Below are 112,219 nucleotides of genomic sequence, written 5' to 3' on the forward strand. Positions count from 1 at the left end.
CTTGTGGGGCCGTCCAGACCCTGATATTGTCGGCCGTGCCCTCAGCAGCAACTGGAAGGGCGGCCAGCAGACTTTAGAGGACTCCATCTGAGAAAACAAGGCCGAGACAGGACTTCACATGAGGGTGACTCCTGGGCTGTGCCAGGCTTTGGATCAGTCCCTGAGTTTCTGCTGAACACCTGCTGTGTGCCTTGCCTGGGGAGGGATGGGCTCCAGGAAAGCTGTGAGAAGCAGCTGCTGATATGGAGTTTGGTGTCAGGCAGACTTGAAGTCAAACCCGAACTGGTGACCATGGAGAAATTCCTTCACCCCTCTGAGCCTCAGTTTCCTCAAGTGGCCAGATGACCAGGAGGACTAAGTGATGCCTGCTGGAGCATGGAGCGCAGCCTCATATGCTGGAGCTTTAAGAAAAACACTTAATTCTAGGATATGGTCTTGACCCTAAGCATCTCTCTCACATTCCAACTGGGGAGATGGAATTGGAGAGAAGAAAACTGGTAGTTCATAAATCCCACCATGGCATGGATCCCATGTGACATGCAACTGGGAAGAGCTGAGATGGAAGCTCTTCCAGATTAGAGTGATTAGGGAGGGCTTTCTGGAGGAGGTGGCTCCTGAGCTGAGCCCAAGGGAGGAACAGGCTGTGGACAGGTGGATGGGAGAACAGAGGGTGTGTGGGCAGGGGGACAAGGTGTGGGAGCTGTGGTGCTGGGATAGGACTCATACACTGAACCTGGGTACGGTGTTAACGGGAGGCAGTGGGGTGACCTGAAGACTCTCAATGACAATTTGGGGTGTAACAAGAATGGTGTGAGAGGCAGGGCCCACAGTCGACAGTCTTCTGGTGGGGGTGCAGGTGAAGGTCGCTGAGTTGGCCCGGTTTAAGGAAGGTTTATTTCTTCAGCACCCAGCAGAGTTGAAAATAGGTCTTGGCAGTTCAGGGGAGAGATGGGGGTGGGGGCTACAGCCTCATACTGCCTTCAGGATAAAGTCCAGGCCCTCAGCCCGGCCTGCAGGAACCTCTGGGATGGGGCTTCTTCTCACCTCTCCAGCCTGAGCGTCCCCACCCCAATCCTCTAGCCATGCTGAGGCCCACCCGGTTCCCTGAGCGTGCCTCTGCGCCACTGCTCCATGGATCCTTCTGCCTGGAATGCCTTCCCTCATACCCACCTGACAAACCCCTACTAACCCCTTAACACTTGGGTTAACATGACCTCCTCCATGACATTTGCCTTGATCTGCCCAGGAGGATGGTGCAGGACACTCTCCTCTGTATCCCATAGCACCTGCTATCCACATCCTTCATAGCCAATTCATTTTGCTCTCATGACAACTGGCTGTGTCATGTTGGTCAAGTAAATAAACTTCTCTGTGCCTCAGTTTCCTAATCTGCAAAATAGGGGCAATAATTGTAGCTGCCTTCGTTGGGTTAACATTTGTAAAGACTTTAGAAGAGTGCCTGGTGCTTAATAAATAGTAAATGTTACCCATTATTAAAATAATTATTCTTACCTCATAGGGCTGTTATGAGGATTAGAAGTCAAGTGCTTGTATCGTGCTTGGAACATAGTGAGCCCTAACAAATGAGAGCTATCATCCCCACTGTCTTCATTGTCCCCCTCATCCCCACCATGATCCTCACCATCCCCAACACCATCCCCACCGTCCCCACTGCCATCTCCATCATCCCTACCACCATCCCCAATATCCCCACCATCATCCCCATTACCATCCCCACCACTATTTCCACCATTCCCACCATAGTCACCATCACCCCCACCATCCCCACCACCATCCCACCACCATCTCCACCAACATTCTCACCATCCCCACCACCATCTCCACCATCATCCTCACCACTATCTTCACCATCTCCACCAACATCCCCACCATCCCCACCCCCATGCCCACCATCATCCCCACCATCCCCACCAGCACCCTCACCGTTCCCACCACCATTCCCTTCATCTCCACCACCATGCCCACCATCATCCCCACCATCAGTTTGCCCACTTGCCTCCTCCAGACTGTGAACCCCTACGGCATGGCTGTGCTTTGGCCATCTCTGATCTCAGTGGGATGCTCAGAATCAGGCATGTAGTAGGTGCTCAGTACAATTTTCTTGGGCAAATGAAGGAAGCAGGGCCCTGGCTTGGGAGCTGTTAAGGAAGGGAAAGGTGTGAGTGAGGTTTAGGAGGGTGAGCTGTCAGGACTGGAGCCCCATGGCTGGGGGTGGGGGTGGTGGGGAGAAGACTCCAGGCTGGTGCTAAGCTGGAAACTGCCTGTACTAGGGGACTCCATCCTCTGCAAAGCAACTTCAAAACCCTTTGGATCCAGCCTCTATTGGAGCAGGTGGGCATTAAAAGGGATTTGGGAAAAAACAGATCCCCTCTGAAGTCAGCTCTCCCTAAGCCTCTGGTCTCAGGGACTGTCCGCAGCCTTGGACTCCACCCTTAGTCGTAGCTGTTGATTCTATTGTGAGGGGGTCTCTGGGTGACTCCACCCGTAGTCGTAGCTGTTGATTCTATTGTGAGGGGGTCTCTGGGTGACAAGGTTGTGCACAGTTCCAGGAGGATCTTCTCAACAGCCTGAGATGTGGATGGGGGAAGGGAGAGCCTGGGGTGCAAGCTCAGAGGATGGGAGAATTAGGGAGGGCTTCCTGGAAGAGGTGTTAGGAGCTAGGATATAAATCTAGAGAAGGGATAGGTGGCACCAGTGGACAGCATAGAATTAGAGAAGAATGAGCTCTGGGTCCTCAGGAGCTCAACCTGTCCACCTCTTGCCACCCGATGCCCCTTCTCTAGTCCCAACTCTCATCAGCCCCATCTAGCCCGCTGCATCTCCCTCTTTCCTGCCCTGCCTCCTTAGCATCCACTCCCTGCAGAACATCCTGGGCTTAGAACCTTCCAGTGACTCCCACCTCGCTTGGAGTCAAAGCCAAAGGGCACAACTGGCAAACAAGGCTGTGCATCCCAGCCCCTGCCTGCTGCTTCTGTCTTTGATCCCACCCTCTTCCCTCCCTCCCTTCCTGGCCACGGAGGTCTTCTTGCAGCTCCCTAAACCCTGGAGGCAATTTTCCAGCCCAGGGTCTTTGCATAAACTCTCCCCCCCTCCCCCCACCTGGAACGCTCTACTCCTGACAGTGTCTGGGGCTTTCTCATCAGAGGTTTCAGCTACAATGTTGCCTTGTCCAGGAGGCTTTCTCAGACCTCTTTATTTGCTTCCTGTACAGACCTAACCACGATTTATAATTAAGTGTATTGTTTTAAAACTTATTATCTCTTCTCTTCACCAATATGTCTGCTTCATGAGGACAAAGCTCCGTCTGGCTCCTTATTGCTACATCCCCAGAGCTCCAGGCAGTGCCTGGCATCTAAATAAGCCTTTAAGTAAAATGGAATTCTGTGCTTTGACATGAGGAAGGGAAATCAAGGAAGGCTCCCTGGAGGAGATGTTTAGAGATGGGAAGAAAATACAGAGAAGAAGATGGGTGGTCAACAGTGAGGACAGGGTTGAGGTGCTCAGAGCTAGGTGGAATGGGCCCAGGGGAGTCCCTTTGCCCTCCCTGGAATATTTTTAGTCCTACCTGAGCCCCGAGAACTTCTGTCTAGGTGTGACCTTGCTCCAGGCAAGCTGTCTTGTAAAATTCCAGAGCCAGGTATACCCAATTCTGCAACGTGGTAGCTGCATGACTGTACAAGTCCCTTAACAGCACCGGGCCTCAGTGACATCATCTGTTAAATGGGTTGGTGATGATAATGGTCAGCATTTATGGAGGGGCCCACATGGTGCTAAGTGCTTTACACATATCAGCTAACTGAATCCTCACTGCTGCCAATGAGACAGGTACTATTGAATTAGAGGCCCGGAGAGAGCTCCATGTGGTTGGTCATACTGGTGAAGAGCTTGGTTCAATGCCTGGTGAACTCTCAGCACAAGGGTTACCAGTGAAACTCATGCTGTGGGCATTCGTTTCCCTCGAAGAGGGACAGCCCCAGCGTCCCTGGACGCTGACTAGGACGGAGTCAGGCCCATCCTCGTTAGAGTCTCAACCTTGAGGCTGCCTGCATGGAGTGATGTCTGCAGATATGTGGGTCTCTCTCTGAGCCCGGTCAGGCTTCACGCCCCTCAGAGCCTGCCCTGATGTTACCCCCAGCAGGGCTGTGAGTCACCTGGTTCCACCTCCCTGGCTGGGAGCCTGGCCAGCTGCTTTTGTGCCTCACATTTTTATGCCAGTTAATTACAGCCATTACTGCCATTATGAAAAAGTTATGTGATCTCAGGCAGGTCTGGGAGGCCCCGAGGCGCCTGAGGGATCTGCCATCCATGATGTTTGAGAGGAGGCTCTCCCATGCCTGCCTGTTCTGTCTTCCACTGGACTTTTAACCTTTTGAGGTTAAAGATGGTATCCCCCATTAGGCTGGTGTCCTGGACAAAAATTCTAAAAGAATCTTTTAAAAGGCATGACTGAGCTGGCAAGAATGTAGAGGAAGCGCTCAAAAGCCAAAAAAAAAAAAAAAAAAAAAAAAAAAGAATGTGTACACAAATCAAGATGGAGTGAACCCTCGACTGGAGGCTGGCCTAAACGATTCCTGTAAACTAGAGCTTTGTGGTTCTTTAAGTTGTGGTCAACTTTACGTAGATTAGAATTCACCCTTTTTAGTATAAAGTTCTTTGAGTGTTGACAAATGCATAGAATTGTGTACCGGCCATCACAATCAAGGTATAGAAGTTTAATCTCTCGTCAATGTCCCTGAGTCCTTTGGAAGTCAATATCTGTTCTCACCTCTGCCTCCTGGCAAACACTGATCTGTCTCCTCTTCCTATATTTTTGCCTTTTCCAGGATGTCACAAAACTGGAATCATCCAGCAACATGTTGTCTTTTGAGTCTGACTTTCACTTAGCATAAGGCAATTGAGATTCATCCGTGTTGCGTTTCTAAGTGTGTTAGTATTGTGCAGATGTGCCACAGTCTGTTGATCCACTCACTTGCTGAAGAATATCTGAGCTGTCTTCAGCTTTTGGCTATTATGTATTTTATTTATTTATTTATTTAGACGGTCTCTCTCTGTCTCCCAGGCTGAAGTGCAATGGCGTGATCTTGGCTCACTGCAACCTCCACCTCCCAGGTTCCAGGGATTCTGGTGCCTCAGCCTCCAGAGTAGCTGGGATTACAGGTGTGTGCCACCACGCCCAGCTAATTTTTGTATTTTTAGTAGAGAAAGGGTTTCACCATTGTTGGCCAAACTGGTCTCAAACTCCTATCCTCAAATGATCTGTCTGCCTCAGCCTCCCAAAGTGCTGGGATTACAGCGTGAGTCACCGGGCCTGGCCTCATTTATTGATTTTTAAGACAGAGTCTTGCTCTGCTGCCCAGGCTGGAGTGCAGTGGTACAATCATGGCACTGCAGCCTCAAACTCCTGAGCTCAAGCAATCCTCCTACCTCAGCCTCCCGAGTAGTGGGGACTACAGGCGTGTGCCACCAGGCCCTGCTAATTATCCTTTATTTTTTGTAGAGACAGGGTCTCACAATGTTGCCAAGGCTGGTCTCAAACTCCTGAGCTCAAGCAATCCTCCCACCTCGGCCTCCCAAAGTGCTGGGATTACGGTTGTGGGCCACCGTGCCCAGCTTCTTTTTTTTTCTAAGTACACTTGGAAGAGGGCCTAGTGGGTGACTTGTGAGATGAAGTGCCAGATACTTTCAACAACATGGATTAATCAAAAAAACATTTTGCAGAGAGAAAGAAGCAAGATGCAAAAGAATACCAGGTCTATGATTTCATGTATACTTATTTGCAGGACAGGCAAAAATCTAGTCTATAGCCACAGAATGCATGTGAGTGGTTGCTTGGGGACAAGAGTTGAGAGAGGGATTGACTGCAAAGGGAAAAGGGACCTTTTGGGGCTAGTGAAAATGTTGTAGCTCTTGATTGGGGGCAGTGGTCACGTGAGTTTATACATTTATCAAAACTCATCAAACAGGCCGGGCGCGGTGGCTCACACCTGTAATCCCAGCACTTTGGGAGGCCGAACCGGGTGGATCACGAGGTCAGGAGTTCGAGACCACCCTGGCTAACACGATGAAACCCCGTCTCTACTAAAAATACAAAAAATTAGCAGGGCATGGTGGCAGGCGCCTGTAGTCCCAGCTACTCAGGAGCCTGAGGCAGGAGAATGGTGTGAACCCGGGAGGTGGAGCTTGCAGTGAGCCGAAATGGTGCCACTGCACTCCAGCCTGGGCAACACAGCGAGACTCTGTCCCAAAAAAAAAAAAAAAACTCATCAAACCATACACTTAAAATGGATGCTTTTACTATATGTAAATTATATACACATGTAAATGATACTTCAATAAAGTTAATTTTATTTATTTATTTATTTATTTGAGACAGAGTCTCACTCTGTCACCCAGGCTGGAGTGCAGTGGCACAATCTCAGCTCACTGCAGCCTCTGCCTCCCGGGTTCAAGTAATTCTCCTGCCTCAGCCTCCCAAGTAGCTGGGATTACAGGCGCCCGCCACCACGCCCAGACAATTTTTGTATTTTTAGTAGAGACGGGGTTTCACCATGTTGGCCAGGACGGTCTTGAACTTCTGACCTCAAGTGATCCTCCCACGTCAGCCTCCCAAAGTGCTGAGATTACAGGTGTGAGCCAATGCGCCCAGCCCTAAAGTTAATTTTAAAACTAAAAAGGCATTTATCAGGATGAGAGGTCTAGCTGGGGTCACTTTTCAGAACTTTTTCTTTCACATGCTGATCATGCCCCTTATCTATTTATTTATTATTTTTATTCCATTTAGAAAGAGGGTCTTGCTCTGTCACCCAGGCTAGAGTGCAGGGGCACAATCTTGGCTCACTGTAGCCTAGAACTCTGGCCTAAAGTGATCTTCCCACCTCAACCTTGCAAGTAACTGGGACCACAAGTGTGTTCCACCACACCCAGCTTATAAAGAAAAAAATTTTTTTAGGGAGGGTTTGTGGCATGGGGTCCCACTATGTTGCTCAGGCTGGTCTTGAACTCCTGACTTCAAACAATCCTCCTGCCACCACACCTGGTGATCATGCTCCTTCTTGAGACCCTCTTTGTTCTGGGACATCCCACTTTCTCTTGGGTTTTCTCCTACCTCCCTGGCTCCTTTGTTCTCCCCAAACTCTAAACGTTGGAGGGCCTCAAGGGCTCTGTCCTTGGGCCCCATCTCTCTCCTACCTACACTTACTCCATAGGAGATCTCTGGCTTTGAAATTGTCTGCCCACTCCCACAATCCTATGTCCAGCCCAGACCTCTGGCTTTGGACTCCAGTGAGATTAACAAGTCCCCTCCCCTGTGTCGCCCCTTGGAGGTCTAATAGGCACCTCAACCTCACACCTGCAAAACCACCCTCCTGATGTCCAGCCCTGCAAACTTCCCCCTGCCTGAGACTTCCCCATCCTTCTCGGTGCCTGTGCCAAAACCGTGGAGTCATCCACTCCTCTCTTCCTCTCACACCCCACAGCTTATCTATCAGTGAACCCTGTCGGATCTACCTCCAAAAAAATCATCTCTGACTGTTTATTACCTGCTCCACTACTTCCTCCCTGGTCCAAGCCACCATTGCTTCTCGCCAGGATTATGATTGCTTTTCTGACTGGTGTCTCTGCTTTCTACCCTTGCCTCCCTATAATCTGTGGTCAGCAAAGCAGCCAGAGGGATTCTGCCAAGTTATGCCTCTCCTCTGCTCAAACCCTTCCGGCAACTCCTCATCTCACTCGGAGGAAGCTGACCCTTCCTTTGGCCTATAAGGTCAACATGATTCTGCCTTTCATTTCTCTGACTTCATCCCCTAGCACTCTGGTATGGTTTGGCTGTGTCCTCACCCAAATCTCGTCTTGAATTGTAGCTCCCATAATTTCCACATATTGTGGGAGGAGCCCAGTGGGAGATAATTGAATCGTGGGGGCAGTTCCGCCCACTGTTCTCGTGGTAGTGAATAAGTCTCATGAGATCTGATGATTTTATGAAGGGTTTCCCCTTCGGCTTGGTTCTCATTCTCTCTCTTGCCTGCCACCATGTAAGATGCGCTGTTTGCCTTCTGCCATGATTGTGAGGCCTCCCCAGCCATGTAGAACTGTGAGTCCATTAAATCTCTTTTTCTTTATAAATTACCCAGTCTCAGATATGTCTTTATCAGCAGTGTGAAAACAGACTTAATACATAACCTGTCCCTTCCCCTCCCCTACCCCTGTGCCACACTAGCCTCCCAGTGGTTCTTTGAATGAGTCAACCATGGTCCTGCACTTGCTGCTTCCTCTTCTGGGTCTGAGACTCTCCAGGTGTCCCCATGGCTGTGTCCTTGCATCCTTCAGGTCACTCTTAGTTTGCTTTGCTAGAGAGGCTTCCCGACCCCTGTAGAAATCAGTGCCGTTGCCCCACTCTGTGTGCTAATCATGACCGAGGCAAACATCGATCACCTGGCTGAGGCAGTGTTCATCAGTTTTCACTGGTTATGGGTTGAATTGTGTCCCTGCTACTCACCTAAAATTCACATGCTGAAATCCTAACCCCTAATACCTCAGAATGTGACCTTATCTGGAGACAGGGTCTTTACAGAGGTAATCACATTAAAATGAAGTTGTTAAGGTGGGCACTAATCCAATGTGACTGGTGTCTTAATAAAAAAGGGTAAATTTGGAGAGACATGCACACAGGGAGACACTGTGTGAACACGAAGACGGTCATCTATAAGCCAAGGAAAGAAGCCTGGAATAGCTCTGGTATGATTAAGCTTTGTGTCCCCACTCAAATCTCATCTTGAATTGTAATCCCCATAATCCCCATAATCTCTGCATGTCAAGGGAGAGACCAGGTGGAGGTAATTGAATCATGGCGGCAGTTTCTCCCGTGCTGTTCTCGTGATAGTGAGTGAGTTCTCATGAGATCTGATGATTTTATAAGGGGCTCTTCCTCCTTCACTTCTCCTTCCTGTCACCTTGTGAAGAAGGGGCCTTTCTTCCCCTTAGCCTTCCGCCATGATTTTAAGTTTCCTGAGGCCTCCCCAGCCACGTTGAACTGTGAGTCAGTTAAACCTCTTTCCTTTACAAATTACCCAGTCTTGGGCAGTTCTTTCTTGCTGTATGAAAATGGACTAATACAAGCTCCTTCTCTCACAGCCCTCAGAAGGCACCAACCCTACCAACAATTTGATTTTGAACTTTCAGCCTTCAAAACGGTGAGAAATTTGGGAACAAATTTCTGTTGTTTAAGTGACTCAGTTGTGATACCCGGTTATGACAGCCCTAGGACATTGACACAGCACTGTAAAGTTACTCCCCCTCCCCACCTGTCCATATTCTCCTCAGTAGATCTACATAAATTATTCTTCTCCATGGACAATATATGTTTTAGTCATACGTTTGTTCGCTTAGCCATTTGTTTATTGTCTGTCTCCCCGAACCAGACTCTAATGCCGAGGGTATGTATTTTTGACTCTTTGATTCACTGCCATATTTTAGCACCTAAAACAGAGCCTGGCGCACAGTAGCCACTTAAATATTTGGATGAACAAAATTAATGAGCCAGCAATGACAATAATTGGAAATGGACTGGAATAAATTATCTAGTTGAAAAACATATATTGTGAGAATGGATGAAAAAGCAAAACTTTGTACTGGAGTAAAATATAAAATCAGGCCGAGTGTGGTGGCTCATGCCTGTAATCCCAGCACTTTGGGAGGCCGAGGCAGGTGGATCACTTGAGGTCGGGAGTTTGAGGCCAGCCTGGCCAACATGGTGAAACCCCGTCTCTACTTAAAAAATACAAAAATTAGCTGGGCGTGGTGGCACGTGCCTGTAATCCCAGCTACTCAGGAGGCTGAGATAGGAGAATCGCTTGAATCTGGGAGGTAGAGGTTGCAGTGAGCCAAGATTGCACCACTGCACTCCAGCCTGGGTGACAGAGTGAAACTCTGTCTCAAAAAAACTATATATATATACATATATATATATACACATATATATGTATACATATATACACATATATAAATACACATATATATGTATACATATATATACACATATATACGTATACATATATATATATACATATATATACACATGCAAATATACAATCATAGGAAGTAGAGAAGCAAAAGAATAGGAAAAGACATACCAAAAAAAAAAAAAAAAAAGCCAACCCAAAGGAAGTAGGTTCAGCTTTAATAAATGTGGATAAGACAGGCTTTAAAGTAAAAACGTTGTAAGGAAACAAGGGAGTTACCATATAATGTTAAAAGGTTTACTACATTGGAATACTGCAACAATTATGAACTTGTATGATCTAATAACGTAAGTTCAGAATATATAAAGCTGGGTTTCCTGGGTTTTCTTTCTGCCTCACATATCCCAAATTGGAGAGGCAGCAACCCCAAAACATCAAGGGATGCAGACAAATAAGCCCCAAGAAAAGCTGGCTCTTTCTAGCCAAAGGACCAGGAAGAAGCAGCTGAGAAAGACAAACTTTCAGATGATAACCGCTCTACTCCAGCCAAACACTGCAGAAAAAACTGTGACCTTAGCCTTACCTTTCCAGGGAAGGCTGAGTGGGGAACTTTGACTTCCACCTTTTCCAGACTACAAAGAGATGCCTCAACTTTTCAGCTGTGGTGACATCAGAGAAGGCCGAGGAGCTGGACTTTGATTCTCACTGGGTGATAATGAGTACCTTCATAACTCCGTAAGATCGGTAGACCATGTGGTGGGGCCTGACTGTCCACCTCTACACTGCAGCAATGAGGGGCTGACTCAGGTGGTAGCAGAGGAGCCCTAGAATTGCATCAGGGCTTTCACTTCTGTCCAAAGACAATAGAAAGAGCAAAATTATGATAAACACAATGAACTTTCTTCTCCTAAGCTATCTACATTATGTTTGATGGTTGAAGCAAAAATCGTAACACTGTCTGATGTGATTTTGAATGTATGTAGATAAAATATTTAAGACAATTATAAATGGGGAAAAAACGATGTAAAGAGAGACAAGTTTTCCATACTTCACTCAAGCTGTTAAGATGATAATACCAGTAGACTGTGTTCAGTTATGTATACATAATGTAATACCTAGAGCAACCACTAAAAAAATTCGTACAAAGAGATACACTAAAAAACACTATAGATGATTTAAAAATTATAAAAAATAGTTCAAGTAACCCACAAATTATAGACTGATTTGGGTTCTTCATTTCTTGTGTTATGGCTCAGTGGCGCACTGGAGGCTGGCTCTGGAGAGCAGATAATGCACAGATAGTTTCCCTATCTGTCGAACAGGGAGGCCCATCCCTGGCTGGCCTCACTCCTGGACTGTGAAAAGGCCTAAGGGAGGCAGTGTGTGACAGTGCCTTGCCAGGAGTGAGCAGCGTGCTGGTAGGGAAGCAGCGTATGACAGTGCCTTGCCAGGAGTGAGCAGCGTGCTGGTAGGGAAGCAGCGTATGACGGTGCTTTGCCAGGAGTGAGCAGTGTGCTGGTGAAGAGTGGCTCTCAGCCCCTGGTGACCCTCCCCATATCCCCCAGCCCAGACCTCTCATCTCAGCTCTGGCCTCCCACCCTGGCCACGTCTCCTTCTGGCTCCATGAGGCACAAAACCCAACCTGCCCTTTTTGTCTCCTGAGAGAGCACGTCCAGAACACGCCAGAGACTGTCTCTTCCCGGTTTGCAAACTCATACCACTAGTAAAGCTCCTTTCTGCTATTTAGCTATCCTGGTGGTCTTTTGGGCAACATGCTTGTCTGGGAAGAGCTGTCTTGTAATCTCTGCATCTGCATCAGACTCTGCCAGCCCTAGATTGGGAGCTCTGAGAGGACATGGGCTTCGTCCCACCCCAGCAGCAACATGCTGGGTTGGGGACACATGTGAGGTATGTGGTGCAGCCCTGAGCAGCCTCAGGCAGACTCCCTGTATTCTTGTTCCCAACCTCCTCCCTCCCTGGGTCAGAAGCCTGGGGCAGGAGGCCAGGCAGATCACAGCATCCATGCCTAGATGCTCCCTGACCCCCAGGAGCCAGAAGTGCTGTCTGCTGAAGGCTCTGGAAACCCGGGATCAGCCTATGAGGCACCAGGGCCACCTTGGAGGGTGGAAATGAGGACCTCAGGCCCCAGAGGGCGTGCAGGCGAGGTGAAGTTCAGGAGAGGTAAGGCTAAGGACCCTCAGAGCCATCACACTATGCCCTCCACCCAAATGATGCAGACAGGAAAACTGTGGCCTAGACAGGACCACCACGGCCAAAGAGGATCTTTGTCTTGTCTTGTCCCACACTCAGGAAGTGTCCCCCTCTTCCCAGCCTGCTGTATCCCAGGACACAGGGCGTATGTGTGGAGGAGGAAGGGCTGCAGGGTGAGGCGGCCCACACTCTGGCTCAGGACAGGGATGGGACCGGGACACACGGGAAAATAGTCTGGGCATCCTGGGTAATGGCAGGAGCATGAGCTCAGGGTCAGGCGGCTGTCCTGGATGACCTGTGGGACTCTCTTCCTCTCCGAGCCATGCTTTGCTCAACTGTCCCTTCCTTGTGGGATGCAAGAGGCCATGGCGAGCGAAGGCGTGTGCCAAGAGCTGCCACTCAATGTGAGTCAGCGTGCCGGCCCCTCCGTCCCTTTCTCCAGGGGGCCTAGGACTTTTGGGGGGAGCCTGAGGACATGCTTCACTGATGTCACTGTGGGGAGTGTACAAATGGCCACCCTGCTGCTTGTCGGTTCTATGTGGGCATCCAGGCTGGAGAGCAGGGGGTGGGGAGATGGAGATGCCACCAGCAGGGGCCTGGTTCCTAGAAGAGAGGGCGAGTTTGGGTGGTCCCAGAGGCGCCCTTCCCAGAAAAGAGAGCAGGAGGCAGGAGGTGGGCATGGAGAATGTGGAGGGCGGTGTTGACAGTTTCTAGAGTGTTCGCCACCGCCCATCTGATAAGACCTGGAGCCTCATTACCAAAGACTTACTGAGATTCGCTTTGTTTTCTTATGAGCCAGGCAAGGTGCCAGGGGAAGCGGCTTCCAGCCCCAGGCTCTGCAGCTGGCTGCTGTGTGACCCAGAGCCAGGCACTGCACCTCTCTGGGCCTTAGGCTCCTTATCCATGACCGTCCTGCCTGCATCCTAACATTCAGTGTCATTGGCTGAGTTACCCAATGGCTCCCAGCCTCAGTTTCTTCATCTGCATATTAGGGATAAGTACAGCCATCCACCTGGGAGGCGTCAAGGGGGCGTGGCCCCAGCACCCAGCCCATGCACAAGTTCAGTGATCATTACCTGTCTCCCCCAGCCCTGCCTGAGTGCCGGGATCAGCAGGCTTGGGAAGGGGAGCCCCCAGGGATGTGGAAAGTGGAGAGGGAGCACATCGGCTCTGGGGCCTCAGGGCTGCTGGGCTCTGTTCTGCCTGTCTGGGAGCTGTCTCCTGCTCTCCCTTGCAGTGTCTCTGTCTCTCTTTGTTCTGTTCCTCCCTCTGTCCTTCAGTTTGTCCGTCTCCATCTCAGTCTCTGGTTGTCTCAGTCTCTCTTTGCACCTCACTGTCTCTGCCTTTCTCTGCATCTCTCTTCCTTTCCCAGGCTCTCTCTCTCTCTTTTGTCCCTGTTTTGGGCTTTCTCTGTCTCTGTCTCACTGTTTTCCAGTCTGCTTCTTTCTGGCTCCATTCATTTCTCTGTATGTCTTTGTCCCCTGCACTCCCATTCTCCTCCCATGCTGTCCTCTCTGGGGGCCCCTCTGGCTTCACTGAGCCACAGGCCCAGGCTGGGGTGTGAAGAAGCAGGAGCTCCCCTGTCAGATGACGCTGGGTGCCCCAGTCAGGGCGATGGGGGCCAGACAAAGAGCTCTGCTGAGGGGCGGCTGAATCCTCTTCCCAGGGAACGTGGGGGCTACTGGCCAGCTGTGGGATGGGTGGCTGAGAACTCTCAAACCACTGCAAATCTAGATGTTTTTCACTTACATCAGCTTCCTGATCCCCCTGAGCCAAAGGCCTAGAAGTTCCTTGTCCCTGTCCTTTTGCAATGTGCAGTCTTACCAGAGTGACAAGGGGAACAGAGTTGAAACCGATGGTTTCCCAGCAGAGGAGCCTGTGGGGGCTGCTTAGAGAACAGCACATTCCATGGGAGCCAGAGCCATCTGGGAGGGCTTCCTGGAGGAGGCAGATCATGAGGGATCAGGATGGGGACTAATATGTACTGAGTGCCGGGTGGTGCTTTATAAATATCAGCAGATTGGGAGATAAGCACAGCCACCTCCCTGGGAGGTGTCAAGGGGCATGCATTGTAAAGGCCCAGAGTGGTGAAGCATCCACCATGGTCACCCAGCTGGTGAGTGGTAGCCTCGGGTGGGGCCTGCCGCTGTCTCCATGCTCTATCCACTACTGGTGTGGCTTGCCCCACTTGTGACCATTGTTTCTTCCTCTCCACCCCCAGTGCCACTTCCTCTCTCCCTCGTTGTAGGGGAAAGAACATGGGCTGTGTGGCCTTGGGCCAATTGCTTGCCCTCTCTGGGCCTTCATATTGGTGACAGACAGACTGATGACTTTCTGAGAGGATCTATGCAACCTCAGGCTTCTGCACCTGGGTTACAGGGTCTTCTGGAGGGGAAGAGATGAGCAGGTAGGCTTTGACACCTGCCTGCTTTGTCCTGAGTGTCTACTATGTCATCTGCTTTAAATGCAAAGCCCCTGGGACTTGCTAGTTATCTCTAAGCCTTCTCCTTTCCCGACTTTCTGGGAGTGTGTGTACCCCCATTCCCTCACCCCAGCCATCAGGGCCCTTTCTGAGATGGGCCTCCTTCCTAGCTCTGGGCTAGGCCCCAACCCTGGCCCTTTCCAATGCCAGCAGGAACTGGAAGGTCCGTACTCATGCCCTGGGAGGCTCCAGGCTCTAAGGGGTGCTGAGTGATGGAGTTGGGCGGCCGGTGCTCAGAGGACCTTAATGGTGTGGGGACAGCTGGAAACTGGTTGTCTCTTGAACCCTCTTGCCACCAGGCCTCTGTCCAGGAGGGCTGCTGGGGACCAAGGGGCCAGACAGTCACACCTTTGGCTGAAGTCAGGAGTGTGTGACACAATGGGAGGGGCTGGGGCTGGCAGTCCCTGAAGCCTAAATGCGCCAGCAACCCATGAGGGGACACAGGCACCCTCTGGCCTCATCCTCCTTGGAGCCAGTGGGATGTAGCAACTAAAATACAAGCTCTGAAGTTTCATGGACTGGAGTTGCATCTCTGCTTCCATCCTAATTAGCAAGAGACCTTGGTCACGTTGCTTAAACTCTGACACTAGATTTTCCCCCTCTGCAAAGCAGGGACAATAGCAGTGCTCCCCTCCCCGGTCAGTTGCAAGGATTAAGGATGATGTCTGCAAAGTGCTCAGTCAGAGCCGGCATACCGTAAGTGCTCAATAAATGCTGGCTCCCATTATTAGTATCCCTTCCCTCCACGCCCTCAGCACATCCCTTTATCATGGTGGAATAACCAACTGCCTGGTAACAACATGTTCACACTTCCACGCTCCCCATCAACCATGCTCACCTATAAGGCAGGCTGTGACCAGCTGCTCTTCGTCTATTCATTGCCTGGCCCATGCTAGGGGCCCAAGAAATGTCTGCTGAATAAACGAGTGATTTTGGGAAAGGTGCTGAGCCCTTCTGTCCCGTGAAGGTCTTGCGAGATAGTGTCTCGCCAGCAACGTGGATCGTGAGAACCACAGCGGATGGGCCAGATCTAGATGGAGAGTCTCTACTAGGCAGAGCTGCTCCTGTGAAAGAAAAGGAAGTTTTTCAAGAAACCATGGCAGGGGGCCCAAGAATCCAAGTTGCTAACTCTGGGGCCGGTTTTCTGTCTTTTATCTCGGTTTGCCTCTCCCTAGCTGTGTGGTTTATGGCAAGTCACTCTGTGCCTCTGTCTCCACGTGTTCAAGGAGGCAGCCGGTCCAAGGGGCCTTCATTGAAGGGGCTGCCGAGATGTGAGCCCTGCATTGGGGGATGCCCCATAGAGGTGCTGCCCCCCACCCCCTTTCCAGGTATAAGTGTCCCCCAGCTCTGAGTGAATCAGTAGGAGATGCTGGACCTGGGCCGATTCTCACAGTGGGACCTCAACTCTAGCCCCCGGTTGGCTGACATTAAAGGACTTTGGGTCGCTGTTCTGGCAGCTGCAAGGAAGAGCCAGTGTCAGGGAGGGAAACCCCACATTCCCTGGCACTATTCAAACAAAGGTTTGGTTAAAACAAAGAATTCTCATGGAGAAGAGTCCGAAGGACCCAAAACATCTATTTCTGTAGACATCCCATCCCAAAATAAACCCATGGATCAAGCCAGACCCAAACATAAGGATGCTGTGAACCACATGGTTCAATATTCCACACTTTCCCCATCCATTAAACCCCACCCAGGGTGGGAAGGGATGTATTTCCCTCAGTTCTCAGGGCCTAGAAGAGCAGGGCTTTTTTCCCTCAACTGGTTGAGTTTTACTTTGTGAGCACCATGATTCCTAAAACCGGTTATATTTTCTTTTTCTCCTGGGCCGCCAGGGAACTCACAGCGAAATCTACCAACCAAAGAGGATGTCCAGACCTGTCTTTTTCTTTTTTTCTTTTTTTTTTTTAGAACAACTCAGCAAAATAAAATTCCTGTTTATTGTTGGACAACATTGTTTCACACATACATCAAACAGGCCAAAAAAAAAATAAACAGCAACTTCATAGACAAAAAAGGAAAAAAAAGAAACCTTTTATCTTTGGCCCTTTAAACCATCTCATACAAACCAACTACTTATAGTACAGCTAAGTACATACACAAAAAAGTTACTGGAATGCTCGGAATAAGATTGTATTTCTGTTGTCATTTTTGCCTTTTTTACAAGGTTTTTTTTCCCCTTTGAGATTATAATGAACATGGTCACACCACAAGTAAAGTCAGAAGTAGGACAGAGAACGCTGTGAAGGCTGGTTTGGTCATCCGAGATCATTAAAAATGGCTGACCCTAACAATATGTACAAAAATATAAAATGTAAATAAAAAATACAAACAAATTTCCTTTTTAAAGTACTTTTAAGAAAAAAAGCAGGGCCTTGGAAGTTTTGGTTCTTTTTTCCGCCCCTGTTGCAAATTCTCATGGTTTGGGTTGGGTGGTGGAGAGCGCGTGTCATCTATGGGTGGCACTGCCCACGGTGGGCGGGCGGGCCTCTCTACTCGAAGGTGACCACGTTTAGATTCTGAGACGGGAAGTGGAGGGTGAATAGGTCATGGCGGCCTTTTTTTTTTAGTTTAACTTTTCCTTTTTTGCTGTCTAGTCATCCTCCGGTCTTCTGCTTCTTGGTAGCGACATCGTCATCCTCATCATCTTCAGCTGCCCGCTTGCCCGTAGCTGACTCAGCTTCCTCATCTTCATCTCCATCCTCTTCCTCACCATCACCTTCTTCTTCCTCCTCCTCTTCCTCCCCACCTTCTTCCTCTTCTTCATCTACCTCATTGTCAGCCTCCTGCTCCCCATTTTCCTCATTAGCATTCCCGTTAGCAGGGGCGTCTCTTCCATTTTCTGCCTCTTCCACAACTTCCTTCTTCTCCTTTAAGTCCTTGGTGGTGATTTCGGAGCTGGTGTCTACGGCTGCGTCTGACATGGTGGGGCACGCCGGTGATCCGATGCAGGGGATTAAAAAGAAAGCGGGAGTTCAGGGACTGGCGAGGAGAGCGGCCTAGGCGGCTGCAGCGAGCAAGAAGGCGGACGAGGAACAATGCAAAGATGACTTTTCAGAGCAGCCAGTCCTGTCTTTTTCTTTCTTCCCTCATTCTTTGACTTAATTTCCTCACTTGAAAAAAAAAAAACAAAAAACACCTTATTCAGGGAATACTTTATGGGCAGTCTTAATTTTTTTTATTAGGATGTGGGATGTAAATCCATAAAAGAAGTAGAAATGCTGAGCCTTCCTGTGGAGTGGGTGCTGGAGGGGAAAAGGTGGAGTTAGGGGAGGGAAGGGGAGGGCAGGAAGGTTGGTGATGGGCAGAGATTCACAGAGACTCCCAGGTCAGGGAGCAATCACCCAGTCGGGGCAGCAGGAATGCCCAGAGGAATTTTGGTCGGGACAGAGGTCAGGCACTGAGTGAAGAGAGGTCCCTCAGGGGTCTGGTCTCAGGGGCCTTGACTGCCACGCAAAGTGCCTGTGTCTTGAGCATCAACTATATGCCAGGCACCTTTTACATATATTATTTCTTACTTCTAAATTATTCCAGTTTTTAAGCCAGGTGCAGTGGCTCACGCCTGTAATCTCAGCATTTTGGGAGGCGGAGGCAGGCAGATAACCTGAAGTCAGGAGTTCGAGAACAGCCTGGCTAACACGGCAAAACCCCCTCTCTACTAAAAATACAAAAGTTGCCTGGGTGTGGTGGTACACGCCTGTAATCCTAGCTACATGGAAGGCTGAGGCAGGAGGATTGCTTGAACCTGAGTGGCAGAGGTTGCAGTGAGCTGAGATTGTGCCACCAAGCTCCAGCCTGGACTATAAAGTGAGACTCCATCTCAAAATAATAAATAAATAAATAAATCTATCAATCCAGATTTTACCAATTAGGAGACTGAGCCTCAGAGAAGTTAAATCACTTGTCCAGAGCCCTGAAATTGGAGAAGCAGCTGCGCCCAGATTGGAACCCTAGATGGTAGGGCCCCTTAGTCCTCCTTTATCTTGGGGGGATCCAGGGAAGGCTTTTCAGCAGGGGAATGATGCAATTGGATACACATGTCAGGGGCAACACGACTGCTTGTGGCAAGGAATGCAGTAAGCCTGCGGCCAGGGAGACCAGGAGCTGCTGAGGTCTCAGCCCAGAGATGGTGGCTGGAACCAGGATGGTGACGGTGGAGGTGAGGGTGGGGGCAAAGAGGAAGGGAAGGGTCAAGAGATGTTTGGGAGGTAGAGCTGATGATCAGGAGGGGTGCGGGAGTGGGAGGGAGAGGTTGCCTGGGCTGGCTTAGGCGGCTAGGGTGGAGGTGGCGCCATTTGCTGAGATGGGAGAAGCCAGCTGGGGGCAGGGAAGGAGCTGATGTGCTTGGAGGCTGCTGAGTTGGCCACCTGTGGGGATGACTCTCCTGGTCACAGCCCCCCAAGGCAGAGGACACGTGCCTACTCAGCTGGGGCTGTGCCATGTCCCACCCTGCCCCATGAACGGTATCATTAACACTGCTGATGCTGCCACATGGAGCCTTGGATGTCCCCAGACCCAAGGAGGGAGTTGGTAATTCCTGCAGGTCCGCACAGCCCAGCAGAGCCTGGTCTGGAGTGTGGATGCTGAGGGGATAGTGCGGATTGAGTTGGGTGACTCATGGTCCTTACCACTTCCTGCCATTAGAGCCTCCGGCCCACCCCCTGGCCCTGTGGGAATCAGTGGGTACCCTATTTTCTCACAATGGCCAAGTCAGAACCCCCAAGGCTTCTCCCCCATTCACCAGGAGGTCCAGGATCTTGCCCTCGGTGCCAGGAGCACAGGAAGGGGTTGGGTCAACATAGGGAACTGAGCAGACTCAGCAGATGTCAAGGACTCTGACTTCTGGAACGGCACCTGTATATAAAAAGTGCCTAATAGATGTTTGTTGAATGAATGAAGACTTTGGATCCAAATCTGGCTTCTTGTGACTTTACTGTGTCACCTTGGGTGAGTCACTGCTTCTCTCCGTGCTGTGGTTTACCCAGCTGGAAAGTGAAGGGGCTGGATTGATAGTTTCGGGGGCCCTTCCAGCTTGAAGTTGGAGGATCCTGGAGAGCAAGTGGAACTGTCCTTGTGGTACCCGGGGGTGCTGGGAGGGGAGAACGGCCTCAGACAGGGGGTTACTAGAACTGGGCTCTGTTGATCCTCCCTACCTTCCTCCATGGGGTCCTAGGTGAGCTCGGGCACAGCAGGCAGCGTGTGTGTGTGTGTGTGTGTGTGTGTGTGTGTGTGTGTGTGTGTGTGTATGTGTGTTAGGGAGAGGTCCCCCGGACCAGAAGAGCCCACAGCTGGTGTCGGCAACACAAGCAGACCCAGAACCGACCCCGATTGGTCCCAAAGCCTGAGGCAGGCAATTTCTATGCCTTGATGGTGCCAAGGCTCACTGGGGCCCACACTGCTTACCCTCAAGGGCATCAAATGACTTCCCCAGCCAGAGTTATTCCCTCCACCCCTCTCCTTACCCACCAACACAAAATAACCAATGCTGGGGGCTCAAACTCATGGCCCAAGAGCTAGGTCTGGCCTACCAATGGGTTTTGTTTGACCTCAGTATTCTGTTTCTGAGAAACACTGACTTAATGCATGAACCCAGCAGGCTCTGTTCCCTCTGCAGCAGTTACCACCCCTCCCTATTTTCTCCCAGCTGGTAGCGTCACACATTTCTATTATCTGCCTGCCCTCCTGAAGTTGTCTGAGTTTGGAAACTCTGATCCAGCTTAACAATCCATTTTGTAAGTAGGGAGACTAGGGGGTTGTCAGGGGTGATCCTAGTGTTTCCGGATGAACGAGGTCAGGCTGCTTGCTCTTGTGGTCCAATAAGGAGATGCAGGTAGACTGAGAAAGAAGGGAGTTTATTTCTGCAACCGGTTACAGAGAGAAGGTTGGAGTAACTCACCAGACCAACTCGAAAGTAAAAGTTTTTCCCCCAGTGTTGTCTACATTCTAAGTTGTATGCCTACGTGTGGGAGTATACGTTACCAGAGAGTAGGTCTGTTTCATTCCATCTTTATCTAATCTTTAGGGTCTAGGGTGTGGGAAGCTTTTTCTAGAGCCTTGGAAAGTTTCTTAATCTTTTTTTTGAGGCAGAGCCTCACTCTGTTGCCCAGGTGGAGTGCAGTGACACGATCTCAGCTGACTGCTACCTCTGACCCTGGGTTCCAGCAATTCTCATGCCTCGGCCTCCTGAGTAGCTGGGACTACAGGTGCACACCACCACATCTGGCTAGTTAATTTTTTTTAGTAGAGATGGGGTTTCGCCACATTGCCCAGGCTGGTCTGGAACTCCTAGCTTCAAGTGATCCACGCACCTCAGCCTCCCAAAGTGCTGGGATTACAGGCATGAGCCCCTGTGCCCAGCAGAAAGTTTCTTAATCCTAAGTGGGCCTTGGTATGAGGTGTATGTGTAACAATACTTTCATTATTTCATCAGACTTTCAGGTCTGAGAAAACCCAGGTTCAGTCTTAATGGGTTTGTTTTCACATTCCAGCCCTCATACTCGGGCACCATTTTCTTCAGTTCTCTAATGTTTAACTTATGCATTCATCAGAATGAAAGGAAAGGGCTCTCTGTATGTGAGAGAGAGAGTGGCTGCTCTGGCTGCTAATGGAAACCCAGCTTGCCACACTAGGTTCATGGAATCTTAGTCCATAGACACCTGTTTTCCTGGGCTCTGTATCCATGGAGTAAACTTAGAACTTGCCTTGGTGCCTTTAGGTGTGATATACTTTGCAGATCAATAACATTTGCAATAGGAAAGATTATTTCAAAAAGATCTTCAAAATCAAAAGTAACCAAATAAATGATTATGTCATTACCACTAAGGTCTCATTTCCAGCTCTCTGCCCCAATATCATTTCTTCAGATTGGCCTTCTCTGATCACTTGACTTTAAACAGCACCCCATCCCCTCCTCTCTTCTATTTTATTTCTCTGAATCCCTTCCTGATATCACAGTTTCTATCCCACCAGCTTTCTACCTGCCTGCCCTCCACGATGTCCCACGAGGGCAGGGGCTTGGTCTATCTTATTCACTGTGGTATCCCCAGGGCCAGAATAATGTCTGGCACATTTTAGGAGCTCAAAAAAAATTGTTGAAGAAGAGGGAAAATGAGGCCCTGGCCGTTGTAGCCCCAGCACCAGACACCTTCCCTATAGCAGTTTCTTGGGTTGTTCCAGGGGCTTCCTGGGGTCGTCTTACAGTCCCCTAGTCACCGGGCAGCTGGCAGGCCTCTACCCTGCATGTGGCCCCGTTTCAGGCTAAGTGGGGCCGGCCTCCCAGCTTTATGTCCTCCTCCAGAGGGGAAGGAGGCAATGATGTCACACAGGTCTCCCACCCTCGCTCCTCCCCAGTCTGACCAATCAAGGCTGAAATCCCAAGTTCAAAGAGACCACAGCATGGGTGTGCAGGATGTGCTGTTTGTGGGTTGTAGGTAGGGCAGGGGCCCAGGCAGGTCATGGTGTCTTAAAAGAATGTTCTTTGAGCTGGAAGACTGAAAAAGGGAGGCAGGGAAGGAATAGCAGAGGGTGGGGAGAGAAGCCAAAAGGAGGAAATGCATCTTATTTTTCCTCGAAGAGAGAATAATGAGGGTGGCTTCATTTTTTTTTTTTTCCAGCAGTAAAAATGTTGTTTGCTCATGAAAGTGATTCAAACAATACACAAAAGCATGGGGAAGAAATCACCTGATATTCTGCCTCCCAGGGATCTAGTCAGCAATCAGCCCACCAGGGTCAGATGGCCTGGGCTTGAATCCTGATGGGACCAACTTCCAACCATGGACTTGGGAGGGTCCCCAACTTCTCTGTGCCTCAGTTTCTTTCGCTGTAAAATAGAGATGTGCCTATCCTCCTCTCCTCCTCTCTGCCTACCCTCTGCTCTTCCTCCTTGCCCCCCTTTCTCTTTCCTCTATCTCAAAGAACATTCTTTTTTTTTTTTTTGAGATGGAGTCTTGCTCTGTTGCCCAGGCTGGAGTGCAGTGGTGGAATCTTGGCTCACTGTAACCTCCTCCTCCCAGGTTCAAGCAATTATCCTGCCTCAGCCTCCTGGGTAGCTGGAATTACAGGTGCCCGCTACCACGTCCAGCTAATTTTTGTATTCTTAGTAAAGACGGGGTTTCACCATGTTGGCCAGGCTGGTCTCAAACTCTTGACTCGTGATCTGCCCACCTCGGCCTCCCAAAGTGCTGGGATTACAGGCATGAGCTACTGCGCCCAGCCCAAAGAACATTCTTTTAAGACAGCATGACCTGTCTGGGCCCTTGCCCTGCCCACAACTGGCCAAGGGCACATCCTGCACATCCATGTGGTCTGCTTGAACTTGGCATTCCAGGCTTGATTGATACCTGCCACCCAGTATTGTGAGGATTAGGTAAATGAATACATGGAGAGGTGGAGAGGTCTTAAAAGAGTGGCACATGGTGAGGGCCATATATGTGTTTGCATCATCATTATTGTCATCATCAATCACCATCATCATCATCATCTTTTTAGACAGCTCTTTATGCGCCAGCCTGCCTTTCTTCTTGCATCCCTTTTTCCTATCATTCTTCTATCCACCCATCCATCCATCCATCTATCCATCCATCCATCCATCCATCCATCCATTTAATCTTCTCTAATGGGAACACACCCATGTGCTCTGCAGGAAACTGCTTTTTCCACTCCGCATTCCATTGCATATGAAATGGACACGTTTATGTCAATAAATGCTGTTAAAATGACTGAGGTCCTGGTAAATTGGGGTTTGGGGTTTGGGTGATGGAAAACCATCCCTGAACACCTGTTTGCCTGGGTTCTGTATCCATGGGGTAAAATTAGACTCTGTCTTGGTGCCTTTAGGTCTAATGAACTTTGCAGATCAATAACATTTGCAATAAGAAAGATTGTTTCAAAAAGATCTTCAAAATCAAAAGTAACCAAATAAATGTTTATGCCATTTTAACATTTCCTGTCTCCCTAATCAGGCTGGGGTTCCTGCAGGCAGGGACTTTGTGTCCCCCACATCTTCCATCAGACTGACAACTCCTCAGGCAAGGCTGTTTCTCCTCTCTCTCTCTCTCTCTTTCTTGCTCTTTGCTGCCCTCCTACCCCAGCCCTGTGGACACCAGAGTTCTGGTTTGTGTGCCCCTTTTTCCACTCTGTATAAGAGCCCCCTGGAAGAAGAGGACCACATTACTGAGGAGGGGTGTCCTGTGATTCCAGGGAAAATGGCTCTTCTCATCACCCCCGATGCCCGATATGAAGGGAACATGTCACCTGCAATTCACCACCTCTACCCCAAGCTCTAATAGACATCTCATGTCGAACAAGTCCTACAGAGAATGGCCAAGCTCCCTGCCCAGCTTGCCCTCCTGCAGCCTTCCCTATCTCTCTGATGACAACTCCATCCTTCTAGTTGCTCAGGTCCCAAATACTCCAGTGATCCTGGACCACTCTCTCTCACACCCACATCCAACTCATCAGCAAACCTCATCGGCTCTACCTTCCAAATACATTCAGGATCCAACCACTTCCCACCACCTTTCCTGTTACCCTGGGACCAAGCCACGCCATCCCTCGCTTGGATAATGGGAAGAACCTCAGCGCACCATCTGATGTCATACACACTTTACTCATTTAACTTCACCTATGGTCTGTCTCCCCCAGAATATAAATGTCGTCAGAGCAGGAATCATGGTCTCTTTTGTTCATAGTTGTTTCCTCATCACCTAAATGAGTGCCTAATACATAAAAGATGATTAACAAACACTTAACAAATTATTTCATTTGTCAAATTAGCAAATGAAGTTCTACAAAGAGCCTCAGAACAGGCTGAAGCTTGCTGTGCTGAGCTGAAAGAAGAGGGATTTTCAGAAATGAGTCCACGCTCCCAGGTCATTGCTCTGAGCTCTTTTTCAAGTTCCCTTCTCTCTGGCCCCCCAAGAATGCTCGCCTGGGGTGGCTTCTGCTGTCTGTGGAGTCTGGGCACAAGGGCCTACCCTCACCTGTTGGGGGGTGGTATTGTGTGGCGAGACGGGTGAACCTGCGTGGAAGTTATAACTCTACCACTTACTAGCAGTGAGACCTGCGGCCATGATTCTCTTACCTGCAAAATGAGGATACAAGTCATAGTTGTGAGCATTTTAGTGAACACTAGGTGCCAGGAGCTGTGCTAATCTTCTTACACGTGACTCATGTCTTTCCCACATCAACACAATGGGACAGGTACTACTGTTATTGCTGCCAACTTACACATGAGGCAGCTGAGTCACAGAGAGGTTAAAAGGTTTGATAAGGATCACAGGTGGTTAGAGGCAGAGCCCGCACATAGTCAGCCCTCAGAAACACTGACATCATTGTAATAGGGGTTCAGGCACCAGGAATCTTTGGAGGGGAGGGCAGGGGCTGCTGGGGAGCTCTGGAGGGTCTCCTGTCAGCAGCTGAGCCCTGCTTCACCCGGGGCCCCCAGTTGAAGCTCCCCTTCCCCATCTCCCAGAGAGGCCTCGGGTACCTCCTCCCCTGACCTCCTGGATTGACAGCCTTGAGTGAAGAGGGTGTGGAGCCAGGAGGTGGGGACCAGGCTTGCCAGGCTAATCAGGTCGCAGGGTGAAATTAAAAGGGAGGAGGAGGCACCAACCCGTCAGAACTCACACTTCTTCCTGGCAAAGAAGTGCCCAGGACGGGAGCTGGGGAGCCAGAGCTGATCTAGGAGGCTGGGAGCCGGGGGACAGGATGGCCCCAAAGAGAGCTGTGCAGCTGTCCCTGAAGATGCCTACCCATGCCGTGTGTGTGGTGGGAGTTGCAGCACATGTGGACATTCACAGGTAAGAGCTGGGAGGCGCTCTCCTGGCTGCAGAGAGCTGGGTTAGAGTGTAGGTCAATGGGGCCTGGTAGACAAGTGAGGCTCATTGGAGAGGATGCTGGCAGGAGATAGCAGAGAAGGTGGAGTTGGCTGTGGAGCCTGGGAGGAAGGAACTGGGGTCTTGTCAGGTCCTCCTTGGGGCCCCAGCTTCTGGGCACTGGGCTCAGGACATTGGCCTCAATCCCCTGGGTAAGAGTCCGGCCTTAGATTTCTAACTCTGAGCCCTGGGGTCAGGCTTTGGGGTCTGGGTCCTGCATTCTGACATCTAGGTAGAACTTGTGTGGAACATCAGATGGCTCAAGACAGGGAAGAGAACTGGTCCCTGCCCCCCTTAATTTCTTGCCAAGCCCCCATCTCTCTGAGGTGAAGGGACGTGTGTGGTAGCTTGACCCTTGGAGGTCAGCCAGAGATAACTAGATTGATTCCAATCAGGAGGGAGTGGTTAGGAAATACTCGATGAATTAATATGAGGAGAGAACCTGGAGCAAGACGGCTGGGACTTACGTTTGCTGTGAGATGATGTTGATGACGGTGATTATGGTGATGAACAGTGATGATGGCAAGGATGGCAGTGATAGTGGCAATGATGACATCTGAGGAGGCAGCAGTAGCATTTGCTTCTCTTGTTGACCCAAATCTTTCCTGTGCTGGCTGTGCCCAGATGGGAACTCGGGGACTCAGCCTTAGTTTCCCTACCTGGCCACTAAGGGAATTGGATTTGGTGATCTCTGGCACCATTTCCAACTCTGACAGGCTGTCTGTGGATTCCATCCCTGCTGGACCAGGTGGGGCTGAACCCCTTGCAGATAGGGGGCTCATGGTGGGAGTCTCCCTCAAAGAGGAGCTGGGTGCTGGGGGTCTGTTAGTGGGTGGGATCTGAGCTCCTATCTCCCTCTTGGGACTCAGCCCCTGTACCTACTGGTCTGGTTAATGTATGCAGGGCCCAGGGCCCAGCTGCCCACCTGGCCTCCGGTGATCCTCTGCCTGAGAAGCCCTTCCTGCTCCTCTGCTGGGCAGTGGTCTGTGACCCCAGTGGCAGGGCTGGGGAGGAGAACCAGGAGCCATGGAAACCAAACCTTGACTCAAAGTTGCTGCTGGGAGCCCCGGTGTGGGGGCTGGTTCTCTCGGGTCTAGGTGGCCAGCAGAGACCCCATTGTCTCCTGCCCTGTTAACATAGGCTTGCCAGATTTAGCAAATAAAAATACAAGATGCCTAGTTAAGTTTGAGTTTCAGATAAATAACAAAAAGCTTTTTTAGTATATCGCATGGGAGATAGTTCTCCTAAATTAATCTGCTGTTTAGCTGAAGCTGAAATCTTTTTTTTTGACATGGAGTCTTGCTCTGTCGCCCAGGCTGGAGTGCAGTGGCGAGATCTTTGCTCACTGCAACCTCAGCCTCACAGGTTCAATTCTCTGCCTCAGCCTCCTGAGTAGCTGGGATAACAGGCACCCCCCATCACACCCGGCTAATTTTGTATTTTTAGTAGAGACAAGGTTTTGCCATGTTGGCCAGGCTGGTCTCAAACTCCTGACCTCAAGTGATCAACCCACCTAGGCCTCCCAAAGTGCTGGGATTACAGGCATGAGCCATCGTGCCTGGCCGCTAAAGCTGAAATCTAGGCATCCCACATTGTATCTGGGAATCTATTTTCACACCAAGAGTAGGAAAAGTGTCCCTTGCAGGCCCCTTTCTTCTTATTTCAGGCTTCTGCTCTCATCTGAGGGCATGGCTGTTTCTAGAAGGTGATTTCAGAACCTCTGGCTCTACACCGTGCTGCTAAGGCCAGAACCATTTCATGGGGAGCCAGGAGACCTGGTCTTAGCTCTGCCACTGACTTCCTGCTGGATGTGGGCCAAGTCACTTGTCCTCTCTGGGTTTCGTTTCCTCATCTAAGCCCCCGTGAGATGAGCCGAGTCCACTCTGCAGTTCACTGTGGAGGTGAAGTAAGTACCCAGATCCTGGAGTTGAACACACTCCATTCTCAGGCTGGCTCCAGGCGTGGCTGGAGCTGCACTTCCAAGCCTCAGTTTCCACATCTGAAAATGAAGAAACAATATAACACCAGTTATAATGGGTTCAGGGGAAGATAAATGAGGCCATGCATGTATAAGGCCCGTTGCACCATGGGTGCCCTGGCAGTGCACACAGCTCTGGTAGCTCTGTGAGTCCCCTTTTCTCCCGCATCTGTCCTTTCCCTCACACCTGAGATGATGGGAGGAGACAAGGACAGCTCAGACTGCAAGTGCTGGGAGCATATGGTGTCTGTAAAGCTCCTTAGTGTCCTCAAATGCAGGCCCTGGCCCAGCGGAGGGGCAACGGGAAGTTGCCTGGGCTATTCATAGCTGTTGTGCTCCGGTTGGCTCTGGGAGGCAGAGGTTGCTCTGGGATCCTGAGTGAGCACACGGGGCACCTCCACCCAAGAGCCCTTCAGGAACCTTCACCTGGGTGTTGGTGGTGACTATGGTCATAGCTACTGAGAGCCTCCAAACTAGGACACAGAAGTTTATTCTGCAGCATAAGGAAGAGCTTCCTGCTGGCCAGGTCTGCGCTGGGCAGGGAAAGAGGGGCATGGAATTGTCAACCTGGGAAGGTTTTTAAGAGGAGCCTGAAGCTCACTTCAGCAGCTGGGTTGGCAGCAGGAGGAAGGGGTTACACTTGATGACAAGTGATGAACTTGGGGCCTCCCCAACCCCTTCACCCAGTGCCTGGCTCTAGCTAAGGCCAAGTAAGGGGTTTCTAGTTGGCCTTACTGGTGGGAGGGGTGAAGCCCTCAGAAGAGGAGGTGTTGCCAGTCACCTGAGCTGCTGGGAGTCTGAGCCCTCCAGGAGATGGGTGTGTAGGGATGACATGGCAGGAAGTGATTCATTCCCCCAGGGGCTGTGTGAACTGGTTATTTGGAGAAACATTTGTGTTTGGGGTAATTGTGTGCCCCAGGGTGTCTCAGCCTAGGAAACCCTTAGGAATCCTCGACTCAGCATGTGCTGCAGGTCCCAACCCCACACCCCAGTGGGCTAGCCCACCACCCTGTCCACCCCCGACCCCAGAGGGTTAGCTCACCACCCTGTCCACCCCCGACCCCAGTGGGCTAGCTCACCACCCTGTCCACCCCCCACCCCAGAGGGCTAGCTCACCATCCTGATGGCCTACACTCCAGTGGGCTAGCTTACCACCCTGACTCCCTGGATCTGGCCAGACTGCCCTGGCTGTCCTTGTCCTTGCCTAAGGAGTTCAGGTGGCTCATGCCACTAAAGACAGGGGTGGGAAGTGTGAGGAATCCATCTGCGGTCCTGCGTGGCCCTCCTTGACTGCCCAGAGGCCAGAACCAGAGCCCCAGGCTGGAGACCATAAAGAACCTTTATTCTTTGGGATGCAGAAGGCTGGCCTTGTAAGGAGACAGGGAAATTCTCCTGCACTTTCCCCCAAGCCTTCCCCACCCCTGCAAAAGCAGCAATGCAAGACTGAGTCGGGATCAGAGAGCGGTAGAATTGGAGGGGCATAGGGAGAAGGGACACTGCAGGCCTCTCAGATGCATTTTCTGGAATTCCTTGTATTTCAGAAAATGAAAATGCCAAAACAGAGTTCGAAAACTTGTGGTACATGTAATGTGTACATCGAGTAAATTAATGCTTTTAACTTGCACCGAAGAACAATGAGGCATAATTGTGCTCCTCAGGGGAAAATTATAGGATTGACGCCGACACTAATTTCCAGCCACCGACAGGCTGCCGGCCCCTGGCTGGACACATTCTCTGCTCCATCCTGTCACTGTGTCACTGCAGCAGGAAGAACACTATTCACCAGAAGAGACATTAAAAGTTCAAGTTTCAGGGTCCCTGGAAAATATGAAGCTGGGGTCCTCCGCAAGTTCCACGGGGCCCTGATAGGCCCGGGGGTTGTAGAAACTGGACTCAGAATGGTGGAGGGTGGCATTATTGAAACATAAAATATTGACATCAGGAAGGGCCTCAGAGGTCAGCCACCCCTTAATTCTGTGGAACTCCCTGCTCCCCTGGGTCCTAGCTGCCACTTGCCATTTTGGGGCTGGCTGGGAATCTCTCCCCATCCCTCTGGCCCCCCCAGGCCCTCCCCTTTCCACCTCCTTACCCCTTCCTGGCATTTCCTGGATCCTAGTCTTGGAATGTCTCCTCACGCCGAGCTTTCTCCTCTTCCCTTCTCAACTCGCATCCCTTTTACCTCCAGCTGGTCTTTGCAGGCTGTGTGACCTTGGGCCAGTCACTTAGTGTCTCTGAGCCTGTTTTCTTCGGAGTGACATCCCTTCTTGTTTGTACCTGCGAAGCTGGCACCTTTATTTTTTCCATTTTATTTCATTTTTATTTTTATTTTTGAGATGGAGTCTTGCTCTGTTGCCCAGGCTGGAGTGCAGTGACATGATCTCGGCTCACTACAACCTCCACCTCCCAGGTTCAAGTGATTCTCCTGCACTCCTCAGCCCCGGGGTAGCTGGGACTACAGTTATGCACCACCCCATATTTTTAATGGAGACGAGGTTTTGCCACGTTGTCCAGGCTGGTCTCGAACTCCTGACCTCAGGTGATCTGCCCACCTCGGCCTCCCAAAGTGTTGGGATTACAGGCGTGAGCCATCTCACCCGGCCTAAGTTTTTATTTTATTTTATTTTATTTATTTATTTATTTATTTTGAGACAAGGTCTCGTTCTGTCACCCAGGCTAGGGTGCAGTGGTGTGACCATGGCTCACTGCAACCTCAAACTCCTGGGCTCAAGTGATCCTCTGCCTTAGCCTCCCAAGTAGCTGGGATTACAGGCCTGAGCCACCGTGCCAGGCCTACTGTTTTCCATTTTACATTGAGGAATTCCACAATCCATAGAATGCGGACATGCTTTGGAGAGAGGAGCGGTGACTCACGACTTGGACTCTAAATTCAGGGCCCTATCTCTCAGGGACATTCTGGTCCCCAGCCCCATTTATCTCTTCTGGGAAGACCAGTGAGTGAAAGCTGTCCCTCTTCTCCAGCCTCCATTCCTGGCTGGGCAGAGCTCCACTTGGGAGAAGGCTGGTTCAGCCTGCGCCCTCAGCCTGGGCTCTCTGGGTGTGCCCCTCCCCAAGCAATGACAGGGCAGAAGGCACCCACTAGCGTGATTTCTGTGAATGAGGGAGAAGACAGGACACAGCCACATCATGTGTGATTCTAGATTCCTGAGAAAATGCCTGAGCCTGCTGAGGGGTCTGGGACATCAGGCATTGCCCTCTCTCAACCTCCAGCAGCCCCAGCCAGCCCCGGGGAGAGGATGCAGGGGAAAGCTAAAGCCAGGGTTGCAAGCCAGGGGACTGGGGATTGGAGCTGCCGCCTCCTGCTGTCTGGCACCCACACCTCCCATTTCAAGGAAGCTCCCGTGGTCTTTTCCCCGGGGCAGTCTGCTCCTGGGCACCTGCCCTGTGCTGGGCTCTGGCACTCGGTGATGATACGGCCCATGGCCACATGTGAGGAGCTTCCATCCTAATTGGGGAGTTAAACAAATTTCAGGATGTGGGTTTCAACAATTGCACACCTGACCCATTTTCTTGGTCAGGGAGGAGAGTGAAGGGAGGTGCCAGGGTCCTCTTAACCACAGGGCCCTGTGTCCTCTTTTGCCCAGGTCTGCCCACTCCTCCATGCCTTTCAGATGCCCTCTGTGACAGTAATGATCATGATGGCAGCCCTGGTTTTTTGTTTTTGTTTTTTTTTTGAGATGGAGTCTTGCTCTGTCGCCCAGGCTGGAGTGCAGTGGCACGATCTCGGCTCACTGCAACCTCCGCCTCCCAGGTTAAAGCGATTCCTCTGCCTCCACCATGCCCAGCTAATTTTTTGTATTTTTGGTAGAGATGGGGTTTCACTATGTTGGCCAGGCTGGTCTTGAACTCCTGACCTCAGCCTCCCAAAGTGCTGGGATTACAGGCATGAGCCACCGCACCCAGCCAGCAGCCCTGTTTTAAGTGCTCATGGCATTATCTCAGTTAAACCTCACAACAAGCCTATGAGATGGGAACTACTATAATCCCCATTTGCAGACACACGGAGACACAGAGAGGTTGAGAGACTTTTCTGAAGTCACACAGCCCACAAATGCCAGAGCTGGGATTTGGACCCAGGTCCACCTGGTTCTAAATTCTGTGAGCCCAACCCTGTGACTGCCCAGGCTCTGGGACTCTTCTATGTTGCTGGGTAAGTGAGGGGTGAAGTGAAGGCAGGGCAGCAGATGAGCTTTGGAGTCAGACCCAGGCAGAGGCCAAGCACAGCTGTGCCCCATCACCCTCTGTGTGACCTCTCTGCATTTCAGCTCATTTTCTGTAAAATGGGGAGAAGAATAATCACTCCGTTATTAGCAGGCAGGGGCCATGGGGATGGAATCAGAGAATGGAGTAAAAACCCGCTGTAGACTCTGATGGACCTGCCCCACGTGGACCCCACAAGGGCAAAGCCAAGGATGATTTGTCTCTGCTTTCCTGGTGCCCACCATGGGACCTGATGTACAGTAGCTACTCAGGAAGGTATGTTGAGACAGAGCCACTGGCAGCACTAATGGGAGCCCTGTGTGCCCCAGGGAAGCTGCTGGCCTTTAGCGCTGGAGCTCATGGGGTGGCGGCCAGTACCCCGGGACTATCAGCCTCCAGGCAGATCCCTGGCTCCAGGCAGAATCGCCCACTCAGTTGGTCACCCCAGGGGATTTGCTGTGCCCTGCTGGCTGACCCTATGGCATTTCTTGTGGCTTCATTCCAGGACACCTAGAGGCTGGCACCTGTAGGGCACCTGGCAGGCCAGATCCTGGCCAGGCGTGCAGGGGAGCCACAGGCTCAGCCAGCAGTGGCTGCTTTTCAGCCTTTTCATCTGATTCTGCCTGATTCTCCCCCTCCTGCCCCCACCACTCACCCAGCACAGTGCCCCAGACGACCCCCAAGAGCACATTGTCCCCCACCCCCGCCCACTCAGTTTCTGTCCCCAGGATCTGGCCATATCCAAACTGCAGGATAGGACAGTTGGCAGCGAAGCGCTTCTCTGTGACTGCCGTATTTCTCTTCTCCCTAGGGACCAGGTGCTACATTTCTGAGCTGTTGACATAAGATTTGGCCTGTGGAGCCCCAGTGGGCCGAGGCTTCTGGGAAGCAAGTTGCAGCCACGCAAAAGGAAAAGCTTTCTAATTACCTGAGCTGTCAAAGCAGAGAGGGGTGTGAGGTAGTGAGCTGTCTGTCTTGGGGAGTGGGCAGGGGGCTGGCCGGGATGACCTCTGAGGCCCCCCTTTGACCCAAGGCCTATCCTATGCAAGATGCTCCCTGGTCTGTTCTGTCATTTTAGGGCAGACAAGGATGAGAAGATCACAGGCACCACCCCCCTGGCCTTGCCCCTGTAAGATGTGGGTGCATGGTGGGGCCAGGGGGCTGTGGCTTTCCTGCCTTGGTACCGCCCCCCTCCCTAGGCCTCCTTGGCCTGCTGCCAAAGAGCCATGCAGAGGAGCTTGAATTGCACACTCTCAACACATTCTTGTTTCCTTCTGACATCCCCGATCGTCTTCTTCTTCCAGTCCCCGACAAGGGCATGCTCAGGGCACACACGCACTCATCTTCATACCAGCCAGGACAGCTCCTCACTTTGCCATCTGTGCAACCTGAGCAAAGTTACTTAACTTCTCTGAGATTTCTTCATCTGTGAAGTGGGGACGTAATGCTGAGTCCTCATTAGGGAAAAGGAGCCAGGCTGGTAGGAGCAGGGAAAAGTACAAAAAGAAAGCTGGTCAGCTCCGAGCCTGCCTTGCTTCATGATCCAGGACACACAGCCCTCCGATGCAAATAACCCACGATCTTCCTGCGCCCAGCTTTCACCAGACCCCTGCAACTGAGCTCCCCGCGGCCTTGGCATCAGCAGTACTGCACAAAGCCCTCTTCGACAGACAGCGTAAACATCATCCTGTAAAATCCCCGGCAAGTGTTTGTTTCTTTGCATTTGGCTTCACCTCAGAGAGAGGCTTCTTTCTTGAAGGCTGACCGTTGTGTCTCTGGCGATGTGTTTTCCTACTTTCTATAATCAATCTGCTTTCCTTTACGTGCAACTGTCCTGGTAAATTCTTTTACTCCTGCATTACTGGCCATCATTACCCTGTGACAAGTAACACCTACCTTGGTCGGGGAGCAGGAGTTGGAGTGAAGTCGAGATGAGATCATGGATAGCAAAAGCTAAGCATGTGCCTGGCACATGGCACGTGCTTGAAAATGCAGGCTCTTTCCCTGCCCCACTAGAACCCATGGAACACGCTGCCTTATGCTATAACCAGTGGGTGAACCTGCACCTTACCACAGGAGGTGGGCAGGGGTGGAGAGTAGCTGGTTTTACACTCCTCATCCCGCCCTCTGCATCTCCGTTTGTGAGGTTCTCTAAGAATTCACCCCATTCTGCTCATAGCCTCTCTATTGAACCTGACGCAACTGGCCCTGCTGTGGGCATGAGGTTGGTGGGCATTGCAGGGTGAGTAGGAGGACGCTGCTCTGGGTGGCGCAGACGAGATGTGAAGTGGCCCCCAGGATGGTCTGAACCAGGGCCATGGGGGCACAGAGGAAGCACATAGGTTTCTGGCTGGAGTTGAGTTGGGCTGTCTGGGGATTCTGAGAAGAGTAATCGTAACCATGGTGACAGCATCTAACAATGAGAAGTCATCATCTCAGGGAATCAATCCCTCCAACAGCCTTGGGATTATGTCCATTTTACGGTGGAGGAAAATCGAGGCAGTTGAGTGATCCAATTTGAGGCCATGCTCCACACAGAATCTACACTTCACTCCATGGAAGAGGTGGCATTTAAAGTGGGTCTTGAAGAATGCAAAAGACCCCCCTGCCCCCTGCCCCGTGACTCGGCTCAGCAGAGATGGGGGAGCAGCCTGGTGAGGGGCAGGCTCATCAGCATAACAGTGGAAACCATGAAAATATAACAGTGATTACCAGGACACCTGACAGGGTGACTCCTGTAGTGGTAATGATTTTGGTCTTTTTTATTTGAAGGGGTGCTTTCAAATCCGTGACCTCACCTGACTCTGCACTTGGGGACATGCCAGTACTGCATATCTGGGGGTTGGTTAGGTCTGGGGGCCACATCATGAGACATCACCAAAAAGAAGCATCTTGGAGAGGATTATTAGATTCGGAGGAAGCCAGGAGCAGCTCTGGAAAGCTGGCACAGCACAGCCCACTGCAGGGTGGCCTGCGGCTCCCCACAAACTCCCACTCCTGCCTGTCACACCTCCCAAGGTCAGCCCTTCATCCATGACCAGGCCCACAGATCTGGGCACCTGAGAGATAAGGAAAGGCAGTGTGAGCCCCATCTCCCAGCCCCGGGGCAGGGGTGAGGGTAGGATGCCAAGGGAATGAGAATCAAAGGCAGCGCAGGGCCCACCCGCCATAACCTGCCTTGCTTGGGTGCCAGAGTGAATAAGCAGACCCCTCCTCCTGCCTCTTCCTGGTGGTCTTCAAAGCTCCTGCTGGGGTACTGCCGCTCTTCTGTAACTGAAGCTGACCTGGATGGGGGTGATGGGAGCCAAGTCTTGAAGGCAGTAGGGCTAAGACTAGAACAGGCCCCTCCCCATGCCTGCAGGAGTGGCCCTGGACCTCAGACCTGCAAAGCAGGTGTCTCCTGCAGGAAGCCACCTTTCCCCCAAGGCCCGACCCCTCTAGGCACTGCCTACTCATCTGTCACTCACAAGGGAGTGAGACGCTGAGACCCGGAGCCCAGCACCCCGGAGGGAAGTGAACAGAGGTGTGAGCTATTGAGCAAGTTTGGGGTGGGGAGGGAGCAGATCTAGACTACAGGAAGCTAGACTGGGCTTGGAGGGTCTTGATAGCCCCAGAGGAATTGTACCTGTCATTTCTTCCCTCTTCTTTCATCATCATCATCATCATCATCATCATCATCATCATCATCATCATTTTCTACCAAGACTCCAAATAGGGGGCTGTGACTTGGAGATGTCAACTTTTGCCCAAAGCTGGGGATTGGCTCCGCAGAGTCCAGCTTCCCTGGAAAGGGCTGTGTCTGGCACCGGTGGTCCCTGAGTAGGGTGGAGCAGGGGTCCCCCATGAGCTAGAAACCCTTCTGCTGCCAGCTGGGTGCCCTGGGCTTGTGGCTACTTGCTCTTGGAATTCATGGGCCAGGCCGACTGGATTCAATCATGACTCAGCCACCTCCCCACTGGGCAGTCCTGAGAAAGCCACCCCACCATCCTGAGTCGCTGTGTCCTTGTCCAGAACACGTTGATTTTGCCCCTGGTTCATGCCAGGCACTAAGCTGGATGCAGAGATGACAGCAGTGATGCAGACAGCATAAAACAGAAAAAAAAAACCTCTGCATTTTAGAGGGAGAGACTGCAACGAGCAGATACGTGCTATGTCAGGTGGCTGGGAGGTGGCCAGTGCCATGGGCTGGAGTGAAGCTGGGGTTGGGGCACCAGACTCATGGTGTCATTCATGTCATGCCATTTGCAACAGGAAAGAAGGGTACATCAGAAGGGTCTCATATGCTACCCTGAGAGAAGGAAGTGAGGGGCTGGGCGGACCACAGGGATCGGTGACAGGAACATTCTGGACAGAGAGAGCTGCAGCCCTGGCATGCTTGAGGAAGGGCAGGGAACAAGCAAGAGGGCGTGGGGAGGGAAAGCAATGGGTCAGGAAAGCCTGGGAGGCCACACAGGCTCTGGTGACAGCCTCTGAGCAGGAGGGATGCAATGGGACTTCTATTTTAAAAGGTCCCTCTGGCTGCTGTGTTGAAGCTGGACTGTGGGGAGAGAGGGGAAGAAGGGCACTGGCCTATGATAAAAATCCACATGGAAGCAACTGGTGGCTTGGACAGGGTGTGAGCTGTGGCAGAGGTGACAGCAGTCAGGGTCTGCAGTTGCTAAGAAGGTGGAGCTGATGGGATTTGCTGAGGGGCTGGCTGTGTGAGTGAGGGAACAAGAGGAGGTGAGGCTGAATTGGAAGGTGGAGCTGCTATGGACAGACTTGCAGTGGGTTGGGCAGGAGCAGGTTTGAAAGGAGTGGGGAAGGAGTGGGCATGGGGAAGCAGGAGTTTGGCTTTGGACCTGCGAAATTTAAAATGCCTGGTAGGGCTGGGCGCACTGGCTCATGCCTGTAATCCCAGCACTTTGGGAGGCCGAGGTTGGCAGATCACTTGAGGTCAGAAGTTCGAGACCAGCCTGGCCAACATGGCAAAACCCCGTCTCTACTAAAAATACAAAACTTAGCTGGCGTGGTGGTGAGCTCCTCTAATCCCAGCTACTTGGGAGGCTGAGGCAGGAGAATTGCTTGAACCCAGGAGACAGAGGTTGCAGTGAGCTGAGATCATGCCTTTGCACCCTAGCCTGGGTGACAGAGCAAGACTTTGTCTCAAAAAATACAAAATAAATAAAATAAAATGTCTGGTAGACACCCAGGGAGAAACTCAAAAAAACAAGTAGTCTGGGAGTTCTAACCATATTGATGTGGCAGGTGGAGAAAACCAAGGGAGTGGGTGTAGACAGAAGAAAGGAGGATAGGAGAGGGGAGGGAGGGGAGGAGAAGAGGAGAGGAGGACAGGGGAGGCTAAGCCCTAAGCCAGGTGCGCTGGGGCCAGCCACACTCTGAAAAGTACCAGTGTAGGGATTCTGCCCATTGCCGATGGTGCCTATTCCAATTACACATTTCAGAACTTGTTGGGGTGGGGCGGAACCACAGATGGGCTCAGGGGCTCCCTGGACCCACTGTAAGATGAACCTGAGCTGAAACTCCATGGATCACCTGGCCTCCATGAGCCCCTGCTCTCCCAGGTGGGCGGCACTGTTGTTTAGGGTCTCCTAGACCAGTTCAGGGCCAGTGTGCAGGAGAACTAGAAACACACTATTACTTCCTCTTCCCCAGTGACAGTCACCCTGGTAAAAAGTTGTGCATCCTCTTGGGGAAGGCTGGGAGAAAGCTGAACAGTGTAAGTTTGTGGCAATGTACCAGGGTCCTTCCTCAAGGAGATCTGATTGTTTATTTTTTAAGAAGGTTATGAGCCCCTTGTTAAACACAGCCACTATTTAAAATTAAATTATACACACAATTAAACAAATTATGTTAAAAACAAAGGCAGTAATACTGAAAACTCATCACTGCTTAATTATTTTACTGCATTCTACCATTGTCTAGACATAGTGGAAATAGTGATGTTGCGAGGTGCTATTATGCATATTTGAAACTCTGAGTCCAATGATGTTGGGCTGGTAACTTGCAACTGGCCAGAGTGGGAGTATTTATACCACAGACATTGGTCAAGGCTACAAATCAGGGCTTCATTCATGGTTTTATTGAATGCCTAGAGTTCGGGAAGTGATGGAGACAGGTTAACAATGTCAACTAAATTTAAAAGTGTATTGCATCTATAGCCATGACATTGTGGTTAGTACCAAAAATTGATGAACTATTCCTCCAGGATTATCTGATTCAGCAAATAAGTTGCTCACATCCTAGATGAATGAATGAAGTGTGACATGCATCTTCATTGCTTCCCTTTCATCTTATTCGTGAACGCAAACAAAAATATCAACCAATGTTTACGTCACATATCAGATTTAGTGACAATAAACTTATGGAGGAAAGAATGAGCAGATTGGGATGCAATTGCATTGGTCAAATCATGGTCAAATTGCAATCACAGGTTGGCTACAGTTGCAAGAGAGGACATCTGGAGGAAGCAATGGACTATATAGATTTTACAACACATTTTACAATAAAGAATAATATGTATTATATTATTATTTTTACATTATGTGCCACACACTATTTACATCAGTAAAATTTATAAAAGAAAGTGTTTCAAAGACAGGTGATCGTCTGGGCCAAGTGCCTCTGACAGGTCAGCGAGGGGAAGAAGAGAAAAGACCCACTGGGTTTGGCAACAGTGGGGTTTCCTTGGTGTGGTGGGAGGAAAGGCTGATTAGAGGCAGGTTGCAGAGGCAAAGAGAAGAAATAATTGGAGGTGTCAAGGGAGCAGAAGAAATGAGGGGGTCAAAGGAGAAAGAGTTTAGGGATGGGTGATATTCACCATGTCTGTGTGCTGGGTGCAAGGGAGGGGAGAAGGGGCAAGGCCGATGATGCCCTTGAGTAGGGGATGTGTCCCCAGGAGGGCTGGTCTTGAGCAAGAGCCCAGGCAGCTCACCCCTTGTCCCAGGAGGGCACACATGGTAGTGGACTCAAAGGCAGGAGGGCTGGGAGATGAGGTGGTGGGAGGAAGGAGGTTGAAGGCTCTGAGTGACGAGGGAGAGGAGCAGGGAGGCTTCTGGAGATAGGAGAAGATAGGACATAGTCCTCTAGGACACTGAAAGAGAAAAGAGCCTGGAGCAATGCTGTAGGAGCACCCGGCATGTCACGCATCCATTGAGGTCAGCAGTCATGAATCCAAGTGAACCATGGTCAGCTGCATGGTGCAGGTGCAGAGAGGGTGGAGAGTTGGATCTGACTGTATAGCTGGAGCTCTGCCAGACAGCTCAAGGTAGGGAAGGAGGAGCAAAAGATTAGGGAGTGGAGCAAGGGGGTGGCCGCAGCGGGGGACGATGGGATCTATGGGACTATGCTGGGGAAGGGAAGAGGGAACGTGAGGGGTGAGGGACAGCAGTGGGGGGCGAGTAGAGAGGACTCAGCCTTCAAAGGTCAAGTGTCCCAGTGGGCTGAAGGCTTGGTTGCATTGGTGTGTTAGGAGTGAGCTGGAATATTGGGAAGCAGTGTCTGAGTGGGTTGCTAACAGTGGAGCTTGTAGTGGGTGCAGTTTTTTGGTAATGACATTCTATAGCACCTGCCCGGGGAAGGAGGGGATGAGGTCAGGTGAAGGACAGGAGCATTGGATGAGAGGTCAAGGGGCTGAGGGACTAGGGTGCAGCACACCATCTACATCGCCATTGAAGTATAAACTGGTGACGGCAGCCGGCTGAGGAATATGGCAGGAGCTGGCACCGTCGAGATGAGGAGAGAGCGACGGTGTGCAGGGGTGTCCCTGTAGTCTGGAAACGTCAATGCAAAGTGGGGGTTTACAGAGTGAAGAAAGACGATGATTTGGAAGGGACACTGAGGAGCATGAAGGACCCTTGCCCACCTCCAGGCCCAGGGGCTGGAGGGAGTATGGAGGAAGCAGTCACCATGGAGATGGCTGGAGGGGAGGCCATGCCTGCTGTTGAGGGCAGGCTTCCTTTACAGTACAAGATCAAGGAAACTGTCCGGGTGGGACTGAGGATATCGTGCAGATGATGGTGGCTGGGATTGAAAAGGAGTTGGGGAGGATGAGGAAGGGGGTCAGATGAGAGGATGAGAGTCCAGGAGACTTGGGGTTTCCATGGCAACTGATGTAAATGATGAGGAAGAGCAGGTAAGATGGGAGGACCCCCAAAAGTGCTGTGGAATGTGGTGATTGTAAGGCCAGGAGTGGGGGATGGGGGAGGTGGGTCTTGCCAGCCGCCTGTGGGGGCTCTGGGGCCCCTGCACACTCCTGCCTCATCTGTAAAATGGGGATTATAATCTTTGCTTTGGGGGGTTGTGATGAGCATTAGGGAGCACCAAGTAGGACTCGTGACTCTTGGAATTAGGACTATTGTCACTCTCTCCATTGACTAATGGAGAGAGTTTTTTGATGAGGCCAAGTGATCATGGCAGAGCTTGTGGAGGGGGTCTGGTTTCTCCAGAGGGTTGAATATTTGGGTGGTTTTTTAGGGATCCAGGAAAGGATGAAGGTGGGAGAATATGCAGAAGGACCCCTTTTGCAGAGTGGCAGAAAGTGAGAATCCATCCATTCATTAACAAGTGTTTATTGAGCACCTACTATGGGCCAGACACTGTTATAGGTGTTGGGGGTGCAGCTGTGAGCAAAACAGACAAAATTCCTCCAGCAGCATCTTTGTAGTCGGGTGGATGTCTGTCAGTGGATTTGACCTTGGGTGGTGTCCTGGTGGCTGATGGCTCTGCCGTGGGGAATGATGTTGGAGAGCCCTGACATACAAAGGAAGAACAAGCACCAATGTGTAGTTCTCTCATTCAACCTCCTCTCCAGAGTGTGAGCGCCACAGGCCCAACAGCCTCCTGGAACTCTGGGGATTAGTGCAGTGCCTGGAACAGAGAGGCCATAGTTCACACTTATGCAGGGGATGAAGAAGAATGAGATGCCACCCACAAGGGCCCTGTTGGTTTTTCTCTGGGTGCCCTGTAGCCTGAGTTTGCAGTGCATCCCCCTCTGATGCTGTGGGCCAGGAAGGCTGACCCCAACCAGCTGTGGCTGGGAGCAGCTGGTGGTGTGAGGAGTAGGGTGGGGGCCCAGCAGATGAGTGCCCCAGGCTGGGGCCAAGGCAGATGGGAGGCTTCTCAACACCCATTTCTTGATCCCAGAGCTCTGGTGTATCAGGTGAATGCGGTGTATTGGGTGATGGAAAGAAGTTGCACGGGGTGCTGGCATTAGTCAAGTTCTAGATCTCCACTCAAGTGCAGATGGGCTTGAATCCCCCTGCAGAGTGGCAGAAGGTGAGAATGCGTCCATTCATTCACACGTGTTTATTGAGCACCTACACCTACCATGTGCCAGACACTGTTATAGGTGCTGGGGATGCAGCTGTGAACAAAACAGATAAAATTCCTGCCCTTATGGAGCTGACCTTCTAGCAAGAGAGATGGACAGTTGACTGGCATTGAGGTGGGAGAATCACTTGAACCTGGGAGGCCGATGTTGCAGTGAGCAGAGATCGCACCACTGCACTCCAACCTGGGCGACAGAGCGAGACTCTGTCTCAAAAAAAAAAAAAAGAATCAGAGCGGGGGAAGGGAGATGGGGGATCAGTCAGGGGGAAGGATGGGCAAGGTGCAGCATTAAATGGAGTGATTGGGTGGGGGTAGGGGCTTGCTGAGAAGGTGACATTTTAGGAGGCCAGAGGGGCCCCTGGAAGAGGCTTGAGGGAGGGAGCGGAGCCCTTGGTTGGATGGAGCCATTAGGAGGAGCACCAAAGTAGGAGGACTCGGTGGACTCCTTGGGGGGAGATTCATAGCCACTGGTTTGGCAGGCCAGCTTGGTGCAGCCTGGGCCAGGTGGCCACTGCCCTGGTGCCTCCGGCTGCCTGGGCTGTTGAGGGGGGGTGCCTTTTGGAACAGGCCCTGGGCATGCCCCCAGGGCCCCCTACCCCACTGTGGCCACTCCCCTGAGCACTGGGTCTCTTCCCATCTCCTTCTCTGCCAGTGATGTGCCCAAGGGTGCCAACAGCTTCAAGGTCTCTGGAAGCTCCGGGGTGGAGGTCTTCATGGTCTACAACCGCACACATGTGACAGAGCCCATAGGCAAGGCCCGTTGGCCGCTGGACACTGATGCAGACATGGTCGTATCTGTGGGCACAGCCAGTAAGGAATTAAAGGACTTCAAGGTAAGAGGCCACTTTCTCATAGAAAAGGGTTGGATCTCCCCACCCCCATCCAAGGTAAGAGCGCCACTGTGGGAATTCCCATTCCAAAACTCCCCACTTAACCAAACCTCACAAAGCTTATCACAGCACATACACAAAATGTATCCGGATACAATGCCACAGATGCCCAAAACACACAAACCTCCACCACCACCCCAGTATCACACATGTACACATGAGTACTCCCACAAAACACAAGCTCTCCTAGTCACCCCCTCAGATTCACAGACAACTTCACATTAATCCCTGTATTCAGCCCGCACACGGACCCAACAAGATGCCCCAGTGCTCTCATGTGGGCAGGACTGCACAACAACAACCCGTGCAGGTGCACACACACACGTCCACACCTTTGTGTGCACGGATCTCCCATGCCTAAGCCAAACTTCTCTCTCATCGCCTGCCTGAAGCTCAGACGAGTCCCTCCTCACTCACTCCAGCCCCGGCACCCATGGCATACAGTGATCCACCAAATCCTAGACACGGCCCTGTCTCCCCAGCAGGGAAAAGGCAGGGATGAAGCAGCTGTTGAGAGAGGGGCTCAGGAGCCCACCATGGGCTCAGACCCCACCTCCTCTGCTTGCTAGCTGAGGGACTGCTGGGACTGCAGGCAGGGCCCGGACAGTCTCCTGTCGACTGGGGCCGTCCCAGGGGCTCACTGGGATGACCCGGCTGGAGGGCTTGGCATGGATTCTGGACCACACTAAAAGCTCCAGGACCACTGACTGTGGTGATGGAGTGGGGGTTCTCATTCCCATTTTATTGAGGAAGTACCCGAGGCTTAGAGGAGCTAAGAGACTTGCCTAAGTCGATGGAGCCGGCTGCTCCTCCCTCATCTGCCAGCTGCTCCTGCTGGGAGCTGCCCCACCTTTCCCATCCCTCCACCCTGCCCCCACCCCCCTTGCTCCTCACACCTGCTCTGGGAACCAGGGTGGGCTCCCACAGCCACTTGCTGGAGAAGGTAGCTCTGAATCCCAGCCGGGAGCCCTTGAGTTTTGGGACTTCACTGGGGGGGTCTCCATGCCTCCTGTGCCTCTAAGTAGGGCTGTGAGGATGTGTCCCCCATCACCTCTGCCCCTGCCGTCTCTGAAGGTGATGGCCGTGCAGGCTTAGGGCTGTGTTCTGCAGGTGAGGGTCTCCTACTTTGGGGAGCAGGAAGACCAAACCCTGGGCCGCAGCGTGCTTTACCTCACTGGTGTCGGTAAGTAGCAGCTCCCTGGCTGCCCATCTAGCCCTTCGCCCCTCCGGGTTGACTGTTTGAGGGTCTTAGTGGATTCCTTGGAGTGGAAGACCCATGGCCATCTTCCTCCATCACTGAGGGGCTTGGATTCCTCAGAGACCTTCTGTCCACTGTGGAACCACAGGGATTGAGACCCAGCAGTCCTTAGGACCACAAGGATCTAGAAACTTCACTGCCCAGTGAACAACAGCTAGACCCACAATAAACCTCCTTCATCCAGAGTCCCACGTATACCCTCATTAGACCTCCAAGACCCAGCACGGAACGTGCCCCCTTCAGCCAGGGCCTGGGGCGATGGAACGGCAGAACCCAGCCCCTACAACCTCAGGCCCTGTCCCTAGTTCCCAGAGTTTGGGGTCACCAGCATATGATCTAGAACCCCAAAGCCACCAAGAGCTAGCAGGTGGACATGCACAGGCAAGTGATTCAAGAGCCAAAGGCTTGGGTCCCTCCAACTCCCAGAACCACACGGCAAGCCACAGGCGTCTCCCAAGTGTGGGGTCTGACCCCCAGGCAGGGCATCCCGGTCCTCACGGGCTTGGGGAGGGGTCAAAGTTTGTCCAACCTGGACTTTAGGGGTGTGAAGATGGGGCTGGATGAGCCCCTGGCAGCCCCTCTCCATCTCTTTTCAGATATTTCCCTTGAGGTCGACACAGACCGCACAGGCAAGGTGAAGAGAAGCCAAGGGGACAAGGTGAGACCCTCCCGGGCACCCCAAGACTGCGGGGTTGAAAGGCAAACTTGGGATGGTCCCGGGTGGGTTGTGCCCTCCCTCCAGAAGAATGATGGATCCCCAAGGTCTGTAGTATCCAACCATGTAGGGAAGCCATCTGGGACAGCAAAATTGGCATGAGTGGCCATTAACCTACACCCTGTAACCGACATGCTGTGTGGACATTAACCTACACCCTGTAACCGATGTGCTGTGTGACTGCTGGAAAACAGCTTACCCTCTCTGGGTCTCTCTTGTGCCACTTTGAAATTGGGATTGGTTCTTTTGTTGCTGCCTTTTTTATTTTGAGGGCTATATTTGGACCCCTACACATGTGGGAGTGCTTCCTAAAAGGTTGTTGAGTGATGGAAGGCAAGGAGAAGACAAGCCTTCGGGTAGAGGAGGCTATGGTGGTCAGCCCCAGGTAAAGCCTGAAGAGTAAGGAGGAGGGCAGAGTGGGCTCAGGGCATCACCCCACAGGAAGTATCTGGAAGCTGTCCTGGGAGGGGTAGAAGGTACAATTTGAAGGGAAAGACTCCAGAGAGGCAGCCTGGATCACAAGGCTTTGAGGACAAGGTGGGCAGGGCTGCCATGGATGGCTGTGCAGGTTGTTCACTGCACAAGAGTGCTTGGGCATGGTGGCAACTATGATACAAATCATGTCTGGGGCCCTGCTGCAGAGTGGCATCTACCCAGAGGGTGGGCAAGAGTGCCATAAAGGCTAACAGCAGCCCTGTGCAATCCCAAGAACCTGGGTTTGAAGGCCAGCTATGTGGCTTAGGACTCACCTCCCAGAACCTCCCCGCCCCTTTCTGTGAAATGGGGAGAGTGAGCCCTGCCTTGTGGGTCTGGTGGGGAGGCGTGTTGGGGAGAGCAGCAACCACAGAGGCAGGGAGAGCTCCAGCCATCTTTCCCGCCTTGGCTCAGACCTCAGCTTGCAGAGCCTGCAGGACTGCAGGCGGATGCCAGAGATATCTATGGGACAGGTCCCAGGAGAGTGCTGGGATGGGGAGGGTCTCCCAAAGATTCTCCAGATCCAGACTCTCATCAAGGTCATGGCAGGCAGCTTCTGCCCATCCCCGCCCCACAGGCAGAGCTAAAGCTTAGCCAGCTTTTGAGGGCCATTTCTGGGTGTGGTAACACCACCTTTGCTTCTCCAGTGTGATGGCTGGGTAGAGCCATTGTGTATGGTTGTGCAGGTTGTTCACTGCACAAGGATGAGGTGAGTCTAGAGCCTTATCTGGAACTCCATTTCCCAAATAATCCTTTTTAAAATCTTTAAACAAACCAAAAATATGAAAATCTACAATCTAACAAAGCAGCCTGCCCTGGCCATGTCTAGAACCCCTTCCTGGAGCCTCCTGGGTCCCACTGATGCCAAGGCATCTTATTTTGCCACAGAAAACCTGGCGCTGGGGCCCTGAGGGCTATGGGGCTATCTTGCTGGCGAACTGTGACCGGGACAATCACAGGTCCACGGAGCCTGACCTCACCCACAGCTGGCTGATGTCGCTGGCTGGTGAGTGACACAAGGTGTTGTCCGGGGAGTGGGGAAGGGGGATGGGAGGGGATCCTGTTGGTGGGGTGGAGAAAGGGCGATCTCAAGGGGGCCACTCTCTCCAGACCTGCAGGACATGTCCCCAGTGGTGCTGAGCTGCAATGGCCCCGACAAGCTCTTCGACAGCCACAAGCTTGTCTTGAACGTGCCCTTTTCTGATTCCAAAAGAGTGAGGGTCTTCTGTGCCCGGGGTGAGTGGCCTGACGGGGCCTCGTCCCCCCGACTCCATCCATGCCTATCTTCTCCTCCCCAATCTCTCTCTCTTTTTTTCCATCACCTTTTGTGACTCTCATTACAGCTTACAAACAACCACTCCATCAGTACCAAATATAGTCCTCAAGGAGGAGGTTCAACAACAACGAGTTCCATTTTATGGAGAGGAAAACTAGGGCTCAGATGCAGGAATTCACTGTGGCACAACCATCTGGGGTGGAGCAGGCATTCCAACCCAGGTGTCTTGGGCGCAACAAAGCTCCTCCTTTTACCATTGCCCCACCCCCTTTCCCTCCTACGGTCAATCAGTGTGGACTGAACCGCATGCCAAGCACTGTCCAGGCAAGGAGGGTGTGAGAACCAGCGAGGCTGAGGCCCGGGCCCTGCCCCTGGCCCCAGAACCCGACTTTCTCACCAGAGTTTTTATTAATCAGCCTGTGGTTTTAAAAAATATGGCCAAGGCTGGGCGCAATGACTCACATCTGTAATCCCAGTACTCTGGGAGGCGGATTACCTGAGGTCAGGAGTTCGAGAGCAGCCTGGCCAACACAGTGAAACCCTGTCTCTATTAAAAATAAAAAAATTAGGCCGGGCATGGTGGCTCACACCTGTAATCCCAGCACTTTGAGAGGCCGAGGAAGGCGGATCACAAGGTCAGGAGAGCGAGAACATCCTGGCTAAGAAGGTGAAAACCTGTTTCTACTAAAAAATACAAAAAAATTAGCCGGGCGTGGTGGCAGGTGCCTATAGTCCCAGCTACTTGGGAGGCTGAGGCAAGAGAATCACTCAAACCCAGGAGGCAGAGGTTGCAGTGAACCAAGATCATGCCACTGCACTCCAGCCTGGGAGACAGAGTGAGACCCTGTCTCAAGAAAGAAAGAAAAGAAAGAAAGAGAGAGAGAGAGAGAAAGAAAGAAAAAGAAAAAGAAAGAAAGAAAGAAAGAGAAAGAAAGAAAAGAAAGAAAGAAAGAAAGAAAGAAAGAAAGAAAGAAAGAAAGAAAGAAAGAAACCACTCCTTAACCCCGGACTGCTCTTGTCTTTACAAACAGCAACAGGCTTCTACCCCTTCCTGATTCCCCTTCACCCTTCTCTGTTCAAACTGACCCAGAACTTGTTGTTCCAGCTAAATGAGCCTGGCAGGAGCCAGAATGGTCTCTCCCATGCACCAGTGGTGGATGTTTAGGCAGAGGACTCAGCTTGAAAGCACTTAGTGTGACACCAGGGCGTAAGCAAAGTCTCAACAAGTGAATGGACAGCCTCTCTTGCCGTGTGCAGCCACTGATGTGCTTTCTGTATCTCTGAAATTCCCTATCTGGATATTTCATATAAATGGAACCATACAATAGGCTTCTTTTAGTTAGCATAATGTCCTCAAGATTCATCCGTGGTGTAGCATGAATCAGTGCTTCATTACTTTTCTTATGTTTTAGAGATAGGGTCTCACTCCGTTGTCCAGGCTGGCGTGTAGTGATGCTATCACAGCTCACTGCGGCCTTAAACTCCCAGGCTCAAGCGATACTCCCACCTCAGCCTCCCGAGTAGCTGGGACTACAGACATGTGCCACCATGCTTGGCTATTTTAAAAAATTTTTTGTAGAGATGGGGTCTCGCTATGTTGCCCAGGCTGGTCTCAAGCGATCCTCCTGCCTTGGCCTCCCAAAGTGCTGGGATTATAGACATGAGCCACCATACCTGTCTGGTCATTACTTTTTATGAATTAATAATATTCCATCTTATGAATATATTACATTTTGCGTATCTATTTATCCGTAGGTAGTTTTCACCTTTTGTGCCAGGTGCTTCTATCTCTCTTTTTTTTTTTTTTTTTTTTTTGAGACGAGTCTCACTCTGTCGCCCAGGCTGGAGTGCAGTGGCGCAATCTCGGCTCACTGCAAGCTCCGCCTCCCGGGTTCACGCCATTCTCCTGCCTCAGCCTCTCTGAGTAGCTGGGACTACAGGCGCCCGCCACCGCGCCCGGAAAATTGTTTTGTATTTTTAGTAGAGACGGGGTTTCACCGTGGTCTCGATCTCCTGACCTCGTGATCCGCCCACCTTGGCCTCCCAAAGTGCTGGGATTACAAACGTGAGCCACCACGCCCGGCCGCTTCTATCTCTTTATTTAGTTTAAAGTTTATGTTGGCCTCTTGAGAAAACGTTAGCCATTTTACAGATAAGAAACTGAGGCTCGGCCGGGCGCGGTGGCTCACGCTTGGAATCCCAGCACTTTGGGAGGCCGAGGTGGGCGGATCACGAGGTCAGGAGATCGAGACCACGGTGAAACCCCGTCTCTACTAAAAATTAAAAAAAAAAAATTAGCCGGGCGTGGTGGCGGGCGCCTGTAGTCCCAGCTACTCGGAGAGGCTGAGGCAGGAGAATGGCGTGAACCCGGGAGGCGGAGCTTGCAGTGAGCCGAGATTGCGCAACTGCACTCCAGCCTGGGAGACAGAGTGAGACTCCGTCTCAAAAAAAAAAAAAAAAAAGAAACTCAGGCTCAGAGAGGTTGAGTCATTGAGCCAAGGCCACGCAGCTTGCACGTGGCAGAGCCAGAGAGGAACCCAAGCTGCTCTAACCACAAAGGGGGCTCTGTCCTGGATTCCTGGGCTTGCAGCCCCTCACCCCTGTCTCCTCGCTAGCCCCTGACTCTTGTTCTTCCTAGGTGGAAATTCTCTCTCCGACTACAAGCAGGTGCTGGGGCCCCGGCGTCTGTCCTACGAAGTTGAGCGGCAGCCGGGGGAGCAGGAGATCAAGTTCTATGTGGAGGGGCTGACCTTCCCCGATGCCGATTTCCTGGGGCTGGTTTCCCTCAGTGTCAGCCTGGTGGACCCGGGGGTGTGTACAGCACTTGGGGGTGGGCATGGAGGCTGAGGGGTTTGGGGGCCCAGTTTGGAGGCTCCAGGGCTGGGCAGGCTGGGGGCTGGGGGGCTTGAGGCAGGCTAGGGGTCCCTGCAGGGCCCACCAAGTCCTCATTTTCCCCTCAGACTCTGCCCGAGGTGAGCCTCTTCACAGACACTGTGGGCTTCCGCATGGCCCCCTGGATCATGACGCCCAACACTCAGCCGCCTGAGGAGCTGTATGTGTGCAGGTGAGGCTCCCTCCCTCCAGCCCTCCCCCGAGTCTGGAGTGCAGAGGTAGGGACAGAAGCTGCCTCAGGGTTGCGCCCCTCACTCACACCAACGGATTCATTGCGGGCACCCATTCAGGCAGAGCCGGTGGCAGGACAGCAGCAGGTGGGCTGGGGCCCCACCCTGCCCAACCCTGACCCACCCTGCCCTGTGCAGCCAAGGCCCCTCCCAGGTCACTGGCTCAATCTCTGGCTTTCCTGCCCATCCTGTCCTGTGGCTGCAGCCCCAGAACATCTCAGATTTAGTCTGGGCAGTGGAGCCAGGCCCTGCACAGGCTGCTGGTGGCCATCAGAGACCTACCCTCACTGTAACATGGGTACGATCCCGTGCCTGCTATGGACATGGGAACCCAGTCTCTGCAAGCCCGATCTCACCCAGCTTGCTGGTCCTTCTGCCGTCTCTCAGAATCCTCATCATGCCCTTGAGGGAAGGATCAGCCTCGACTGGCAAAGCCCTGCCAGGCCTCTGTGCCAGAGGTCAGACCACTGGCAAAAGCCACAGTTGAGCTGGACATAAGTTAAAAGGCTGGGAAGGGTGTGGCCAAACAGGTTTGCTCTGCTTCCCTGGGTCTAGGTGTGTGTAGGTGTTAAAAAGAAACTCTTCTCCTGCTTGCTAACCCCACCCTGACCCCTTTGCTTAGGCCAGTTGTGTGGAACAGGAGTAGACAGGGCTACCTGCCCCTCGCTGCTATTTTAACCCAAAAGATTCAGCCCCAGGTCACCTCTGTGGCGACTTCCCTGACTCCCTGTGCTGGGTTAGGTGCCCTGCCTCTGGGCTCCACTGCCCGCGCTTACGCCTCACCTTGCACCTGTCACCTGCTATGATCTGGAGACTTCATCCATCTTCCCCATGGGCCTATGAGCCTCTCAAGGTCATGAACTGGAACCCCTGTACCCCAGAGGCTGCACAGGGCCCAGCACAAACTGAATCAAGGCCACTCACACCTCAGCCACAGTCAGAGGCCATTAGCATGCTCCCCTTTCCCTGCCTTTTACAGTGTGACGGACACTCATGGCTCCAATGAGAAATTCCTGGAGGACATGTCTTATCTGACACTGAAAGCCAACTGCAAGCTGACCATCTGCCCTCGAGTTGAAAATCGAAATGACCGCTGGATCCAGGTGGGAGCTGAAGCCGACTCCAGAAGAGAGCTGGGGGCAGCCTGGGAAGCCTGCAGCCTGGCTTGGGGAAAGGGAAGCCGCACAGGTGCCTGATGGACCTCAGTGTCGCTAGAGAAGCCACGGCAGCCTGGGCCAGGCCTCTGGGGCGAGGGCTTTTCCGCTGCCTGCATCAGCCCCAGCCTCCACTGCTTCCCTCCAAACGCTCTGGTCCCAGATGAGAGTCCTCTCCTGGCTGGGGTCCTAAGAGGCCTCACTTCTACCTCTGCCCCTCACCAGGTCTTAGGGAAGACCCGCTGCCCTGCTCTGTCCCAGGCCTGGTGGGGACCACCCTGTTCTGTAAACCACCCGAAAAAGGTCACCGAGGCTTTTTCATCTCTCCCCTTCCAGGACGAGATGGAGTTTGGCTACATCGAGGCCCCTCACAAATCCTTCCCCGTGGTCTTTGACTCCCCCCGGAACAGGGGCCTGAAAGATTTCCCCTATAAGAGGATCCTGGTATGTAGTGACAGGCAGAGCGCACAAACCCTGGTTGGGTCCTCCTGGAGGGGCACCAGTGAAGTCTCTTCTGGGCCTGGTCCTACAGGGCTCAGAGAACAGGAAGAGGGGGCAGAAGGATACAGGAGGTGGGATATCAGCAAACTGGGGAGCCAGTGGGGAGTTTGGGCAAGAGAGGAAATGATATGCAAATCACCTGCAAATAGGCAGCAGCCTGATTGTTCCTGTGTTGGGAGGGGCAGGACAGCAGAGCTCTTCTGGATAAGGAGACTGGTTGCCAAGGGGGAATTAGCAGTGTGGTCAGCTCTGGGGAGACCAAACTGCCTTTTGGAGGGAATGCACCCTTAGTGAGCCTGCATGGCTCTTGTTCTTAAGAGCTAGGGCCTCTCTTTAGGTGTCAAATGTTTTCTGAACACCTACTATGTGCCAGGCACTGTGCCACCTCCTGTGCATGAGATGGCAACAGCAGCACCCACCATTATGTATTGAGTTCCAGACACTGTCTCCTAGCTTTCCATGGCTTGCCTCATGTATTCCATGGGGTATGCCTATGGATAAGTGCTATCATTATTTCCTCTTTATGGATGAGGAAATCAAGGCTCAGGGAGGTTAAGTAACTTGCCCAAGGCCATGCAGCAAGCTAATAGTGGCACCAAGATGCAAAGCTAGAGGGGCTGTGCCCACAGCCCTGCACTCAGCCTCGAGGCTGCACTACCCCTCGAGGTGAGCCCACGGTCTCTGCCTGTTTCCCGGCTCCCACTCTGCCACTGCTGGGACAGTGATGGTCTAGGTGGGAGCTGTGATGGGATGCAGTCTGTGGGCACGCAGAGCAGGGACATTCATCCCAGCCTGGAGGGATCAGGTGACAATGAACCCTGCAGATGAGTGTATCCGCCAGGGCCAGCGTGCTGGAGGGGGACGCACCTGACCTGCCTTGGGCTTGGCCTATAGGATCCAGGGGATTTTTTCACTGATTCCTGCTCTCATCTTTATCATTTTCATTTTCTACTTTGTTTGTGTTTAGTTTGCTGTTCTTTTTCTAGCTTGAAACGGAAACTAAGATGTTTCAGGCTTTTCTTTTTATTTTATTTAATTTATATATGTATATATATTTTTTAATTATACTTTAAGTTCTAGGGTACATGTGCCATGTTGGTGTGCTGCACCCATTAACTCAGCATTTACATTAGGTATATCTCCTAATGCTATCCCTCCTCCACCCCCTCACCCCACATCAGCCTTTTCTCTTCCTAAAAAAAAAAAAACACGTGTTTGTTTGTTTGTTTGTTTGTTTTTGAGAAGGAGTCTCGCACTGTTGCCTGGGCTGGAGTGCAATGGCGTGATCTCGGCTCACTGCAACCTCTGCCTTCCAGGTTCAAGCGATTCTCCTGCCTCAGCCTCCCGAGTAGCTGGGATTACAGGCGCTCCCCACCCTACTACCACGCCTGGCTAATTTTTTGTATTTTTAGTAGAGATGGGGTTTCACCATGTTGTCCAGGCTGGTCTCAAACTCCTGACCTCGTGATCCATCCACCTCGGTCTCCCAAAGTGCTGGGATTACAGGTGTGAGCCACCATGCCTGGCCTACTTTATTTTATGATACAGAGTCTTGCTCTGTCACCCAGACTAGAGTGCAGTGGTGCAATCCGAGCTCACTGCAGCCACCACCTCCTGGGCTCAAGCCATCCTCCCACTTCACCCCCTGAGGAGCTGGGAGCACAGGCTTGCCCCACCACGCTCGGTTTAAATACACGTCTAGAGCTCTGACAACTCCCTAGCAGTGCTGTCTCATCAACATCCCGTGAGTTTTAATGTGCTATCAAAAGACAGCAGATTTTTATGAATTTTCACTTCAAAATCTTGTCTAATTTCCACTTTGATTTCTTCTTTGATCCATGGATTCTTTAGATGTGTACTGCTTAATTTCCAAACATTTGGGGGAGTTTTTAGTTATCTTTGGTTATTGATTTGACTTTAACCGCATGGTTCTCAGAGCCCAGGGGGGATTTGTAAAACGTGGACAGAGATTGTTTTTCAGGCACTAAGAGCCATGGAGTGGGAGACCCCCAGCGTCTTCCCTCTACTCCAAGAACTGACTCGTCCTGTCCTCACTCACCTCTCCTTCTTGGGGCGGATGTCTCGCTGGTCCTTCCATAGGGTCCTGACTTTGGATATGTGACCCGGGAGATCCCGCTCCCTGGTCCCTCCAGCCTTGACTCCTTCGGCAACCTGGACGTCAGCCCGCCCGTCACGGTGGGCGGCATGGAATACCCCCTGGGCCGGATCCTCATCGGCAGCAGCTTCCCCAAGTGAGGGGCTGGGGCGGGAGGTGGGGGGGCACAAGGAAATGACTGCAGCATCCACCCTCCCTGTGCCCCCGTCACAAACACAATTCCCCAGTCTGAGAAGTGATCTTAACTTCCAGAGTGGAATCCTGGAATCGAAGACTCAGCAACCTAGGATCTCAGATTTAACAGATCACAGAATCTTAGGAGAAAACTCACACACTTGTGGCCTGCGATCTTTTGGCCTACCTCATTTTATGAGCTTAATGAGTCATGGACATTAAATAGATATCGGGGGGGCCTCCCATAAAAAGCCAGGTTTCTGGCATCTCATGAAAAATTGGAGAAGCTGGGGAGGTGAGATACAGTCTGGCACAGAGACAGAGGAATAGATTCATTGACTTCTCCCATTAGGAAGTCAGAATAGCTTCTGTCCTAACCGTGGCTTAAAAGGGCCCTGAGGTCATGAAGTTCCCAGGTCAGGTGGCTGCAGGTAAGCAAGTGATTGGCCAGGATACCCTGATGACAGAGGTGAGTCAGTGGATCTCACCCTGGACAGATGTGATGGAGCAGGAAACAAGGTATTTAGGTTTTCACACTCAAACGGGTGGCGATGTCTGTTAGGTCCTGCTGAATGGGTGCACACCCTCCCTGCAGGTGACCAAAGAATGGGGTGTGCAGTTCAGGGTCCTGGTGGGTCCCCCTGTTTCCTCCCTGGAGATGACACCCACTGCAAGCTCTGGAGATCACCTTCCTATTTGTGGGGTTTTTGCATAGCAGGGGTGCCCCCACTTGCCCCCCAAGCCTTGGCTGACCATCTAGTCTCCAGCCCAGAGGAGTCAGGCAGTGCTGAGAAGGTCACAGCCTCACCTGGTGAATCTGGCAGCCTCAGAGCTCTGGATCGGATGAGGCGAGGCTTCCTGGCACCTACCCAGGCACGTAACTGGGTGCCCAGACAGGATGCCTGGGGCTGAGACTGGCCAGGTGAGAGGCATGTGCTCAGCCTGTTGGTGACTCATGCCCAGACACTACTGTGTGGGCTGTTCTACCCACACCCTTGGGGGCAGACAGTCCTTGAGGCCTCAGGACAGTCTTTCTCTAAGTCAGGGAGGAACCCGTGAGGAAGGAGCACAGGCTTTGGAATCAGATGGACTTGGGTTTGAGTCCTGGCCCTGCCACTCGCCAGCTACATGATTTGGGATGTGTCCCCCAAACCAGTGTTTACCACAGTGCCTGGCACACAATAGGTACTCAATTAATTCATTTAAAAATATTTATTGTATGCCAGGCACAGTTAAAGGTACTGGGGATACATCAGTGAACAAAACAGATGCATTTTAAATGAGCAAATTATTTTATACTCCATGCCTCAGTTTCCTTATCTTTAAAATGGGCCTGATGAAAATCCCAGCCCCAGCTATAGAATCAGCATTACTGGGGATAAAGAATTCGTGTCAACCACCTCTTGAATGCTTAGGTATTTTTCAGTTGGCCCCAGTAGTGGGGCTGCTTTAAAGCAGGTTGGAACTAATTGGACAAAATGTATTGACCACCTACCACATACTGCGTGTCACACCTATAGTGCTTTCCCCAGGCTGCCTCATTTAATTTCTGCAACAACTCTGTGAGACTGAGACCATCATTATCCCCACTTTACAGATAAGGAAGCTGAGGCTTGGAAAAGTTAAGTTACGTGCGTTCTTTCATACATTCATTTACCAATTCAGTAAATATTTATGGAGACTTCCTATAGGCCAAGCCCAAGGTCTAATGCTGGGGATACAGAAATGGCTGAGGAGTTTGCCCTTGAGATTTAGAGTCTAATGAGGGAGACAGGCAAGCAATGGATCAAAGAGGGGATCACATATCATCCCACATGCGGTGTCCTAGAAGGCTTCCTAGGGGCAGCCAACGATATTGACGCTTCTTTGGGAGGCCGAGGTGGGTGGATCACCTGAGGCCAGGAGTTCGAGACCAGCCTGGCCAACATGGTGAAACCTCGCTCTACTAAAAATACTAAAATTAGCTGGGCATGATGGTGCACGCCCATGGTCCCAGCTACTTGGGAGGCTGAGGCAGGAGAATTGCTTGAATCCAGGAAGCGGAGGTTGTGCTGAGCCAAGATTATGCCACTGCACTCCAGCCTGGGTGACAGAGCAAGACTCCATCTAAACAAACAAATGAAGGAAGGAAGGGAGTAAGGGAAGGAAGGGAGGGAGGGAGGAAGGGAAGGAAGGAAGGGAGGGAGGGAGCGAGCGAGCGAGCGAGCAAGCAAGCAAGCGAGCAAAAGTAGCGTGGAGTGGACCATGTTGCAGGCAGAGGGAAGCGCTCAGACAGAAGCCTGGAAGCCAGAGAAGGTACAGCTCAAAGGAAAAGTGGAAAAAACTCGATATGGGTGGCATGTAGATGGGCAGGGATGGACTGGTAGGACCTCAGGCAGGAGAGGGCTCTGCAGGTCCAGCTGCGGACAGAGTTCAGGGAGAAACCATTCTGTTCAGATGCCTCACGGGGCAGTTCTCTCCTCCAGGATCCTTGGGACTTGGGCTCAGAAGCAGAGAGCTCAAAGGATGCAGGCTCAGGGGCAGAGAGCTTGGAGGATGCAGGCTCAGGGACAGAGAGCTCGGAGGATGCAGGCTCAGGAAGGGAAGGGGCTCCTTGGTGTTCTCCAAGGACTTTGCTCCCTTCTCTGTCCCAGGCTCCTGCCCCAGTCTCTATGTCACACTGCAACACATGGACATCCTTACCTGTCTGCTCCCTCAAGCCTCACGAGCCAGTGAGCCAAGCCAGGAGCCTTCTCTCAAGGGTGCAGGGGTCTGTTCTGGGAACTCCCAGGCACAGAGCAAGGACCCCACATGGGAAAGTGAGGGGTCTCCAGTGTGGATGTCTCCCCATTCCATTGGCTGTTGGATTGAAAACCAGGAATGAGGCCTTTGGTGGACAGATGGGACCTAAGGTTTGAAAAGGGTTGGCTACGTACTTAGGACCACATAGCAAGTTAGCAGTACGGTCAGAACCCAGGTCTCCTTCTACCTGGGCCCCAAACTCAAATTTAGCACCTCAGGCTGCTGTCCAGTGACCCTGCCTTGGTTTCTGACCTTAGCAATGGACAAAACAGACAACCAAACATTCCAGCAGAGAGAAACAGACAATAAGTGAACAAAACAAATAAGTACCTCCAATCATATGTATGAATATAGTATGAATGCATGAACAAATGCATATAACTTTAATTTTCTGGGCCTCAGCTTCCTCATCTGTAAAATGGGGACAGTAATAGTCCCAACCCCACAGGGCTGTCATAAGGATTAAATGAGGTAGCCTGGGTAAAGCATGTGTGTGGCACATGTCAATAAATGTTTGTCTCAGCTTTGCTGAGAGTCTGATGTTTAAACAAAGCCTTGAAGGAAAAGAGGCAGTTAGGCCAAGCACAGTGACCCTCACTTGTAGTCCCAGTGCTGTGGGAGGCCGAGGTGGGGGGGTCGCTTGAATCCAGGAGTTTAAGACTAGCCTGGGTGGCATGGCGAAACCTCACCTCTACAAAAAATACAAAAATTAGCCGTGCATGGTGACACATACCTGTTGTCTAAGCTACTTAGGAGGCTGAGGTGAGAGGATCACTTGAGCACGGGAGGTTGAGGCTGCAGTGAGCCATGTACTCCAGCCTCCAGGCTGGGCAACAGAGTGAGTGAGACCCTGTCTCAAAAAAAAAAAAGGCCGGGCGCGGTGGCTCATGCCTGTAATCCCAGCACTTTGGGAGGCCGAGGTGGGCGGATCACGAGGTCAGGAAATCGAGACCATCCTGGCTAACATGGTGAAACCCCGTCTCTACTAAAAATACAAAAAATTAGCCAGGTGCGGTGGTGAGCGCCTGTAGTCCCAGCTACTCAAGAGGCTGAGGCAGGAGAATGGTGTGAACCCGGGAGGCGGAGCTTGCAGTGAGCCGAGATAGCACCACTGCACTCCAGCCTGGGCAAAAGAGCGAGACTCCATCTCAAAAAAAAAAAAAGAGAGAGAGAAAGAAAAAAAGAAAGGAAGGAAGGAAGGGGAAGAAAGAAAAAAGAAGGAAAGGAAGGAAGGAAGGAAGAAAAAAAGAAAAAGAAAGAAAGAAAGAAAGAGACAGTTAAAGATGTGGCTAATTAGGAGAATATTCCAGGGTGTAGAAACAGCCGTGCAAAGGCCCTGAGGCAGGAGCAGGCTGGAGACAGCAGACCAGCAGGGAGGCCGGCGTGCCTGGAGCCAAGTGAGCAAGGAGGGGCGCAGTGGGGAGTGAGGCCAGAGAGCTTGGCAGATCATGCTTCAGATGTAACTTGGAGCTGGTATTTGTATGTATATCATAGGGTCATCAGGAGGATTAAACAAGACACTTACTTTGAGGACCCTAAGGACAGCACACAGTAGATGCTCAAATGCACACACAAATGCACAGTCCATTCTCTGCTGTCTTGGCTTCTCCACTCTCTACGCCCCACGTTTAAAGCATTCTTTGAGCAATTCCGCTCCCTGGTGGCAGTTCTGATGATGACTCAGAGGCAAGGCCTGATGCCTCTCAGGCACAAGGTGACTGCCCGCCCTCTCCCTCCTGGCCAGGTCGGGTGGGCGGCAGATGGCCAGCGCGGTGCGGAACTTCCTGAAGGCACAGCAAGTGCAGGCACCCGTGGAGCTCTACTCGGACTGGCTCTCTGTGGGCCATGTGGACGAGTTTCTGACCTTCGTGCCTACCTCTGACCAAAAGGTGCGTCCCCTCCCTCCCTGCCTGAGCCACCTCTGCCCCTGTCTGACCTGATGGGATGAGTCAGGGCAAAGCCATCTGGAACCAGCTCAACCCTGTGCCCCGAGTAAGCTCTGGATTGGGACATTCTCTGGGTCAGGGCACCCTGACACGCTCATCCTCACACTTCCTGGGTATTTGTGCTTGGACCCAAATCGCTTAGCCAATAGTCAGGAATGATATTGATAATAATTGGTAATATTTGCTGAGCACCTACTATGTGCCAGATACTCACATGTTTTAATTCATTTAATCCTCCAACAACAAGCCCGTCAAGTGGGTGCAATTATTATTGCCCCATTTTACAAGTGAGGAAATTGAGGCTTAGAAGGGCCATTAACCTATCCAAGCTCACCCAGCCTGCAGGTGTCAGGATAGGATTCAAATCCGGGTTCTGGGCCTCTACAGTAAGCCTTGCAGAGGTGGCTGGGGAAGGCATGGCCAGGGAGCCAGCAGCCTGGGAGGGGAGGCTTCCCTGTGACCAGTGGTTACGGCTCTGCTAGGGACCGCTCTGACAGTGAGAGAGGAGACATCTGAATTGGGTATTTTGTTTGTTTTTTGTTTGTTTGTTTTTTGAGACAGAATCTTGCTCTGTTGCCCAGGCTGGAGTGCAATAGCGCGATCTCGGCTCACTACAACCTGCACCTGCTGGGTTCAAGCGATTCTCCTGCCTCAGCCTCCCAAGTAGCTGGGATTACGCCACCATGCCCGGCTAATTTTTTGTATTTTTAGTAGAGACAGCGTTTCACCGTATTGGCCAGGCTGGTCTCAAACTCCTGACTGCAGGTGATCCGCCCACCTTGGCCTCCCAAAGTGCTGGGATTACAGGCGTGAGCCACCACACCCAGCCCTGAATTGAGCCTTGAAGGAAGAAATCAGAATGCCCTAGTGGGCAAAATGCGAAGGGCCTCCAGGGAGGGAGAACAGCACAGACAAAGTTCCGGAGGTGGGAACCTGCTTGGAGGACCGGGAGAGTTGCAGACAGTGCTTTGTGGCTGGTGTGCAGACTGAGTGGGAGAGGGGAGTCCCAAGAACTGTCAGGCCCCTCCTGAGTCCTGAGTCTGGGGTCTCCTGTGTCTAGGGGGACCCTGTCCACTGAGCCATTCTCCCTCCCTCCATGCCAGGGCTTCCGGCTGCTCCTGGCTAGCCCCAGGGCTTGCCTCAAACTCTTCCAAGAGAAGAAAGAAGAGGGCTATGGGGAGGCAGCCCAGTTTGATGGTGAGTGCCAATGACCTGGTCACCCCTGGGGGATCCTGCCCTTTCACCACCATCCTTGGGTACAGCCCCTGCACCTGCAGATCTCTCAGCTGGACTCAGAACCCAACACCCACTCTCCGTTTCTTGGGTCCCCAGGTCCTCTGATGGGTGGGGAAGTTCCTGGGCCACACCCCAGGAGAGGAAAGGCACAGGAAGTCATGAGTGCCCCAGGTGCCAGTCAATGCCAGGCACCTTCTTGTTCTCGCTCCCGTTTGATCTCTTCCCTCTTCCTTATCCCTGTTCACAGAAGTGGAAACTGAGGCTCAGAGAGGAGAATTGGTTTGGCCAGGGCTGCGTAGCCAGGGAGCAGCAGGGCTGGGGGCTCGAGAGAAGAAGGAGGAGAAGCCAAGCTTGGTCAGGGCCCCTCTGCAGAGCTTCTTGCAGGAGCTAACAGACCCTCCAAGGGCTTGGTTGGCCCACCTCCCCTCCTTATCACAGCCTCAGTGTTCTCATCTGGGGAATAGAGCATTGGAATGGATGTGGTGCAGATGTCCACAAGGATAGCCCTGGGTTCAAATCCTGGTCTTGGCATTTGCTGGCTGTGGTATCAAGGGTGTGTTCTGAACCTCTCAGTGCCTCAGTTTCCTCTTCTCTGAGTCGTAGATGATAATCCCTCCTATAGTTGCTTTAAATATTAATAATACATTAAGATGCCCAGAGCATGGCAGACATTCGATAATGGTAGCTGTGCCATAATTATTAGGCTCCGAGTCCAGAGTCACTTCCTGAGGAGTTCCTCATCCATCACCAGGTTTTCTTTGCAGCCACGGCCTGGTCCCATCAGGGTTCTCAGTCTCTGGCTTTCTCTATCGCTTCTGACCCTGGCGGTGAGGTAGGAGGGAAATCCTGGCTTGGATTATGTAGCCCCAGGCCAAAGATGGCCTCTAGGCAGTGCTCCCTGAGCTATGTACTGTGTTTCTCTTCTTGCAGGGTTAAGACACCAGGCAAAAAGAAGCATTAATGAGATGCTGGCAGACAGACACCTCCAGAGAGACAATCTTCACGCACAGGTGAGAAGCAGGACCACCAGCTCCCCTAAGGGATCCTTTCCCTTCCAGGGAGAAGAAGCCCCAGGAACTACTGGGTTGGGTCAGGGATTCGGCGCTGGAGCTCTCATAGTCCTGGGGGCTGCTGGGGCCTGCAGGTGGGATACAGCCTCTGCCTTCAGGAACCCACAGTCTGACAGAAGAGACAGAGCCATGCCCTCAGGGAGCTCCCAGCCTAATGACAGAGACCTGGCCCCACCATGGGGCAATGACCTATTTTCACAGAAGCAAATCTGAGCCTCTCATCTGAGAAGTCTGGTGAAATGCGAGAGACATGGTGGGGAAATAGGACCTCGCGGGGCCCAGAGGTGGGGTGGGTGAGATTCAGGGGGATCCTGTGAGAACAGGTGAAGCAAGGTGTCAGGAAGGGGCAGGGCTCACCCCAAGGATAAAAAGTGCCTGCCCCATGCAAGGTGAAGGGGCTAGCACAGAGTCGGTGCTCAGTTAATGGGGGGAGGGCCCTTACTCCTTCCCGGTAGTGCCCAGCACTTTCTCTTAAGCTGCTGAGAAGGGACAGGAACATCAGCCACGCTGTGGCTGGGGCTGGGACAGTGTGTTGTACTGAAAAGAACATTTGCATCCAGAAACTGCCTGGGTTCGAACCCCAGCTCTGGCACATCCTAGTCGTGTGCACTCGAGCAGGTTGCCTGAGCCTCAGTTTCCCCCGGACAGCAATGGCTTCTATTGCACAAAGCTGTTGTGAGGCTTCAAGGAGCTAGCAGACCCAGAGGGCTCCACACGGGCCCGGCACACAGTAGGTGCTTGGCCAGTGTTATGCTCTTCCTAGTCCTGGGCTGCCCAGCTGCCTCCTTCCCCAGAAATGCATTGACTGGAACCGTAATGTGCTGAAGCGGGAGCTGGGCCTGGCAGAGAGTGACATCGTGGACATTCCCCAGCTCTTCTTCCTGAAAAACTTCTATGCGGAAGCCTTCTTCCCAGACATGGTGAGAGCCCTTGGGCAGGGTCCTGCTGGGGGGTCTGCGGGGCTCTGAGAAGAAGCACTCCCTGGCCCAGGGCAGGCTGGTGCAGAGGCTGGAGGGCCCCGCGGACCTCTCCAGTGTCTGTTTTTGTGAATATAGAGAACATTCCCATCAGTGGCTCTCAACCAGGGCAATTTTGCCCCCAGGGGATTTTTGTTGCCGCAGTGAGGTGCGTGCCCCTGGCATCTGGTGGGTAGAAGCCAGGGATTTCACCAAACATCCTGCAGAGCATGGGATGCCCCGCCACAAAGCACTTTTTTTTTCTCACCCAGATGGAAAAAGAAAGCGTGGTTTGGTTCCAAGTGTTTCAGGCTTCTGTCTCTGGGTCTCAGCTGCCTGCTGTGTTCCCCACCACAGCCCCTCACTTGCTGCTCCCCAGTGGGGGTCCTGTGTCAGGCAGGCAGGGCAGGTGGGGTGGGTGGTGGCCTCGCTGACTCTCATTAACAGGGCAGCTGACAAGGAGATGAGCAGATGTGATCTCACCTGGGAGGGGCCTGAGCGATGCTATCAGGGTGGGCCTGGCCCAAGTGCCCATTGACCTCTTGGGAAAGGATGTTGGGGTGTTGGCAGCTGGCAGGGATAGTCCCCCAGGATGGGGATAGACCCTCTTTCTTCAGACTGCGGTCTTTAGCTTGAATCCCTTTCTTGGGACAAGCCAAGGGTTGAAAGTGAATGTCGGAATCAGGATGGAATCAGGGTTGGAAGTGAATGTTGGAATCAGGATGCAGGTTGCAGGAGGTGGGGAGGGCCCGTGTGCTTTCCTGACTCCTCATGGGGAGATTCCAGCCTCTAGGTCCTGGCAGAGACCCCCAAGCAGGATTTCTCGACTCTGTAGCTCTATTGTTGTTTAAGGCTGGATAAGCCTTTGTTGTAGATGCTGTACTGTGCCTCGCAGGGTGTTTAGTGGCCTCCCTGGTCTCTACCCACTAGATGCCAATAGCACTCTCCCAGATGTGACAACCAAAAATGCCCTAGTGGACAAAATCGACCCCGATTGAGAATGACGGCTTGAAGGCAGTGTTGTCTGTTAGAACATTCTGTGCTGATGAAAATGTTCCATATCTGCACAATACAGTCCAGTAGCCACTCAGCTACCACTTGAAATGTGGCTAGTGTCAATGAAGAACAGAAATTGTAACTTTATGTAAGTTTAATTTAAACAACTGCATGTGGCCAGTGGCTACTGTGGTGGACAGCAAAGCTCTAAGGGACTGCTAAGCTCTGGTTCTGGCTGAAGGTGGGGGGAAGGCCTAGGCTGGAGCGTGTGTGACTGTGGCCTGGCCTCCATCTGCTGGAAGCCCCTGCCTGTGGGTCATCCTGTGGGGATTCCCTAGCTTCGTTCCAGGCTCTGCTGAAGGATCCCAACTTGTCTTCACTGGAGGGTCCCATAGGGAACACCCAGTTAACCCCTTGGTTTGTCAGATGGGGAAACTGAGGCTTAGAAGGAGAGTGGGTCATGTGTCTGAGGTCACACAGTGAGCGAGTGGTGGAGTTGGGACCAGCCCCCAATCCCATGACTCCTCATTTAGGAGGAAGCAGAGGCCTGGCTGGCTCTGGCCCTGGCCCTGGCCCTGGTCCTGGTCCTGGTCCTGGTCCTGGTCCTGGTCTTGGCTCTTTTCTCCTCTTTCTGCCCTTTGAACCCTGCATGCCCCACCCCCACTCCCACCCCAGCATGTTCTGGCCCATTAATGGGCAAGGAGGTAGTTCAGGGCCAAGGCCAGGGGACTGACCTCACGGGACCCTCCAGCTTTATGTTGGTCCCTGCCATGGATGAGGGTGGGGCAGACTTGAGGGTGGGGGGCAGAGCACGGAGAGTTTGAGGGCAGAGTCCAGGACAGGCTCACCCCAAACCCAAGACAGCCCAGAGCCACCCTCTAGAGAGAAGGTCCGGAGTCCCCTTTGAACACCAAGGGTCACCCCTTATGACCTCTTGCCATCAACCTGGGCTGAGATTTCCTCTAAGAAACCCCCATACCACTGCATGGGGGAGAATTCCCATCCCCAGATTAGGGCCCCAAGCCAAGTCCACAACCAAGGGAAGGAGAGGTGCCCCCGGAGTTAAACTCAAGTGTCCCCGAAGGCTTTCAGCCCGTTCCCCCAACTCCTCAGTCCCACAGGTGGTCAGATAAAAAGAGCATGGATTTTGGCACCAGTCAGATCCAAGTCCAAATGTCAGTCTCATCATTCTCTGGCTGTATGGTTATGTGACTTAACCTGTCTGAGCCACAGCTTCAGAGGGAGGCTCTGGGATTTAGTGATGATACATCTGGCACATAGAAGATGCTCAATAAATGCTAACAATGATCAGGGCTGCCAAAGACAGTTAAGCAAGCTGTGCACTGCAAAAGCACACCACACTTTGGAAGACATCCACACCACAGACCTTGTAGGTGTGTATATTTGTTGTACAAGTTTCTGACGGATGACATGAAAATCTCTTGTTCTAACGAAGTTGCTATGACAATTTTCTCATAGATGGAAGAAAGCGTTGGAGAAGTGATTTGTTTTTTGTTTTTTTTTTTTAATGTACAAAATTCCTGGTAGCCCTGGCTGTTATTCAACCTCATTTCCAACCCCGAATCTTTTTCTCCTCTGCTTTCATAGACCCTAACTCTTGAGCAAACCCCAGTCCTAGAGCCCTTTCTGGGCTCTGGCTATGGCCAACCCATTCCCCAGGGCCTGTCTCATTCTGGCAAGGAAGGGGTGCCAGAAGTATAGCACTCACAGCCAGACAGCCTCCCTTTTGCTTTTTCTCTTTTGCAGGTTAACATGGTGGTGTTAGGCAAGTACCTGGGCATCCCCAAGCCCTACGGGCCCATCATCAATGGCCGCTGCTGCCTGGAGGAGAAGGTGCAGTCCCTGCTGGAGCCTCTGGGCCTGCACTGCGTCTTCATTGATGACTACTTGTCCTACCACGAGCTGCAGGGGGAGATCCACTGTGGCACCAACGTGCGCAGGAAGCCCTTTCCCTTCAAATGGTGGAACATGGTGCCCTGAGCCTGCTCCCACCTGCCATCCTCTCTGCCCTCTTGCTGGGGAACCCCGCCAGGGTGAGGGCAAGGAACAACCACCTGGCCTCCATTCTCTTGGGGGAGTCTTGGCACTTTGCAAACATCCTGGCCACCGTGAGCACCAGGACACAGGGATGGATACCACCTACCCTCGCCTCTGGAATGGCCTACCCAACCCGAGAAGAAGGCACCTCATTCTTCCCTCGCCTCTTTCCCACCCACAGCCCCCAGAGGCTCTAGATCAACAATGTTAGCATGTTCTAGAATGGCTGTGGGTGGCCTAGGGAGATGGGCCTCACTGAGAATTGCTCCCCCTTCATTCTGATACCTCCCTGGCGAACAAGGATAATGACTTTGCATCTGCACCAAGAACCGGGCCTGGGGGACCTGGGGTCTGGTGTGCCAGGCACCAGGCTGCCTCTGCTCTTGGAAAACTAGGAAAGGAGATCAGAAACATCCTCTCCCCCCTCCAGGTTTCTTCTCCCAAAGGGGACCCAAGGCTGTGACACTTACCTCCACCCCCATCCAGCACCCTTCAGCTGTGTGCAGACAAACAAGGACAGAAAAACCCAGTGTCCAAGGGCCAATTTAAATAGAAAAAAAGACAACAAAATTTTAATAACTGACTCCGACCTCAGAAGAGTGATTGCTACCTTTCTGGAAAGACTTTAATTACCAGAGCTGGCTTCTCCCAGCTCAGAAATGCTGAGAGGCCAACGTGAGGCCTGAGGACACACAAAGGATGATGGGGCAGGAGGGGATGAGGTCAGGATGGCAGAGTGTGTGATGACGGATTTGGGGGCCTAGAGGTGTCCATGGTTCCTGGGCTGGGATTTTGGACTCTGGATTTGAAGGGAGCTGGCGCTTCCAGATGTAGCAGGGGTAGGGGGCCAGATGTTAGAAGAGTGTGTGTGTTTGTTGGCAAGAAATTAGGTTATCTCTGAAGGTGGAGTTTAATTTCCTTTAATAGTCTTTAATTATTCCCCTTCATTCTGCAGGCAGTGGGAGGGGAAGGCTTGCCCGGTCCCTCTCAGCAACCCAGGGACCCTGCACATAGCTTGGGTTTCATCCCTGAATAACCGCTGTGGCAGGCCCATGTCCCCTCCCATAGTAGGGAAGACAGCTGCCACGGGAGGTTAATAGCCCTGAGTGAGGTCATTGAGACAAGCACAGGCAGGCTGGTTCAGCTGGGCTGCAGGGCACGGGCAGGAGGAAGCCAGCCTACCCTCTTCCCCCACTGCCAGTGAGGCCATTGTAGGGCAGTTGGCCCTAGGGCCTCGGTCCATCTGGGTTTTTGGTGGCCCCTGGTGAGACCTCACATTGAGCCAACTACTGTTGGCCAACAAAAGCTAGCCTGGAACCGCTATGGTTAAAGTGGGTGAGCGGGAACCTGAAAATCCCCTTCTGGAAGGTTCTACAGAACCCCATTTGCATGCTCCTGCTTTAACCTGAGCACCCTCTGCTCAGGATCATATGCCAGCCTGCACTGAGTCAAGAAGGAGAAGGAGGCTCTGAAGGGGCTGGGGGTTGTGAGCTGGGGTTGGGATTCCCCTGAGAAAGAGCTGTAGGTAGGAAGGGAGTGGGCATTGCAGAGATAGGGCTGGGGGTCGGGGCCACACTGAGTGTGGGAAGCTCTGGAGTTGCTGCTGGGCCATTGAGGGGCCCTGGTGTTGGCTCTGAGAATGTTCTGGGTGACCAGTCACCTCCTTTCTGATCAATAAAAATGTTGACATGCATTTCTTACAGGGCTGTCTCCCCAGCCTGTTTGTTGGGTTGGGGAGGAGGGGAGGAAAGCGGAGAAGCCTGCTTCCAGTTCCACCCACTATGCAGCTGCTTGGCTCAATTTCTGCTGCCACAGGCAGCCCCTGCTCAGCTGGGAGAGCCTCACAGTGCCACGGCCAGTGCCACAGCCAGTGCCAGGCAGGCTGATTCAGCAGGATGACTGGCACATGCCTCTTGCTCTGGGGCTGATGGCCCTGCTGAAATGGAGATCAGATCAGGGGAGGGATGGGCCCTGCCTCTTCCTCTCTCCTCTCTTCCTTCAGCATCTCCTCCATCTCTCAAGGACAACAGGTCGGGGAGGCAGCCTGGGCCCTATTAACAGAGGGGAGAGTTCCCCAGCAGGGCTGGTTCCCAGGGCCACAGGCCACTACAGTTCCCTTCCTGGTTTTTGTTTTGTTTTGTTTTGTTTTCTTTTGTTTGAGACCAAGTCTTGCTCTGTCACCCAAGCTGGAGTGCAGTGGTGCTATCACAGCTCATCACAGCCTTGAATTCTTGTGCTCAAGCGATCCTCCCACCTCAGCCTCCAGAGTAGCTAGGAATACAGGCACAGGCCACCATGCCCAGCTAATTGTTAATTTCTTTCTTACGGAGCTGGGGTTTTGCTATGTTACCCAGGCTGGTCTCAAACTCCTGGGCTCAAGCAATCCTCCCATCTTGGCCTCCCAAAGTTCTGGGATTACAGGTGTGAGCTACTGTGCCTGGCCCAATTCCCTTCCATTTTTGTGTCTGAAGCTTCTAAGTTACCCAGCTTCAGTGGTCTGATTTTGGATGCCTGAAAACATCACCCTTTTATCCTACACATTTGCTGCTGCCTCAAATTACACCCTTTGATACTCACTTTATTTTAGCTTTTGTTGTGGACTAAGAGGGCAAAAAGTTGCTGCCTATTAGTCATTGACACTTTAGTCTGAATTAACCACAAACCTGTTTCTAAAAGTTGATATTAACAGAGGAGAAGTAAAGGCATGAGTCTCCTTCCAAAGGTACATACAGTTCTCCGAGAAAGAGGCAGGTAGTGGGCCAGCGCCCCAGGGAAAGCCCCCACTTTCTGCATCTATTCCCCATCTGTGCTCACAAGCAGGCTAGGGAGACTAAGCCTTCCTCCTGAGCTCAAACTCTTACCCAGGGCTCCCAAGGCTGACTCAGCCATCAAGCCATTCCACAGCTGAAAAAAGTGAAGCTGTCCCTTGACCCAGCAGCCGAGCAGCTCTCCTTGAAAAGAACATCTTTCCCAAAAACTGAGACATGGGAATGACAATCTTAGGGTTGTATTGAGGTCCTTGAACCGGTGCAGATGTCCCAGCTGGAGATGTTGGGGAGAGGGTCCTGGCCCCCATCCTGCCTCAGGCTGTCAGCACTGCCAGGGAGAAGGGAGGAAACCTCTATTCAGCACCTCCTGAGCCTCCGCCCGACAGGGTGCGTCTTCACTGTTATCTCTGCCAGGGCCAGTGATTAGCTGCATTTTCTACAGATGAGGAAACCGAGTCTCCAAGAGGGGGGACACTGACACTCAAGGCCCTATTGCGGGTGCACTGTGGAGCCTGCTTCTGAACCCAAGACTTCTCTCCCCAGAGCCCTTGCTCCTGCTCTTCCAGGAGCCTGAATGCCTCTCTGACTTCAGTTTCCCACCTGACGACTGAGCCTTCCTACTCTGACATGCCAAGCTCCCCCTGGCTGGAGAGAGTTCTCACCCTCATCATTTACCGCTTTTAGAGGTTTCTGGGACCTAATAACAGCAACAATAGTAATACAATAACGCCAAGCTCCATACCAGAGCTCTACCAACGCTGCCACTGAGGCCTCACAGCAACCATTTTTCAGATGAGAAAAGTGAGGCATGAACAATTAAGAAACTTGCCCAAGGTTGCCCATCCAGGAAGCAGCTGAGGCAGGGCTGAAACCCAGGCCTGGCTCTAAAATCCATGCAAAAAAAAAAAAAAAAAAAAAGCTGGTGCTTTTCAAAGGGCACCAAAATGCGTTGGGGGTGCTTATTAAAAAATCCAGAGGGCTGGGTGCCATGGCTCATGCCTGTAATCCCAGCACTTTGGGAGGCCGAGGCAGGTGGATCACCTGAGGTCTGGAGTTCGAGACCAGCCTGGCCAACATGGAAAAACCCCGTCTCTACTAAAAATACAAAATTAGCCGGGAGTGGTGGCACACACCTATAATCCCAGCTACTCGGGAGGCTGAGGCAGGAGAATTGCTTGAACCTGGGAGGCGAAGGTTGCTGTGAGCCGAGATTGCACCATTGCATTCCAGCCTGGGCAACAAGAGTGAAACTCCATCTCAAAAAAAAAAAAAAAAAAAAAATATCCAGAGGCCAGGCTGCACCCCTAACCTGCTGGATCAGAGTGGACAACAGACCTGGGAATCTGCATTTTCACCAGCTCCCCAGAAGGGTAAGAAAGCTCCCCATTAAATTATATTGTCTCTGAAAATGCAGAAAATGGAGGTGAGAGGACAAGAAGCGTCCGAGATCAATATAATATATCTCTGCACCCCCTCAACAGCACCTGCCCCCAACAGTTCCTGGTGCCTAGCCAGGTACCTGTGGGGACTTGCTTCCCAAGAAATTAACTTCCTGGGTGCCGGGGTCAGGACAACAGGTTCATATACAAATACTGGGTCCCTTCCAGCCAATCCTGAGCTCTCAGCTCTGGGAAGGGGCTGGGCTTTCATGACTGGAGCCAATGAATTGGCACCCTGGGCTGGAGGGGTGGGGCCAGGGGCTTTTAAACCTCATCCTAAGGGGCCTCAGGGGCAGTGTTGGGGTTGGCGGCCACAGCTAAGTCCAAGACCAGCATGTCGCTGCAGAGAATCGTGCGTGTGTCCCTGGAGCATCCCACCAGTGCGGTGTGTGTGGCTGGCGTGGAGACCCTCGTGGACATTTATGGGTAAGAGTCAGAGGCCTCGTGGTTTGCAGGCCGTTGGTGCTGATGCCCTTGGACCTTCCTCCCTGCAGGCTGGGCAGGGCTTCTTCAGGGCCCACTCCCCAGCCTTGGCCTCGGAACAGCAGCCAATTAGGGAAGCTTGGGTCCTCCTCTTGGTCTGCTGAGTTTCCTGAAGACCTCAGCCAGGGAATTTGAAGTTTGGGAGGCTGAGCGCGGTAGAAGAGGCTTCAGTGGCTGAGCTCCAGACCAGGGGCTTGGAGGGGGCTGGTGCCACGAAGAGATGGCACTTTTCTATGTCCAAGGGATCCTGCAGGTTGGGCTGAGGATCTGTCTGGGGCACACAAGAATGGGAACAGGCAGATATCCCCAGCCCCATCCTGAGCCTATGAGCCTAAAAAAAGAGCGTGAATCATTTTTAAAAAAATAAGTTAATACATAGCACTTACCATGTGCCAGGCACTATTCTAAGAGCTTCACAAGCCTCTTGAGTTAAATTTCGAAATTTAATCTTGAATTTAACCCTTACAACAACCCTGTGAGCTAGGCTTATTATTAGCATCATCTCATCAGACAAATGAGAAAACCGAGGCAGAGAGGGCAAGCCATTTGCTCAAGTCACACAGCTACTAAGAGGCAAAGCCAGGGTTTAAACCCGCTTGTGGTCTTACTCAAGAGTCTTACGGTTTTAGTTGCTGTGATCTTTGGAAAATAGAGATTTCCAGCCTGGTTTCCTCCAGACACTCAATGCCCATGCATTATGCCCCTACTGTGTGCCAGGTCACGACTTTAAGGCCCATGCTGGACGGAGGTAAGGCCCTATCTTCTGTCTCTTAGGAAGAAAAGAGGGTTAGGGCAGGGTTTTAGGAGCTGGGCTCTGGGGACCACCAGGGAGCTGGCTTCTTAGGCTTTTGGGGAGTCTCCAGGGTCCTGGCTTCGAGGTAATCAGGATACTGGGAGGGGAGGGTGCAGAACTGTGGGACAGCCCTCTCCTCAGGCCAGGTTTCTCAACCTCAGCACTACTGTCACAGTACCTCTTTGTCATGGGGGCCACCCTGTGCACTGTAGGATGGAGAGCAGCATTCCGGGCCTCTCTTTGCTAGATACCAGCAGCACACTCCCGAGTTGTGACAACCAAAAATGTCCCCAGACATTGCCAAATGTGCCCTGGGGTGGGGAGCAAAATAGCCCACCCACTGAGAACGAGTCTCTGAGACTAAGCCTCAAAAAATCAGGGCGAACTTAATCGGGAGCAGCGATGGGGTTGATCCAGGGCATTGGATGAGAGGGGGTGAGGAGCTGGTCATGGGAGGGAACCAAGTCCAGAGCAGAGCCAGCCCAGGAAATAAATCCTGGTATTGGTGGGTGGGCAGTGAGGAGGAGGAAGGGGATTCAGTGGTTCTTGAAGGAAGGGGCAGCCACGGAGGCTGTGCCACGGAGATAATGAGGAAAGAGGGGTATCTGCCACTTGGCACCACTGCCCGCCTGCCATGGGGTGACTGGGCTGCGTGCCATGGGGTGACTCACCTGCTCCTGCTACCTCGTGCCCGTTGGGCAGATGTGTCTCCGGTTTGACCTGCCTCAGGAAGCCTGGGCCTGGCTCCTCCCCCGCAGAGCTTCCTTAGAGGATAGAGGATGGATTGGGGCAATAAGAGATAAAGGCCATAGCTTCCTGGAGTCACCTGAGCCACACTGGAGGTTTGCAGAGAACGCCATGGGTGGGACAGCCACAGGGTGGGAGATGGAAGCTCTGATACCTTCAAATGAGGGATTCTTGGGTCCTGGTGGCCAAACCCCCCAGGGGTGGGAGTGGAGAGCTCCTAGTTTGTTCATTCACACATTCTTCAAGTATTTCTTTTGGGTCTAGTGTGTGTACCAGTCAGAGCCTTGAAGGATGAGCACAGGCTCTGGGGACACATACAGGGGAGTACAAGCAGCCCCTCCCCTCTGCGAAGCCAGGAGAGGCCGAACAACCTTCTTACAAGTGTGCCACAGAAAGGATTCCTTTCTGGGAAGGGGAGCAGGACTGAGTTAGTTCTGAGGTCCCTCCTGGCTTGGAGGTGCCGTGATGTAACAATCCTGGGTGCTCAGCCTGCGGGCCAACAAGAGAAAGGGCAGTAGGTGTTGTGGCTCAGTCCTGGCTCTGCAACTTCTCTGACGGTGGGAAACTCCTTTAACTTCTCTGAGTCTCTGTTTCCTCACCTGTTGCCTGGGGATGATGATAATATCAGCAATGACACTTAATGCCACTCCCCAGCAGTGCCTGTAAGCGCTTTCCATATGTTAACCAATTCTCACAAAATTCTCAAGTGGGCACTGTCATCATCGTCATTTTATAGATGAGAAAACAAAGGCACAGAGAGGTTAAACCACTTGTCCAAGGTCACATGGCCAGTGAGTGGCAGAGCCAGGATGTAACCCAGTTTGGCCTTACTTCAAAGGGCAGTTGGGGGCATTGAATGAGATTGTGTGTGCAAAGCATGTAACTAATACTGATTTGTGGTGAACATTCAGTTATGTTAACTGTCACCATTATTATCATCATCATCATCAGTTTAAGGCTTTGTCCTGGGCCTGTGGACAGCCTCAAGCATCCCCAAACCTGCCATATGCAGGATGTCTGGGGAACAGTCTCTGGACCGTATTGGGAGAAGGAGTTGAGCAAAGAGAAATTAGCATGGCTGAGTCAGGGCAGGCTTCCTGGAGGAGGGGCACCAATCAGACCCTTGAAGAATGAGGACAAGCAAGTCTGTTGGGCCTCTCTATCTGTGGCAGTGGATTCAACTTTATCTTCTTGCCTTTCCATGAATTGGAGATGACCCAGGCATGGTATGGGGGCTTTTCTTTCTTGAGCAGTGAGTCTTAGGATGGGGAAAGGGAAGGAAGGGTACCCTCGTGCACTGAGCCATGCACTGGGAGTCTGGTGGCTGATTAACTCCTCCCTGCAACTGGAGGCAGGCTCAGTGGGATGGTGGTCTGACAAGTGCTATCCCACAGGGCTGTAGGGCTTGAACCCAGATCCTATCAAGTTCCACAGCCCAGGTGGTTTGCTTGGTTCCACACAGCTCTTTCTGAAGGCTCAGGCATCAGCGCAAACCTTAGCACAAAGTCTTGGTGCAGGAAGAAAGCTCCTTTCTTTTTTTCTTTTTTTTTTTTGTTGGAGACAGGGTCTCACTCTGTTGCCCAGGCTGGAACACAGTGGTGCAATCTTGGCTCACTGCAGCCTGGACCTCCCTAGGCTCAAGCAATCCTCCCACCTCAGCCTCCCAAGTAGCTGGGACTACAGGCGTGCACCACCATCCCCGACTAATTTTTGTTTGTTTTGTAGAGATGGGGTTTTGCCATGTTGCCCAGGCTGGTCTTGAACTCCTGGGCTCAAGTGATCCGCCTGCCTGAGCCTCCCAAAGTGTTGGGATTACAGGTGAGAGCCACCGTGTCCGGCCCGGTTTCATTCCTAATGGGCAAAATCAAAATCCCAGGATGACCTGTGGTGGGGAGGGCCATCCTCAGGACCTCTGTCATTGGCCCAGTGGTAAGAACAGACTGGACCCATTCCCACTGGGCTTTCCCGTAACATGTGGAGATGCTTCCTGGAGTCTGTTGGGTTGTGGCTGCTCATGTGGCTGAGGGGCCCGCGAAGCTGGTCACCTTTGTGATTCATCACAGGTGGGCTTGGAGAGCAGTCCGCAGGCTGGTTCAGTGAGACATCTCTGGGGTCTTACCCACCACTTCATTTTTTAGTTGGGGAAACTGAGGCCCAGAGTGTGAAATAACTTGCTCAGGGCTACATAGTGAGTTAGGGACAGAGCTAAAACTAGAAACCAGGTCTTCCAATTCAAACGCAGGATCTCTGACTATTGGTGAAGAAGAAACTGAGTCACAGAGGTGCTGAGACTCGCCTAGATTGGAGGTCCTGGTGGGGTCTGTGGCACCTCTGTGCTGGTAGACTTGGCTCTAAGGGCCCCAGAGCTCCAGGTATTCTCAGATGCACAGCTGTGTAGGCCCTGCAGTCAGAAGGTCCCGGAAGGGTCAAGTCCCATCTGCATGGCTGCAGAGGGGCCCAGCACACATAGCAGCCTGGAGGGCAGCTGAGTCTGTTCTCTAAGACACCTCGAAGAGGGCGCAACCTTGACCTGAGCGGGTGCACGGCTCCCGCACCTCAGAATGACCTCAAGTAACAGCACATGGAAAAGACAGAAGGCAGGGAGCCCATCACTAAGGTACCCCGGGCAGGTGTCTCCTAAGGGACCACACCTGGCAATGAGCCATCAAGCTCCTCTTTTCTCCAGCTCAGAGGTTCTCAACCCTGGCAGCGTGTTTCAATCACCTGGGAACCCATAAAAAAATTGATGCCCGGGCCCCACCTTGGGAAACCTGATTCAATTCATCTGTGAAGGGCCCCAGCACCCTAGGTTTTTCAGGATCCGCTAGGGATAAATGTGCAGCTGGGGCTGAGAACCGCTGCCCCCATTGGGAGGAAAAACAACTCATGTCACCCCTTTCTCTACAGATGCTGCATAACGGAGCCAAGACCCTGAGTTTTGGTCCTAGTTCTGTTGCCACTCACTATGTCATCTTGAGCAACTTTCTACTCAACCCTGGGCCTCAGTTTCCCCATATGGACCCTGAAGGGGTTGGCATAGAACAGTGGGTTTCAAGTTCCACTCATGGAGGCCTCTGAGTCCCCTCCCTGATTTGACAAAGCAGCTTCCATTCTGTCAACATCGGATTTTGTTTGATGCGAGAGCTCTGACCTGCCTGTGCAGAGAGCTGGGCCCCTGGGGGGGTTGGTGCATTTCTACTCTTTTAAATACAGGGGATTTGGAAAAAGGGTGTACAGGGCTGCCACTTTCCAGCGGTGGGGTGGGGCAGGGCCACCCAGGATTACGGTGGGACCATGATTTCCTGAACTTGATTCTATTGATGAGGCTGGCAGGGTCGGCGGATCTGGGATCCTCGTTGACTGGGGAGGGGTGGCTGGAACTGCCACCGAGAAACCCAGCTGCCTGGGTCTTGGTCTCCTCTGCCCCCACAGCCCAGCTCGGTGGAGACCTCGTTGGTCATCTTGTCAACCTTTCTGTGTTCAGCCACAGGGACCTTTCCCATCAGTTTCTCAGCTCCTAAAATGTCTGGTTTTCTTCTCCCAGAAGTCCAGGCCCTGAGTCCATGAAGGGAGAGGATAGGTTTGGGTTTGCAGGGAGTGGGGACAGAGCTGGCCATGAGTCCTGGCTCTGTCACTTACTAGCTGTGTGACTTTGGGCAAATCACCTGCCGTCTCCAAGGCTCAGTATTCTCATCTGTAAAGTGGGGATAACAGCACACATGTTATGTGGCTGTGGGGGATACCTTCCTCACCAATGCCCCGTCCTCCTCCTCACCATTGAAGGGGGTGATACATGAGGGGGATGGGCTCACACTGAGTCAACTCTACACGCGCTGGAGGGACCAGGATCCAGCATTTTTTTTTTTTTTTTTTTTTTTTTTTTTTTGAGATGGAGTTTTGCTCTTGTTGCCCAGGCTGGAGTGCAATGGGGCTATCTCGGCTCACTGCAACCTCCGCCTCCCAGGTTCACGCGATTCCCTGCGTCAGCCTCCCTAGTAGCCAGGATTACAGGCATGTGCCACCACGCCCGGCTAATTTTGTATTTTTAGTAGAGACGGGGTTTCTCCACGTTGGTCAGGCTGGTCTCGAACTCCTGACCTCAGGTGATCCACCCTCCTTGGCCTCCCAAAGTTCTGGGATTATAGGTGTGAACCACTGTGCCTGGCCCACCAGGCTCCAGCATTTCTAAGATAACCTACTCTAAGCAGTGATTCTCAGATGTCAGCGAACATCAGAATGGCTTAAAATGCGGTTCCAAGGCCCCGCCTGGAGCACTTCTAAGAATCTGCATTTTCAATAAGGTGGGTCTGAGGTTGGCTACTTTTAGGGAGGCCAACCGTTCCTGTTTGTCTGGGACTTTGCAGGTTTTAGCACAGCAAATTCTGTATCCAGGAACAGGCTTAGTCCCAGCAAACCAATGCTGTTGGCCACCCTACCACGTTTTACTCCCCCCCACCATCTTAGGCTGGCTGTGCCGTGGGAGCAGTTGAGTTCTCAGGCTGGCTTGGGGGGTGTGGGGCTGGGAGAGCCCTGGACAGGCCTGTGCATGGAAGCCTCAGCAGGCGAGGGTCCAAGGCCCTGAGCCCAGGGCTGGACCAGAAGTACTGACTAGAAACCCCAGAAGGCAGCATGTGACAGCTCAGCCATGCTGGCAGCCCAAGGTGGCCTGGAGAGGAAGGTGACTTTGTCCAGGTACTTCCCCTGTTTTCTAGGAAATGGGAAGCTAGATCCTCCCGTACCTGATGCAGGATCTCCTCCCAGCAGCTGCCCCTCTCATTTTCCTAACACACAGCTTTCATGACAGGCATGAGCACTGGACTGAGAGTCAGCAGCCCCACCTTCTAGCCACTTCTCTCTGGGCCTCAGTTTCCCCATCAGTGAAATGAGAGCATGACTTTTGCTCATCCTGAGTGCTTTACCCACACTGGTTCCTCTCATCTTGTCCTCATCCCCACCAGATAGATGTCAACACTGCGGCTGAGGGAGGCAGTCACTCACTCAAAGTCACACACCTAATGAGTGGTGGGACTGGGATTTGAACGCATTTGCCTGGCCCCAGGGACCACAGGCTCAAGTACCTTGCCACGGCTCCATCATGTTGCCCCTCCTGATCAAGAACCATCACTGGCTCCCCATTACATAGGGATGAAATGAAAACAAGCTCATTATAGCCTGAGTCTAAACTAGACCTCTTAAGGCTCCTTGGTGAAAACACCTTCCCCTCACTTGTGTCTCCTCTTGGTGCCTTCCCTGGGGAACCTGCCCCAGCCGCCCAGCCCACTGTCTCATCCTGCCTCCAGACCCATTTCCTGCACCCTCATTTACTTTAATAACCCCTTCCCTGTCCTGGGCCAATGGTGTTCCAAGCCGTTCGTATCTATTATCACACTTGAGTTTCACGACTGCCCATGAGGTTGGCCAAGTAGGTGTCATTATCCCACTTTATAGGTGAGGTTAATGGGTCCAGAGAGACTAAGTGATTTAGTCAAGCTCAGCTGGCTGATGTGTGACCCAGCCTGGTCTAGAACCTAATTCTTGACTCTGGTCCCAGCACCACCCAAGCCCTTGGCTTCTGCGGCCCCTCCCTTCCCCAACCTCAGATGTAGCTTGCTCACCGGTGCAAAGCCCTTGTTCAGACCGTGGCCCTGGGGACCCTCCTGGGCGGGGGTGCTTCAGTCTTCATTGGGAATCCCCCAGCATCTCACACAGAGCCTGGCACATGGAGGGGCAGGGGGGCGCTGGGCTGAAATACCCTACACCCAGGGGCTGGAGCCTGGGAACTGAGTGGGGTTTTCATACCAGAAGGACCATAAAGGGCGCTCAGCCCTCACCCATGGACACTTGAGGCCCAAGGAACAGCTTTGGGGTTGAGGGAGTTCCATAAAAAGTTTACAGGCTTCAGCCAGGCGTGGTGGCTCACGCCTATAATCCCAGCTGGGAGGCTGAGGCAGGTGGATCACCTGAGGTCAGGAGTTCAAGACCAGTCTGGCCAATATGGTGAAACCCTGTCTCTACTGAAAATACAAAAATTAGCCGGACACGGTGGTGGGCTGTGTTGTCCCAGCTGCTTGGGAGGCTGAGGCATGAGAATTGCTTGAACCTGGGAGGTGGAGGTTGCAGTGAGCCAAGATTGCACCACTGGACTCCAGCCTGGGCAACAGAGCAAGACTCTGTCTCAGAAAAAAAAAAAAAAAAAAAAAAAAAAGGCTTCCTTGGGAGATGGAAGTCAGGTGCCTCAGGAGTGGGGCTGAGGGTGTTCCCGAGGGTATGAGAGGCTGCTCTTCCTACCTGGGTTTGTCTTCCTGTGTCTCTTTCTGACTCCCTGTCTCTGACTCTCCATCTCGCTGGATCTCTCCAAGTCTCTCTGTCCCTATCTCTCTGTCTCTGTGTCTTCATGCTTCTCTACCTGGTTCTGCCATTTCCCCTGTGGGGGGCTGCCCGGGGCCGAACAGGCCAGAGGGCTCCACCAGCCCTGGAAATTACAGGTTTTGGGAGTAGGGTTGCCAGATAAAATAAAAGATGCCTAGTTAAAATTGAATTTCAGGTAAATAATTAATAATTTTTTTTGGTATAAGTATATCCCAAATACTTCACGGGAGTACCAAACAATGATTGACTGTTCACTTGAAATTCAAGTCCAACTGAGCGTTCTGTATTTTCATTTGCTAAGTCTGGCAGCCCTGCTTAGGAGGAGAAACAGGTGTGTCTGTCCCTCCCACCGGGTGAGGACACCTGACAGGGGCCCAGACACCAGAGTGGGACCTGCCTGATGGAGAGAAGCTTGGGCTTGGTTTATTTCCCTTTTCATAAAAAAGCTGCTTTGAGATGTAAGAGAATCACGTTGGTGGAAGAGCGAAGAGGTTGTTTTGGGGGAGGTCTGCCTTACTCCGAGGGAAGATGGGAAGCGGGGGGAGTGGCCAGCTGTCCTGTGCCTCAGTTTCCCCATGTGTAAACAGAAGTAATTATCTCATCCTGGGGCTGCAGTGAGGATCAGATGAGCTAACGTACAAAAAGGCTTAGGCAGGCCTGCTGTGATGAGAGTGCAGAGGCTGGGGGCTTTTTGTGTTATGGTCTTGTTGTTATTATTACTCCTGAGGAGGTGGTGGGCAAGATTGTGGACTGAGGAGCCACATGGCTGGGTTTGGATCCCAGCCCAGCCACCTTGGGCAAGTTACTTAACCTCAGCTTTCCCATCTGTATAAGGGGAGACAATAATAGATAGTGCCTCCCTTCTAGGGTTATTGAGAGGATTGCATGATGGGCTGGCACACAACGTGAGCTCAATAAGTGTCAGTCACTGTTATCCCCCAGGGGCGTATGTGCCACTTCCTCCAGGAAGCCCTCCAACTCGCAGTGGCCTCTCCCTATGTGGGTTCCCACTGAACTGTGATCCTGTGGCCCTGAGCCCCATCTGCTGCCCTGGACAATGTTGGTCCTCAGCTCCCCAGAGGGATCAACAGTGGGGAGAGCAGTGGGTGGATCTGCCCAGCCAGGCAGTACCTGAGGGCACAGTGGGCACCCTACAGTCAAAGGATGCATAGTCTGGTTTCCAAGGAGGAACCCCAGACTAGGTGGAATGAGGGAAATGCAATCTCAGGGCCAGATAACATCACAGATACTTTAAACCTGCAATTAATGCCTGGTTGTTTGACCAAATCCGGCCAAGTTTCCTGGGTGACACTGCAGAGCTGTGGAAAAGCATGGCTTGGAATCAGACCTGGTGCACATCTGGCTCTGTCATGTGATGCAACCTCAGGCTTGTCACGAGGCCTGCTTGAGCCTCACTTGTTAATATGTCAAATGGGGATGATATTGCTCACCTTACAGCTTGTAAGAATGGAGGGAGCTGCGTGTGCCAGGTGCCTGGCATGCAGTGGGCACTCGACCAGATTGAATTCCCTTCCCAGGGAAGAATCCAAGGCTATCTTCCTACCCAGTAAGGAGACATGTGATGGGATCTGGGGTGAGAATTGCTCTTTTTAAAGCTCTCAGAACTGTAAGGGGCTCCACCCACCACTGGCTGGTGTTCACTGAGCTCTTCGTGCCCAGACCTGCACTGGGGATTTATCGAGCACATGGCTGGGTTCTGACTTCTGAAGAGTTCGCCATTCTGGTGGGTGGTAAAGAAACTCACAAGGGAAATGTTAATGAACACGGGGGCTTAGAACATTGGACTGTGTGTATGTTTTTTTGTTTTGTTTTGAAACAGGGTCTTGCTCTGTCGCCCAGGCTGGAGTGCAGTGGTGCAATCTTGGCTCACTGCAACCTCTGCCTCCTGGGTTCAAGCGATTCTCCTGCCTCAGCCTCCCCAGTAGCTGGGATTACAGGCACATGCCACCACGCCCGGCTATTTTTTTCTATTTTTAGTAGAGACAGGGTTTCACCATGTTGGCCAGGCTCGACCTCAAGTGATCCGCCCGCCTCGGCTTCCCAAAGTGCTGGGATTAAAGGAGTGAGTCACCACGCCCGGCCGACTGTGTATGTGTTTGTGTGGGGTCCAGGCTTGACTCCCAGGAGCTTACTGTGAGGATCTGAGGGGACTGGGTGGCCAAGGAAGGCTTCCTGGAGGAAGCAGGGCTTGAGCCAAAGCTCAAACATCTGAGCAAAATATACCTCCTTCAGCACCGACCATGGCTCTCTGCCCTGCCCAGGTCAGTGCCTGAGGGCACAGAAATGTTTGAGGTCTATGGGACGCCTGGCGTGGACATTTACGTCTCTCCCAACATGGAGAGGGGCCGGGAGCGTGCAGACACCAGGCGGTGGCGCTTTGACACGACTTTGGAGATCATCGTGGTCATGAACTCCCCCAGCAATGACCTCAACGACAGCCATGTGAGTTGGTCCCTGGTGGGGTGGGGAGAGGTTGCGAGGGAGGCAGCTGTCTAGCTCTAAGAGGGCCCAACATTCTCTTTCTCCAGAGCGCAGGGCAGCACAGTGGGTAACTGCCTGGCCTTGGAGCCATACTGCTGGTTTTGAATCCCAGCTCTGCAAGTTGCAGACACATACCATGTGTCCTTGGAAAGCCTTATCACCCCTTGGGGCCTCTGTCTGCCATTTGTAAAATGGGCTAATCATAACCCCCGCCTCCTATCATTGCTGTGGAGTGCCACAGGAGCCAGTGTTGCTCCTTCTCTTGCTTCCCAAGACCCCCTGGAGAAGGAGTTGTCCCAGTTCTGCTGAGTTGGGTCTCAGTTTCCCCATATGTAGGCTGAGGGTTGACAAGGGGATCTCTGCCACTTTGAATGAAAGAGAGAAAGCAGGGACATGGGAGGGACACAGGCGCCTGGGGAGACCCCCTTCCTAGGTGACAACATTTCCCCAAGGTGCTTTGCTGTCCCTAATCCACTGTCTTCCTGACCCTATTTGCAGGGTAGGGGACATTTAACACATGGGAGAAATGGGTGGCCTTTAAGCTTGGCACAGGTGATGTTCGCCTCGAGGGCTGATGGGGACCAGGACTTGGAGGGTGGGAGTAGTGGGATCCATTCCATGCCAGGAGGGATGTTTCAGAGACTGGCCCTTTAAGGACCACTGACCACGTGCCAGGCACTGGGAAGCCATGACCTCATCCAACCCTCACAGCAGCTCAGAGAGGCAGGGGACTGATGCCCATTTCGCAGATGGGACAACTGAGGTTCAGAGTAACTGTCCTGGGACCGCACACTAATGATCAGGAGAGCTAGAATTCAGTGCAGACCTACCTGACCCCTGGGGGCAGTCTCCATCCATCACCCCCACCTCTGTTCCCAGCCATGCATCTGAATAGAGCCTCTCCACTGAGCTCCATGAGGCACTTGGCGCAGGACCCAGTGAACCTATTTAACAGGCAAGAAAACTAAGAAGGAGAAAGGGTGTGGCTTTCCTGAAGTCACATGATCTAGCTAGTGGCAGAGTTGGTGAGAGTCAGGACAGAGTCCTAGGGGTAGTGCAAGAGGACCGGCCAGCCTGTGAGGGGCCCCACCTTGGTGCCGGTTGAACTGGGGACAGTGTGGGTACCCCCCGCCTTGAATTCCTTGGCCATGATGGCTGGTGGGATGGAGGAAGTTCAGAGTCTCTCCCACTCTTTCCCTCGCCCGCCATATACTCCTGCTCCCTATCCTGCCTTTGGCCAGGATCCCAGTAATTGTATGTTTGAGGCAAGCATCACTGCTGGTGATTAACACCCGGGGGTCAGTAATTGCAGGATTTAGGGGCTCCCAGGACTAAGGAGGTGAGTGGCCCCTGCAAGATCCTCCCCTCTGGCTGAGATTCAGACATCAGAAGCAGAGAGTTGAGACACCCATGTCAGGAGGGAATACCCCAAGGGGAGGGTCATGCTTTAAAGGGAACTTGGATGCCTTGGATTCATCTGCCTCCAACTAAATATCATCCTCGCCATCTTCATCCTCACCCTGTAACAGTTCTTGAGTGCTCGCTGTGGGCCAGGCACCAAGCTGCACATGCCCCATCCATGACTCCTTTCCTCTCCACAGCCTCTAATTAGTCTTAAGGGGTAGGAACTATTATTATCCCCACTTTACAGTTGAGGAAATTGAGGCCCAGAGAAGATCAGTAACTTTTCCTGGGATATTCAAATGTGGGGGATCCAGAATCTGGGCCCAGGCCATCTGACCCCAGAGCCCTGCATTTAACCACCCCCCACCCCACAAGATGCCACCTGCCCACTGGTAACAGTAGCTAGTATTTCTTGGGCACTTCTTATGGGCTCAGTCTTTTACATGTATTGTTTCCAAGCTGCACTACAAGCCTCTGAGGTAGAGACCTATAGAGGTAGAGACCTTTTCCCATTTTGCAGATGAGAAAACTGAGGTGGCTCAGGTAGGTGAGAGGCCTTGGCCAAGGTCATAGAGTGCCCAGAGGTGCCGGGCTCAAGCCCAGGCCTGTCTGAGTCCCACAGACAAGAATGTTGGCTTGGAGAGTGTCCCTAAACCCTGCCCAGCCCAAATCCTTTATTTTACAAATGGCAAAACTGAGACCCAAAGGGGAGCAAGAGCTTGTCAAAAATCACAGAGTAGGTTATTGGAGGGACTGGGACCCAAGTCTCTAGAGAAGCTCTCACAAATAGCTCCCATTTTACAGATATACCAACCAAGATACAGAAAAATAAATGGCACAGAGCAGGTTAAAGAAAGAGCAAGGTTCCTGGGGCCCCCTCCCCTCCTTACCAGATCCCCGAGAGCTATCTTTTGGAGTGGGAGCTCTTGGCTTCTGCTGGTATTACTGTGCGCCCAACTCTCCACAGGTTCAGATTTCCTACCACTCTAGCCATGAGCCTCTGCCCCTGGCCTACGCGGTGCTCTACCTCACCTGTGTTGGTAAGTTGGGGGCCATGTTGATGGTGTGGCCAAGGGCACATTTAAAAAATTCAAGCAGTACAAAAGAGTATACGTTGAAAATTAAACCTCCTTCCCTCCAACTCAAGACTTCTAGTTCCCCAAACCCAGCATTTTTCTAGAGATACGCTGTGCTTATATATGAAAGCACATACATACCTATATATCCCCCCTCTTTTGTAAGCAAATTGAAGCATACTATAGACATGGAACTGGACCTTGCTTTTGCCAGCTTAAAGTTTTTCTACTAAGCCTCCACAAATGGATACATAAACTCCATGCAAGATGACTCAGATGTTGGAGCTATCAGACAGGGCATGCAAAGTAATCGTGATTAATATGTTAAGGGTTCTAGTAGAAAAGGTAGACAATATGCATGAACGGGGGGGCATTTCAACAGAGAAGAAAATCGATAAGAAAGAGTCAAATGGAAATGCTAGAATAAAAACCATAGTAATAGAGATTTTAAAAATGCTTTTGAAGGTTTCACCAGTAGACTTGACACAGCTGAGGAAAGAATCAGTGAACTTGAAGATAAGTGAATAAAAGTTACCCAAACTGGGCCGGGCGCGGTGGCTCACGCTTGTAATCCCAGCACTTTGGGAGGCTGAGGCGGGTGGATCACGAGGTCAGATCGAGACCACGGTGAAACCCTGTCTCTACTAAAAATACAAAAAATTAGCTGGGTGTGGTGGCGGGCACCTCTAGTCCCAGCTACTCAGAGAGGCTGAGGCAGGAGAATGGCGTGAACGCGGGAGGCGGAGCTTGCAGTGAGCCGAGATCGCGCCACTGCACTCCAGCCTGGGTGACAGAGCGAGACTCCATCTCAAAAAAAAAAAAAAAAGTTACCCAAACTGAAACCCAAAGAGAAAAAAGAATTAAACAAACAAGTGAAAAAACATAACAGATCTAAGAGCTCTGTGACAGTATCAAACAGTCTAAATTCAATGAAATTCCTATAGAAATTCCAACATGGCTTTTTTTTTTTTTTTTTTTTTTTGTAAGGAGTTTCGCTCTTGTTGCCCAGGCTGGAGTGCAATGGCACAATCTCAGCTCACTGCAACCTCCGCCTCCTGGGTTCAAACGATTCTCCTACCTCAGCCTCCTGAGTAGCTGCAATTACAGGCGCATGCCTCCATGCCCAGCTACTTTTGTATTTTTAGTAGAGACAGGGTTTCTCCATGTTGGCCAGGCTGGTCTTGAACTCCTGACCTCAGGTGATCTGCCTGCCTCGGCCTCCCCAAGTGCTGGGATTACAGGCATGAGCCACTGTGCCCAGCCCCAACATGGCTTTTTAATATAACTTTACAGAGCTGATCCTAAAATTTGTATGGAAAAGCAAAGGTCAAGAATAGCTAAGACAATTTTGATGAAGAATAAGGTTGAGGGATTCACAACTCCAAATATCAAGACTTTTGTTTCAAGCTATAGCACTTGAGGCATTGTGAAATTGGTATACAGCAATAGAGCAAATAGAGAACCCAGAGACAGACCCATGCTTGTGTGGTTATCATGTGGCAATAAATGAACTTGGAGCCCTACCTCACACTATACTCAAAAATAAACTTCAAGTCAGTTAAAAATCTTAAGGTGAAAATCAAAATTGTAAAGCTTTTAGAAAAGAATATCTTTGTACCCTCAAGATAGTAAAGATTTTCTTTAACAAGGCAAAACAAAAGTGCAAAGACTGTAAGGGGAAAGATTGCTAAATTAGACTGTATTAAAATTAAAAATTTATATGCAACAGACAACAAGTAAAAAGTCAAACTATGAACTAGGAGAAGAAATCTGTAATGCATATGGCTGACTTGGTGCATATAGAATATGAAGAACTCCAATCAATAAGAAAAGGACAAAAATAATAGAAATGGGCAAAAACATGAATAAGCAATTCACAGAAGAGAAAGCCCCAGTGATCAAAACCCAAATTAAAAGATGCCTAACTGAGCATTGCCAAGGTTGTGGAGCTGGGAAACTCCTTACAAAGGAGTGGGTGGGAGTTTGCTTTGGCTCACACACTTGAGAAGAAATTAGCAAAGAAGTTGAAAATGCTTTATCTGTAGGACGCATTTTTTAGAAGCAGAACTTCTAGGTTATAGAGAATCTATATTTTTTAACTTGATAGATATTGCCAAGCTGCTCTCCAAAAACACTGTATCAGTATACATGTCTGCCAACTGCATATATGCTTTGCCAACACTGCATTATCAACTTTTTCCCTTTTTGCCAATCAGTTGGCATCTCACTGTTGTTTTACTTTGCCTTTCTTTAGTTAGGAGTGAGGTTGGGCATTCCCCTTCTGCAGCCCAAATACATACACACATGATCGTTGGAAAATAACATAGACAGAAAAGTACATAAAGCTTTATTTTACATACATATGTGTATAAAGCATATGTACACACACACACACACACACACACACAAATAATTACAAAGCAAATCAAAGAATAGCTCAGGAAATAAACCCAAGAGTAGCCCAAGAAATAAAACACTACCAGCACCCCAAAGTCCCCCTCAATGTCCCTCTCTGATCGTAACTCCCTCCTTCTCCTACAGGTAACCACTATCTCGTGTTAAGTATTTTCTTGCTTCTCCTTATGGTTTTATCTCCTGAATGCATACCCAAATAACATGGTCTCGTTTTACCGTCTGATTTTCTGTGGATGCAGTCATATCATGTATATTCTTTTGCGTTGGGCATCTTTTGCCCCATGCTATATTTGTGAGATTTATCCACTTGTTGCATGGTGGTTGAGTATCTTTTCACATGTTTAAAAATCGTTTCAGGCCATGCGTGGTGGCTCATGCTTGTAATCCCAGCACTTTGGGAGGCTGGGGTGGGTGGATCTCTTGAGCACAGTAGTTCAAGATCAGCCTAGGCAACGTGGTGAAATCCTGCCTCTATGAAAGATACAAAAATTAGTTGGGCATGGTGGCATGCACCAGTTGTCCCAGGCTCAGGAGGCTGAAGTGGGAGGATTACTTGAGCCCAGGAGGCAGAGGTTGCAGTGAGCCATGATCATGCCACTGCACTCCAGCCTGGGCAATAGAGACCCTGTCTTGTCTCAAAAAAAAAAAAAAAAATCCTATCAAATTTATTCTTTCTTCTCTGCTTCCCTGCTCCTCATTGCTTCTTCTTTAAGAACTAAGAAGACTACTTTTTTTTCAGAGTAGGAAGATTGATCCTGACCTCTTGAATGCTCCATTTGCATTATGAAATCTCACCCAGTGTCTAGAGATAAATGTTAAGATGGTGGGATGGAGGTGGGATTTGGGGACTGTGAGTAGCTCAGAGAGGACACACAGCCAGGAGGTGACAGAACCTGGGTTCGTGTTCACATCTGTTTGACACCAAAGTCCATGCTTGCTACCCCATTCCAAGGAGATGAGGCGGCTTTATATAGACAAGAATGTTCCTGGAGACCTGGGCTCAGTTCAGGGCATGCCTGGGACTGCAAGGGCTGCAGGGATACAGATAGGAAGTGGTCAGGGAAGGCTTCCTAGAAGGGGCAGCATTTGTCCTGCGCCTTTACTGTGACCCTGCTTCTTGCCTCAGGCCTCTTTCCCCAGCCCAGAGGGTGCAGATGCCCTCACCTCTTGGATGGTGTCTCCTTGGAAATGACTTGCCTTTGCCCAGCCCCAGACAAGCCCTGAGATCAAGGCCTGCCCTGGGCTCCTGGGAACCTTGTAGTGACTTACCGTACCTCTGCTTCCTCTTACAGACATCTCTCTGGATTGCCACTTGAACTGTGAGGGAAGGCAGGACAGGAACTTTGTAGACAAGGTAAGCATCTCTGCCTGGGCCCAGGAAGCAGGAGTGCAGTTGAGGCTTGCTCTAGGTTGGGTTAAGAAGGATGAGGCCATTACAGGTATCCCCCTGCCTCCCAGCTGATACCGAGACCAAGGGCCAAAAACAGAAACCAGGCATGGCTGGGGATCTTCTTTCACTAGGAGAAAAATCATCGCCAGGAATTATCAGGCATGGAGGTACCCAGCCCTGAGCTAGGCCTTGGTTTGTGGGATCAAGACCTTCTGGACTCATAAACTAGATCAGGAGTGGGCAAACTTTTTCCGTGAAAAGTCACATAGCAAGTATTTTAGGCTTTGTGGGACATACGGTCTCAATTCTGCCATTACAGTGCGAAAGCAGCCACAGTTAATACAGAAATGGATGGATGTGACTGTGTGCTAATAAAACTTTATTTATACAAACAGGCAGTAGGCCAGATTTGACCCACAGTTCATAATGTGCTGATCCTGACCTAGGCGAGAAGAGAAACCAAATATGAAACTGTTGAAGAACTTGGGACTGAATTATGTTGGAACTTGGTGCCCTGGGAGTTAAGAGGAGAAGGTCGAGGTGGGCTGGGTGGGCGAGGAAGGCTTCCTGGAGGGACATACCCTTGCGCTGAGCTCTGAAGGGATGCAGGAAGGAGGGCATTCTGGGTGCAGGGAATGGCAGGAGCAAAACCAAGGAGGGTTTAATGGAGGAATGAGCACAGAGTGAGGCGTGTGGTCCTATAATCAGGAGGTTGCCTATTGAGAAAGAGGATGTTGGCTGAAGGCCCATCACAGCCAGCTATGAAAGACAGCTCTGTGCTTTGGACTGGATGGTGTGGGCAACAGAGAGCCATTGCCATTGCCATGTCTTGAGAAGGAGGTGTTTCGAGAACGTGGACCTAGCCTCACAGGGTGGGGTGGTTACAGGCCAGGCTGGGATTCCCGGGCAGGGAGGCACAGGTCTCATCTGAGCTCCCATCACTGGCTATGTTTTGCCATTGCAGCGGCAGTGGGTCTGGGGGCCCAGTGGGTATGGCGGCATCTTGCTGGTGAACTGTGACCGTGATGATCCGAGCCGTGGTGTCCAGGACAACTGTGACCAGCACGTGCACTGCCTGCAAGGTGAGGCCGGGGCAGCCTGAGTCCCTGGGTGTCCAGGGTCACTGCTCAGTTACCCCAAGGGAGTTCCAACCCACAGGCAGGACTCTGAGGCCAGAGTCCAGGGGAGAGCACCAGCCTCCACACACAGCTCGATGCTCTTCAAAACCCATCTCAGGCTGGCAGCTGCCCCCCCCCCCAGTGTCTCTAGTGCCAGCGGGCACTCACATGCCAGGGCAGAAGCTCTGGAAATGAGCCACCTCGCCATTCTCTTCCTCCAGGGGAGCAGAGGATGCTAGCATTATTGGAGCACCTACTGTGTGCCAGGCCTTTTCCCCAAATTCTCATTGAATCATCCAAGTGGGACAGTATCATCACCCCAATTTAGAGATGAGGATGCTGAGACTCAGAAGCCAGGAGACTCCCTGACGATTGTGTCTGATCCAGGGCCTCCCCTCTCAACCCCAAATCTGGGCCTCCTCCTTCAGCACCTCTGGCTTGCATTTCTGTGACCCCCCCCACCTCTTGCTAAGTCCATCTGTCCTGAATTCCAGCCCCATGGAGAAGGAGCTGCAATATTTCAGGGTGTGCTAGGTGCTGTCCACGGGAGATGCCCATGGCTGCCTTCTGAAGTGGGCACCATTGGAGATGGGGATGCTGGGGCTCCGGAAGGGAGGGGCTTGTCCAGGGTCACAGGGAGTGATGCTGGGACAGAGACCAGAACCCTTACCTGCGCGATGCCCACATGGCCTTACCCTCCTTGCTTCTCTGGAGCACCTGTTGTGTGTCAGACACCAGGTGGTTATGCCACACTTCATGTTTCTCTGGGCAATTGAGGAAACATGAGTCCAGGAGAGCATAATGTCTTCGTGGTTTGTTCTTGATGGCTTCCAGGGTTTTCACAAAGCTAGGGCTGGGAGACCCAGGTCTTGACACCCACTGACCTGGGGAGGGAGCTGGGCAGCAGAGGAAGGGGCCAGGGGCCAGGACTCCCTTGAGTCACTACCACTCTGTCTGGCTTCACAGACCTGGAAGACATGTCTGTCATGGTCCTGCGGACGCAGGGCCCTGCAGCCCTCTTTGATGACCACAGACTTGTCCTCCACACCTCCAGCTATGATGCCGAACGGGCACAGGTCTTCCACGTCTGCGGTGAGTTTGTGCCACTCTCCCTTGCCATCTGTGCCCTGTTGCCAGGTTGCCTGCCAGGGAACCTCTTGTTCCTGCCTTGGGCCATGGGCAGGTCCTGCTCACACTCCGGGAGATGCCCTGGTGGGTGGCGGGTCACAGTAAGAACAGTCAGAAGTGGGGGCTTTGGAACTGATGAACTGGTGCCCCCAGCACAACACCTGGCCTGAGGTCATTTTATTGGATGAATGAACTTTTCAAATACATTTTAAGCATGTGTAGAAATTCTTATCAAAAATTTCAAACATACACAAAAAGCAGTGCAATGAATCCCCACGTGCCTGTCACTCAGATTAAACAATTATCACTGTTTTGTCTGTCTCGCTGAAGTATCGTAAAACCAACCCCAAACACCATAGATTTCACCCAATTAATTCAGTTTGTATTCCCCCCAAATACACATGGCTGTTGTTTTACATAGTCACAGTGCCAAAATCACAAGAAATACAAGTAAAAATCTAATTGCCTTTGAGAAACTAAAAATGTATACAAGTAATAAGATGCTTTTTTTTTTTTTTTTTTTTGAGACAGTCTCGCTCTGTTGCTCAGGCTGGAGTGCAGTGGTGCGATCTCAGCTCACTGCAACCTCCACCTCCTGGGTTCTGGCGATTCTCCTGCCTCAACCTCCCAAGTAGCTGTGACTACAGGCATATGCCACCACACCCAGCTAATTTTTTGTATTTTTACTAGAGACAAGGTTTCATTGTCTTAGCCAGGATGGTCTCGATCTCCTGATCTGCCCGCCTTGGCCTCACAAAGTGCTGGGATTACAGGCGTGAGCCACTGTGCCTGGCTGCTTATTTTTTAGATAATCAGACAATATGGAAGTATAGAAAATGAAACCTGAGAGTTCTCTATCCCTGTCTCTAAATCTGACTTTTTTTTTTTTTTGAGTCAAGGTCTTGCTCTGTTGCCCAGGCTGGAGTGCAGTGGCATGATCTCAGCTCACTGCAGCCTCCACCTTTCAGGCTCAAGCCATCCTTCCACCTTAGCCTCACAAGTAGCTGGGACTACAGGCATGTACCATCACACCCTGCTAATTTTTTTTTTTTTTTTTTTGTAAAGACAGGGTTTCACCATGCTGCCCAGGCTGGTCATGAACTCCTGGGCTCAAGCAATCCACCCACTTTGGCCTCTCAAACTACTAGGATTATAGGTGTGAGACGCCGCACCTGGCCTGAATCTGATTGTCACTGTTAACGAGTTGGGATGTGCGCTTCCCAACTTTATTCTACACGTTCTCCAGTGTGTGTCCATATGCTGCTTTCCAACTGGCTTCTTTCATTAAGTAATAATCCCACACATCTTTCCTGGTATTTATTGAGCTGTACTTCATTCTTTTCCACTGCTGTATAATCTTCCTAAGCACAGAGGTGCTGTGACTTACACAGTTCTCTGAACATCATAGTGGTTTGCAGTGTTTTGATTTTATAACAATGCAGGTTGCTTGAGGCCAGGGGCTTTGTTCAAGTCCAGAACCGTGCCCCATGGGCGCACTGTAGTTGCACAGTCAATATTTGATGAATTAGTGAATATCGAGCATGCTTGTACAGAAATATTATGTGAATATTTACCTTTTATTGTTTGTTTGTTGTTGTTTTGTTTTTTGTTGTTTTTGTTTTGTTTTGTTTTGTTTGAGACGGAGTCTTGCTCCGTGCCCAGGCTGGAGTACAGTGGTGTGATCTTGGCTCACTGCAACCTCCGCCTCCCGGGTTCAAGCGATCCTCCTGCCTAAGCCTCCTGAGTAGCTGGGATTACAGGTGTGCACCACCACTGCCCGGCTAATTTTTGTATTTTTAGTAGAGACAGGGTTTCACCACATTAGCCAGGCGGGTCTTGAACTCCTAACTTCAGGTGATTCACCACCTCGGCCTCCCAAAGTGCTGTGATTACAGGCGTGAGCCACCACGCCCAGCCTGTAGATGTATTTTTGTAGGAAAGATACCTAGTAGTGGAATTGCTGGGCTGGGGGTAAGCATTACTTTGTTGGATGCTGCCAAATTGCACTCCAAAAAGACATGAGTGCCGGTCTTAGAGAGGAAGACGCTTTCCCCCAGCCGCGCCCCCACAGTGTATTACCTGTCCTCTCCTTTGCCAGTGGAGGTGAAAGGAGGGAGTTGTTGGAGGACTTGGAATTTTTGGTGAGGCTGCAGACCTCTTCCTGTGTCCCTCATACTCATGCTCCCTGGGCCCACAGGGAATCACAGCCACCCCTTCCCTCCCCTTCCAGGTCCTGAGGATGTGTGTGAGGCCTATAGGCACGTGCTGGGCCAAGATAAGGTGTCCTACGAGGTACCCCGCTTCCATGGGGATGAGGAGCGCTTCTTCGTGGAAGGCCTGTCCTTCCCTGATGCCGGCTTCACAGGACTCATCTCCTTCCATGTCACTCTGCTGGATGACTCCAATGAGGTAGGGACAGAGGGAGGTCAAGAGGAGCTCCACTCGGGACCAGCCTGGGCAACATGGCGAAACCCCATCTGTACAAAAAAAAAAAAAAAAAATAGCGAGGTATAGTGGTGTACAGCTATAGTCCCAGTTACTTGGGAGGCTGAGGTGGGAGGATCACCTGAACCCCAGGCAGGTTGAGGTTGCAGTAAGCCGTGATCATCCCAATACACTCCACAGTCCGGGCAACAAAGTAAGACCCTGTCTCCAAAAAATAATAATAATAAAGGGCGGTGGGGAGGGCTCCATTCCTGGTAAGTCTACCAGGCACTACTGGTGTGAAAGACCTCAGACTTCTTGACCACCCATCTGGTTCATTTCCGTCTTGCAGAGAAGCAAGGGGCTTTCTTATGGACCACAGTGGCGGAATCAGAGTCCCCCCAGGCCTCTGGACTCCAAGTCCAGTGCTCTTTCTCCCCTGGTCTGCCCCTGCAGGATTTCTCGGCATCCCCTATCTTCACTGACACTGTGGTGTTCCGAGTGGCACCCTGGATCATGACGCCCAGCACCCTGCCGCCCCTAGAGGTGTATGTATGCCGGTGAGTCTTGGGGCAGTGGGTGGTCCCCCTGGCCCCCAGGCTCCGGCTCCATCCTGAGCCCCTCTTCCCTGGGCTTGTCCGTAGTGTGAGGAACAACACCTGTTTTGTGGATGCGGTGGCAGAGCTGGCCAGGAAGGCCGGCTGCAAGCTGACCATCTGCCCACAGGCTGAGAACCGCAACGACCGCTGGATCCAGGTAACCATGGCCGCTGGGCAGGGCCCCGCAAGGACGCCATCCTGGAGGGAGAGGCCTTCATCTGGGGGCCACCGAGAACATCCAGGAGGCCCTGGGTGCTCCCCAGGGAACTTGCTGCCCTTTCTAATGTGAGACCTAGAGGCCTTTCTCCAGAACTTTCTGGAGACCCAGACACACGCTGATCCTGGATTCAACACCCATTCACCCACCGGATCTGGGCTAGGCACTGGGCTAGGCCCACAGGGGTGGCACAGGTGTGAGACACACACTCCCTGCCCTCAACAGCTGAGACCAGTGGTTCTCATCAAGAGGTGATTTGTCCCCAGGAGATATTTTGCAGTATCTGCAGACAGTGCGCGGGACAAGCCCCCACAATAACACATCATCCAGTCCCATGCCTCGGTAGTGTCGAGGCCGAGAAACCTTGATGTGCAGAATGATTGCTACAAAAATACCTACTCCTACCATCTAGAGTGTAGCTGGGGCAACATGGTGAAACCCTGTCTCTGCAAAAAAGTTAAAAAATTAGCAGGGCATGGTGACGTGTGTCTGTAGTCCCAGCTACTCTGGAGGCTGAGGTCAGAAGATCATCTGAGTTTAGGAAGGTCAAGGCTGCAGAGAGCTGTGATTGTGCCGCTGCACTCCAGCCTCAGCAACAACAAAAAAACAAAAAAGAGAGAGAGAGAGAAAAAGAAATATCTAGGGTGCAGAGGCTGTACCAGCAAATAACCAGCAGGGTTTGGGGGGATGCAGCATCACCTCTGCCCAGGGAATCAGTGAAGACCTCCAGGAGGGAGAGCATCTGAGCTGGACCAGATTTGGCAGATGGGGGCACATGACTTCTTGCCATTTATGCGGCATTTTCTGCAGGCCAGGCATAGCATCATTTCATCTTCTTGATAACCCCCTGTAAGTGCCCCCTAATTCAGGAGCTCTTCGGGGAGCATGACTGGGTCACAGAGCTGGTAAAGGCAGTGCTGGGACTCAGGCTGCCAAGCAGCAGGCTGTACAGGGTGGTGGTCCTGGCAGAGACTGAGCATGCTCAAAGGCCCGGGGCTGGGAGGCAGGAGACAGAACCTTGTGTGTTCTCCTCTGTCAGGGCACTGGTTCTGAGAAAGGCAAGGGTTGAGGTGGGAGACCTTGAATGCCAAGTTAAGGAGCTTTCCTCTTGGCTGGGGGTCAGTCCAGTGAGAGAGTTTGGAGCAGGACTCTGGGGCAAGATGGGCTGGGTTTAGAGCCTCGCTGTGCCACCAACTAACTAGCTGTGAGCTTTGGGACAAATATTTTTTAACTTTTATTTCGTTTTTTTTTTTTAATTAATATATTTTGAATTTATTTTTCTTTTTGGAGACAGTGTCTCTCTGTCACCCTGGCTGGAGTGCCATGGCGTGATCACAGCTCACTGGCAGCCTCAAACTCCTGGGTTCAAGTGATCCTCCTGCCTCAGTCTGCCGAGTAGCTGAGACCACGGTGCGGCCACCAGGCTCAGCTAATATTTTGTAGAGATGGGGTCTTGCCATGTTGCCCAGGGTTGTCTCAAACTCCTGGCCTCAAGCAATCCTCCGCCTCACCCTCCCAAAGTGCTGGGATTATAGGTGTGAGCCACCACGCCCGGACTGGATAAATAATTAGACCTCGTAGTTCCTCATTTTCCTCATCTGTCACATGGGGTAATTATGGTGCCCACGCCTAGGCATGTCATGAGGATGAATGGAGTTAATGTTTATAAAGAGTTTAGGGCAGGACCTGGATGTGAAGTTCATTCACACTGGGCCATCTTTTCCTCCAGAACCAGTCAGGACTGACCTGGGCACATTTATGGATCTGAGGAGGAGGCATATTTGTATCCCCACAGGGCCCCTCAGCCCCGTCCAACTCAGGCCACTGTGAGGGCTTCTCTGTGTCTACCTGCCCTGGCTCAGTACTCATGGGGACACCCCCAAGGTCATGTCCATGTTCTCATTCACCTCCGGCCTCTGTCTTGCTGTGTGACCTTAGACAAGTGCACCCCCTCTTTGAGCCTCCAGCCCCTCCTCCAGTCAGCAGGCACCCTGACCTCGGTCCTCTCCACCTCCAAGCACAAAACATGCTTGGGACGGGGGACTTGGTGAGCAGTCTGCCCCACAGGGCTCAGAGCTGAGCCAGCGGGGGCAGCTGCTGACTGTCACAGCTGTGCATCTCTCACCTCTCCTCACTTGCAGGATGAGATGGAGCTGGGCTACGTTCAGGCACCACACAAGACCCTCCCGGTGGTCTTTGACTCCCCAAGGAATGGGGAACTGCAGGATTTCCCTTACAAAAGAATCCTGGTGAGTGGTCCCCGGCCGCAGCCCACCCCTGAGAGCTGAGAGGCCTTACCCCAAGGGCCACACTGGGGTGTGGGGCAGCAGTGCAAACCATGCTCTTTAGGGATGAAGGTATGGTTGCCAGATAAAATGCAGGAGATGCCCAGTCAAATGTGAATTTCAGACAAGCAACAGGTTAACTTTTTGGTGTAAGTATGTCCCAAATATTGCATGGGATATACTTATACTAAAAAATGTTGTTGTTTATCTAAAATTCAAAGTTAATTGGGCATCCTGTATTTTTATTTACTAAATCTGGCAGCCCTAAATAGGGGAGGCAAGATGGTGCACCTGTTCAGAACACAAGCTTTAGAGTCAAAACAACCCTGCTCCATTACTTACATGCTGTGTGATGTTGCATGAGTTACTACCGCTCTCTGAGCCTCAGTTTCCTCATCAGTAAAAATGACATTTTGGCCCTGGCCTCACAGGTGTTTGTGAAGCACCTCATCATCACAGTACCTGCATGGAGGGAGTGTGTGTGCGCGCACCACCGTTAGCTGGTATCATTATTTTAATAAAAAGGGTAACAGGGAAGGTGATGGTTGCTAACCAGGACCTCCTGAGAAAACAAGAGTGACTTGCTTGGTGTCATAAAGAACAGGAGACCCCTCCAACCCCCTCACTGACCACACAGATGCTAGGAGCTCTCTCTCCTGACCCTTGATGTTGAAGTTGCTTCTGAGAGACGGCCCTGGGGAGGTCTCCCCTTCTCTAGAGTTCAAAGACAGAGGCCCAGAGGGCCATCGGCAGCCTCTTGGTTCCCACAACTGGCCACTTGAGCTGTTACTTGCCCTTGGGCTGAACTTGGCAGGAAGGCTGTGTAGGTAAGGGGGTGGGGTGGCAATGGCCTCAGGATTCATGATGGGGAGTGCAGGAGCAACCAGAGGGCCCCTTGCTGTCTTGCCGTGATAAGGCAGCAGGGCCAGAGTCCGAGCACTTCCCAACTTTGCCTGCTATGCGTGCATGAAATATTGACTGGGTCAGATCCCCTACCCACCGCCAATGACTCTATTTCCACCTGAAGAATGGATGGCCTTTCCTACCCGGTCTTGAAGGAGCTCAAAGCCCAGCAAGTTGGTTCAGGCTCTTCCTGGTACCCTCCACCCCCGCCTGACTTGGTTTCCCTCTCCAGGGTCCAGATTTTGGTTACGTGACTCGGGAACCACGCGACAGGTCTGTGAGTGGCCTGGACTCCTTTGGGAACCTGGAGGTCAGCCCCCCAGTGGTGGCCAATGGGAAAGAGTACCCCCTGGGGAGGATCCTCATTGGGGGCAACCTGCCTGGGTGAGAGAGAAAGGGAATGGAGTTCCTGGGGTGGAGGCTGAGGGTTGGGAGTGGTGATGATGGTGGAGCACGGGCCATTCCACTCCTTGAAGAGAGCCAGAAGCAAGGAGTGATGAAATTATACTCCCGGATGTGGTGGGGTTTGTGGGTGTTCACCAGACACAGTCCACACTTACCTCGGGGACTCCGAAACCAGAGAGAGCAGAGACCTAAAAGATCATTCAGTCCAACACTTTCATTTTACAAGTGGGCCCAGAGAGGGTAAGTGAGTCACATAGAAAGGAAAGTTATAACTAGACTCAGGTTTTCTGATTCTGAAAATAAATAGATGATGCTAGTAACAGTCAATTGATAGTAACAGAAGAAGATCGGGCACGGTGTCACGCCTGTAATCCCAGCACTTTGGGAGGCCGAGGTGGGAGGATCATGAGGTCAGGAGATCGAGACCATCCTGGCTAACATGGTGAAACTCCATCTCTACTGAAAAAAAAAAAAAAAAAATTAGCCAGGCATGGTGGCAGGCGCCTGTAGTCCCAGCTACTCGGGAGGCTGAGGCAGGAGAATGGAGTGAACCCAGAAAGTGGAGCTTGCAGTGAGCCGAGATCACGCCACTGCACTCCAGCCTGGGCGACAGAGCGAGACTCCGTCTCGAAAAAAAAAAAAGTAACAGAAAAAGTTTCCATTCCCAACAGTCCTGGGAGAAAATGCATTTAGATCAAAGCTTGTTCATACTACCATGTAAATGACTAATATAAGATCTTTTCCTGAGAGCAAGAGAAGTGAGGTACAAGACATGCTAAGTGAAATGACAATAACATACCAAGAGAGTAACAAATGATGTGTTGTTCAGTAGTGACACAGGGGTGCTGATGGAAAAGGAATCCTATCATATTGGTTACTTGCTGTGGATGAGACCAAGACATTGAGCTAACCAAATGCAATAAAGCTGTTAGAACAGACTTGGGATCAAATGATGAATGAATCCAGAGTCAAGCTTTGGAAGGGACTACTGCCCTCAAATACATAATCCCATTGAAAGAGGAACCTGGACCATGCCCTTAGATACATTTTCCTAAAAATTGAACATGGGGGTGAAATCTGTCTCTTGGAGAATAAGAACCTGGTGTGAGGGTGGTTCTGAAGATTTTCCTGGGTGGTGGGACCTGGTAGGTCATTGCCCTGTTGTGACTGACTTGTCCTGAGTCTGCCTCATGCAGAACTCACCCTGAGTGGAATTTTAAAATATACATATCTGGCTGGGTGCGGTCGCTCATCCCTGTAATCCCAGCACTTTGTGAGGCTGAGGCGGGCAGATCACTTGAGGTCAGGAGTTCGAGACCCGCCTGGCCAACATGGTGAATCCCCATCTCTAGTAAAGATACAGAAAAATTAGCCTGGCCTGGTGGTGCACGCCTGTAATCCCAGTTGCTTGGGAGGCTGAGGCAGGAGAATCCCTTGAACCTGGGAGGTGGAAGTTGCAATGAGGCAAGATCACACCACTGCACTCCAGCCTGAGTGACAGAGTGAGATTCCATCTCAAAAATAAATAAATAAATAAATATTAAAATGAAATATACATATTTATTACCTTTCTTGTTTATAAAAGTAATGCATGTTTTTTGTTTTTTAAAAATCAGATATTGCAGGAATGCTAAACTCTTTGTCATTTTATTTCTGCATGGAGTCTTTTTAGTTAAGCGACTTTTTTTTTTAACCTCGTGGGTCCCAGGTCAAGTGGCCGCAGGGTCACCCAGGTGGTGCGGGACTTCCTCCATGCCCAGAAGGTGCAGCCCCCCGTGGAGCTATTTGTGGACTGGTTGGCCGTGGGCCATGTGGATGAGTTTCTGAGCTTCGTCCCTGCCCCCGATGGGAAGGTAAGAACTTTGTGCATGACATGTCTTTCCCTGGCATCTGGGGCAAGAACTGAGTTCCAGGGCGCCATGCCAAGGCAGGAGGCTCAGCCGAATCTGTTCTCTGCACACAGGGCTTCCGGATGCTCCTGGCCAGCCCTGGGGCCTGCTTCAAGCTCTTCCAGGAAAAGCAGAAGTGTGGCCACGGGAGGGCCCTCCTGTTCCAGGGGGTTGTTGGTGGGTAACAGTGCCATGTCCCTCCTTGCGGCTTGCCTGCCCCTCACCCAAATTAAGACACATTATGGCTTGAGAGAGGGAGGGCAAGTTTTTTTTTTTTTTTTTTTTTTTTTTTTAAGACCAAGTCTCGCTCTTTCACCCAGGCTGGAGTGCAGTGGCACGATCTCCACTCACTGCAAGCTCTGCCTCCCGAGTTCACGCCATTCTCCTGCCTCAGCCTCCCGCGTAGCTGGGACTACAGGTGCCCGCCACCTCGCCCGGCTAATTTTTTGTATTTTTAGTAGAGACGGGGTTTCACCGTGTTAGCCAGGATGGTCTCGATCTCCTGACCTCGTGATCCGCCCGCCTCGGCCTCCCAAAGTGCTGGGATTACAGGCGTGAGCCACCGCACCCGGCCAGGAGGGCAAGTTTTAAAGCAGGGGTGTGTCCCCAAATTCAGGGCTTCTCACTCCTGCCCCTGCACACCTTGCTTCACCAGATATCACTGCCCACGGCTGGGGCCGAGCTGAGGCGGGGAGCAGGGTGATAGAAGGTGGACATGGACTGAGCGGGGACATAGTGGCTTCCCAGGCAGGTGACCAGTGCAGTCACACCGTGGAGCTTTAATGTTCTGCAGTCACTATCCTGAAATCTCCCTTTTTTTTTTTCTTTTTGAGACGGAGTTTCGCTCTTGTTGCCCAGGCTGGAGTGCAATGGCGTGATCTCCGCTCCCCACAACCTCCGCCTCCTGAGTTGAAGCGATTCCCCTTCCTCAGCCTCCTGAGTAGCTGGGATTACAGGCACGCGCCACCACGCCTGGCTAATTTTGTGTTTTTAGTAGAGACGGGGGTTTCTCCATGTTGATCAGGCTGGTTTCGAACTCCTGACCTCAGGTGATCAGCCCGCCTCGGCCTCTCAAAGTGCTGGGATTACAGGCGTGAGCCACCGCACCTGGCTACCCTGAAATCTTAATTCTGTTTTGTGAGGTCTGATGGATCAATGGAGCATCTATGGGGCTTGGAGCCTCTGCTCAGGCACAGTCCTGTCTCCCAGCCTCCCTGCCTCCCTGGCACAGATTCTCTGCTGCCTAGTCCTGTGCTCCCTGGAGCCCCAGTGTGAGGCCTCCCCATCTCTGTCACTGTCCTGAGATGCTGCAGCATTCTGCCCCCAGCAGGAGCCTGGGCATGGGGAGGGTTGGGGTTGGGCACATGTGCCACTCAGCATCTTCATGGCATCAGTCGTCCCTGGCCTGCAAGGGCATTTGGTGGGCAACTTGGGAGGGGTAAGTGTCTCGCCCAGCCTTGCTCAGGTACCCAGCACATACCCAGAGGCCACAATACTCTGGAGGTCGCCCATTTGCCTTGGCTTGGGGTGGCAGGCCTGTGGGAAGGAGAGATGCCAGACTGGACCTGCCGGCCCCATTCCAGGGCACAGCATGTGGATCTCATAGCAGAGGCATGCCCAGGCACAGCCCCCTGGGAGCTAGGCCTCCACTCTGAGGCCCGCAGGCTGGGCCCTGACACTAGCAAGGGTCTGTCAAGCCCCATGCATGTCCCTGGCAAACTGCAATGTGAAATAGCAAATAAAAACCACCCTGACAAGTCAGGAGAGAGACTCGGGGGGAAAGAAACAACTTTATACTGTAGCACCTTTAATGGTACTTTTTTCTCTGCTCTTTAAACAAGGAGCTGGCATTTTCTTTTTTTCTTTTTTGAGGCAGGGTCTATCAGCCAGGCTGGAGTATAGTGACATAATCTCAGCTCACTGCAGCCTCAACCTCCCAGACTTCAGCGAGTCTCCCACCGCAGCCTCGCAAGTAGCTGGGACCACAGGCATGCACCACCACGCCTGGCTAATTTTTTGTATTTTTTGTAGAGATGGAGTCTCACCATGTCGCCCAGGCTGGTCTTGAACTGCTGAGCTCAAGTGATCTGTCTTGGCCTCCCAAAGTGCGAGATTACAGGTGTGAACCATTGTGTCTGGCCAGGGCCCACTTTTTTTTTTGTTTTGTTTTGTTTTTTGTTTTTTGTTTTTTTTTTTTGCACTGGAGGAATTTTGAGAGAGAGAGCTGGCTGGACTGGAGTCATCTGGCAAGCTTGCTGGAAGCGTTCTCAAATTCACTCCCTTTCCAGCCCCACCAAGACTGCATGAATCCCAGAGGATCCTCCCTTTCTGAGTGACCCCAGAGGTCACGGGGCAAAGACCCTTTGGCACGCAGGATCATAGATTTTCTTGGTTCCATGGCCTCAGGGAAGGCAGATAGCATCCTGGACCAAACACAGCTCAGAGAGAAAAAAGCTCCTGTAGAACTTAGATGCCCCCAAGTATAATAGCTTCCAAAGTCCCCTTGCTCTCTGTTTGCTAGTGTTAACTTCTTCCAACACAGCCCTGGAGCCCTAGCAATAAAATGGAAGAGAAATAGTCTTTCTTGACCCTGTTGCTCCCAAAGGGACCCTGACTAGACTCCGGTGAACCTAGAGTAAGTCTTAGAAATCCTTAAATCCAAATTATATATGAGGCAGGGAGAAATGCCACCTTCATCTTTCCTGGGAGAACCATGTTTATGGTGAGCAAGCCCCAGGAATGGGTTGAGCAGAGTTATTCCAATCTGCCCAGCTGGGAGGGAGCCTGGGAGAATTCACAGACGGCAGGACACAAGCAGCCACCCCACCCTCGAGGGCTGACACTCAGGCAGTGACTGTGGTGATTAATTACACAGACACAGAGGCCAGAGCACTTATGAGGCACCTCAGTGCGCCAGGCCTCACGCTGTGTGCATCACACGTGTTATCTCATTTGATCTCACGAGAGCCTGTGGGATGACTCTCACCCACCTTTAGACCCAAGAATGTGAGGCTCAGAGAGGGGACGTCACTGGCCCAGGGGCCTCAGCAAGATTGCAATGGAGCTGGGACTCGACTCCAGCTTCCTGCCTTAAACTGGGGTGAAACGGGTGTTGGACCTGCAGATGGGTCAGGGGAGCCCTCTCCTTTCCCTTAGTCAAGGCTTGAGGCCCTGTACGAGCCCTGGGCTTGGGTTTGAATCACAAGCCCCCACATATCCTACCTGTGTGACCTTGGGCAAGTCTTCGGACCTCTCTGAGCCTCAGTTTTGTCATCTGTAAAGTGGGGATCATAATGCATACCTTGTGGGGGTCACCATGAGGGTTAAATGAGATGCTGAACCTGGGCACTCCCCTCGGGGCCTGCTTATGGTAAGTGCTTACTAAGTGGCAGCCATGAGGATTGTGTGCCATTGACTCTAGCCTCCCCTTCCCTGTCCAGTCTCATCTGCATGGGCACCCCATCAGGCTGAGAAAATCTGGACCCGTGGGAGGTCCCCATTTCATGCAGTCACCTCCTGGAGGGCAGGGTTGGGGCCTGATGGTGTCCAAATCCCAGGACTGGCTGGTTCGCTGCTCAGTGAACCTATAAAACCTGACTCTGATGGTGGGTGGGTGGGTGGGCAGCAACTGACCCAGCTCCCCGCTAAGCCAAAGCAAGAGGATTCCTCATCCAGTGCCCTCGGGCGGTTGTAAATTTCCAGTGAAAGGCATTACCACTTCCGGTGAACTCAAATAAAGGTCTAAGTTCATTCCACTATGGCAACCAGACCCTCCCACTCCTTACACCCCAAGATGTGCACAGTGGCCAAGGCAAGCTCAGACAGGTGGTGCCCACCCAAGGCCCAGGAAAGTCAGAGGCTGCTGACTCGGCAAGACCAGTAGCTGTGAATTTGGCTCCTGCCTGTCTGCTTCCCTAAGCAGGTGGTCCTCATGTTGGTGCTGTCCCTGACCTTCTCTTTCATCTCCCTCCTTCACAGATGATGAGCGGGTCAAGACAATCTCCATCAACCAGGTGCTCTCCAATAAAGACCTCATCAACTACAATAAGTTTGTGCAGGTACAAGGGCTGTGGTGTACCTGTGGGCTGTGATTTGGGAGTAGGCGGGGCTGGAGGCAAGGATGGGATACAGACATCTGAGGCTCACCGTTCATGAAAGCTCAGGTTAGAACAGGCCCAGACAGAGGAGCTCCAACACCCTCCTTTGACCCAGGAGAAGTGAGGGGAGTGAGGCATGTGCATGAGAGGAAGACAGGCATTCCAGGCAGAGCAAACAGCACAGGCGATGGCCCTGAGGTGGAATGAACAGGCCTGGAGTATTTTAGGACAAGCCAGGAGGCTGATGTGGAGCAAGAAGAGGCCAGGTCACATCATGTGAAGCCTCATAGTGCATTGCTAGAACTTTGGCTGTGACTCTGAGTGAGATTCGAGGCCATTAGGGGATTTGAGCAGAGGAGAGACCAGTCCGACTTATGCTTTAAAAGATCCCTCGGCCGGGTGTGGTGGCTCATGCCTGTAATCTCAGCACTTTGGGAGGCTGAGGCAGGCGGATCACAAGGTCAGGAGTTCAAGACCAGCCAGGCCAACATGGCGAAACACCTTCTTTTTTTTTTTTTTTTTTTTTGAGACGGAGTCTCGCTCTGTTGCCCAGGCTGGAGTGCAGTGGCGCAATCTTGGCTCACTGCAAGCTCCGCCTCCCAGGTTCACGCCATTCTCTCGCCTCAGCCTTTCCGAGCAGCTGGGACTACAGGCGCCAGCCACCACGCCCGGCTAATTTTTTTGTATTTTTAGTAGAGACGGGGTTTCACCGTGGTCTCGATCTGCTGACCTCGTGATCCGCCCGCCTCGGCCTCCCAAAGTGCTGGGATTACAAGCGTGAGCCACCGCGCCCGGCCGAAACACCTTCTTTACTAAAACTACAAAAATTAGCCGGGTGTGGTGGCATGCGCCTGTAATCATAGCTACTTGGGAGGTTAAGGCAGGAGAATTGCTTGAACCTGGGAGGCAGAGGCTGCAGTGAGCCAAGATTGCACCACTGCACTCCAGCCTGGGTGACAGAGCAAGACTCCATCTCGGAAAAAAAAAAATCTCTCTGTTGCTGTGTTGAAAACATATTAATACTCTGTGGAGGTAAAGGGGTAACAGTAGATTCCAGCAGGAAACACACAGCACCTGGAGCTGGATAACTGCAGAAGAGGTTGATAAAGGGGATATTTACAAAGGTACAGGCAGGCTCAAGGAAACTAGCAAGGGACTGTGCAGTATCCCAGGCTAGGATGAGCGGGAAGTGTTACCACCCCTACACCTGAAGGAATGAGGGAAGGGAACTGTTCCTGGAACCTGGAGAGGCCACCAGGATAAGAGTCTGCGAGACAGGAGATGTGATAGCCAACCCACAGTGACCTGGCAGGAGAGAGCTGCAGGGACAAATACCTCAGCTGTATTCTCCTCCTTTGCCCCCATTGGCTGAGCCCAATCAGGAGCCAGAGGGCATTGGAGTCCTTGATTCCTAGGGATCAGCCTCCCTGTGCACAGAGCAGAGATGGGTGTACAGCATTCCCGAAGGGCAAACAGAATTTCCCACACAGGGACTGCATGAGTCAAAATCCTCCAAGGATGTCAAGATGGGGTTAAACATGTCAGGGTTTTATTAGTGAAAATGCCTGTGTGAGGAAATAGAGCAGGAGCCAGAGAAGACTGGGAGAGCCTGAGTGAAAGACAGAAGGAAGGTGGGGTGCACGCACCCTGTACTGCATACAGCCTGGGGAACCTTCAGCAAAGCCGTGGGGGATCCTACTAGCCACAGTCGGCCACTACAGGAGTCCTTCATCTCTCAGAAATGGGTCTGCCTGAGTGCACCGTCACCCTTAGCCATTGGCTAGGAGCAGCTGGTGAGAGGCATGACCTCAAACCCACGAAGGGCTTCAGAGCCGGGCAGCAAGCACCCTTGGTCAGTTACACTCCCAAGATGGAGGTGTGCAAGAGGAGTTATCATGGCTGCCACATGGGGCAAGGGCAGAGACCCCATAGGAAGCCATCGCAGTCCACCAGGCTGGAGTGGGTGAAAGGGGTGGGAAGACCAGGTGGGAAGGGGGAAGATTGGGAACAGATGGCAAAGGTAGCACCCACAGGACTAGATGATGGATTGGATATGGAGGAGGGGACAGGAGACATCAAGAATAACAGCAAGCCTTGTGGCCCTAACAGCTGGGTGAACAGCGGTGACATGTACTAAGCTGAAGAATCCTGGGGGAAGAGCAGGGTAGTGGGGCAGAAAGTAAGCATTTCTCTTTGGACGCATCATGTTTGATGAGTCTGTTAGACACCCAGGTGAAGATGCTAAGTGGGCAGCTACACCCACGCGTCTGAGCTTAGGAAAGAAATGGGCTTTATAAAGAGGTTGGGATTAGCCGAGCATGGTGTTGAGTGCCTGTAATCCCAGCTACTCAGGAGGCTGAGGCAGGAGAATCACTTGAGCCCAGGAGGCAGAGGTTGCAGTGAGCCAAGATTGCGCCACTGCACTCCAGCCTGGGTGACAGAGTGAGACGCTGTCTTAAAAAACAAACAGAGGTTAGGAGATGCACATTTGGGAATTGTCACTGTGTAGAGATGTTTTAAACCATGAGACAGGCCGGGCGCTGTGGCACATGCCTGTAATCCTAGCACTTTAGGAGGCTGAGGCGGGCAGATCACCTGAGGTCAGGAGTTGGAGACCAACCTGGCCAACATGGTGAAACCCCGTCTCTACTAAAAATACAAAAATTAGCTGAGTGTGTTATGGTGGGCACCTGTAATCCCAACTACTTGGGAGTCTGAGGCAGGAGAATCGCTTGAACCCTGGAGGCAGAGGTTGCAGTGAGCCGAGATCACACCACTGTACTCCAGCCTGGGAGACAGAGCAAGACTCCATCTCAAAACAAACAAACAACAACAACAACAAAAACCATGAGACAGAATGAGATCCTCTAAGGCATGAGGGATTTGAAGAAGAGGGTCAAGGACGGAGCACTCTGAAACATTCATTTTTAACCTTACTTATGGGGTAGGACTGTGAGGGGGTGGACACGGGATAGGTACATTTTGACAAACGGGCATGAAGATAAGGTCTGTGTGGACAATTGACCTATGGGCACTTGGGTATCCTGCCTCTCCTCAACGAGACATGATGCCTTGGGTGCCCCCAAAACACACTGGCAAGGTGTCCCCAACTCTGGCCCTCCCCTGCCCCCAGAGCTGCATCGACTGGAACCGTGAGGTGCTGAAGCGGGAGCTGGGCCTGGCAGAGTGTGACATCATTGACATCCCACAGCTCTTCAAGACTGAGAGGAAAAAAGCGATGGCCTTCTTCCCTGACTTGGTGAGGCCACCACCCGTGACTCCTTTGTCAAATCAGGCGGCAAACCTCTAAGCTCGAGAGAGGAAAAAAGTTTGGTCACAGTCATATTTAGGATTGTGGTGGCCAGTGGGGGTGGCAGGGAGAATCAGGGGTCCTCTGGTGCTCCTCAGAAGGGCTTCTAGCTGGCTGACCACCATGGTCCCTTTGGAATGCTTGCTGGCCAAGCCCTGGCCCAAGGGGCATCAGGAAAGGGGTCCACTTGACATTTGTAGAGTGAATGAATGATTGCACGAGGTCATGTGTGCAAAGCACATGGCATCAGCTAGGAACCCAGATGTTCATTCTGCTCTCTTCCTCCCAGCTTGCGGCTCTTCATCCATCCCACATGTATTTAGGGTGTCTTGTTGCAGATGCAGAGACGATTAAGAATGCCCCCTGCTCTCAAGGGACTTCCAGTCTAATCTGTTGAGAGGGAAACTCTTCCCCTCTCTGAGGACATGTCCCAATGATCTATTTTATAGGATAAGGTGATTTGGCAGTTTGGAGGTGAGACAAAGCACTTCCAGCCTAAGAGGTAGAACTGGAGATCCAGGAAGTCTTCATGGAAGAAGTGGGTTTGACTGAGCCCTGAGGGCTTTGCCTGTGACGCTTCTAAATGTTTTTTTTTTTTTTTTTTTTTTTTTTTTTTGTTTTCCCCCCCCCCCCCCCCCCCCCCCCCCCCCCCCCCCCCCCCGCTTTTTTTTTTTTTTTGAGACGGAGTCTTACTCTGTTCTTTTTTTTTTTTTTTTTTTTTTTTTTTTTTACTCTTACCCAGGCTGGAGTGCAGTGGCGCAATCTCACTCACTGCAACCTCCGCCTCCAGGGTTCAAGCGATTCTTCTGCCTCAGCCTCCTGAGTAGCTGGGATTACACGCGTGCGCCACCACGCCCGGCTAATTTCTGTATTTTTAGTAGAGACGGGGTTTCGCCATATTGGCCAGGCTGGTCTTGAACTCCTGACCTCCAGTGATCCACCCGCCTCGGCCTCCCAAAGTGCTGGGATTACAAGTGGGAGCCACCGTGCCCGGCTTGCTTCTAAATCTTGAGCTTGCATTTGAAACACCTGGACAGGTGGGGCCCCACCCCAGCGGTCCTGATTCAGCAGGTCTAAGGCAGGGCCCGAGGCACTGCTGCCTCGCTAACAAGCGCCCAGGTGGTGCTAATGCTGCCTTTTAGAGGAACACAGTTTGAGTAGCACTGTGTTCCACAGTAGCACTGTGCTATAGGTCACCCACCTCCCCTCCCCACTCCTCCCCACCTCATCCCCTGGAAGAACTCAATTTGCCCATTGTCAGAGCCTTGTGGGGGACCTGTCCACACCACCATTGCTTCATGCCCCCCCCCCTTTTTCCTTCCTCTTTTCAGGCAACTTTTTGCCCTCCACTTGCAAAGCCTCTTGTCACTCCCCTTCCTTCCTGTTCGAGGCTATCTTGTAATTATACATGTGCCCCAAGAAGTTTGTGCAATGATTCAGGTTCTTGTGTTCACAAGAGACAGAGTCCTACTCAAGCCAGCTTCAGCCAGAGAGAGTCTTAATATAAGGACACCAGAAACCTGAGGGCAGGATAGCTGCAGCAGAGCCTGGAACCCTCTCTGTTTCTGTGTCTACATCATTCATTCTCTCTCTTTCTCTCACCCTCTCCACCTCCTACTTCCTCTCCCTCTTCTTCCAGCTTGGCTTCCTTTGCTTCTCTGTTCCTCGGGACAAAGATGAGTATGGCCATGCACAGAGACACTGACACGGGCAGAGACCGACCAGACTCTCCCATTGTCAGTTTCAAATTCCTGGGAGAGGGACTCTGATTGGTCCATCTTGGACCAGCTGTCCTCCCTGGCTCAATCAGTTATGACCTAGAAGGTTGGGATTCTGTAGCACAAACATGGCAGCTGCCACAATCCACAATTCCAAATTCACATTAGGGCAGTTTCCAGAGAACGTTGCCAGAGTGAGTTCTGTAGATGCTCCCAAAGACACCTGGCTAACGGGTTCTTCCCAGCCCCTTTAGCCAGTTACCCTCTCATTGCATTGGAAAGGGTGAGTAGCTATTGACAAGGCTGCCTAAAACACAAACCTAGGTCCTGCAGGTAGAGTAGAGGTGTGGGGTGGGAGCCCAGTGATGAAGTGCTGCCTTCCCTTCGGACTGCAGGTGAACATGCTGGTGCTGGGGAAGAACCTGGGCATCCCCAAGCCCTTCGGGCCCATCATCAACGGACGCTGCTGCCTGGAGGAGAAGGTGCGGTCCCTGCTAGAGCCGCTGGGCCTCCACTGCACCTTCATTGATGACTTCACTCCATACCACATGCTGCATGGGGAAGTGCACTGTGGTACCAATGTGCGCAGAAAGCCCTTCTCCTTCAAGTGGTGGAACATGGTGCCCTGAGACAGCTCCCACCCACCATCCTGTCCCCCTGGGGCGGGCATTGGCCCAGGTGGTGGAGACAGAGACAGGCCCCTGAACGATAAGCACCAAGAGACCCCAAGGCTCCAGATGGAACACTGAGGGTGACCGTCCCTCTCAGAAGCCTTTTCCCTGGAAGTGTCCATACCTCACCTGCAACCCATGTGGTTCTCAGACTCGAATCTTCTTGGCCCCCCAAAAAGAAGGACCTCATTTCTTATAGCCTCTCCTGTGATTCAACACAACCCATGGAGGTGTCCCCTCCTCACTCTGAAATCATCCATTTGGGGACAAATCCACACTGGGGTCTAGAAACATCCACGTATCTCATCAGCCATCTTGTCCTGTGCATCCTAACAGAGGAAGGATCCATGATTCTGCTTTGGTCCAATTGCTTCCTCTCTGCAGGGGAACAACCCTAAAACCAGACCACTCCACACAGGACAGGCAGGAGAGATTCTTCCTAAAGCCTCCCCCATAAAAAGGGAGCTGTGGATCCACTTAGATCAGGGTGGAACCATCTTTCACCCTGTCAAGCTCCTGCCCAGATGTTGACCCTCACCCAGCGTGAGCTGTCACATAGTAGGAGCTTCTAGATTCATGTGGAAGCAATGAGAGTTGTCCCTTAGCCTTGTAAACTCCCCATCATCTGACATGCAGAAATCCAGCTTTGTCCAGAATCCTCCTGGAATTTCTTGGAGATGAAAGTATCTGGGGGATTGTTGGGTACTGGGGAGACTGGGTACAAGGGTGAAAAGTATCTCGCATAATACACATAGTTGACTATGGTGATCCACCTTGTGATGGTTAATATTAGGTGTCTGGAGAAGGATGCTTCATTGGCCCTGGGACTTCTCTCTGCAGGAGGAGAGAGTAAAATACAGTATTTCTTGTGCATCTACTCTGTGCTACGCCCTGTCCTAAGCACTAGGGAGATAACAGTGAGCAAAGCAAAGTCCATGCTTTCATGTCACTCACATTCTCATGGTCTTGGTCCCCAGGAGAAATCCTGGGTGCCGGAGAAGAAATTTAAGCACTTGGTGTCAAGGGTTGGGTAGGAGCCGGTTCCAGAAAGGGAATGCAGAGACATTTGCCTTCATCTGACTGGTCTCCTTCCTTTTCTCAAAGGTGGCAGAGGGGAAGGTTGCAGGCTTTTGGTGCAGATAGATTTGGGCTCCATCTCCTGTCTCTGCCCCTAATGTGCTGCTCATCTGTCAATGACTGACATTCACTGGGTTAGTGTATTGTTCACATGAACGGGCTCCAGTGCAGGGCAGGGCCTGGCACATGTTAGAGTCATGATTATGCCCTTGTGTGCCCATGAATCCTTCCAGAAACTAGAAGGATTCTGCAAGGGAGAAAAAGGAGAGATGCTGGGGGCAGGGAAGAGCTGTATGAACAGAGAGGAGAAAAGACTGCCCCTGCAATACACACAGCAGGCAGGGGGCTCTGGGATGAACACTTTGCAGGAGAGGGATTTGCTTTTTTTCTTTTTTTTTTTTTTTTTTGAGATGGAGTCTTGCTCTGTCACCCAGGCTAGAGTGCAATGGCATGATCTTGGCTCACTGCAACTTCTGCCTCCTGGGTTCAAGTGATTCTCCTGCCTCAGCCTCCCGAGTAGCTGGGATTACAGGTAATTTTTGTGTTTTTAATAGAGACAGGGTTTCACCATGTTGGTCAGACTGGTCTTGAACTCCTGACCTCAGATGATCCACAGGAGGAGGGATTTTCTAGTTTCAGCCAGCCTGGATGATCTAGACATGCGCCAATGTTCTGTTAGAAGTCATGAATTCAGAGAGGCCGAGAGACCAGGGTTCTTTGTGCTGGAAGGGTCTTCAGAACTCATCAGCCAAGTGCCCTGGCCTGGGGGCAGCTGCATAACCCTAGAGTGGACGAGGATGCAGGGGCTTGGGAGTTAGGCCATGCAAAATTAAATGCAAGTGTCACCACTTCCTCCTGCGTAACCTTGAGTGGTTACCTAACTCCTCTGAGACTCGGTTTCCTCATCTGGAAAATGGGGAGAGATGTTAAGGTTGCTGTGAGGATTAGAGATGATGCATGTTAGGGCCTGGCATAGGTCAGGGCTACACCAGGGCATAGCATGTTGAATGAAGCCAAATTTGAAACCCCCCTAGAGGCCGTGTGACCTTGAGCCTGGTGCTTCACTTTTCTGTAGAAATGAGATTGTACCTGTTGCCCCACTTAATGGTGAGAATTAGAAATAATAGAGCCCAAGGACCTAGTGACAGAGAAACACATAGCAGGCGTTAATAGATGGTGGTCTCTATTGTCACCCTGGGTGCTTCTACGTTTATGTTAAACAAAGCCTAGGTTAGCTTCTAAGCGAGGGCCAGGCACTTAGGAGGCATTTGATGAATATTTGTTGAATGAGCAGCTCAGTGTTGGGAATGAACTGTACTTATGAATGAATAATGCTGAAGCAAGAGCTAGACCATCTGCTGTAAGAACAACACTGCACTATACCCAGACACAGAGCCACTGGGAGAGTCCCCTGACCCTAATTCCTTTCCCCAAAATGATGTCATCACAATCAACTGGAGCAGGCTAGCCAGCCAGTCTCTGGGACAGGAGCTCAGGTGGCCTCAGCCATCTGGGCCCCAAATGCCTACAGGGTATTCGGCAACTCTCAGAACACCCTTGCTTCCTCTATGTGAGCTGGGCTGGTGATTCTGCCTTTCAGCAGGAAGAGAGGCCTCTTCCTCCGGGGTGTCTGGCCTGGAACCTGAGCCGCTCACCATGTGTAAGAGAGTTCACTCCTGGAACCTGAGCCGCTCACCATGTGTAAGAGAGTTCACTCCCCAACCCCAAAAGTCCCCCTTGGGCTCTGAAAGGGTTATTGCCATCGGCGAAAGAAACAGCCAGGCCGGGTTCTCAGGGATCTTCACAGGATCCTGTCTGGGTCACGTACTGGGCTGGGTGCTGGGAACACAAACAGCCATGGCGTTAAGCCACCAGTGTTGAGTGACAAGTCTAGGCACTGGCCTTGCTCTCAGGCTAGTTGGGGTATGGGCATTTAAACACAAGGTGTGGCAAATCTCAGGAAAAGAATGAAGCGCTCTGCCAAAAAACTAAAGAGGGGCAAAGATGAATCTACAACATCCCTGCAAATAACCACAGACAGGGACACAAGTGATGCATCGCTGCGTGGTTTATGACACTGAAAACTTGCAGACAGCCTCCATGTCCAACAGTAGGGGAGCAGCCATGTCAGGATGCAGCCGGAGCTGCAGGCACAGGTGGGGCACGTGCCAGCGCCAAGTCTGTTGGCCTCTCATTCCACTGCCCTCAGCTCCTGCCCTCAGCCCTGCCCATCACAGAGCCCGTGGCCCTTGTTCCGCTGTGAATGACCAAGTGTGTTTCTATAAAGAGGCTTTGCTTCCAACGTGCAGCCATTTTCCCTGAGTGTAAGAGTGTGTGTGTGTGTGTGTGTGTGTGACAAACCTAGTTTTGCATTGCTCCCTGTGTGATTGCAAATAGCATGCATTCTCTTTTGCGTCTCCTCTCACTCATCACTCCCCTGGGTCTCTGGTGGAGGACCCCAGGGCTCATCCCTCGGCCTTCAATCTTCCCCATCCACATCCACACTCATTCCGTAGGGGAGCTGAAGATGTTGACATCTCACTGTTTTATCCTTTTCAGCCTGGTCTTGTCTCTTAAGCTCCAAAATCATGTGTTCAAACGTCCTACAGGGCATCATCACACCAAATCACAGTTGGCAAAGCCAGGACCAAACTCCTGATCTCCACCGTGCCCACCCCCCGCCCCTCCCTCAGCCTTCCCTGTCCAGCTTCGGGCAGCCCCATCCCCCCAGGGCCTCAGGCTCCAAACTGCAGCATCCTCCTCGATTCCTCTCTCTTTCTTAACACCCCGCATCCAGTCCATCTGCAACTTCTATTGGCCGTATTGCATCACAAAATGTCCAGAACCTGACCCATCCTCCCCTCCTCCACTGCCACCACCCTGGCCTGAGCCCCACCGTCTGTCACTGGCCTGTATGCAGTGGCCACCTCACAGGTCTCCTGGCCTCCTCCAGGGTCCCCTACAGTCTGTTCTCACATCACAGCCAGAGTGATCCTGTTCAAGCAAGTTGGTTTGCGGTCCTCCTCTGCTCAAAATGACTCCAGGCTCCCCACATTACTTGGAGCAGAAGCCAAAGTTCTTAAGAGGCTCGAAAGGCCCTATATGATCACACCCGGCCCTGGGCTGCTCTCCCCCTCCCTCACTGCATTTCAGCCACACTGGCCTCTTTGCTCTTTCTTGAACCCGCCAGGAATGCCCCTGCCTCAGGGCCTTTGTACTGATTGCACTGGCTGTTCTCTTGACCTGGAACATTTTCCCTCCAGTTTTCCACATTGCCACTCAAGACTTGGCTCAAATGTCGTCTTCTCTGGCCCCCCCATTTGAAATTACAATTAGCCCCTCGCCCTGTGTTCCTGGTGGCCCTTATCTGTCCTTTTTCCTTTTTCTACCCCAGTAACATACAATATAATTCACTTACTGCATTTATTGCTTACTGGCTGTCTCTCTCCTACCACCACCACCATCAACAACAAAAAGGCTCTGTGAAGGCAGGATTTTTATCCATTTTGTTCACAGCATATCCACAGTGCTTGAAAGAGTGCCTGGCCATCAGTAGGCACTCAATAAGTATTTGTTGAATTAACAAAACTGCTTTGGGGCTCGTCCTCTTTGTGGCTCATTCACAGCAAATTTAAACCCCAAACTGCTGAAGAAAATAAGAAAGAAAAGAACGAACAGAAGAAAACAACCTCAAGAGACCTAAGACTTGGGGTAGAGGCCAGCCCTCCCTCTGATTTGCTGTGTGACCGTGGGCAGGTCCCACTCCCTTTCTGTGCTTCAGTCTCCCCTTCTGCAGAATGAGGACTAGATTGGATGTTCTCTAAGGGCCCTCCCAACTCTAACAATGGACAGCTCCCTCCTGCCACTTTCCAGTAGAAGCTCAAACTAGTTCTAATCATGCGGTCAGCCAGAGAAATTGGGTTTATTAACACTTACTGTGTGCAGGCAGTCGTGTAGATGCGTCAGAACGTCAGACCCGGCCACATCGTCATCTGCTGATACAGAAGATAAGCTTTGAGCCCAGATAAGGTGGTCCAAATCCAGATCCCCTCTGTAGGGCTTGTGAGACCTTGGGAGTCTCACTCAATCTCTCTAAGTCTTTGTGGCCTCATCTACACATGGGCATCCTGATAGGACCCACTCCATGGGGATGTTGGCATGAGGCAGGATTTGAACTAAAGCCTGCTTGATCCCACAGCCTGGCTCTGAATTAATGAGGCAAATTCTTTGCTTCAAAGCCAAAGCAAGCAAACAAAAATGAACACAAAATATCCAACTTGCCGAACGCTCTATGTTCACGCCAGACCCCCATGCATGCGTCCTCTGAGTGCTCCTTGTTGGGACCCATCTGCCACCCCCCAATTGCCTCATTAAAGGCAGAGCCTGGCACCAACAGCCCAGGTGCAACCACAGCTCTGAGGCCGCATGGGCGTCCCCCTGGCAGACATGGTCCACACCTGCACTGTCTGGTCTGACACCCAGAGGCCCTGGCAAGAGGCAGGTATCCTGGAGCATGCAGAGAACATCAACTTCCACGCCAGGAAGCTCATCTTCTCCTCCCAGCTCTGCCGCATGCTAGCTCTGGCACCTTGGGCAAGAGCTAGTCACTTTTACTCTCTGAGCCTCTATTTTCCTTCTGTAAAATGGGTTGTAATAAGCCCATATATACCTTGTATTGTAGCGAGATGTAGCTGTGATACAGTCTGGAAAGCATGTGTCATATAGACAGGCAGCTAATGAATCTCACACTCTGGAACTGGACACCTTTGGTTCCAATTCTGGCTCTATCACTCTCGAGCTGTGGAAGCACTCTGCACCTCCATTTTCTCCTCTGTAAAGTGGGTATAATAATGGCACCAATGTCAGAGGGCTGCTGTGAGGGTGAAATCAGGGGATAATGGTATTATCTAGTTCACAGGTTTGTCGTAATAAGGTATTCTATGTGAAGTTCAGGAAAACGCGCCTGGCGTAGAGAAAATACCAAGAATGTGAGCTGTCACGTGGGCGGCCCAGGTGGAGAGAATTGTCCCAAGCCTGGTTGGTCTTTGAACGTGTAGCCTGGCCTGTGACCGCTTACCTAAAATCTCCCTGCTTTTCCCACCTTCCCCTCTCTGATACCCGTTTGACATAGGTGAGATTGGATAGATCAAGGTGTTCAGGGCCTCCAGGCAGGGATGGGGCTATGGGCACGAGGACTGG

The 112,219-nt window shown here is 51.7% G+C and overlaps 3 protein-coding genes across 3 annotated transcripts; 2 read left to right on the plus strand and 1 right to left on the minus strand.

The window, feature by feature from the left end:
- Positions 1-16,567: 16,567 nt before the first annotated feature.
- Positions 16,568-17,732, minus strand: LOC100591611 (prothymosin alpha-like). Its single transcript, XM_004092197.3, has one exon. The coding sequence runs from the start codon at positions 17,592-17,594 to the stop codon at positions 17,268-17,270; it is 327 nt and encodes a 108-aa protein (XP_004092245.1). The 5' UTR covers positions 17,595-17,732; the 3' UTR covers positions 16,568-17,267.
- A 7,559-nt stretch (positions 17,733-25,291) lies between these two features.
- PADI1 (peptidyl arginine deiminase 1) lies at positions 25,292-65,493 on the plus strand. Its single transcript, XM_003279527.3, has 16 exons — positions 25,292-25,469; positions 41,723-41,903; positions 43,071-43,143; positions 43,815-43,876; positions 45,296-45,413; positions 45,518-45,643; positions 48,322-48,494; positions 48,644-48,747; positions 49,785-49,908; positions 50,296-50,403; positions 52,561-52,712; positions 57,276-57,420; positions 58,581-58,674; positions 59,644-59,723; positions 60,578-60,703; positions 63,503-65,493. The coding sequence occupies exons 1-16, from the start codon at positions 25,378-25,380 to the stop codon at positions 63,734-63,736; spliced, it is 1,992 nt and encodes a 663-aa protein (XP_003279575.1). The 5' UTR covers positions 25,292-25,377; the 3' UTR covers positions 63,737-65,493.
- Positions 65,494-68,300: 2,807 nt separating this feature from the next.
- On the plus strand, positions 68,301-106,786 carry PADI3 (peptidyl arginine deiminase 3). The gene is made up of 16 exons (XM_030805514.1): positions 68,301-68,426; positions 78,675-78,855; positions 81,266-81,338; positions 85,082-85,143; positions 86,144-86,261; positions 87,264-87,389; positions 89,656-89,834; positions 90,306-90,409; positions 90,494-90,605; positions 92,807-92,914; positions 94,086-94,237; positions 95,967-96,111; positions 96,222-96,324; positions 100,126-100,205; positions 103,378-103,503; positions 105,668-106,786. Exons 1-16 carry the CDS (start codon positions 68,335-68,337, stop codon positions 105,899-105,901), a joined length of 1,995 nt encoding a protein of 664 aa, XP_030661374.1. The 5' UTR covers positions 68,301-68,334; the 3' UTR covers positions 105,902-106,786.
- Positions 106,787-112,219: the final 5,433 nt, after the last annotated feature.

The sequence above is a fragment of the Nomascus leucogenys genome, chromosome 24, assembly GCF_006542625.1.
Source record: "Nomascus leucogenys isolate Asia chromosome 24, Asia_NLE_v1, whole genome shotgun sequence".
NCBI classification, from domain to species: Eukaryota; Metazoa; Chordata; class Mammalia; order Primates; family Hylobatidae; genus Nomascus; species Nomascus leucogenys.

Coding starts and splice junctions, on each gene's coding strand:
- LOC100591611 (XM_004092197.3), bottom strand. CDS start 17,594: ATGTCAGACGCAGCCGTAGACACCAGCTCCGAAATCACCACCAAGGAC.
- PADI1 (XM_003279527.3), top strand. CDS start 25,378: ATGGCCCCAAAGAGAGCTGTGCAGCTGTCCCTGAAGATGCCTACCCAT. Junction 45,414..45,517: donor CTGGCTGATGTCGCTGGCTG/GTGAGTGACACA, acceptor CACTCTCTCCAG/ACCTGCAGGACATGTCCCCA. Junction 58,675..59,643: donor GGAGGCAGCCCAGTTTGATG/GTGAGTGCCAAT, acceptor CTCTTCTTGCAG/GGTTAAGACACCAGGCAAAA.
- PADI3 (XM_030805514.1), top strand. CDS start 68,335: ATGTCGCTGCAGAGAATCGTGCGTGTGTCCCTGGAGCATCCCACCAGT. Junction 78,856..81,265: donor ATGACCTCAACGACAGCCAT/GTGAGTTGGTCC, acceptor AACTCTCCACAG/GTTCAGATTTCCTACCACTC. Junction 96,325..100,125: donor CCTGTTCCAGGGGGTTGTTG/GTGGGTAACAGT, acceptor CCTCCTTCACAG/ATGATGAGCGGGTCAAGACA.